This window comes from Pteropus medius, unplaced genomic scaffold (assembly GCF_902729225.1).
Source record: "Pteropus medius unplaced genomic scaffold, Ma_sr-lr_union100, whole genome shotgun sequence".
In the NCBI taxonomy this organism is placed as follows: domain Eukaryota; kingdom Metazoa; phylum Chordata; class Mammalia; order Chiroptera; family Pteropodidae; genus Pteropus; species Pteropus medius.
The window spans coordinates 2,262,921-2,407,099 of NW_024353906.1; the positions used below are offsets into that span (position 1 = coordinate 2,262,921).

The window sequence follows — 144,179 nt, forward strand, 5'->3', positions numbered from 1 at the left end:
TTGCTAGCTCCCTCTTTTTCACAAATATAAGTTCGAGCTTCTTACTCTGATTTCCAAAGATCTTTACCTTGGAGCTAGACTACCTTTCCAGGTATACCTCCTGTTATCCGAGCTCTCCATCTCCCACCCCTCTCTACTACTCCTTCTTCCCCTAGCATGTGATATTATCTCCTATCTCTATGCCTTTTCGTATGTTTTTTTCTCTCTAATGAATTGCCTTTCCGCAAACTTTTTGACTGACAAATTCCTACCCATCCTTCAAAACTCATCAAACATAACCTACCCCTCAAGACGTGGTTGTACCCTCTTCTGGAACCTCACAGTTCTTGCTTATACTTCTATCATAGTATATATTTTCTTTCATCTTGATTGTTTTTTTATGTTCCTTTCACTACTGTGTGGGAATATCAAATATATATCAGGATCTTCGGAGTTTAAGAGTCCTTGAGAAGTTGGGCCCCACAGCTAATGTAGTATCCTTGCTGTAAGCAGAGTGGGAGGACTAAAGGAAGTTTTTAGAACTCAGATCTAGTCCCTTCCTTAGGGCAAGCTTTTCCAGACCACCCACTCTTGCCTCAGGCTAGACCAGGTCTCCTTATATTATTCAGGTTGTTTCCTCCACTGATCACTACCAGCCTCATTCTTCAGACTTTTTCCTTTCTTGGGACAGGACCCATCATGCCCAATGTGCTCTTCATTACATCCCCAGGACTCATCACTGTAGGCACTCGGAAATTTCTCGAATAAATGAATAAATGAGTAAAGTGCCCAGCCTACTGCCTGACCCACAACATCCTCTAGGCAATGTGTTCTCTTCCTGTTGCCTTTCCCTGACATTACGTAATCTCAATATTCCATACTCTGTGCTCTGCCTAAGAAATCCCCACCCTCTACAGGAGACCCTAGAAGAAATCACGTCAGTGCTCTCTTTCAGAATTATTTGGAAATATTTCTACCAGAGATGTTCTTTTGAGCCTGGAGGGAGCTCTGGCTCGTGCTTCATAATGGACTGTGACATTTTTCTGAGTTTTCTTTATGGCTTTTCCAGGAAGGACCCTTTTTAGGACCGTTAAGAAAAGTGTAGACAAGGATATATGCACTGAATAGCTGGGGGTGGGGCGGGGGGGGCGGGAGAGGGCAGGGAAGGACCAGAAGGAAATATAAAAAAAGGTTAAATATGACTTTCTCAGGGTGATGGGATGGTGTGAGATCTTTCTCCACACTTTTCTGTAATTTCTAAACTTTCTATGTTGAATATGCATCATGTTCATAATAAAAGCATTATTTCTTAAGAAAAAGATAGTCCTGGTATGTCTGTAATGATAGATGATTAAATCTCAAATTGCATTTCATCAATGATATATATAGACATAATCCCACATTTTGGGAAAGTGAGCCCTTTATTGGACAGCCGAGTGGGAGACAAAGGAACTGCACAACCCCAGGCCAATCTCCTTCTCAGATCATGGGATACCTGCCGGCTGGGGACAATCAGAAAGCCTGGGCCAAATAAGCCAGAGATGGTCTCCCTGCCCAGAAAAGCTCCATGGGCCTCAGGGTAAAAGTCACTGAGGCTCCAGGAACAGAGAGAGGTCTCAGAGCCTCTACAAATGTTTGAGAACAATTTCCCTGGCCTCCACTCTCAGGAAGATAGTGGCCCTAATACAGCTTGCCATGGTCAAGTGGATCTGGAGGCATATTTTAAGAGAGCTAGTTGATATTGGGAGCTGCCCCAAAAGTAGATAACCAGAGTGACGGAAAGAGGCAGCAAAATTAATTTGTGTGTTTCCCAAAGAAATTCCAGAGAGAAAGTGAGAGACAAAGTGAGAGAGGGGCAGAGAAAGAACAGTAACAGAGTGAGATAGAACAGATTGAAACTGCTAACCTGGCACCACGAACAAGGGTCTTGGAAAAAGCTGTTCATTTCCCAGCTGCTTTTTTTTTTTTTTTTTTTTTGGTTTTTTTCTCTTTTCCATTTGTGTTCATACTTCCCCCTCTTGTGGCTTATCAGAAAATTACAGGTGCTCCTTGCCTTTCAACGGATTTCAAAACTGGTGGACTCAAGGCAGGCAGTTCTGGCCAAGGCAGTTGGGCCAAACCCAGTTGAGCCAAACCCAGAAGGGGATATGGCCAGGCTGTGTAGTAGCCACACATATCATCCGCTCCTTACCCAAGGGTTATGTGAGCAGAAAGAAACTGCTCCTTTCCTAAATCATTAAGGGGGTGGAGGGTGGGGGGAAACCTCCAGGAAAGTGCCAGTTCCTCTCGGGACTTCCCCACAAAGGCCATTTTTTGGAGAGGGTGATGGACTCACAAAGGGACAGACCAGTAAGAGAGAACAAATAATACAAACAAGTCCGAAGGAGAACTATAGTCCTCATTGCTCCTATGTGCTCTCTTCCAAGCCATCTTCCTGCCTTTGCTCACACTGTAACCTACACCAAGTGCCCATTCTTCAAGAACAAGGGTAAAGGTCATCCCTTTTATAATATTTCTTACCAACCCTCACCCCCTGTGAAAGTTTTCTCTTCTCCCTCTCCATAGCCCTTATCAAGAGTGCTAATGTGGCACTAAGCAGGGCTGCTTTCTGTTGCAATTAAGTGTCTTTCCATCCCATAAGAGTGACAAGGACAGGGAAGAGACTAGGTTTCATTTATCTTCAAAGACTCAGCATAACGCCTGTGTAGAGGAGGTGCTTAAACAACATTTGATGGATTTTCTTTGGTCATGCACGTAATGTGTGACTTCACTCATGAGCCCTGTTCCACGATAGAGGGGCCAGGTGAGGCTGGGTCTGAGGGTACAGTAGTCCCCAAGTGCATTTTTTTCCACAAGGACTTCCCAGACAAAAACAGTTACGGATATCTGTGTCCCCATGTCACATGTATAGCTCACCTGCATTTGAAAAGTATTTAAGTGATCTCTGTAACTTATGCTCAAATGATTCAGAAGAAAAGGAAGGAAAGGTGGGAGGGGAGAAAGGGAGGAATAGTCAGAAGAAGAAGGAAGAGGAAAAAGAGATAAAAAATGAAGGAAAGAAGGAGTGGGGAAAGGAGGAGGAAAGAAAATAGCAAATGTCACAGTTGGTGACTCTAGTTACAAGGTATATGGATAGACTTGTACCTTCTCATTTTTCTGTAGTTTTGAAAGTTTTCAAGAGTAAGTTGAGGAAAAGCGCACAAAGAGTCTTTAAAGTGTTTTATAAGTTTACAAATAAAGTAAATGGCAGAGTAAAATAAAAATCAAGACACAAATAAAAATTACTGTCTCTCAAGCTAGGAAACATGAATAGACTTTAGGGGTTACAAACCTCAGGAAATTTTAAGTACAAATTCTATGTTAGTGCATTTTTCTGGAGAGGAAGTTTATATCTTTCCTCAGATTCTTAAGGAGTTTGTAACTCCCCATGCCCCTCAAAAATGTTGAAACAGTAACCTAAAGGTAACAGAGAATTACTATCACAGGAGAGAAAAAATAATACAAGCAAGTTCAAAAAAGAACTAGAGTCCCCAATGCTTCTATGCAGCCACCGGAGAATCAGCAACCATAGAATGACAGGCTGAAGTCCTCAAATTTCAGAAACATGAAATACCTTGGAGAGCATGTAGCCCAGTTCACTACATCCAGATGAGGAAACTAAGTCCAAAGAAAGGTCAGTGAGTTTGACTCCAACAAATGTAACATGTTTCACTGGCTCAGCAGAATTTTTTTCCCCTGAAAAAGCCATCCTGAAAAACACTACCAGACAATGGCCATTTGTCAGCCCTTCTAGACAAGGACATGCATCTTTGTTCCGAACCAGATGACAGCATTCTTACAGGGCTGATTGCAAAGGAAGCTTTGTCAAAGGGGTTATGGGTGTCTCAGTGGAAACAAGGACACTCTCAGTTATAGTGTAGAAGGAGCAGACCACTAACTAAGATTGATGGATTGTACGAGCCCTAGCAGGCCAGACACAATGCGGGGATGGCCAAGTGGGGGATCAAAATTAGTTTGCAAGATTAGAACGTATTAACACAAGTCAGACAACTGTCATGTCACAGCTCTTCACCGTAATGTTGATTGGCAGGCAAGCATTTCTGATTCTGATGGCCACGGAGGGAAGGCATCTGCAATCTGTCTCGCATGACATCCTCCTGCTGGCAAATACCTCTGCTGGAGAAGTCAGCTTTTCTTAGAAAACCATGTCCCCTGAGACTTGTATGGCAGGCCCCCAGGCTAAAGGTTCAAGGTAAGGTGGGAGAATGCAGGGCGGATGTGCTAGCTGTCAAGAATTGAAGCTGAAGAGAAAAGGTAGGCTTCCTGACCTCAATGCAACACATACTTCTGGGTCATTTAGAGGTCTGGAACCAAGATGGGGATGACAGGGATATGCAAAAGGCACCATAATCCCTGCCTTATGGAATGTTCAACTTCACTGGGGAGCCCGTACCTACATATGTGGCCAAATTTAATAATGATGCAAAGCAGGCCAGGGGCAGCAAGGCTATCACTGGCTAAGCCCATCCAGCTGATTCTAATGTATGCCTGCTTATCTCTGTCCCACTCACTCTTCCTTGGACCTAACAGGAGGTCAGCAATTCAGCATATCAATTGTTATTACCATTCAGATCTGAAGAATCTGGAAATAGTTATGACTCACACCCAAGTCTTGTATGGTGCTTTTACTTTACTTATTTTAACATTATTTGAAATTTTAAGTGTAGACTTTCTAAATTAACTTTATTAAATACTGAGTAAATGCAAAAGAATATTTGTAAAATATGTATAATAGTCCACAAAGCTAGGTTATACTACAGTGACAAACTACTCTAAAATGCCAGTGACTTAACACTACAAACGTGGATTTCTTACCTCTGTAAAATCCACCACTGATCCAGATACTATCCAGGGGAACTCCTGACAAGAATGAAACTCAGCAATCCAGGAGACTTTGACCTGTGGCTCTTCCATTTCAACATGAAGTCATGGAAGAGAAAGAGTCAGCTGAAGGTCACACACCGAATTTTTTATGCTTTGGTCCAGAAATACCTCTCCCCGCCCCACACACCCACCCCCCACAAAACAGTTATGCCTACAGTTCATAGGCTTGAACCAGTCTCGTGGCCTTGCCAAACTTCAAGGGAGTTGGCTCTGGGCGGGAATAGATGGAATGTCTCTGCCACAATATGTGAACATAGAGCCAATATCTTTGTACTCATCAGTGAATTTAAGAAAAAGAGCATTATTATTATATGTGCCCTGTGTGTCCTCGGTTGCCAGCCCATTTTCTTCTCCCTTGGAGGTAACTGTCATCTTAAACTTTGTATTTATTACTTTTGTTTCTTTTTTTTTTATAATTTACCACATATTCTTGTATACTTAAACAACATAGTATTCAGTTATGCGTTTTTAAAACTTTTTGTAAATGGATGCATATATTTTGTGACTTATTTCACTCAACATTATTTTGCTAAGATTTATTCCTTTTCTGTACAGTGGGAGTTCATTCATTTCTCACTGTTTTATAGATTTCCACTGAAGGAATATAACAAATTATTTATCTATTGCACTGTTGAATGAACATTTAGGTTATTTCTAGTTTGGGATATTGTAGAGGGTGCTGCTATATACATTCTTGTACATGTCTCCTGGTAGACTGAGGCAAAAAATTGTCTACAGAAGTTACCTAAGATAAAATGTCTGGGATGCCAGTAGGAATGATGAGCATAGAAAATGGTAACTAGGTGGATCTAAACAAATGTTAACTATATAAAACAATATAATAATATCTTATGAGTTAAAAAATAAACAAACAAGAATAAATATACCTAAAATAATAACAATTGTCTGACATGAATTGATTGAAGTTAAAATATTCTAAGGTTCTTGTAATATTTGGGAGGGTCATAAATATATCGTTTACTTTTTTACTTTGACATGTTAAACATGCATGATACATTTCAAAGGTAACCAATTACTAAACAAAGAGAAATAAATAAAGCTGAAAAATACAATAAGGGGAAAAATACTCAATTCAAGAAAAAAGGCAAGAAGAAGAAAAAAGTTAAGACACATAGAAAGCACAAAATAAGGTGGTAGAAATGAATAGTTACAATAAAAGTAAATAGACCAGGTCTTTTTAAAGACCAATATTGTCAGTTTTATTTTTTTAAAAAATCAAACAGGCATCTCTGATTAAGAGGTACCTTCAATAATAGAACAAGAAGCCATATAGGGCTCTCTGGAACTGAGATGCTACTCCACATAGGATATTTACCCTCAGGTTATGAGTTCAAGGCTCCAGGGACAGAATTTGTATTAATGTTATAATGCTTAAAATAAATTGCAATCTTTCCATATTTGTCCCTGGACTGGAACAGTTTTAGCACCATTGGACATACTTTTTCTTTAAATTTTAGCTCAAACTGAGCTTTCAAACCATATGTTTTGAATGTGATTTATAACGTTTTCTCTGGAAGTAGTAAGGAAAAAACATGTCAAAAGAACTAAGATAGATGTTTAAATGGAAGTTGGAGATAAGCAGATCTCTGTTAAATTTGCTATGGGCTATGAGAAAAAGGAAGAATCAGGTCCCAGTTAAAGAAGACCTCAAGGTTGATAAATTATGCAAAAGAATGATGATTTGCAAAATCTTATGCATGCAGATAGTCAACAGTTTGGCACTGGGGAATTTGAGGATAACCTGACCCAAGGATGCAGTGTAGGAAACCCGAGAGGACACCATTTAACTAAGCTACAATGTTAACAGTGCCCCCTGGGAATGTACAATACAGTGGCCCTGACTTGACCAATCTAATTCTATTTGAAATAATTGTGGAGATAGAAAGAAGAGTGTACCTGTGCAGGAAGTACCTGCGATGAAAAAGCTTCCTTAGAGAAAAGTGAACTGTCATATAAGAAACTTGCCATAGAATCAAGTCCAGATTGGCTTAGAATCAATAATGTGGAAACATTGCTGATCAATAATGCGGAAACATTGCTTTTCTTGTCCCGGGAAAACCACAAATCTTAGCCCTATAAGCAAAACTTTGACTCCAATGGAGCTGAACAACAAAGAATTAAACAAAAAAGAAAAATGAGAAAATGTCACGTGGGATGTTGTTCGAAGATGATTTATTTTGTCCATTGCAAACTCTTCTTTTCACAGTAGGGTCTTCCTAACTACTGCTAATAAAAAAAATTTCTTCGAGAAGTTTTTAAAAAATAAACAAAATCCAAAAGACACCAGGAATTCCAATTAGTTTGGATAGAAAAAAAGAAGCACCATATCACAGCTGAGGAATAAGAAAAAGGCCTCCAGAGAATGGAGAAGCTGAAATCAATACATGTAAGTGCCTAAAGATGGTGGGAAGACCTTAGCCATTTATTACAAATTAGAAAAAAGAGATATTAGTGTCTCAAATGAAGGCTTAAAACATGTAGAAAAATCCATGAAATCTCATACTGTGGCTAATTGAATATTCAATAGGCTACTTTAATATGCAATAGGCAACAATTTAATCAAAGTATCCATTCCAAAAGGATAACTGAGTATTCTAAATGTTTGAGCACCTGGAAGGGAAAAGTATTACTCTATTGATATAATAATAACTGCTAATGAAATATCTATACCTTTGAAGACAAAATTGTTGACACACTGAGTAGAGAATCATTGTTTCACAAGCATTGACTGCTTGTTAATTGGGATATTTTATCAGAAGAAATTCAGATTCAAATAAATGCAAAAATGTAAAAATTGCAGATTATCCTGTATTGCTCCATGATGAACAGATGTTACATTTTCTGTACCAATTTGAAGTTAATAATATAGGTATTTAGGGTAATTCTTACTTTCAACTGCCATTTTTTCAAGAAATTAAAGATATAAGCAAAAGTGCTACATTGTACATACTGTCCACATAATCATACACATTTTGGCTTCCATGGCCACTATTCAGAAAGGTTAGGTTGATATTACAAGAGAATTCTTAAAATGCTGTAATGGGAAACGCTGTACTCACCTCCTCCCATGACCACACCAAAATTACAGCTAAACTACAGAACAACTATTATTGAGAATCTCCTGAAGTCTAGGTGAACAGAAGTCCTATAACTAAGGATATACACAAGAAGCCAAGTTGAGACTGATAGGAAGAATGGAGATAAAGAACAGGCTTCTCCCACACACAGGTGTGGCAGTTAAAAATCGGAAAAGACATTTTGGCTGCAGAGGTGCCCCCTGAGGAGTGAGGGGTCCCAGCCCCACACCAGGCTCACCAGCCCAGGGTCCCAGGGCCAGAAAAAGAAGTCCCCATAACTTCTGGCTGTGAAAACCAGTGGAGATTGTGACTGAGTGAAATGGAGGGCTGCTGGAATCCCACACATTTCTCTAAAAGGGCCCGCACACAAACTTACTTGCTGATAGACTCACTCACTCTGAGCTCTAGTGCTGGGTGGCAGCAGCTCAAAAAGCACCAGGGACATACAGGAAGGAACCAAATTATCTGGCTCCAGGGTGAGGACTTGAGGGACAGCTTTCTCCCAGAGAGAAGTGCTGGCAGAAGTCATTGTTCTTTTGTTGAGCCCTCTCTCAACACAGCCTGCATGTGCAGCTGGGCACCATACGAGTCTCCATCAACCTGGCTAACACCATTGGCCCTACACTAGTGATTTCCTGAAACCTCATCTCCGCACCCCCCTCCGCCCCCACTCCCCAACTTGCAGGCTCAACCAAGCCACTTCCAGTAGCTTTTCAACATAAATAGCCTATTGTGGCTCATCCTGTGAATTTTTCTAAAATCTCTCAAAGGTTCACAAACCCCAAATAAGAAACATCTGGCCTCAGTGTGACCCGTACCTCTTGCTAAGCATCCCAAAGCCCAGCACTAGCAGCAGCCAGCCTTAGTTCACAACTTAGCCACTTCCAGGCACCTACAAGCCAAGCACAAGTGACAACCATCTGCAGATCACATTGTAGCTCATACCAAGTTGCTCTGGGCAGAGCATAGGTAGTGGCTGACCTTGGCCTGCAATAGAGCCCCTCCCAAGAGGCCCCAGAGCCAACATGCCCAGTGACCATCTTCAGACCACACCAGAACACCATCCAATCACCTTCACAAATGACACGCATAAAGGGAAGACTTGGAAGGCACTAGAGACCCAAGAAAGCAAATCCTGCTCAGTAGGGTCAGACCCTATACAACAGCTCCTCCACTATAGTCATGGCCAGTGCTCATGACCAATCAGCCAGAGGGTCAATCCCTCTCCTTGACATGCCAACAGCAATCAAGTCTCAACTACAAGAGGAGGGCACATACAACCTACACAAGGGACATATCTGGAGCACCCAGCTCAGGTGACTAGGGGGACTGCACCACTGAACCTCACAGAACACCTTCTACATAAGGCCAATCTGCCAAGACTGGAAGACATAGCAGCTCTACTTAATACATAGAATCAACACAGGGAAGCAGCCAAAATGAGGAGACAAAGAAACATGTTCCAAGTGAAAAGACCAAACAAAGCTCCAGAAAAAGAACTTAACAAAATGGAGACAGGCAATTTACCAAATGCAGAATTCAAAACACGGGTTATAAGGATGCTCAATGATCTCAGTGAGAACTTCAACGAAAAGATAGGAAACATAGCGGGAAAAATGGTGTAGATGATAGAGGCTCTGTTTATCCCTCTAGTGACCAAAATCAAAGTTGTGACGGAAACAAGGAGCAAATAGCAAGGAAAAATCACCTGAGAGCTAGATCAACAAGCCATACGACTAAGAAATCCCTCTGCAACGGCAGAAGGTAGGATGGGGCGAGGATGCGGGGCTGCCCAGTCCCTAGCGGCTGAATGGAATGGAGGCTGTGGCAGCAGCAGCTGCAAATGCCTTTTAAAGGGGCTGTGCCCATGAGTGGACGTTCATAGTGACAGACCCGCTTTCTCTGAGCACCAGTGCTGGTTCAACTGCATGCCGGGGCGCCAGGGACTTACAGGGAGACAATGAGTTGTCAGAGAGGGGGCTGAGGCAAGACTAGCTCTGTACAGAAGTGCTGGCAGTATCCATTGTTTCTCTGTTGAGTCCTCCCCACTCCTAGTGCGTGGATCTATCGCCACCATAGCCGAGACCTCATCTAACTGGATAACAGAGGTCACTCTGCCCAGAGGATTCCCTGAAACTCCGCCTTTCCCAACTCACAGCCCCACCCAAGACACATCCAGGTATATCCTCAGCAAGTCAGATGCTCCTTGCTGAGCAGCGCATAAACTCACACTGGAGGCAGCTGGCTTCGGTTTCTGTTGTGGCCTTTCAAGGCAATTATAAGCACAGCATCTATGGATTGCTTGCTGAATCTTAACGAGTGGCCCTGGAGGGACATAGGCTTGGGCTAAATTTGGCCTGCAGCTCAACCCCTCTCAGGACTGTGCCGCTGGACACCTACTACACAAATCCACACTAATAAGACCGGGAGACTTAGGAGCTTTGCTTAGTACATAGAAACAAATGAAAAGCCTGCCAAAATGGGAAGACAAAGAAGCAGAAACCATATGAGAGATCAGAACAGGGATCCAGAAATAATGGAGTCAAGCAATCTAACAGATGCAGAGTTCAAAACACTGGTTATAAAGATGTTCAATGAACTTATGGGCAGTGTAGATAAATTCAGTGAGAACTTCAATAAAGAGATAAAAAACATAAAATTGGAAATGGAAATTATAAAAGAGAACCATTATCTGAGAGAAGAAATATATTAAATGAAATAAACAAAGTGAATAAAGAAGAGGATCAAATGACCTATCTAGAGGATGGGAAAGCCAAGGACACTTGATCAGAATGGCAAGAAAAAAGAAGCCAAGACTATAATAATAATTTAAGGAGCCTATGGGACACTATTAAAGGTCAAAATATCTGGGTCATTGGGGTACCTGAAGGAAAACAAGATGCTGAACAGCTATTTGAAGAAATAATGAAGGAAAAGTTCCCTAACCTGGTGAAGGAAATAAACATACAGACATAAGAAGCACAAAGTCCTAAACAAGATGGACCCAAAGAGGCCCACACTGAGACATATTATAATTAAAATGCCAAAGATGAAAGACAAAGAGAGAATCTGAAAAGCAGCAAGAGAAAACCAGTTACCTACAAGGAAGCTCCCATAGGCTGTCAGCTAATTTCTCATCAGGAATTTTGCAGGCCAGAGAGATTGGCACAGATATTTGGAGTGATGAAATGCAAGGACCTACAATCAAAATTACTCTACTTAGCAAAGCTAACATTTAGAATTGAAGGACAGATAAAGAGCTTCCCAGAAAAGGAGAAGCTAAAGGAGTGCATCACCACCAAACTAGTATTACAAGAATTGTTAAAGGAACTTCTTTAAGAAGAAGAAGGAAAAAAAAGTATCAAAAATATGAATAATAAAATGAGAATAACTACATAGTTATCAACACTCACTTTAAATGTAGATGGATTAAATGCTCCAATCAAAAAATAGAATGGTTGAATGGATAAGAAAACAAGACCCTTACATATGCTGCCTGCAAGAGATTAACTTCACTTTGAAAGACACACATACTGAAAGTTAAAGGTATTTTGTGAAAATGGAAATGGAAAAAAAATCTGAGGTAGCAATACTTATACCTGACACAATAGACTTTAAAATAAAGCCTATAACAAGAGACAAAGAAGAACCCAGTAATTCCACTTCTGGGTATTTATCTGAAGAAACCCAAAACACTAATTTGAAAGGACATATGCATCCATATGTTCATTGTAGCATTGTTTACAATAGCCAAGATATGAAAGCCACCTAAGTGTTCATTAATAGATGAATGGATAAAGAATATACACAATGGAATATTACTCAGCCATAAAAAAAAGAATGAAATCTTGCCATCTGCAACAACATGGATGAACCTAGAGGGCGTTATGCTAAGTGAGATAAGTCAGACAAGGAAAGACAAATACTATATAATTTCACTTATATGTGGAATCTAAAGAACAAAATAAATGAACAAAACACAAACAAACTCATAGATACAGAGAACATTTTGATGGCTGCCAGATGGGAGGAGGGTTGGGGTGATGGAATTAAGAAGTACAAATGTTTAATTACAAAATAGTTGTGAGGATATAAAGTACAGAATAAGGATTATAGTCAATAATGTTTTAATAACTATATATGGTGTCAGATGGATACTAGATGTATCAAGATGATCACTTCATAAGTTATATAAATGTCTAAGCACTATATTGTACACTTGAAATGAATATGATATTGTATGTCAACTATAATTAAAAAATAAAACATTTTAAAAAGTAAAATAAAAATGCAGTAATGAAGTGACCAAAATGTCACATAGAGCCAAACAATTATGTCAATTGGTAAATGAAATCTCTCTTTTCTAAACTTGAAAAATTATAGAAAGTGGTTGAGAGAGTGGATTAGAAGTTACAATTGAGACTTCTGGAATATATAAAGAAAAATATACCTTTTTTCTGGGACCTTTTCTACTTTATGATGAGCAATGCTCAAACTGCCCTGTGTGTGTACTCTGTTCTTGGTGTCATTCTAGAAAAGTCTTAATTTTAATCTATTTTATTCTCATTTCCAAAAATACAAGTAATCTGCTTCTAATGATAAAATTAACTCAGGTAGATTCTCACCTCTTTTTTCTCCATGTCTAAGAAACATTTTGATCCTTATGTTCTGGTGGAACATCCTCCGACTCCTGAAAATCACATCAGCACTTGAACAAACATCTGTCTGTGGTCTCAGACCTGATAAACTTTGTTCCTAAGTACCTGCGGAAACTTCTAGCCTGAGAGAACCACAAGCCTTTGGAAAATTTTATTTAGACATAAGACATCACGTATTTCAAAGTTTTAGATAACTTTTACTATAATGACTGAAAAAAAAGCTATTGCTGAAATATAAGGACACAGAACGATTAAAAGTTAAAGGAAAAAAGAAAGAAAAAGAAAAAACACATATCTTACAAATACCATACTAAAGAACGAAAAGGATTTTTAATGAAATATAAAATAAACATAAAATTGAGAGGATACACAAAACCATGAATGTATTCTTTAGACTAATAAAATTCACAAACTTCTGGCAAACTTGATCAAAAAATACAAAAACTAAAAGCTCAAAAATACTAGAAATGAAGAATAAGACATACTTTAAGAGAAAATAAGGAGATATTTTGACATTTTTATGCCAATAAATAATTGAAACATGAATTACAAAATCCTCCAATAATATCATTTATTTTTAAATGATTCTAGAAAAAAAATTAAAAGGTAAATCGTCCAATAACCTTTACATAAAGTGAACTGGTACTTTTTAAAAATCTGCCCTCAAAGAACACTGGATCGTCTTACTGGTTAGTTTTACTGATAATTCAAAATATTCTTATGTTAAGAATTATTCCAGAAAGAAACATATCACTTTTACTAAGAGGGTAGCATAACCTTGACTTTAAAACCTAATACAAGAAAGAAATTCTATTGATGACAATGAGACACTACAGAGGTTTTCTGTCAAAAGTATATCCTTTACAGTAAGTCTATTTACTTCCAAGAAACACATCCAAAGACTTTAGAACACATTTATTCCACCCAACATACACATATTGTTGACAGATATTTCAACTTTAGATTTTTTAATACATAAAACATTGTTACTGTTAGTTTATACAATATTCCCTAAGATGTACCTCATATTTGCTACCTTATTTACTTTTTTTTCTTCTCTCAGACCTTCTTCCAAGGATCGCACTTCTGCTTACAACACATTCTTTAGAATTTCCTCTAGTGACAGCTATTTGATGACAAACTCTCATAGTTATTGTTTATCTAAAAGTGTCATTCTCCCTTTATTCTTGAAAAAAGATTTCCAAATAATTGCTTTCTCTCAGTATGTGGTAGGCAGAATAATGCCCCAATGCCTGAAACCTGTGAATAGGTTACATTACATGGTAAAAGAGTGTTTGCAGATATAATTAAGGTTATTGAGCTTTAAAAAGAGAGATTATCCTGAAGTATCCAGGTAATTCCAATTTAACCACATGAGCCTTTAAAAAACATTTACATGCCTGAAGTCAGAGATATACAGCAGAAGAGGAAGAAGAGAGATGTGGCAAAGGGAAAGACAGAAAGACTCCAAGCATGAGAGGGATTTTGAGGCTCTCTTGATGGCTCTGGGATTTGGGGACCCATGCACAAGGGCCAGAGAGAGACCTCAAGCATCTGAGGGTGGCCCCCAGCTGACAGCCAGCAAAGAAACATCAGTCCTACAGCTGCAAGGAAGTGAATTATACCAACAACTACAATGAGCTTGGAAATTGATTTCTTCTCAGGTCCTCCCAGTTAGAGGCCAGCTGGTGGACATCTTGGTTTCAGTCTTGTAAAACTCAGATCAGAGAAATTCATTGAGACGACCTGGACTTCTGACTCACAGAACTGTGATGTGAGATAATACATTAGTGTTATGTTAAGTTGCTAAATTTGTGGTCATTTGCTATGACAGCAATAGAAAATTAATACACAGTATATTAACAATATCATTTGCTATGACTGGCAATAGAAAATTAATACATAGTATATTAACAATATCAATGGCTTTCATTTTTGTTGTTGAAATTTTTTTCTGTGCTTACCTTTTAGATCTTTACTTTGATGTTCTGGTGTTTCCTTTTTATTTTAGAATATTATTAGAGTTTCTGAATGAGGGAATAATGTCTTTTATCAGTGCTGTAAATTTTTGAACCTTGACATCTTTAAAAATGATCCTTGCCCCATTCTCTCTTTCCTCCTCTTCTGGAATTCCAGTTAATATACATCAAACCTATTGACTGTATCTAATTTTTCTTAACCTCTCTTTCATATTGTCCATAAGAGACTCTCAGATGTATACTTTTTTCAGATATATATTAAACTTTATCCATTTACTGTTCAGATTCCTCTAATCTGCTTTTAAAACCACCTATTGAATTCTTATTTCAATATATTTTATTATTTTTAAAAGTTTTATTGTCTCTATTTCAAATCCATGTGATCATTTATAATAGTCTTGTTCCTGTCAAATATTGTGACTCCTCTTTATTTTTCTAAACATTAAATATTCTTATTTATATTCTGTATTTGATGATTAAGCTATCTATATTCAATGCAGGTCTAGTTCTATTTTTTTCTTCTGGCTCTTTCGTAGAATGCTTTATTTCCTTTTGTTACACATGGTTTTCTGTTTTGTTTTTTTTTTTAATAAGTTCATATATTTTGAATTTTATCTGTGGAAATGCTTTGAGATCTTTGAAATTTTTTCTTCCAGAGAGAATTATATTTTTATTTGATTAAAGAATCACTTTAATCAAAATCCTTGGCTTTTTTATTTTTTTTAATCACTCAAATGATGTGAATTCAGGATGCAAATTCATGTGAGAGCCATCCTATGGCACAAATTTCCTTCTGTATTGATACCAAGGATCAAGACAGACAGTTTTTCTTTCAGCCTCCTAAGGAGGTTTGGGTTTATTCCTAGCTCACTCTTATCCTGAGGATGCAATACTTTAGACTCTCCACTTCAGGCCCTGTACTTGGTTTTAATTCAGGAGTACTATCCAAAGCTCTGAAAGCCATTGTTCCTTTTCATCTGGTTTAGCAAATGCCCTCCTAGTAAAAGCCAGCCTCTTGGGTTTCTACTTTCCCTTGGTTCATAGCTTCTTATTCTCTTGTCAGTTCATTAGAGCCTTTAATAAGATGTCGTCTATAATTTATTCACTGTTTTCAGTGAGGGCCAATCAAGGTATCTCATATCTGGCACACTGCTAGAAATGGAAGTTCCAAGAGCTCTTTCTTTCTGCAAGATGAATTCTCCAAGGAGAGGACAAGCTACCACTTGCGTTGTTCCTCTCTTGGGTACCTCTGAGGCACTAGGACCCAGCAAGTTTGGAGCCCCATCCTGCACTCTAGTAATTAGGAAAGGCTTCCTTGTTTGCTTCATGCTACTGGTCATACCTGTCTCCTTCTTCACCCCCACCCCCCCCATCCCCAATGCTGACCCAGATCAATCCAGCCTGATTCCCAGACCTGACACAGAACTGGGTTAGACCGTAGTACCTGGCCACACATGATCTCTAATTGCCCATTTCTTTTCTGGGAGCTCCACTCCATTTTCTGTTACCTTTCTCATCTTGCCCAATATTCCATGGGACAAACACTGCAGAGTTTGTATCTTAATCTGTGCCAAAACCAAGTGTTGACAACAGTAGGTTTCAGAATGCAGCATGTGGTAAGAAAGGAAGAAGCACAAACTTTGGAACCAAAATTATCAAAGTTTACATCCCAGATCTTCCACCTGTAAATGAATTACCACTTAAATTCTCTAAGCCTCCATTTCCTCGTTTGTAAATATAACTTCGTCAGATACCAGAGATGATGTGTATAATAAAGTATCTAATGCAAAATAGTGTTTAATTAGGTACCAAATGATTGGAAGGGTACAAAGGTGATGGGGTTTCTGTGGTTGAGACTGTGTTACTCTGTACTCTGAAAACTGGACTTTGAAAAATTGTAAAAAGAATAAGAAGTCTACTGTTAGATATCAACTCTGATGTAGGAAAGTTGTATGGAGTATAGAAAGAACTGAAAACCGAAAAACTAAAACCAAAACCCAAACTCGGGATATGGCAGAAGGGAACTTAGATCAGAACTAGGTAAAAATGCCATAGGAATAAATGGTGAATACTTGACATTTCTTCCATACTCTTCCCTGCCTCGCCACTGGCAGGGATTACTAGTTAATGATAATGAAAATAATAACAATAATAATAACTAATTTTGTTACTGTTCTAAATTCTTTACTGAATTAACTCATTTAATCCTAACTACTCCATGATGCAGGTATGGCTTTTGTTAGCATTTTACAGATGAAGACATTAAAGCACAAAGAATTTAAGAAACTTATCCAAGATTAAGCAAGTGGCAGAGCAACCTGGCTCCAGAATCCAAGCCCTTCACCACTTTGGTATACTGCCTCTACTATAAGAACACACTATCCTGCTCTTATCAGAGTTCCCACGAATAGAGCCACGCAGGAAGGCACTATCAATTATCAAAGTGACACATAAAATGAAATTTAATTTCCATCCTTAGCCCAATAATTCCTGCATTAAGGTTTTACTTTAGTAAGGTGGAGGCATTAGCCCTCCAATGTCTTTAAACCCTATATTATTTGTAGCTTTCTACATATAGGCATATTTAAGTTAACTAATAGTAAACTATATACCAGGTGCTCCCAAAGCACTTTGCCCTTATCTCAGTCGTGGTACCTACCTTATCTTGTCACCTTTATGAGTTTATGTATCTGGCTCCAATTCTAGATGTGTACTTTTCGAAGGCAGGGGAAGTTCCCTATTCTTTCATTTTTCTGTCCCTGGGTCTATCACAAGTTCTAGTGCATCAATATAACACAATAACAATTTTAAATACATAAATTTTAAAAAGCAATAATAACTAGCCTTTTTTGTACCTTCAAAGTACTAGGCCCTGTATTAGACATATTTCAAAAATTATTTCTAATTCTTACAACCACCCTGTGAGCCTGCTATTATTCTAATTTTATAGATAAGATATAGAGATATTCGATAATAATGTTAGATTATATAATAAGTGGGTGAACCAGGATTTATATTTAAATCTAGATGGCCCCTATACCTGCATTCTATCCTCTAACATCAAAAAGAGATGCTAAATAAACATTTATGAAATGAATAAATTAGGTCACACATTTTATAACGAGCATGTTTCTCAATTCTGCTACTGTCTTTTAAATTACCTAGTGAATAGCACAGTATTTAGATGGATCCAGGTGACGTTTATAGGCACCACCCTGTGTCCTGGGAGGGCAGACCAGGTTAGAAATTTGCTTCTGGCATCTAACAAGATAGAGCTGAGCAGGATAGGACTCAGGGTCGTGGGGGTGTGGGCCAGGCCTCCCCAGTCAGCCTGCCTAGGAAGGCTCCCCTCTACTGCCCCTGCCTGTTGAATTCCTGTCTAACTTGGCTATAAAACGAAAGCTCCACCTTTGTTGCCTTCGCTTATCACCCACTGGTCATTCTGCCATTTTTACTTTCTAATTCCCATGTTGGAGCACAAAGAAGGGATTCGGGTCTGAACACAGGAATTATGCATGTTTTCAATTGCTTAGATGCACAAAGGAAACCTAGTTAGAATCTGGTAATTTTTTGTGCCCCTTGATTATAATTAAATATAAACAATCTTTAGAAGAAAAAGAGTATGAGCTTTAAAGGCAGACAAAACAGGGTTGCTATCTTAGATCTGCTACTTATTAGTCATGAAATTTGGGGCAAAATATTTAACTTCTTTGAGACAAAGTTTGTCATCTGTAAAATGGGCATGATAATATCTGTTAAGAATGAAATCCAAGGAGGCATGTTAAGTGTCTAGCACTTTAATAAATGCTTTTCTCCTTTCATTCTGTCTCTTAAACATGAAGAATCTATGAAATGACTTTTATCCCACAATAGATAAATTTCTTTAAAATCCGTTTCAACTCAAGTCATACAATTCTTTCTTATATTGGTTAAGTGTGGGAGAGATAAAAATTTAGTTATGTCATGACTAATAGTTCCTTTTCGGGAGAAAAAAGTAATTTTATTATTATCTACAGAAGTACCTTTCGAACTTGATAACACAATGAATTCTTTTCATTGTTTTTTCAAGATAATCCCTGTCCTAAAAATAAATTTTTCTGTCAAAGAAACTGCAGGTATTAGGTAGTAATAATTCACTTTCTTGTCTTTATTAAGCAACGACAAAATCTAATGATTAGAGCTTTCCACTGACATTTATCCAGCAGGCCACAAGCAAAGGACCTTGGTGTCCTAGTTTTCTGACCTGCCTCTTGGTTCTTGGATCTCCATTTACATCTTTACTGACTCCCCCAAAGTTCCATAGAACCTGGTTGAATTGCAATTTGATTCTGGAGAGATGTTTGGGCAGTGAATTTACATCTAGAGCCCAGTGGACCAGAATCTGGCAAGATTTCCTTTCCTGCTGCACAAGGACAGAGCAATTGCTGAGTTGGGCCCCGAAAACAATGACTTTGTTTTGTATGGTTACCACATGGCCCCTTCCTCTTTCTTTGGAATTTGACAAGCAAATTGGCATTTGTGTTGCTGAGACTGTCATAGAATAGTGATTGTTAATTATACCCTAGATGGCCTGCCTCATTCTGCCATGGATGTATTATGCTAAATGTGTGCAATGAGCAAAAGATCTTAAATTTGATTTCAAGTTGCATATCTCAGCATGCTGCCAGAACCGCCCCAGGGCAGAAAGCTTCTAAAGTGGCCTTTTGGGAGTTTTTCTGCTTCAGAATTTCTGGTTCTAACTTAGGCCAGGAAGTATTCAAAGGGTCCACCAGATGTCAGTGTGAATTCTTGAGTCTCTCCAGGTAGAGTATTAACACATCAAATTACATCACCCACTGCTGTAGAGAGCTATCTCTAAATAGGGTATTGTATGAGCTTTAGCTTCAGAGATAATAATTTTCATAAGGATCTACTCCTCTAATTGGAAAATTCTGACCTTACATCTCAACTCCAAAGCAGAATGAATGATGCAGTCTCAATTATAAAGACTCTGGAAGAGATGAACAAATGACAAGGTAGCTGCTTCTAAAAATAAACATAGCCCAAACCAGCTATTTCCCTCTGCATAGCCCATTTGGATTGACTTTCAGCATCTACAGTTTGGGACTCAGCAGGTTCTTCCTTTATCACCAAAGATTGGGCAGGACTTCGGGTTTATTACAGCTTTAGCGTAAGCAACCAGAAACAACGTATCATGCTTGTTTTAGGTGTGCTGAAACACTCTAATGATTCATTTTAGGATGCCTTACATATTAAGAAAAGTACAGAGAATAATATACAAGTACCATATATTCAATACCCAGTAACATTTTACTGTACATACTACAGATCTTTTCTTTTATTATTAAAGAAATAAAGTTCTTATATATCCCACCTCGATCCCATTCCCTACTCTCCCTCCCCAGGGATAAGCATGATTTTAAACTTCATGTGTATCCTTCACATCTGTATTAGTCTTCTGGGGTTGCCATAATAAAGTACCACAAATTGATTACTTGAAACAAAAGAAATGTGTTGTCTCACAGTTCCAGAGGCTAGGTGTCAAAGATCAAGGTGTGAACAGGCTCATGCTTCCTCTTAAGACCCTGTGGAAGGATCTGCTCCAGGCCTCCCTCCTAGCTTCTGGGTAGTTGGCTTATGGCAGCATAACTCCATTTTCGCATGGCATTCTCCCTGTGTGCACGTCTCTGTGTCCAGATTTCTCCTATTGATGATAAGGACCCCAGTCATATTGGGTTAGGGGCCCACCCTAGTCCACTGTGATCCCATCTTAACTAATTACATCGCAATGACTCTATCTCCAAGTAAGGTCATGTTCTGGGGAACTGGGGGTTAAGACTTTAACATATGAATTTTGGGGGGAGCAAAATTCAACCCATAGCACTATTCACGTCAATGCTTTTACTACATATGATTTCCCCACAAACCTATGTATTATTTTGTGTATATCAACTTTTATATAAGTGATATTATACTGTATGTATCTTTCATAACATTTTTTATTCAGCAAAATATTTTTGAGATGTATCAATATGGCAAATTTATACTACTTCATTTGTAGTACTTCAGTGTATGAATGTGCCACTATCTTCTCTATACTAAAATTAAAAATATCTACAAAGTTCAAAATGTCATCCGGTCAGTAAATAATAACAGACACATGAGTCTTAGCTTGGCCTACATGAGCTCTCTGGTTCTATCTAGTTCTTGCCAAGATCATGTGGACCTTTAATTGCACTTTGTAATCCTGCAATTTTGTGGTGTCAGGCCTCAGCAGTTTCCCTTGGTAAGGACGTTTCAGGCAGCAGGAGGAGAGCCACTGAACTATTGGGGAATATCACTAAGAAACAAAGATATTTTAATGGATCGATAAGTAGAAAAACTTTGAGTTTGGTTTGAGAGAGTTCTGGGATGACAACTAAATGTCCCCAGCCTGTGGGATGTGCCTGTAGGAGGAAGGCAGAGGCCGGGCATGAGGTGTGTGCCCACTCCCTGACTCTTCAGGACTGGAATTTGGGGCAGGAGATTGACCCCACTGTCTTTTGATCAGGAGTCACAGTGAGCAGCCAACTCTGCAAAGGGGAGTTAAATAGTAACCTGAAAGCTACAGAAAGGCTCCCAGGAATTCTTGCAATTGCACAGCCCACTGCCTCACCCGTTTATCTGGCCTCTCCCTTCTTCTGGGTTTCAGCCATGGCTAACCTGAGATCCAGCGAAGTGAAGGAAGTCTTGATCTTAAAGGCAGGAGAGACAGCACAGCAGCTGAGGTGGGCTCACGTGGCCAACCGCGGGGAGGAGAGGAAGGCCCATTGGCACATGCAAGTACTCCACAAGGCCGTCAAACGCAGATGCCGAGAGATAGACAAGGAAATGGCCGTCCTGGGCAAGTTCTTAGAGAAAGTGAAGACGTCCACGGGTCAGTTGACTCATACCTGCCAACGTGGATGGAGTGATGGGAGCCTTCCTGGAGAGGAATCTCAGAAAGAGAGATGTTGACTGCCTTTGCCCAGGGCCACTTTTTTCCTATTTGATGGTGTGACATTTGACATCCATGAGCACTTTCCACCTTTGTGTACCTCCCTTTCTATTACCCTCTGAAGAATCCCTGTGGGAGAGCTCTATGTCACTTCAAATCCTAGGCCCTTGAGACAATGCTGGAAAATCAGATGAAATTGGTCTTCTGGAGGTAGGAAATGAGGTTGGATGTACATTTTAAGGATCTTTACTTTCTTTACCTGCTACATAGTCCATTAAAAAGTCTTATTCAAAAGTTGGAAATTCTTTCCAAGGAACTCCATAAGGAAAGTGACAACCCGATATGAAGCAGGGAATTACCTCAGAGGGGGCATATGAAGCACTTCTCAAGACAAACCATCTAAATGGAACACCCCAGATGAACTTTTAACTTTAGAAGTACTATAGAAGTAAAAATAAGTTTATAATTAAATTTTAACGTGTTTGAGGTCTAAAGAATAAATTTTTCAAAGATCATTGAAAATTAGCATGCACCTCCTGCCACCTCCTACCTCAAGGCACGCCTGGACTAGCAGAAAGCACCACGTAGCTGGAAGCAGTGAGAGCAGCCAAGCCTGAAAAAGATGAAGCTGAAAAATGCCCCAAAGCTCCTCTCTTTCCTGACCTTCCCTGAGGGCAGAAACCTGAGGAGCCTGGCTCAGAGTAGTGTCCTGGCTGTCATCTGTGGTCACCATGGCCTGCACCAAAGTGAGAAATGACTTTGTTTTAAAGACTGATGGTGAAATAAGTCTGCAGTGTGACTGATTCAGTCTCAGGGTGAAGAGAGACCATGGACTTTAATGTCAATGCCATGTAAGTGATGTAGGTAAACTGACAAGATTCTTGTTTCTAAGTGATGCCAAATTTTGGAAATATGCAAATAGCCTTTATGGATTTTTCTATTGATTTCTATTTAGACTCTATGTTTTCCTTTGAGGATCTCAAGTCTGAGATTCTCTCTCTGTCTCTCTTCACACACACACACACACACACACACAATTTCTGTTATTAGTTGTGTATAGCCCAGCTCCCAAGGCTGTATGATAAACCATGGATAAAATCAGAAGGCAGGATGCTATAAAATTGTGGACATAAATGGAATCTTTACAAAAGAGATCATCAGAAATCTCTTTTAAAAAGAAATTTTAAAGCTATTGTTCCCAAAGGCTGCCATTACTTTTAAAATGGAATTGATAACATATAGCATTTACTTTGATGTGTCTTTGATGCTTTACTCTGAAACCAGATAAGGAGTAGCTATTTTAGAGATTTTCACGGTATTGATCTAAAACTGTACAGGATTTCTATTTTGAGTATTTAAGTTTAATTTCATTGTCTCATTCCTAGTTCTCTTTCTTCCTGAAATAATTTTCATATCTATTATACCAATTTTAACAAATGAATAACCAAAGATTTTGTACCAGTGCTTAAAAATCATTTATTTAAAAATGCAAATGATTTTTTTCAAATAAAAAAAAGTTCAGGATTTGCCAAAGTGCTATGCCGCTATTTTTAAGATCGAGCATGGTGTTTAGGCTTATGCATATATAAGAATACTCATCTAAAACCTACATGAAACCCAAACTGTGGGTACAGCTGGAGAGTCAGGAACTGTTATCTTCCTTTCCTTGGCATTAATAAATTTAAGTTAATCCTTAAAATAATAATAAAAATAAATAAAACCTACGTGAACCAAAGCGGAATGATCGTGGGCTTTGGTGTCAAATCCTGTCCTCTGTTACCAGTTATGAGATATAGGGCAAGAAGGAGAGTCTCTCTGAACCTCAGGGGTATTTTTTATTTGGAAAAAGAGAGTAATAATAATTTAGCACTGTCATTTTAGAAATTTAATGATTTCACGCATATTACAGTGTCCGGCATAGAGCAGGTGCTCCGAAAGATGGCAGCTATGGTGCCAGTAGCTATTTCTTGGATCCAAGTCCAGCCTTTCCATTAATTTACTGAGTACTTTTAGGCAAGACTCTTTACTCCTAAGTGCAAGGTATAGAGATGGGACCAGATGGTCTCTATATCCCTCTCAGGATGAAAGTCTCTTTTTTTAAGATGCTATGGTCTACCTTTGAGACACCATCAAGAAAGACCAGGCAAGCCGAATAGACACGAAGGTGGGATTTAGTTGACTCTGTAGCCACATTTATTGTGCACTTGTTGTTAGGCACTATTCTAAGCCTTTTCCATATATTAACACATTTAATCCTAACAGGTCTATGATTAAGGCACTATCATTAATCCCATTTTACAGATGAAGAAACTGAGGCATAGAGAGGTTATATACCATGCCCAAAGTCACACAGTAAGAGCCAAAATTCAAACCAAGATGAGCTATAGAGCTCGTATTTGTTTGAACCATTATGCTTTATAGCTTTTCTAAGGAGATTGGCCTACTGACAACTAACCCATCACCTTCCAGTCTAAATTCACAGGTAATCCCAGCACTTAGTCATTTTTACTTTTCTTTCCTGAGCCCAGAGCAGTCCCTCATGATATGTTTGCTAGGGGATGATGGTTCTACATAGGTCCAGAGCCATATTTATCTTCCAGTAAGTATCTGGTACTAAGTTCCTGCTTTCTTCCTAATTAGCCTCTGAAGTCAGAGAGAGGTGAGTTTAATCCCCACATTGGTATTAACTTTTTGGTTCTGACACTCTTACTTAACCTCTCCGAGCCTCAGTTTCCCCATCTGTAGTACAGATATAAATGATATTAATAATAGCAACTAACTCACAAATGTGAGAATTACGAGAGGTAGGTAACCCATGGTTAAATGACTGCGTGCAGGAGGCAACCACTAAATAAGATTAGCATTAGCCCTGATCTTGGGGAAAATTTCAGATGCAGCCACTGAGCTAAGGAATGGTTCCTTCACTTCTTCCTCATTCTGAGCCTAGAGTGGGGTTCTCTAGCCTGTGGCCTGGCTAGGGCAGCTCCTAGAAGCCTAGCAGCTGCTCACAGATATGACCTAATATATAGTCCACGTTCCAGGCTTTAAGATCAGGGGGTAGGGTGGGGGCTTTGAGGATCTCATCAGCTGAGACTGAGTCATTGGTTCTGTCTGCCCTACCTTTTATAGCCTAAAGAGGAAGAGCAAGACATTCTCCCACCTTCTACAGGTTTTAACTGTAAATTCCATCTGTGGCTTGATGTCACCCTTTTAGTCTTTTATATGTGCTCTTTCAAAAGTTCCACATTTCTGAATAACATTATTTAAAAAAAAAAAAAATGACCCTACAAGTTTGGGGCATGAGTTTTCCATTCTGTGTTCAACTTCCTTTTCTCCCCTTTCTTCTTTTGCTAAAAAAGGTTTGTTTCTGTGTAATATCATATTTTCACATTATTTTTTCTGTGGGTGTTACAAAAAGATATTATTAAAGGGGCGGTAATTATTCTGATGTTTAATATAACTGAAGAAAAAGTATAATGAAAGATATGATGAAGCTGCAAGTCCCTCTAGGGCAGAATGCTCCCATTTTAAGAAGATCTTCCTTAAGAGGAAGCTTCCCTGTGTCATTTGTGTTCCAATGCCTTTGAATAAGCTCTCAGTCCATCTAGTCTTGGATGTTCCTCCTCCTCTTCTTCCTCTTCTTACCCATCACTCTATCATCCTTCTTTCTCCTTTTTTTTTTTTTTTACTATTCGGACTTTGCTTCTTTATTTTTATATGCTCTGCAGCAAAATTGAAGGGAAAAGTTACAGAAAATTTCCTCATATAATATCTCCCTGTTGCCACACAGGGCCTCCCCTGATATCAACATCCCTCACCACAATGGGCATTGTGTCCACAACTGATAAATTTACACTGACGCTTAATTATAATCACCCAAAGGAGAGTCTATAAGTTTATTATGGTGTTGTACATTTGTATCAGTTTGGACAAATCATATAACAATTTAATCTATGATACCATACAGAGTGATATTTCCTCTCCTAAAATCCTCTGTGGTCTGCCTGCTGCAATGTCTCTCCACCCCAGCTCCTAACAATACGATATTTTTACCACCTCCAGTTTTGCAGCTTTTCCAGGAGTTGGGAAGGATGAACAGGCAGGTGGGCTCCCTGAAATTTCAGTTTCCAAGTCATTACACTGTATGGTATAATCACCCAAAGTCTATAGTTTACATTATGGTGTTGTACATTGTATCAGTTTGGACAGAGTAATATAACCGTTGTATCTATGATACCATACAGAGGCTTCCCTGTCCTGAAAATCCTCTGGTCTGCCTACCTGTTCATCTCTTCCCACCCCCAGCTCTAGCAACTACTGATATTTTTTTTTACCACCTCCAGTTTTGCCTTTTCAGGTATTAGTAATATATTTGGGAATTATATAGTATGTGATCCTTTTCGGATTGGCTTTTCATAGTAATATGCTTTGAGTTATCATGTCTTTTCATGCAATAAACTCACTTACTTTTAGCACTGAGTAATATTCATCTTGTCTGGATTTATTTACTCATTCTCTTACTAAAGGACAGCTTGGTTGCTTCCAAGTTTGAGTAATTATAAATAAAGCTGCTATAAATATCCATGTGAAGGTTTTTGTGTAGACATAATTTTTTAAGTCCTTTGGAGAAATACCAAGGAGCACAAATGCTGGAACATATGGTAAGAATATGTTAAGTTTTGTAAGAAACTACTGAACTGTCTTCCAAGTGGTGGGTACCATTTGCATTCCTGCCAGCAATGAATGAGAGTTCCTGTGGTTCCACATCCTCACAAGTGTTTGGTGTTGCAGTATTTCGGATTTGGGCCATTTTAATAGGTGTGTCGTGATAGCTCATTGTTTTAATTTGTATTTCCCTGATGACATATGACATAGAGCATCTTTTTATATGCTTATTTGCTAGCTGTACATCTTCTTTTGTGCGATGTCTGTTATGGTCTTTGGCCCAATTTTAATAGAGTTGTTTGTTTTCTTATTGTTGAGTTTTAAGGGATCTTTGCATATTTTGGAGAATAGGCTTTTACCACACGTGTCTTTTGCAAATATTTTTCTCCCAGTCTATGGTTTGTCTTTCAATTCTCTTGACATTGTTTTTTGAAGACCAGGAGTTTTTAATTTTAATAAAGACCAAATCATTAATTATTTCTTTTGTGTTCATGCCTTTGGTGTTGTATTTAAAGAGTCATCATTATACCCAAGGTCATCTAGATTTTCTCCTGTTATCTTCCAGGAGTTTTATAGTTTTGCATTTTACATTTATATCTGTGATTCATTTTGAGTGAATTTTTGCTAAGAGTATAAGATCTCTGTCTAGGTTCCTTTTTTTTTTTTTTTTTTTTTTTTGCATGTGGATCTCCAGTTGTTCTAGCACTATTTATTGAAGAGACAATCTTGGTCGCACTGTATTGCCTGTGCTTCTTTCTCAACGATCAGTAGACCAATGGGGGTATATTTCTGGGCTTTCTATTCTGTTCCATTTACCTATTTTTCTGTTCTTTCACCAACACCACATTGTCTTGATTACTGTAGCTTTATAGAAAGTCTTGAAATCAGGTAATGTCAGTCTTCCAACTTTGTTCCTCTCCTTCAATATTGTGTTGACTATTTGAGACCCCTTCGTATAAACTTTAGAATCAGTTTGTTGATATATACAATATAACTTGCTGGAATTTTGATTGTGATTGTATTGAATCTACAGATCAAGCTGGGAAGAACTGACATCTTGACAATACTGAGTCTTCCTATCCATGAACATGAAATAGCTCTTCATTTATTTACTTCTTTGATTTCACTCATCCAACCTTTGTAGTTTTTATCATATAAATCTTGTACATATTTTGTTAGATTTATACCTAAGTATTTCATTTTTGAGGTGCTAATGTAAATGATATTATGTTTTTAATTTCAAATTCCACTTTATTGTTGGTGTATAATAAAGTGATGAATTTTTGTATATTAACCTTCTATCCTAGAACCTTGCTTATTAGTTCCAGGAGTTTTCTTATTGATTCTTTCAGATTTTCTATATAAACGATCATGTCCTCTGAGAACAAGGATAGTTTCATCTCCCTTCCCAATTGGTATAACTTTTGTTTCCATTTCTTGTTTTGCTGCATTAGCTAGAATCTCCAGTATGATATTAAAAAAGGAGTGATGAAAAGAGACATCCTTGCCTCGTATCTGATCTTTTGGGAAAACTTCAAGGTTCTTAGTGGGAAAGCTTCAAGTCCGATGTTGGCTCTAGGTATTCTGTAGATATTCCTTATCAAATAGAGAAAATTTCCCTTTATGTTTAGTTTATTGAAATTTTTTAAAATCACAAATGGGTGTTGCATTTTATCAAATGCTTTTTCTGCATCTATGGATATGATCATGTGATTTTTCTTTTTTAGCCACTTGATGTAATGGAATTCAAGAAAGGTTTCTTGAATTGCATAAAATTATATCATGATATGAGGATATTTAACCTTTCAGAAGGATTCACAGATTTTTGTGATACTTTCAAGCAATGGAATTGGTAAATGAGCTCTCTGGAAAAAAATAACAAAGCTCTGATTTGTAGCATCTACCAATTTTTGTGGTGTAAATACTTACATTGTTGCCAATTTCAAGCTACCAACATAAGGTCACTGAATGTGAAATTGAGAAGAGATCCTCATAATTGTCCCTTGCAAGCTGGCATCAGCCAGCTCCAGCACACCACTACTTTCAAGTATACTTTTGAGGAAGCTGTTCACCAAGAGGTTACACAAAAGCAAAGAAGCCAAGAGAAACAGAGTGTCTGGGGACTTTGGAAATATTTTTGATTCCTCATTAAATCACTCAGAACTTGACGCAATTATGTATCTATGAAAACAATACAACTTTCTATGCAGTTTCAATAGTTGAAAATTTTTTGTGGCATGAAACCTTGGAAACCAAGAAGTTAGTCTAAGACATAATTTAAACAGAAAATCCAAGCATATTTTGCATGATTCCATTTATTAAAGAATAAAACTTTCCTTCTAGTATATTCTGTCAAACTATGAAATTCATTTAAAATTTTTAGAAAGAACAAATTCAACTTTAAAAAAACTGCTGGGCAGTTATAATACTCTGGTTCCTAAGTTTTAAAAAATGAGGCAAGATTATATAGTGAGAGTAGAGAAATCAATACGAAGTGAAATCACTCATGACAATCTGTCATATTAGCCATTACGCCTTTCAACATCTGTAACTGGAAAGTCACAGAAGTCAAAAAATAAAAACAAAAAATACTCCCAAGGAACACAGACTGCCTGATGATGTTGCCAGAGTATTTAACCCTCTGTCCATTTCATGTAAAAAATAAATTAAATATAAATAAGGAGGTGAGGGGGTTGATGTGTAGTCAGGTGTGTTCACAGGTGTGTACTCAGAGGGGGCATCGGAATGGGGCTGAATGCCTTTCCTCGGCCACACCCACTACACAAAACTCTCCTCCATGTTGCTGCAGAGTAAGAAAGAATCCACCAACCGGGGCTGGACCAGCTGCTTGAAGTCAGAGTCCTGAAGGCCTTCAGGGCAGACTCCAGCCAATTTACGCAGAGCAGCCTGGGGAGAAAACAGAGATGACACCGGTCAGACTGATTCCTGCTCAGCTGCATGTATTTCCTTCAACTGCTTGGAGAGATGTATTTCAGGAAGTGGCTCATTTACCAAGCAATTTGAGCTGCTCATCACCTTGACATCTTAGTGATCTGGTCCTTTTGGTCACCATAGCAAACTTAATACTTAGTCATCTGGTTTCATTTGTACCTTGGTCACCATGGCGAATGTCATCTGAAAGTCTTCATGATCTTAATAATTGTCTTGCTATCTTGGTTTTTCAGTCATCCTAGGAAACTGGTTGTTTTCAAGATCTGTCATTTTAAGAATCTGGTCAACTTAGTGACATATTTAAGTTCAAAATTTGTTTATCTTAGAGACTGGAACTGCCAGAAGCAATAGCAGAGTTATATTCCTACTTCCAGGTCCCTAGAGGAAACTTAGAACTGCAAGGGCTATTCATTTATCCATGAATTCAGCAAGGTTCTGTGCAAAGCACTATGGGATGGCAAGGAGGAGAGAGAGGAAGCAAGTCACAAAGTTGAAGGAGATAGACATTCTGCCACCAATATGGGGATGAACAGGAGAGGTGCAGAGAGAATGAAACCACTGCCCAAGTCTCCATACACTGAGTGTTTCACTCTTCTCTGAGTATGCTATTCCATTTGATGCCCATATGCCCTTGCTCAGCTCTTCTTAATGACACAAAGTCCCTCCTCACTCTTTTCTAGCCAGCAGTTGCATTCATCTGGCAGCTCCTGGCCCACTGTCACCTTTTCTGTGAAGCCTTCCTTGATTCCTTGAGGCAGAGGCAGCCCCTCCCTTACCTGTGTGTCCACACCACCTGGGCTGCCCTCAACCTTCTCACACTTGACTGCAACTGTTTTTAGGTATTTATTTCCCACATTAAACTCTGAGCTCCTTAAGGGTAGAGACTCTTTTTTTTCTCTGTATCTACAGCAGGTAGAACAAGGGTTGGCAGGGGGCTCAAGAAATGTCTGCGAAACAAAGTGCTTTATAATTCAGTCTTGCTGCTAGAGCTACCTAAAACTGCAAACGTGAGCTGTGTACCGATCTAGACCTTTTTACGGTTATCTGAGGCGGTGCATATTAAGTGCTCAATGAATATTAATTCCTTCCCCCTTTAGAGTCTATACACATCAGAAAACAAGGTGAGAGCTTAAGGATGTCTTTCCCTGGGAAACAAAGACAGCGGGTAATACCTGGAACGGCAGAGGAAGCAAAGAAGAAGGAATGCCAACACACCCTTACAGCACACTGCAAGGTAAATATCATGATCTCCAATTTGGAAATAAGAAAACCAAGGCTCAGCGAAGGAAAGTGGACTTCCCTAGAATACACAGCGGTTCAGCTCCAGGGCCCTCATACCTTTACACACAGTCAGGATGCTGAAAACGCAGGACACTAGGTTATCCTGAGTACAAGGCAGACATAGAGCTCATTACTTAAACATGAGAAGTAACTTACTGTTGAGAAATCTCCAAGCTGGTGAACAGAGGATGACTTAAGTTTGTTATTAAATTAACAGGCACTGCCATGTCCAAGCTGGATAAAGGAGAAGGGACATGTGCCTCTGAGCACATGGGCAGGGTCTGAAAAACTAGTGGCAGGAAGTAGACTCTAGGAGACTTGTCTCTAACTAGCGTGTCCTAACTCTTCCAGGGTATGACTTCCCCAAGGGCTAAAGAGGCAGACTCTGTGGCACTTTCTGATTCCTCTCGATCCAACTGGGAGAAATAACTCCATTGCCCTTGAGTTGCATAAAAAGAAGCCAGGAATCATTAGCAGATGAGGATGTGAGGACTTTACATCATCAGGGGTAAAAATAAAGCAAGAGGGAGAGACGGGGGAAGAGAGACAAAGAATTAGAAAACAGACCTGTGAAGAGAGAAAATGAGGTAGTAGAAAATAGCAGAGAGACAGAGAAAAAGAGACAACAGCAAAACAAGAAGGAAACATAGAAACAAAGAGAAAGATAAACCGGTGAAAAAAATGAGAACAAGCATGAAAGCGAGATGGAAAGAGAGATGGTAACGAAGAAAAAGAGAGTACCCTGGGGGTCGGGAAGATCACAGGAGAGAGATAGGAGGCGGTGAGGAGGCCAGATGAGGAGGGAAGAGAGGAAGTGAGAGAGGGTTAAGGGAGATAAAAAGAAGGACAGGAAGGGGAAAGGGAAAGAAGGAGAGAGAAACTCTGAAGAGAGGAGGCAACCTCTAGAGAAAAGCAAAACAAAACATGAGAGAGAGAGAATTAGAAACTGACCTTGTTAAGGGTGGAAAATTTTCAAGGGAGCAAACTAGCTAAGTCAGCTACAGGGAAGAAATATCTTTAGATATCAGGAGTTGTTCTACTTGCTTGTGTGTGGTTTAGGAAGTGTATTGTATAAGATATGAAGGTGGCCAATGTCTGCTTCTGTAATCCATTCACTTGTTAATTAAGGGTGTTGTTCCGGGCAAAGATATGCTAACAGCCAACTTCCACTTCTGTAATCTGCTGGCTTGTTCAGGAGACCACCAGGATATGGTCTCAAGCTTTATCAGCTGCCTCCTCTGAAAGCTCGGGGCTGATCTCCTCTAGCCCTACGTGGTAGAGAATCAGTCGCCGGCCGGCTAATAAAGGCTCATAATTAATCTCGATTGGCTCCGTGGGTCTCAGAATTGTTCGCGCCGTAACAACCTGAAAAAGCATAGAGGCAAATAGACACCCTTATCTCCCCAGGGTCCTCAGAAAGTCTGCAGGACATGAACCCAAATCATCGGGAGCACCCGCTCCTCAGTGTACATGGGCTCAAAGTACCTCCATCCTTCTGAAGCCTTTCTCTCGGCCTCTGCTTTCCTTGAAGGGTTAACAGCCAGTCATCCCAGGATCTCATCCCCAGACAGTCTGAAAACACCCCCATAGGAAACAAGCCCAGCAGCTCATCGACAGCCACTTCATTAAGGAAAAATCATTTCTGTTTGCAGGAGGAAATCTGCACTGCCACTTTCCAGACATAGCAGAGGATAATTGAAATGTCCTCCCTCCACCTGAAGAGGCTTGAAACTAAGGTGGCCTTGGAAATGGGCAGGAGAGGTAGCCTTCACGCCATCCACCAAGCTGGGCTCCAAGTGGCACTAGGGGCTGTGGTGGCAGGTGGGGCCAGTGGTGGAAAAAAGTCTCCAAGTCCCTCAGCCAGGCCAGAAATAGTTACTGAACCCAAGGTCCTATGGAAGTACAAAGAACAGGAAAAAGACCCTGACCCTAAGAAGGTCTAGGTTGAAGTGGGGGAGGGACCTATAAATCTCCCCCATGAGCCAAGGTAGCAAGACCTGGGCCATAGGACATGGGAGCAGAAAGCATGGCTGGAGAGGAGATGGCCTGGTCAAAAATCAAGACCTGCCGTGTCAGGCAGGCCCATGCTCGAATTCCAAGAGCCTCCCCTTTTAACACTGGAACACCGGCTAACAACCCGCCTCTTACCGGGGAAGACAAAATCCAAGCCGGCAGGCCCAGGTGCACACTGTTTGCTCCCTGTCTTTGGGCACGGGGAGCTCCTGGGAAGCTTCATGGAGGACAGAGATTTCCATCTGAGCCTCGAAGGTGGTACTTGGCAGAGCTGTAGAAAGGGCATCGGCTTGAGGCAAAGGCCCAGGCTGGACAGGGCCCAGAGGCAGTGGGAAGCCTTCAGAGCCCAGGGGTGGGTCAGAGGACAATGCAAAGGGCTGAGCAGGCGGACAGTAGGCCATAGATCATGGGGAGCCATGGGAGGGTCGTTTATCGAAGTGTCAAGGTTGTAAACTAGCATGAGGAAAATTAGCCCAGCAGTCACATGGAGGGTAGATTAGGGAGGGAGGGGCTCTCTTTAGCCTCCAACAACTCATCTACAAGGAGAAATTTAATCCCTTTTTCACTGGAAAGCCCTTTAAGAGATCAAGGATAGTGGCCAAGCCCTTCTGTGTGCTGTTCTTCAAACTAATAATAAAAATGCAAAAGGAATCATAACAAACCCACATATCCAAATGGAGCTTTATAGTTTTCCAATCTTTCCTCAGGGCCTAGTCAGTGTCAGGCAGTTGCTGGCTGTCCGAGCTTTGAAGATAATGGTAATTGGGACCAATTATTATGTGTGTGCCAGCTATTAATCTCTCTCCATTTGACTTACTAGACCAAACAGAATTAAGATCTGTGAAACTGGATGAAAAAAAAATACATCTTTACATTCAACAACCTCTAACTGAAACTTAGCCTCTTTTTCAGTTGTGAATGTAGCAATAAATCCTGAAGTCTCAGCAATCCCTGTGACTTGTTCACCAGTAGAAATCACACACTTCCATATCCTATGACAGTTGTTGTAGATACCTTCAAATATCATTGACACTCATTGCCAGTCAAGGGTACAATAGCTCTTATTTAATGTATTTATTTAAAAGTACATATAATATATATCACATGTTTAAATATTCTAATAATTATTTTAATATAATTGGTTTCCTTTTTAATTCTATGTATTTTGTTGCATGCATTTAAAACATTATACTGAGAAAGGTTCCATAAGCTTCACCAGATCAACAAAGGCCCCAAAAAGGTTAAGGTTGTTCTGTAGATACCAGAATAAAAGCCTTATGAGAGCAGAGATTTACCTTTTTTTCTCTCTCTCACAGCAATATCCCTGTAGCCTAGAAGAGTATATGGTACCTAGAATCACTTAGTAAATATTTACTGAATATAATTTATAGCACTTAGGGAACTACTCAATGTCACACAACTCATTAATGACGAAACAAGACAGGTGTATCTGACCGTAATGCCCTGTTCTTTCTATCACCATACAGTGCCCATCAGGAGCTTCCAAAAATAAGGTGAGTTCAGTTAAAAAAAAAAAAAGACAGGTGAGGAGGAGGCTTTACTGTGAAATAGCTTAAGGGACCTCTAGATCCATCACTTCTGTCTTGCATATTTTGAGGACCAATCAAGGATCTGGCACTCCCTTCTGGAAGTAAAATGGCCTGTTTATACAATGGCTTCCCTGCTCCCTGATGCTTCCGACTAAAAGCTGTTCTGCTTTGGAATTCATTACAGCCAAGGCAGGAAGGAGTGCAGAGACGAAGCATGCATTTCCCCATCTGGTGCTACTGGATGAATTAATGAGTACCCCAAGCATCAAGAAGTTGAGTGGGGACCTCCCAGGATGCACTTGGTTCAGGGTGAAGATGCTGGTAGCTGGCTGCCTCTCTGTCCTGTCCTATTGTCTCCAGTCCTATTCCATAGAGGAAGAGAGAGCTGCAAAGCAGGAAGAGCACTAGCAGAGAGGCTCTGTCCAAAGAAAAAGGAAGGCTTTTCTCACCACATCCAGCTAGGAAAAGGCAGAAGACTTCTTTACCCTAGCGCCCACATGCTGCAAGCACCGTGACATCACTAACAGCACCTAGCGTTCCTCCAGCCAGCCACTCTGGTCTTGATCACTGTTAAGATTTCCTAGAACCTCAAAGGTTCATAGTTACTAAGCATGGGGGAGGGGTTCCCCAGCCCCCCATCTTTCACATATATAACCTCATGTAATTTTCTTCATAATTTTATGAATTAAGTGAAATAGTATTACTATTATCACCATTTTATAGAGAAAAGTTGAAGCCCGGAGAAGTTTAATGGCTTACCCAAGACAACCACGGCATAGCCAGCTTTTCCTGGCCCCTGGTCTGCAATCCCAAAACCCAGAGAGAAATCTGGGGGAAGGCTGAGAACTCACCAGGCAGGCCACGAGCACGGCGTCACTGCTGTTCCTCTCAGAGGGTGACCGGCAGAGCTCAATGAGGCGGGACATACCTGTGTGAGACATGGGGAACCTCAAGCCCTGGACGGGGCCCAGCCCTAAGTCAGAGAAGCTCTCCTCTCTCACACACAGCTCTCTGCATGGAGGTCTGTGGAAACAAGTAGTTCCCAGGGTCCCTCTCAGCCCAACTGGATGGGGAAGGGGGCCGAATGCAGCTGGAGGAGCTTGTGGTGGAAACCTTCTGTTCCCTCAGGTGCAAAGAGACCCTGGTGAGGGTCAGGATGAGCTGTGGCATCTAACCCAAACCTGGAAGAGCCAGAATACTTGCCAGGACTGAATTCAGTTAATATTACACCAGAAGGTAGTATGGGGCTCTCTGAGAGATACTTTTGTGTAGGTACTTCTGATTTTACCAGAGCTATGTTTAATGTTTATATCTTTATCAGTGTAACTGCCCAGTACCTTTGTTCCCCCCAATTGCCTATCAGTCAGAAAATATATTATAGCTAAAACTACAGAGAACCACAGATTGCATTGGATAATGTTGTCTAGATCTTTACAAAAGAAAATTAAATAAATGACTTTGCTTTTGAATGCAAATTGAGTTTTTCACTCAAAAAAAACAAAACAAAACAACTCACTATAAGATAGTAATAAATGGTAGACAGCATAGACCATTCTGTATGTTTATCCTCCATAAAGACTTTACAAAGCTGCAAGGTTCTGCTGTCCCAGGACCACCTCTTGCTGTCCCTGTGTCTGTACGATAGGTGACACTGCCAGGCCCATTCTCGTGCCTCTACCTGGAGCACCCTTTCTCAGCCTGCACATCAGAATAACACCTCAAACCACAGCTGAAGACTCATCTCCTTGCTAAAACACTCTTTGACCCACTCAGATAAATGTAAGTTACTAAATGTGCTATGGCCATGCTTTGACCATCACTCTATGACATCCAAGTGCAAATGTTTCTCTCCATATCTGCCATCCCATTAGGGCTGAAATCCCTGTGGTCAGGACAATGTTATGGTCAGTGTTATATGCCTAGCACTCAGCACAGAAACTAGCATAGAGTGGGTGATCTGAAAACTTTTGCTGGGTAAATAAGTGACTAACTAAATGAATGAGCAATATAATGAGTGAATTAAAAAATTAGTTAATAATGAATAAAGTAATGAATGAGTTAACGAATGAGTAAGCAAAGGATTAATTAACGAGTGAATGAACAAATGAATAAATGAAGGAGTAAGTGAATAACTGAATGAGTGAATGAATGAGGAAATGAATGAGTGAATGGGGTCATAATTAACAGAAAGTCTGCAGGTGAGTCACCATTCTGGCCAACTTAAACCTCTTCAGGCCCTTCCACTATCTTGCTTCAGCCTCAGGTTATAAACTAGACTAGGGGCTGCGTCCTGAGCCTCTACCCCAGCATTTCCCAGCACTCATGGTGGGGCTCACCCCAGCCAGCTCTTGCTCTGAGTCCTCTGTCGCCATTGCAAAATCAGGGCTGCTCTCATCCCCGAGCCCCCAACTCCAGCCAGCACCACTTACAGCTCAGTCGCACAGCCTCCCGTGCCACATCTGGGTCTCGGCTGAGACGCGCCAGGGTCACTGCAGCCTTCTGCTGGACTCGTTCACAGGCCGCCACCTCAGCAGGGGTCCCAGACCTTGGCTTCTCAGACAGCATGCCCATAATAAGCTGGACCCCTGGGTGGAAAAAGATGAACAGTTGGTAGCCACCGCAGTTGGGAGACTTACCCTTGGGGCCAGCTGGATGGATGGCTGCAGGGCTTAAGCAAAGGCTGTCAGAATGACTTAGGGGGTTGCAGCCACAGTTTGGAAGCTGGATAAGGCCACTTCTTCTACTCCTTCTGCCCTGGGGGTATCTCTGATTCCAGGTACCAAGTCACTATCCTTGGGGACATTTGGAAGACATCCGTTTTAATTTTCTTAATGCTATTTCTGAGCTTTTACTATGTGCCTGGCACTGTACTAAATGCCCTATAAGTGCATGATCCCCTAAAACCTCCCAATAGCCTCATGGACTAGGTACTATTACAATTCACTCTGAGGCCCAGAGAGAAATGAAGGATCTTTTCCAGGGACATGCAGTAAGGAGCTGGAGAGCTGGTATCAGAACCCAGATAATCTGGTTATTCTCCATTAACTCTTCACCTCTGATGCCGGCTGCATCTGAGTCAGATCCAGAAGTGATGAGTCCCCCTGGTGGGAGGTGACCCAAACCTAGGCTGGTTAAGCAATAGATCAAATGTTTTAGAAGGGATTTAAGCACTAGAGGAGGCTGGAGTTGTTGGATTGAGAGATTTAGGCCTGAATGTGGTGAGTTGAGAAGCCTTCCCACTCTGCCCTGAAACCACATCTGCCTTCTGATTGTCCAGCAAACCTACACTGACTTCCACTACCACCTTGTGCCTTTGCCCATCTAATTCTTTCTGCAGGAGATGTCGTTTTCTCTCTCACTCTCCATCTAAGTTGTTCTCATCCTGCAGGTGGTAGTAAGAGTCTATCTTCTGTGGGAGGTATTCCCTAACTGCCCCAGCCCCTACACCCCATTTCCTGTACCAGTGGCACTTGCCAGTTTGGAACTAAAACTAGACATGGCCCACAGATGCATTTTGCTTTGTTTTGTTGCTTCACACAGTGTCTAAAACATTTTATTAAATTTTTGCTAATATGAAAATTGGAAGATTTCCACAAAATCCTATTTCCAGCTTCTAAAAATGTTACTGCATGATCTGACAACACTGAGCCCAACGATTTGCTGAAGCTTATCATAAGTTTACTCTTTTAAGTCAGATTGATCCAGTCCCTGCTGAGCCCACATCATCCATTTCAATTACCTGTCTGGGTCCTGTAGGCATCTAATTTTGCAACCTCTAACTTAGACCAGAGCCAGAAGGGTCATTAGAGTTCTTCTAGCCCAGCCCCTCCCTCTACCCCATTTCACAGATGAGCATCTGAGGTCTGGAGAAAGGGAACGATTTCTCAAGTTCACACAGAGAGTCAGTTCCAGTTCAGTGCCTCCAACAAGTGACTCTCTGAATCTTACTTGACCCAGATGCAATTTCTAACTCTCCTATGTCCTCATGCACAAGGACTGTGAGTTAGTTATGGACCCTAAGACTATTCAGTCTTGGGGAAGGGCCATTTCTCTCTCTGGTGAGCTGTGTAAGTAAGTGCCCCATATGTCCCTCTTACAGGCTCAAAGGACTCTGCAGTCCCTGTCTTTCTTAGCCCTATTAACTCTGCCACCACACGCTCTTATCTTGGGGCAAGGTGCTTCTCTCTCAAACCCTCTCTCTGATCACTGAGTGAAACATGGTCTTCAGGCTCCCTATGCCACAATGTCCCTAAGACAAGGTTATGGCTGTTAATGTCCTATGATATGCACATTATATTCTGTGGGGACATGAACAGGAGGAACCAAAATGACAACTATAGAAAGTACCACAAGCTTAAGAAATTTTACTAACTCATTCTGGTTAAGGTTCCCATAAAGAAGCTGTTTTCCCAGCTTTGCACCTGTAATCTGAAAAAGAATAGTTTCTCATATACTAGCAGGTAAGTGCCACAGGGCAAGGATTTTTGTCCACTTCCTGCATGTGTTATGTCTAAAGTATCCAGAATAGTAATCAGCTCAAATATTTGTTGGATGACTATCAAAGGGATGAATGTGAATATATTCACGTAAAAAGTCTTACAAATGTATAAAAACTAAGTTTTCTTTAAATATATACTTTATAAGTCTTATCTAGAAGAAGATAAGATGCTACAAAATTGAGGCTGCCTAGGAAAATCCAGAATGTGTTTCCTAAGTGCTGGCCAGGCTCAATGACAGAAATGTGGAGTTACAGGTTTGGAGACCAGCCCCCAGCATCAGGTTTCCTTGCCAACACTCCCCAGTTCAGCCTCAGGCACTCAGGGAGAAGCATAATTAGCTAAAAGGCGGATAGTCATGCCAGTGGATTGACAAGAGCTTGGGCTGCTCTGGCCTGCCTCCTGGTGTAAGGATGACCAGCAACCACAGTCTCTGACCTCCCAGTATTGTCCCCTTCACCTAGCACCACCCCCCCCCCGCCACACACACACCCCATCACCACACTCACACATAATTTGAGACAGGACAGAGGGGGAAAAAAAATCACCAGGCTACAGGGCAAGGCACATCAGAGTCTCATGCATCCTGGTAAGAGGACAGCTTTTCAAAGCCCAGCCTGCACACCAGGGCATGCCCTGTCCAGCCCAGGAGGACGAACGTCTTCCTGTGGCCTTTGGCTGTGTCACCCAGGAACACTGCTGATTCTAGAAGTCCTGCCCCACTTTTGTAAATAGTCTTTCCATCATACTCTTCATGTGAGCTCTGTGAGATTGCCCCTGTTTCCTGAAAGAGCAGATACACTTAGCATAGTTCTCGTTCTGTGCTAGACACACTCCTAACATGCTTTCTATTAATCCTCATATCATCCCTAAGAGGCAAGTATTACGTTGTTCCCCTTTTGCATAGACGGATATGCATAGGTCATACAGTCAGTAAATAGCAGAGCCAGGATTCAAGCAGTCTGTTTCCAGTTTTCACAGTCTTAACCATTATACCATCCTCCCTCTGCTGCATTATTTTATTGTAGATGTCAAACTTCTGTCATGTTATATCAACTATCCTTCTAGACTGCGATATCCTCTAGGACAAAGGCAAGAATTTACCTCTGTGCTCCTTTCTTTGTTTAGCATAATGCCAGGAACACAGTAGGTTTCAACAACTATTACCTAAATGAGTCCATCAATAGCATTTTGCAAACCATTAAATCCTCTACAGATGCCAAATATTCAAATCCCTGATCCATTGGCCTGCTGACCACTTTGAGCTTAAGGCTCCAAGTCCTGAAGTAACATGCCACAAATGACAGCCTCAGACTCCCAGCTTCAGAAGGCTCAGGACAGTTTTTTACTATTAGCTCAGTCACATAGAATTAACACAAAATGATGTCTTTCAATTAGTAATAGAGCAATGGGAGATGGGAAATGTATATGCTTGTTAAAATAGTGGGGCAACCTGGGAGAAGAAGGTGTAATAAGAGCAGAGGCAGCTGGCCGGGGCTCCCAACTCACTCATCCTCATTAGCGTCTGTGGTTTCGACTGGTTGCTAATTGCTCCCTTATTTCCCCGTAACAGGAAGCTCTCACTACTTTGTTCCCAGCTGTAAGGTAGGTAGGTGGCTGGTCCTCCAGCAGGGACTGCTTAGATCAGTGCCAGGCCAACGAAACCTGCACCTTGGTGCACAGGAGAGCAAGTGGGAAAGAAATGCTCTCAGGTGAGGGGTAAAAGGATCCAGCTTGCCCCGACATGCTCCCTTACTCCTCGGGAACTTCAGCTTTCTACTAAGGCCAAATCCAATAGGATAGGAATGATTTAAAGTTGGGATACATCTGCTTGTAGATTTTTACTTTTGGGATCATAATGAGAAACTTCCGTCTTCTCTTCCCACCATAATGAAAATAGCAACTGTCACCCTCCTCCACTGGGTCTACCTCACCTCCTTCCCTGCTTTATTTTCTGCGTGGTACTATCACCTTCTGACATTCTCTATCTTTTTTTTTGTTCACTGTCTCCCAGTAGATTTGAAGCCCCATGAAAGCAAGCAAACATTTATGCATTGGCCCGGTTGCACACATAAGCACACATATATATGCTCATTCAATTGTAGAGACCCTCAGGTACAAATTTACATACCTCCACATAGGCCTTCACACAAACACAAAGGCACACGGTCCTGTATAGCTAAATAATCCATACAACGTGCACACTGCTGAAAATACATACCATTCTCCTGAATGATGTCAGAGGCGCACTGCTCTAGGACAGACATGTTTGCCAAGATGGTCACAATCTGGAAAAGAGGATGAGAAGCTAAGAAAATGGGTACACCTGAGCCAAAAGGTGCTCTCTATAGACAACTGGGCCAGGGGCTACAAAGCTTTCCTTTAGCCTGTGACTCCTTACTGTCTACCTGGCCCATCCTTCCATAGTATTTTCTTTCATCCTCATGGGTTCCTGCCACATAGATATGTTTCCCCAGTGACCTGATGTCCATTCGTCAGCACATAGCCCTGGGATGAACTGCAGGGCACTACTGGAGAGAACAGTGTCACCTGAGTGAAGATGGGGGCCACCAATCATCTTTCTGAAGGGTCCCTCTGGCTCCAGGCCCTGAAATGCAGACAGAACTGGCAGCTTCCTGGCTAGCCCTAGCCCTGGATTGGGTTTCTTCCATTCTAGCATTTGCCCTGATACTAAACGCCACCTTACTATGAACTTGAAATTAATGGGTGCTAAGGTCAAGTTAGAGAACATGAGTAAAATAGAAGGGCAGCATTACATCCCAAGCAGCAGATATTATATGGAATCTATGAGAAAGTTCATGCTTAGCTTCATTTTACAAGTCTCTGGCCTGTAGGCCTTGCTTGTTGGTCATCACTGAAGGGCTGTGCCTGTAGTAAAGGAATGCTCACACCAGGTGGACAGCGAGCCTGGGTTAAGACCTCATGAGCTGGGCAGCCAATAGCCCACCCCATTTGTACCCCCTGGCCTAGTCAAGGTTGCAGAGAGAACTCACAGCACAAAACTGGATTAAGGAATGGACTATAAAGAGACCCGCTGCAGACCCCAAACCACTGGAAAATGTTGGAAACTTGGCACTTGTTAACTCAGATACTACCCACGACACTGCTCCTGACAAAACCGGCAAAATGAAAATCCACTCACTTCCATGGAAGCAGACAGTGCTCTCACGTGGTAATTGAAATGAACAAAATAATAATAAAAAGCACTTCTTATTGGCACAGACCTATCTCTCTCTCTCGAGGTTTCTTGTGGCATAGTGTAACTGGAGAACTTGCCTCCACCTCTGAGGTGGCAGTTGACAGTCTCTTGAGGACAATTTAGGCAGCTTAAATTCTGAAACTGGAGAATATCAGATAGTAATGAGATATTTACTAAGAAACAGTATTGGCTAGATTTTAATTGGTTCAATATTGGCTTATTACCCTAGATAACAAATACTTGCAACAAATCTTTTAAACAAAGCAGAAGTTGCCATATTAATAGAATATCTATCTCCCTTCTTCCTCACCAAACACGTGTTGAAAGAAATCTATATCTTAGGCTGCTGTGGTATCCACTAGTATGTGTCATCGCCTTCCAGCTCAGACCTTGGCAGGGGCCTGGCTAGGTAAACTTTACTGGGATAGGTTGCCCAGGGAGGGACAAAAGAATACCCCAAAAGCTTTACCTTAAAGGCAAGTCTGCACCGAGGGAGGAAGAGGGTCCTTTGGCAGAATGAAGAAAGAATTCAACACACATGCCAAAGTTAGAGTCAAAAGGAAAGTTTATTAGCAAAGGGGTAACACTCCACAGATGGAGCGTGGTCTCCCCTCAGAGACAAAGAGGGAGAGGAACCAAGAGAGGCTTGGAAAGATAGTTGAGTAGAGAGGGGCCAGGTGTTCAGGGAATTCAGTTTATATATTATTCTTTAGTTCCTGTGAGTGATTATTTTAAAAAACTTTGTTAACCCATTTCCTTTGATATAGACATACAGTGAGGAAGGAGAAGAGTATGTAGCATGAAAAAGTAAGAATATGTAGAGCGAAAGGTCTGCTGGCAGTTCCCAGCCTTTAATCCATAGATCCCCATGGTTTTATCCACAGGGAATGAATGATTTTATTTGTATAGGGCAGCCACTTAAAGGCTCTGTTGTTCCTGTTTCCCCTTCCACAGGTGGGGCAATGAATGGGTTGTTAGCAATCCCTGTAGAAATCTTCCTTTGTTCTGAAGGTGTCCTCCTGGCCTGGCTGCGGGGCTGATCAGCATTTTGCAGTCTCTGAATGTAGCTTGATTAACATTTTAATTATCTTGCTACTCCCTACATTATTGGGAATAAGTCCTAGGAAGCCTCTCCCAGCCCTTTAAGATTGTTAGTGTTTGTGGGCTGAGTAGAAGGAGTTAGAGGGAAAGTATAAGTTGAACATGCAGTTAAAAAAAAAAAAAGGAAGGTTCCCTAAGGGGCACAGAACTCAATTTTATGAGGAAAAAGATGCAAGGCCAAGTTCATGTCAGATTACAATTCATTTTACTTTCTCTGGTCTGTTAGCAATAGCAGAGAACACGGCCTCTACAATCCAACCATCACCATCCTGGCCTCTCTGAAAACACACCTGTTTGACATACAGATCCAAAAGGGAAGGAAGGGAGGAAGGGAGGGGAGGAGATAAAGAGGAAAGGAGCGAGGAAGGAAGGAAAGACAAAATGAAAAAGGAATAAGAAACCTTCATCCATCTGCAGCATCGGGTTCATTACACGGCAATTATTAGCTGTGCCACAGGCACAGGTAGGTCTTTGTGTCAGACTAATTTAGATCCCGTTAATGAAAATTACTTCCTCTTTACAGAGCCTGTACCCCATGTGGTTTTCTGAGGTGCAGATGAAGTATTCAATTAAGCGCAATTTGAATAAATGCCAATTATGCCCCGTTTCGAGTCTCTTGTATACACTGTAATGTAGAGGTGAAGGGGAATCAAAGTTTCTTCTTGTAGTCAAGCCTGGGGCTGAGATTTTAGGGGCGACTGGTTTACCTCACTGACTACAAGACAGCAAGGCTATCAGGGGACAGAGTACAGGCAGACCGTTTTTCCCTGGCTCAGGCTAATTCAATCCTCTCTGATGATTTTCAATTAAGTCTTATTCCTCCTGAGTAAAAAGGAACTGTTCCCTCTTCAGTTATTTGGTGACTAGAGAGGATATAAGCTTCAAGAGAAGCCCTAGGTGAGGCAGCACAGTGTAGTGGCTAAGTGCACAGATCAGCCTAGTTCAAAATCTTGGCTCTGCCATTTATTTTCCATATGACCATGGCCATGTTACTTAACCTATCTGTGCCTTGGTTAATGAAGGTATATTAGATTTCTATTGGTGATATTAACAAATTGTCACAAACTTAGTGGCTTAAAACAACACAATTTTATCTTGCAGTTCTGAAGGTCAGAAGTCCTGAATGGGTCTCAGGGAGCAAAAATCAAGGAGTGACAGAGCCACATTCCTTCTGGAGACTCTAGGGATGAATCCATATCCTCATATATTCCCGTTTCTACAGGCTGCTTGCATTCCTTAGCTCTGGGCACAGCGTCGCTCTGATTTCTGCTTCCTCAATCACATCTCAGTCTCTGACCCCGACCCTCCCGCCTACCTTCTTGTAAGAATCCTTGTGGTTACACTGGACTCTCATGGACAATCTGGGATAATATTCCTATAGCAAGATCCTTAACTTAATCATATCTGCAAAATCCCTTTGGCCACGTAACATAGCATATTCACAGGTTTGGGAAAACAGGACATGGACATCTTTGTGGGATGCATTATTTGGCCTACCTCAGGAGATCAATATGAGATAATGCATAAATCTGTTATGAGCATTGAATGAGTTAACGTTTTGTCAAGCATCCAGAACATTTTTCAAATAAAATGAGTATAACTTGCCCGAAGGAAACGGAGCCTGAAAAGGACCCAGACCTTGAAAGGCTGTGCCGAGGTGTACTAAGCAAAGCAGTACCCAGCATTTCCGCATGTGCTGCTGATGTGAGATCATCCCCAAAGGGAGCAGGAGGAGCCCTTCTCAGCAGAGAAGCCAGTAAACTGGGCTCATTACCTTCTGTGGCCTTTTAAAATCATTTTCCCTTTGGCATCCCAAAGATTGACTGATCACTTTAGAAAAATTGAGGTGAATAGCAAATTAAACCAGAATAGCAGGGGGCCTCCCATGTCACTGGTTCGAGAATAAGTGGCCCTTGTGTGGTAAGGAGGAGGTTGGCAAGACCTTTTGATGTCAGCACATATGTAGAGGACAAGGTCGACACTGGTCCAGGGAAGGAGCTCCAAGAACGCTTGTCTACAACCGGTCCTGAGACATGAACCAGGGTCTTCTCACATCCCCAGCAATGTCTGCCTGCGATCACATGCTGTCTCTACCTCTGCCCCTTTAATGTGCTGTGTGTGAACTAAGGCTGAAAACCATCCCACATAAAACATAAGTGAGAATTACCCAAATAGAGCCAGGTGCTCTGATCTAATAGAACTTAAAACACAGAAAATCTGACACATATTTAATGACAAGTTATGATTACTTTTATACTATGCAGTGATTAGTATAAAAAGGCCAACAGTTCACATGATTGTAATTAGAATTACTCTTTAATTGCTAGATGGAATATTTAAATTTCTATTATCACTGTGTTAACATTTTGAAAACTGTAGTAACCCTGTCAGCTGCAGCCCTGAGACCAGCCCGCAAATCCTTTGCAGCCTCTCACAGGGAAACCCGTGGCTTGTCTCTGCCTTGCTATCTTCCTCACACACCACTTCCCCCACCAAAGAGCAAAAGGAATCAGGACAACGATGAAAGGACGAAAGGGGCTGAGAGAGGAAGGGTGTGATCTCCTTGAACACACTTTCTTCCCCGAGGCCAGAGGAGCCAGAAGCAGGTCCAGCCGTCTCCTACTCTTTCTCTCTGTGTTGAGCCTCTTGCCCCTCTGTCCGGCATGGTCAGGGGGCCCCAGTAGCTGAGAGAGCTAGGCAGGGGTGGAGACCAGGGGGGCACCCACCCAGGCCCTGAGATGAACCCACTGCTTTCACTCTCTGGTATTGAGGGCTTCTCACTGACGGCCCGGTTTTCCCTCCTCACTACCAAAGAGACAGAATGAAGGGCTGGGGTTTGGTCTTAGAGCCATAAAGGCCACAATAATGCCTTGGATGTTGGTCCCAAGCTATTGGTGAACTAGGCCAAATGATATCCCTGGGGTTTGCAGTGAGGTCGGGATGCGAGCCACACAGGGTAGAGAGCGTATAAATGCCAGACCATGTTCCCTGTGCTTAGTTCTCCCCTGGCTTTGTAGAGAGGGATTTCTAAAGCAGATAGGGACTGGGTGTTATAATCCTGGTTTCTTTTGAGCCTCTCCAGATAGATATATTTACATATGTATTCATATGCAAATAAACATGTCCACTATTTTAAATGGTTTATAGTCTTTATCACATCTCAAACACACACATATACAACTTGCATATATAACAACCACTACCACATATTGGCTCATATCATACAGTACTGACCACCACATTAACTACCTTTCCTGGCCCTACCTTCCTGCCCCAAAGCTGACATTTCTTATCTCAGATCCATCCCAATTCCTGGTTCTATCAGAGATCCCTGCCCTGTTTATGTTTGACTATCTACTTTGGTTCTAACTACTTTATAAGCATTATGCTATCTCATCATCATAGTGACACGGGAGGGAGAAAATATTATTATCTCCACTACACAGATGAGGAAATTGTGGCTTAAGAAGTTAAGTGATTTGTCTAAGGTTACACAGCTAGGAAATGGCAGATCCAGGATTTGAACTCACGTCTGTCTGAACCCAAAGCCCATACTGTTTCAACTATGTCATATATGTCACATATGTATATGACAGGACTTTATAAACTACAGAGTGCTTCTGCGATGTGAGTCAAAATTATATCCCTAGTAATTGATATTTCTGATAAAAAGACTCCTGATACTGCTATTCATAGTGAGGTCTCAGAAATGCTACAAAATCTGGATATTCTAAAATGCCAAGCAGATGATGTGTTTTCATGAGAAGTATATACCAACATCTCTTGCCTCTGCGAAAGCAATTAATTTCTAAAGGCCATAAAAAGTCATGCTCAGTGAAAGTCTCTGTTATGGATGGGTTAGGCAAGATAACCGGGTCCCTTTCACCCTATGTTGTCACTGCTTGACAGGCATGGCAGAGGTGAGGCAAATCAGCACAAGGCAGCCCCTTTCCCACTGTCTCATGTCACACCTGCAGCTGGGCAGCATGACCCCTAGAACATACCTCCTGGACATGAAAATGCAGGCCACACAGATGGCTTGTTAGCAGGGAGTTCTGGATGCCTGATCATATCGGCTCCCCTAGATTAGCAGAGAAGGAAGAAAGCCCAAGCCCAATGTTGCCCTCACCCCTCTTCATACCCCAAGGTGAGTACAGGCCAGGCCAGGCCCCATCAAGGCTTCTGTTGGACAAATTAAGTGGACTCGGCTTGCTGAGATGATGGAGAGGTTCTCATTGAGATGTCCAAACAGAGATAGACCAAGTTTAGATCCAAGACCAAGAGGCTCCGCACAGCATTGGCGTCATTGGCAGATGCATTACCGGAAGCTTCACAGGCATTTAATCTCCTAAGTGTTTCAGGGGGTGGCGAATACTTCAGAGTCTAATTCATCTTCTTTGTCTTCATTACAGAGAGCTTTCTGATCACCTTAATCCTCCCTCTGACACAGGAAAAAGCCATTTGTTTCTTTAATGGGTACACTCTCACTAGCTAAGTGGTTGCTCTGAGTCGGGGCAGAAGGTGAAGCCATGCTGAGGACAGTGCGAGACGTGCCTGGCTCAGACCTGAAAGGTGGAAGGGGGAGAGGGAAGAAGAGGGATGGAGAATATGGGTTTTAGGGGACAGGGTGGTTGGTGAGTGAGGCAGGAAATCTCCTGGCTTCAGATTCAGAAAGAGTTGCTATCTGCGTAGAACTTGACCACATTCTCTCCTTACCTTGAGCCCCGCACCCCCCTTCCTAGGAATCAATGAAATTTCAAGAAGGGCCAGTCACTCCTCACGATGAAAAAAATGGTCTCTGTTATAGAAAGCATAGAGGATGTCTAACCTGGAAGAGACCATGCCCATTTTACAGATAAGAAAATCCCACTCCAGTGGTTCCCCACTCAGGGCTGCGTGCCACACATTCAAAGACCAGTAGTAATAATAACATTGACAGGGGCTTCTATTTATTTCATAGTTTCTTTGTGCCAGGAACTATACCAAGAGGTTATATTCATTCATTTATTTGATTCTTATTTCAACTCTATGAATCATATATTATTCATCCTTCTCTCACAGATGAATCTCTAAGTGCATTGTCCAAAGTTACATGATTATTAATAGAAGAGGAGCTTTGAACCCAGGTCATCTGACCCCAAAATTCTTCTTCTTATTTTTCCACTATTGGATCTTATATGAAATGACCAGAATTGGCCACAAGAGAGGCGCTTGAAGGCGAAGGGACCTAAAATCTTGTCAAGTAGGTGGAAGATCCAGCAACTGGAGGTGTCTAGCTGAAGAAGAGAAGAGCGGGCGCCAGGCACATCATACAAGGTGGGCCTTCCAGACTCATTCCCCATAGCCAAGGGCCGTGACTGCAACGGACACTGGACATGTTCCCCTCAGATGCCAAGTGGGCCAATGGCAAGCTCAGTGGGTCATCACCCTTTGTTTATCTGTACTGTCATACCTTGTTTCTATGGGGCAATGAGGGGCAGAGGGAGGCGGTGGATGGGCTTGTCCAACTCTAAGGAGAAAGAGATTAGGCTACAAAGGAAGTCAGGAACCACATCATGCATGGCTTGAAAGGCCAAGTTGAAGACTTTGTCTAATTCACTATAATGCTCTTCCTTAGAGCATCAAGTTTAAAAACTAATAATATTCATCATGTATTAAGGACTTAGTAGGAACTAAGCATCGTGTCAGGTCCTTTAAATGTAATATTTCACTCATTGTCACAATAACCCTTCAAGTTAGATATTCATGTCCCAATTAATAGATGAGAACACCAACACTCAAGAGGCTGTGACTTGCTTAAAGTCACCCAATGAATTAAACAGCAGTATCAACACTCAGTCTCTCTGACTCCTCAGCTATAGTACTGTCACTTTACTTTCAAAGATGCCAGTAGAGTCAAAGACCAAAGTCTAAGTCAGGGCAGGATTTAAATGTCGGCCAGCTACTTATCAATCTTATCATTTTGAGGACATCCTCTTGAGCCTCAGTACTCTTATCTATAAAATGGAGTAAATATTACCGGCCTCACAATATTTTTAGAATCTTCATATACGAATGCTAGAAAATTCTTTCTGAATGGGAGCAGTTATAGCCAGTGATCCCAAGGATAAGAAAGAATGGAATAAAGTGCCATCCTGTTTCTTCCAACAAAACTTTACATGGAGCTCAAAGATACAAAAACCTTGAGACAGATAGAGGAGTTGAGGCCCAGGATCAAGGCTCTGCTTCAAGCCCCTGTTTTTATGAAGCAGAGAAAAGAAAAACTCACTTCAGTGTACAATGTCAAACAGGTCACAACAAGAATGGGACACAGACTTTCAGAGGAGGTGTAAGGACCTTCTTATTATGTCTCTGCCTCCTAGGATGGAAATAGAGAAAGGCTTACATTGGTTAAGATGGGAAAGAGTGAACTCATGAAGGCACGCTAAGGGCAATGAGGCACATTGAAAACACTTTTTTTTACCTTGCTACAGAATGCCACTATCAGGATTGACTATGTGCTGCCAGGCTATGCTGTCTTGCCTAGGACCTATACCCTGGCCTCCTGACCTCTGTCTTCATGGTTATAGGCCCTGTGCCAGGTCCCTCCTGAGCTTCTCACCTGGTCCCGGGTATAAGGTGTGTCCACTCTCTGCTTGTCACTGCAGGCTTCCAGGAGGACACGGATGGCATTCAGTTGAAGGAGCATCTCACAGGCCATAGTGTCAAAGAAGGTGATGTTGGCGAGGGCTGCAGAGGCCAGCAGGAAGACTTCCCCAGACGAGGCCTCTTGGCATAGTTCTGAATGGTAAAGAGGAGGGGAATAGCTTTACTGAAAAGTGCTTTCACATTAGTTTTCTCATTTGGTTCCCACAATAGCTCTAGGGGAAAATCTGGGCCGGTACTATAAGACCCATTTTACAGACGAAGAAAGTAGTTACTAAATTCTAATAAATGTAAGGGAGAAAAACAAACAAATGCTAAGAAAGAGAATAACCAGAGCCCAATGGGTACATAAGGAAGGTTTCCCTAAGAACGTGATAGCTGAGACCTTAAGAGGAAAATGGGGCAATTGTGAGAATTTTTGGAGAAGAGCATTTTCCAGCGCAAAGAAACAGCATGTACAAAGGCTCTGTGGCAGGAAAGAGCTCCTAGTCTGTTTGTGTCTCTAGTAATGTATACTAGACTGTTGCTAAATTTGCCTTGAGAAAGAGGCTGAAGGTAAAACATAAAGACTCTACCTCTTCAGCTGCTATCAGTGATGCCCTTGCAGATGTAAGTTTCACTTTTTTATTAGGAGGGCAATGTCTGCCTCTGGGCATCCCTGCTTCCCAAAGCCCAGGTGTGATCACTAAACAACTTAGAATCTTGATCTAATCACCCATGGCTGGGGCAACAGATCTGGCATGCGATTAACAACACTATGATTCCTCTTTTCCAATGACTAGCTATCCTCTGATTTGTGGGGGACCACTGGGACCAGACAAACCCTTCCAGGGCTCATCCCTACATCTACAGTTTAGGGTGAGACTCACCCTAAACTGGCCCACTTTGCTACAAGATTTCTCCTAGGTGTGAACACCCACCTTCATTCTTAAGCAGTCACCACTGCTGCTGACACAGCAATTAACACGACCATCAAAGTGCCTTTTAATTTTGGTGCACATTTTTTGGTACGCATTTACAGTCTGAGTCACCTGGGATGTGTTAGGAAGATTAAATTGAGGACTCCAGTGACTCATTTGCAAATGTTTCCAGGGAATGGCAAGAAATCGGAGGGCTATTTCCCACCAAAGAACAGAGCCCTGGCATCCTGCCCAGAAGATATATCCCATCTGCTGACTCTCAGAGCAGACTCCACAATGCTTCTTCATCAGAGTAAAATAAATCGAGAGACTCCTCTTCTCCAGGGAGAAATCCAACCCAGGCAAAGAAGTAGGAATGGACATATGGCAATTGTGAAAGGTTCTTTGGACTATATATGTTTTGATTTTTTTCTTATTTGCTATTATTTATAAATTGGGAGATTTTCTATAAAACTTAGGATTTTGCCTTATCTTTAAAAATCAGCCTTTCCCACATGACAACTGTCAACTGGAGTTTATCAATTGTAGTGCCCCTTAGTTACTACACATGTTTTTCAATTCGATATAGGACTCAAATCTCCTTATTTTTTCCTTCCATCTGGCCTCTTCGACTTATGTACATTTCCTGCCTGACTCAGTGGATGACTGAGTGTAATATTCTTAGCAGAAGTGAATCCTAAGACTATTCTGTGGCCTTGAGAAAGTCCCTCAAACTCTCTGGGCCTAGGTTTCTTCTTCTACAGTGTGGGCATTGAACTTTATGATCTCTTGAGTTCCCTCCAGCCAAGAATTTCAACGATTGGCTTCTGCATCCTTTTCAATTTTAAATAAATGTGGGTGTTGGCAAATACATTTCTCCCAGCCTGGCCTGTGGGTACCACAGACACAATGACTAGAATCAGCCATAAAATCAACTTAATTGATGCCTCTTATGTCAAAGTAATTGCAGATCTTCAAATTCTAGAGCTAGAAGAATCCATGAGAGAAACAGGTCTCGAATCCTTGTTTTATATATTAGGAATATTGTAAAGTGAGCTTTACAACGTGACATGGCAAGTGAGTGGCAGAACCTCACACAGTGTCTGCACAGGGCTGCTGGTCAATAGCTGTTTGGGAATGAATGAATGAAAATGCAAAACTCCAAACCCGAGCATCCTGACTCCACATCCAGTGTTCTGTGCTGCCGCCTAAACTTACACCATTCTAGATATTCCCAGCCCTAGTGCTCACCTTACATTTTCTGAAAAAAATTAATTTTCATTTAGTTTCAATGAGATATGGATCTAGAGACAGTGACAGAGATGGGGATAGAAGCAGAAACCCAGACCATCACCAGCACCAATAAAAGAAAGGACATAGTTTGCAAAACAAGTTTCCGGAGAATTGTTATCCAGATGAGTTCTTCTAGTTTCCATAGTTTTGCAAAGGAAAGCTTTGTGGGGGACCACTGGGACCAGACAAACCCTTCTCCTGCCAGGAGTATTCTCCTGCCAGGAGTACATATGTCTAAATAGAAGAAACCAGAAGAGTCAACACTTTCAAGGCCCAGTGACTTGAGGCCTATGATGGATTGCAGAGAGCAGGTTGGGGTGAACCGGTGCTCTCTGAGAAGCTGTTTTCCCCAGTCACTGCTGCCACATTCACTGGGTACTATAGACTGAGGTTTTAGGAACAAAGCCCATCACAGTCTCTCTGGCCTAGTATTTGTACCTCAAAATTTGAGGCCTCACTCCTCCTCGGGGTTTGTCCTGGTCTCTGATTTGAAAAGCCACTTAATCTCTATCTGACCTCAATCCAAGTTTCTTCAGGGAGGGCTATATGCATTTTAATAGAAGACTTGACAACAGAGTTCGTTAAAGCCTGACTCTGATACTTCAGTGTTGGAATTTAGCTGGTGTGATCATCTGTGCAGGAGATATGTGTGGTGCAGTGAGGTCTTCCTGCCCCTTCCTGAAGACAACTGCGAGAAGGCCCCCTCACTCCGCGGTCCCTATCCACCCAGGTGACTCACTGACAAGAGCTGTCACAATCTCCTCCATGCTCTCCAGGAAGCTGCTGAGGTGCTGAGTGAAGGACAGGTGAGGGGAGGTGACCTGGGCAACCACAGCCGCAGCCTCAGCCCGTGTGGCTTCTGAATGGCTGTCGTCAGTCAGGATGTCGGCCAAGCACAGAACACCATCCACCTGCAGATGGACAGAGGAAAGTAGTGAAAGTCATAAAAGTCATGAGACAAAGACAGAGAATCGAGGCCCTCTACATGGCCCAGCCCTGGATCCCCAATGACTCCAGGGGCCTATCCTTTGGCTCTAGCAGAGATTAGTGACCACCCATGGGCTTCTTAGGGAGTGGGCATCAAGCCAAGGATCTAGGGGCTAGACCCTGGTCATCCACCACAACAAGTAGCAGAATTATTAGTCACTTAGAACTCTCATGTCCTCAAGTTCCCATCCTGGTTCCCTCTTCCGTGCATTGTGGGACTTGGCATTCATTACTAGGCCTCTCTGAAATTCTGTTCCTTCCTCCACCAGCAGGATGTTGGAGGTATAAAGAGATGAAGCAGATGATGTGGGACCGAGAAGAGATGTTTGACAAATATTAGCTCCCTTCTCCCTTCCTCAGGTTGTCAGCAGGCTGAATTCCACATCTTTCCTTCCCCATCTTCTCCCACCATCCTCCCCCATGAAAAGAGAGCTGCTTCCCTGGAGGCCTCTCTCTGCCCAGTCAGAGAGGAACGAACCTGGCACAGCGGGGCAAGAATGCCAGATAAAGATTTCAGGTTCCCAGTTTTGCCCTAGTCAGACCAGCTCTTGGCATAATAATAACTTCTGCTTATTGAGTGCTCAATATGTGCCAGCTACCGCTCTAAGTGCAGTGCCTATGTTCATATACCATTTGATCCTTATAATAACCCTCTGAGGTCATCGTTATCATTATCACCATTTCACAGATGAGGAAACTGAGACACAGAAAGATTCATTAATTTGCCCCAGATCATAAACTTTAAAATAGCTGGTTTGGGATTTGAACCCAAACGGTCTACCTTCAAAGCCTATGATTTTGAATAGAGCATTACACTGTCTTCTGAGAAGTTCCACCTGAGCTCACCCCTCTTTCTCCATCGAGGGTTAGTAGATGAGACTTTTTGGAGAAGGGGGAGCAGTAATTTGTCAAGATTATCTCAGCAGAGCTACTACAGCCTCTCAAACACCCCAGGACACCAGCCTGCCTGAGGACCCTGCCACAAACCACCAAGGAGTCCTTCCCCTGTTACGAGTATGTCAGGGGTGGGAGGGCAGGAGGTAGGGATGATGCATGGGACCACCAGGGAGAGGTGCAGTGAGGAGATGCTCCCCACACCTGCCACAGGCCTGAGGCTCCTGTCCCTACGCCCTCACTTCCTGCCACTCAGCTCCAACGGGTCTCCAGAGGTCTGTGTTTTGTTTGACTAATTACCACTACTGAGTTCTGAGCCTCCCTGAAATGGCTCTTGGGAGCTGTAAGGTCCATTAGCTGTGAAAGCCTTTGGCAATCTCAGACTCAAAAGAGACAAATGTGGAAACAGGAGCCCAGGGAACTGTCCTCGATAAAACTCACCTGGATGTGCTTAATAAAAGAGAACAAACAGCAGCCAGGCAGTCCCTGGCAGAACTGGAGTCATGCCCGGTGTTTGACTAACAGGCCCTCAGAGAGGGCCCTCACTTGGACCCAGAGAAGGAAGCGGGGCTGCTCTGAGACTAGAAATAGGAAACAGCCCTATTATTGCCAACAAGAGAAACCTCTTAGGCTTGTCTGGCCTTCATCCCTTTTCTCCTTCCAGCACCACCCAAGGCTGTAACTAAGAAGCTACAGGGTCTCTAATGGGAAAATATGTCAATCATCCAGTCTCCCTAATCTCGCTTTGGATGCAGATGGAGTTACATCCCCCAGCTAGTTGGGAACAACGGTCACACCTAAACCAGACCCAAACCTAGTCCCCAGTACAGGCTTGGAGATGGGCCATTGTGAACACATTAGAGAGGCCAAGAAGTTGAGGCCAAGGGCCTGGTGCCACCCAAGGCCTGGATGCTGCTCCCCAGCTCAGAATGGTGCTCGGCAAACACACTGAGCACGATTTCCCTGAACACATACTATGTGCCGGGGCTCATGCTGGAGCAGAGGGGGCAGAGGACTCGCCCACAAATAACCATTATATAACCTGACTTTCAACGAGAATGCTCCAGGGGGAGGCTTCCTGGAAGCTGCCCTGACTTAACACCCACACCCCAGCTGGGGAGATGGCCCCCCTTGAAGCTCATGCCCAAGCACATCTGCTATCCTCATACCATCATAGCATTTATCATACTCATGGGCTCTGTTTCTTAAGGAGGGTGGGAGGGGGCATCTGTGGACCAGCTGCACTCAGACCTATTCAATTAGACTCTGGGGAGGCCTGGAATCCGCCTTTGAACAAAGTCCACAGTGAACTTCAGGTACCAGCACTTTGAAGAAGCCCCACTGTAGTGGGCTCCTCTGCTCCTTTTCCTGTCTGTCTCCCAAGTTCCCCAGAGAGCTTTGCAAGCCTGGGGACCACAGCTTGTTCACTTGTGGTTGCTCCAGGCCTGGCACATAAGCGGTTTTTGGTAAATGGGGAATAAATGCAAGAGCATAAAACTTGACCAAAGACTCAAGGACACACCTTAATAATAAAGGAAGAGGAATGGCACTGAAGATGGAGGCACATTGCGAGCAAAGGCCACTATAGGAAAAGGCAGCTGCGGACAAACGACCAGCTCAGGAACATGGATTCCACAGATTTCCGACCCAAGAAAGTGACCCTGACCCCAGCCGGATGTGGATTCTGATCTCTCCTCTGCCCTTAGGCTTCCCAGAGAAGAGGTTCTGTGGTGTCTGTGCAACTGGCTACTGTCTCACTTTGTTTTATATTCTTCAGATCGTTTTCAGCAATCCTTTAATTATGAAATACACTATCCCTTCAAAAGAGAATATATATAGCAAATTTAAAAAGTATTAAAAATAATAAAAAATGAACACCTATACATGTATATGTATATGCTTCATATCTAGAAATTCTATTAGGAATTAAAAATACCAGAAAGCCCCCTGTACTCCATTCCTGACCTCTGCTTTTCCTTGCTGGAGGGGCCATTCTCCCGAACTGTGTGCTTATTATGCCCTTGTTTTCTTTAGAAATTTATTGCATGTGTATATTGTTTAATTTCACAAGGTTTTGAACTTGACATAAATGGGATTATACTGCATCTACATATTTACTTTTTTCCCCAGTCAGCATTTGTTTGGGAAACCCCTTCCTGTTGTTGCATGTGGCTGAGGTCCATTTATTTTCACTGCTGTGTGGTGGTATTTCATTCCATAAATCAATTGTACTTGAATCAAGAATTCATTTATGCATTCTCCTGTCGATAGACATTCGGGTCGGTTCTCATTTTTGCTATAATGTACAAGGCTGCTATAAATATTCTTCTCAGTGTCTCCTGGGGCACACATGCCAATTTCTCTGGGGGGGTCTCAATGTAGGAGTGGAATTACCAGCTCAGAGAGTCTGCACATCTTTAATTTTACTGGTGTTGCCAAATTGCTCTTCAGAACAGCTATGGCTGTTTATATTCCCACCAGCAATATATTAAGTCACCTAACTCCATATTCTTGCCAACATTTGGTACTGTCAGATTTTAAATGTCTGTGATTTTGGCGAGTGTGTAAAATTTTTGTTGAAATCTACATGCCTCCACTTACTACAATGAAGCTAAAAATCTTTTCATATGTTTTTGTTTTGCTTTGCTTTGCTTTTGGTTTTGGTTTTTGGCATGTGGATTTCCTCTTCTATGAAGTACCTGTTCGTGGTGAATTTTACAGGCCTCTGGATCTGTAGCTACTGACCTGCCACTTAGCATGCTGCCGGCAAGATGCCACCAGCCCAAGCTGATCACTTTATCCATCATCATCTCAGCAACTCCAACCCAGCCAGCTCATCACACCACGGGCTCCGGACTCCCCAGCACCTGAACCAATTCTTGTAGTGTCAGCACATGCGCAGACTCTGGAGTCACATCTACCTAGGTCTGAATCCTGCCTTTGTATCTTGCTAGCTGATCAATTTTTGTACCTACTCTGAGCCTGTATTTATAAAATGGGGATAAAAATACGAAGCTCAGGAGATCCTGGAAGTTAACCGAGATAATGCGTATACAATGCTCGCCATGTGGTGGCGCAGTCATTCCATCCCATCCCCAACTGGTGGTTGCAGCCGCCTCCTCTATACCTGAGGTCCTGTGTCCTAATTCACCTTCCTGTAGGCTCCTCTGGCAGTGAGACCCCACTGAGAACTGCATTCCTTTGGGTTGGGGCCCACAAGTTTACCTGCTTGTTTCAACATCCTTAGATCATGCAACCCAGAACTAGAACTTTTAAAAGAGGAGTGACTCTCGTTTCAATTCCTGACCAAGACAAAGACAAATAATTACAATCCCTCATAAGGGAACACAAAGAAAAGTAGTCCTTTGTACTTGAACAAACATGAACAAAGCACTTACCTTGTGATAGGCGCTGAACTAGGCACTGATACATATGAATCAGGAAGAAATAAGAGAAACAGACAGACACATAGAGAAACAAGAAATAATGTGTGTGTGTGTGAGAGAGAGAGAGACAGAGAGAGAACAGAGAGAGAGAGACAGAGAGAGAGAGAGAGACAGAGAGAGACAGAGAGAGAAAGACAGAGAGAGAGAGACATCACATGCTTAAAATGATCTAGGGGCTTCTCTGGTGCAGAGCCCAGTCTCACAGTCCCCCTCTTTCTTGTTTCCTCTGTGACACCTTCCCCTGCTGACAACTCTCTCCATCTTGGCCTTCTTTCCTTCATGGGACTCCATGATACCCCAGTTTTGGGGCTTATCTCCTCCCTCGCTAACTACTAATCATCATTTTCTCTTTTAGCCTCTCCTCCTTTACATGCATCTAAGGTGGCTTATGCTTGGTTTTACTGTCATCCCACTTTGCATCATCTCAGTCAATAGCACCCAAACCCAAGTGGACTTAAGGACTCACCATAAAGACCCCCTCACCTAGCCCTTCAGCCCTGACCTTACTTTCTGAGAGTCACATCTACATTCCGAACCTGCTACTGGATCTCTTTGTGTTTAATTCTAAAACTAATTTGCCTGGATAGACCACGGACACCTCAAACCCAGTTCACTTAAACCTGAAGTGGCCATCTTCCCTGTCTTCTCCCTTCATGCCCTTCTCAGACCCAAGTGGGAAGCCACCTCCTCTGGGAACATGCACCTGCCTCCCCAGACAGAAGGTCTCTGATCTCCCAGCTGCCACACCACTCTGGTCTGACCACAACTAGAGCACTTATGTTAGATTATCCTTACCAGTTCGCATGCCCATCCCTGCACTAGATTTGAGTTGCTCAGGGCAGCTCCTATCCTGAATCCTTTCCTGTCCCTGACACCCAGCTGAGGGCTGACACATAGCAGTTAACTTGTGAAGTGTGGCCTGAATGATGAGGAATCAGAGGCCCAGGGAGGGGAAGAGATTGCCTAGGCCACACAGCAAATTCATGTTAATGCCAGGGCCATGACTCCCACCTCGGTCTCCCCGCTCCTGACTTGTGCCCCTTCTGTGGGTCTTTGGGAAAGACAATGAAGAGAAGGTGAGGAGTGGGCCAGGTCAATGGGGGCTGCTCAGCTCAGCTCCTATAGCGGGCCCAAGAGTAACCCAGCCTGAGGCCAGCTTCCTCAAACACAGCTACCATTTCTGGAACGTCTCCATCCCCAAACTACCCACTTCCCATTTCCAGTCATAAACTTAATGATGCCAAGAGAACAATCTAATCAAAGCACTTTCACATCCCTGAAGAAATTGCTGCTGGAAGCACTTATAGGTAATTAGCTTTTACATGGAGTGGGATGGGCCTGGGCCTGAGGCCAAGCTTCCTTCATGGGAGGGCATGCAACTGGTGATGAGGATGGTCTGGCCAGGTCATCACCTGGGCAGCAAGACTGATGCACCTAGAGTCTGGACACAGAGGGTGTCCAGAGCTGGTGAACAGTGAGATCCTCTCTGAGAAGTGGGAGAAGAAGAATGAAACCCACACAGTTGAGGAACCCAAAATATACAGTAAAATCACATCAGGTTTATGAGCAATATTCTCTTATTATCAGAAAAGCATCAGTGGCAGCTTTCATGTGAATATCTAAGGACATGGGCTAGTATACAAAGGCCCATCATATATCACTGGTGCCGGTCTGCTATTTTCCAGTTCATTTTGCATGTTAGTTTTTTAGGGAAAGGCAGAGGAATTGGTTGCTGGATTATAACAGTTAAACAGAATCATGTAAATGCAGTTATGACAGCCGCAGGAAAGGGAGCCTGACCTAAAGAACCCCAAATTTCCTCCTTCACCTTTCTGTCCATGTAGATGCCTAAATTCTGCAGAAGAAAAAAACGATAAGTGAGAACCACAAAGCTGTTGGAATCCTGCTCATGGGTCCAGGCAGAATAGATGTTTGCTCAGGGGACAGCCAGAGGGAAAATTTAATCTTAGCCAGAGAGGGAAGCAAGGGTCATGCCCAAGGAAGCAAAGACAAGTGTCAGCCACTTGGGCAAAGCTTTAGGTGGAATAAATGAACCCGTGGGCCAGAAGCAGGATCTGAATATGGAATGCAAACCAGATCAGGGCAAGGTTCAGGACAAAGTCTGTGAGCAATATAAGAGATTAAAGGATGGCTTTATAAAAGAAGGTATTTGCTTTAAGGAGTGGTGGTAGAGCTGACAGCTCAATAAAAGCTACAGAAAGTAAAACAAGACTTCAGGAGCATGATATTACCCTCCTCCCAAACGAATATATCCCAGACCCCACTCAACTTCTTCTGTTACTTTAAACAAGAATCTTTGATTAAAACTTAAGTGCCAAAATGGATAAATACAAATATAAATACAATAGGTACTGGAACAATGGATGAAAGAGATTATATAACCAGTTTGGCATGTAAGTCAATGAGGTAGAGAGAGCTGAACTGAGGTGGAGAGAAGTCAAGGATTGAATCATTTAAGATCATAAACAAAATAATTTCCCTGTCAAGCAGATGATTTTCCTTAAAGCAGATTGTCAAACAGATGCTATGAAGACATTCGGGGGTGGGAGGAGTGGAGTTTATCAGAAGACATCAAAAGGTGGCTAAGAACAAGTTCATTTCCCTTTGGGTTAGAACTATTAGGCATGGGCTGATATAAAATTATCAAGTTTCCAGCAAAGTACTGCTGGGCGCAGTTGGGATCTGAATTGTACCAAAAGTGCTTCTTTAAAATTGTATTTTCTATGTTTAGCAACAATTAGAAAATAAAAAATAACACATCAGCATAAAAACATACCTAGAAATAGGTCAGTGGTTTTTGGCCTAGTTCTCAGATGATTGGAATCATTTGGGAAAGTTTTAAGATGCTAATGCTCAGGCTTCACCACCAGAAATTCTGATTTAATTGGTCTGAAGTGGAGTCTTTATTTTCGAAGATTTTGGCACCGATATTTTTAAAGATTCCTCAAGTAATTCTAATGGACAGTCACTCTTCTAGAGGTACCTGTGGCACAGTGGAAGTTATACAATCTTAAGAGTGAGAAAAGCCTGGTTTCACAACTCAGCTGTGCTACTTACTGACGTGGTGACATGAGCAAGTTACTTACATTCCCTGAGCCTCAGTTTTCTAATCTTTAAAATAATAGCGACATCACACTTATAGTGTAATAGCGAATGAAATATTAAAAGCATTCCCCCTGAATTCAGTAACAAGACAGAGATATCCATTTTCACCACTCCTGTTTAACATTTTACTGTGGCCCTAGCCAATGCAACAACCCAAGAAAAAGAAATAAAGAGGTATGATGATTGGAAAAGAAGCAAAGTTGTCATAATTTATAGATCTCATAATCATGTACATCTGTACACCATCCAAATCCGATAAAATCTACATATCATTAAAATTAATAAGTGATTTTAGCAAGGTCATTAGATACAATATTTAAAATTGTATTTTCTATGATTAGCAACAATTAGAAAATAAAAAATAACACTTACGCCAGCATAAAAACATACCTAGAAATAAGTCTAAAATAGATGTGTAAGATGTCGATACCGAAAACTCAAAACACTGCTGAAAGAAATTAAAGACAGTCTATATAAGTAGAGAAATACACCGAATTTACTGATTGGAACACCATATGGTGTTTAAGATGTCAATCATCCCAAAATTTATTTATAAATTTAAAGAAATCCCAATTGAAATTTCAGCAGATGTTTTTGTTGAAGTTAACAAGCTTATTCTAAAATGCACATAGAAATATATTAAAAAAAAATTAGAATTATCAAGATAATTTTACAAAAACAAAGTTGTAGGATTTATGCTAGTAAATATCAAAAAAAAAAAATTATGAAAGACCACAGGAACTCTGTGCCCTATTGGCATAAGGATGGACAAAAAAAAATAATGGAATAGAAAATGCCCAGAAACAAATATATCACTTTACTTAGAACAAAGACATCACTTTAATTCAGTGGTGAAAAGATGGTCTTTTTTAATGCCTACGGCACCTGGTATTTGTAGGTGGTCTCCCATCCAAGTATTAACCAGGCCCGACTCTGCTTAGCTTCCCAGATCAGATGGGGTCGGGCAAATTCGGGATGGCACGGTCATGGACTAAGACAGTCTTTTTAATAAATGGTGCTGGCTCAATTGGATATCATATGGAAAACACTCAACACTGAACATCATCTAAAATTTTTTAATTTAAATAGATCTTAGAACTAAATGTGAAAGGTAAAACAATGAAGCTCCTATAAGAAAATACAGGAGACTGTTTTCATTATTTTAGGAAAACAAATATTTCTTAAATAGACACAAGAAGCACTAACTACAAAAGAAAACATCAATAAATTGAACTTTATCAAAGTTAAGAATTTCTATTCATCAGAAGACACCATTAAGATAAGGAAAAAGCAAACCGCTGGCTGAAAATATATATTCTCAAAACATATATCTGACAAAAGGCTCATATGTAGGATATGTTTTTTAAAGTTTATAATTCAATAAGAAAAAGACATACAACTAATTTTTTTTTAATGGCAAAGTCGCAAACAGACATTTCACAAAAGATAACCAAATGGTCAATAAGAATATGGAAAAATGGTCAAAATTATTACTCATCAGAAAAATGAAAATTAGAAATCACTATACCCCTAAGCAGGTCACCATCAGGGCACTGCAGGTCCAGTCATCTCACAGCTATGTACTACCCATTTGGATTTTTGAAAAAGCCCAAAGGAGAATGAAGATGTGTGTTTATTATCTGTGTGTGTCTTTCCATACTCTTTACCTATCTGATTCCTAAATTTCTTTTTCTTTCTCATCACCCTTCCCTCTCCCTGTCAGGGTTTATCATTCCACCTCGTCACGTGATGAGGCTGGGGTCTATAAGGGTGCAAAGTCAACACAAAGTGAGCAAGTGGTATAACTGGGCATAGCACCCAGGCCTGCTTACCAAAAGGGCGATGTGCTGGAGGCAGCTCGCTCATACGGCACCTTCAGTGCCAGGCTGAGGGGTTTAGATATTTTTTCCAGTGAGAAGTAGGAGGCTTAGGAAGGGTTCTATTTCAAGAAGGCATGGGTCAGGCTTACTGAGGAAGCCCAGAAGTTGGAGACCTACTAGATGACAAGATGTATCCACATACTCCTCCTGGAAAAGCCTGATTTAGTAGGAAGTATACTTTGTTGCCTTAAATTTGCAACCCCTCCCCCAACACACACATATAGGACATATACAGGACACACTGGCCCTGACCCCTGATTCCTGGCCAGAGCTCGCTAGCCTGCCAGCCCCAGGAGAAAACAGCCTCAAGCAGCGTGGCAGGGCTGCCTCTGCTGCTTCTGTCCACCAGAGGCCGCTGTTGCACAGAGCATGGGGACCTGGAGCCTACCTCTGGGGCTGCAACGTAGGACTCAAGCAGCCCCGACCTCCGCACGCGTTTCCCAGCGCAGGCTGCACCTTGCACATGGGGTGCAGCCCGAAAGCCAGCAGGGCCTTCCTTCAGTTTAGACAATACTGGCCCGTAATCTCAGCATGAATCCTCGCGGGAAGAAGCCAGGGAGGCAGGACAGTGTACCTAATTTTGTTCTCCCCTCTTCACATCCCAGCCTTATTCAAGCCCACTCCGCACCTCCATGTCCCCTCCCCCCACCCCCTGCCCCAAGGCAGATGGATGAGGTTGAAAGACTTGGCAATGGGGAAGTGCATGAGCCACACTCACTTTAGAAAATCCCCTTGCTGGGCTGGGAAAGGTGACAATGGCGGTCCCTGCTCCAGTCGCCCTGTCCTTCAGTCGCAGCACAGACAGCTCACCTGGCACCTTAGGGTTCTCTGCACAGTCCTAGCCTAATCTCAGGGCAGCTGAAGGCCTGTGCATGGAGGCATGAGTGGTGGGCTAAACCGATAAGCTTAAGCCGAAAGGGATGGGGAGGCACCTAGGATCTCTATTCAGATGCATTCTCTCTCTTCCCCCTCTCCAGGAGCTACTCCTAGGTAAAGGAGGGGCTGCAAGTCAAATTAACCAAAGATTTCTTGCCTGGCATCATAGCCCTTCTCTCCCCACCCAGCCTTACTTACAAATTAGAACCGACTCAGTCAAGATGAAGTAAGCTGCTTTGCCCTGGGGTCTGCATACCATGCCTCTTTCAGTTGGAGGTGGGGGGCGGGAGGCGGATTGTAGCAAACTAACCCTGTGGCTAGAAGCAAAAGCATGCGGTTTCAGCCCAGGCTTGTCTCTCCCAGCGTCTCTATGCCTTCTAGCCTCAACTTCCTCTTCTGTGAAATGGGTGTGACCATCTCTCCCTGCCTTCCTCACAAAAGGATTGTGAGAATCAAATAAGCTAAAGAATAAGAAACACCAGTTAACTGGTTTTCTTTGCAAATATTACATATTTCTGACCATCTGCAACCCTACAGGGAGCAGGCAATGGAGAGAAAGTTCTGTAAAATAGCAGCTGGAGCGTCGGCGCCTCCCCATCACCCCCCTGTACCCTACTTGCTCCTGCCCAGGGTCTCTGTGACTTCAATAGCCAAATCCAGGCCTCCCTGTCTCCAGCTTGGCCCTTCAGATGTCAGGGCATTTCAATCCCAAGAAGCTGCCCCAGGAAACAAGGGCGGAGGGTGAAGGAGACAGACAGCAATTTTTTCATTTCTGGCCATTGACGATTTTCTCCTCAGCCTTGAAATTGAACCCTCCTCCCCTGCCTCCCTGCTCCTCTTTAATTTCTCCATCGATTTTCATTAAACTCTTACCTTGGCTTCAGCAAAGGGTGAAATCCTTATTTGAAAAAATTAAACAAGAAGGAGGAGGATGGGAATAAAAGGAAGCTCTGTTGAAAGCAAGATTGTCTCTGGTCTCAAGGCTGGAAGAGGCAATTAGTAGAACTTTCTTGGAGGTTTCCTTAAGCTGTCTGAGCACAGGGCTTACAGTTCATACCCCCACGCCCCTTATGGCCCTAGACTTGTAAGTTCCTGATCCTTAGATCTCCAGCCTCCCACCTAGACCAGAGCCCCCAGGCCAACTCCAGTGCCTCTCCAATCCCATCCTACGCCCTGGCCCTATCCAACTCCAGCCCCTGCACAAACAGTGCCTTGGCCATCCCATTAGCCACTTCTCCATTTTATAAAGCAAAAACTGAGGTTCAGAAGAGTGACTTGCTCCCTTGCCCCCTTTCAGCTTCTCCTAAACCCTGCAGTCTTTCCTCTTGGAATGCCAGTCTACCTTCCCAGCTCTACTATTCCAGGAAGGCTGCCCCGACCAGTCCAGGCAGGCTGGGTCACCTGGCCACCCAGATGGAGATCGGTCCATACACTCTCATTGGGCCGTGTGGCTCTGGGTACCTCACTCCCTCCTTGGCCCTCATTTTCTTCCTCCCATCCTTTCTAAAGTGGGCCTAGAGAACACTGCCTCCTTTTCTGGGCTCCCCCAATTCACTGAACATGGAACTCCTAAAAGACTTAGAACCCTACTGGCCCACTGGCCAAGACAGCTGTCTCTGCTGAGGCCACTTTCACCTGGCCTGCCTGGGAGCTCCTCCCTGACCTTCTGGGACCAGCTCCACTGCCTCTGTGGTGCTGCCTGAACCAGCACTCCAGGCAGAAGTGGTACCGCAGGCCTGTGGCCTCTGACAGCCATGGGACAGGTGTTCCCACTGTGTATATTGCTAGGCCTCTCCCTGCTCAGCCATCCTGGGAGGCAGGGAGCACAGCTCCTTGTCTCTCCTCCCCAGAGCCCAGCCAGGGGACTGGGGAATGAAAGGTGATTGCCTGCCAAGGACACAGGGAAGGTAGGATGGACTTCCTGAAACTCGCTGTTCCAGGAGGAACATGATGGTGGGGAGGCAGTGGCCCAGTGTGAACCAGACCTCTAAAAAGAAAGAATAGAGCCTTGAAGCATCCTCCGATACCTCTTGAGAGTCCGTTACTGTGATTGACATCTTGCCCCTCTTTGGGGAGTATCTGTCTCTGCTCCCCACCAAGGCCAACGACCGAAGCCTGGCTCCAGGGAGCCATTCCCCTACAATCCTCACCTCAGAAGGCCCAGTGTTGCACAATGTAAAATCCACGGGCTTTAGAACCAGCCAGACTTGGGTCTGAATACAAGCCCTACATTCATAAGCTGAGGGAACACGGTCTCTAAGCCTCAGTTTCCTCATCTGTAAAATGGAAAGGTCCTGAGGAGTTGTGCTCCAGCCATACCCAACTTGTCCATACTGAGCACTGGGCAGCATCTTTGACCATGCTAGCTCCTCCTGCTGGCATGCCAAAACGCTGCCTCCTCTACCAGATGGTAATCTTCCCAAGGTCAATGATTTTTTAAAAAGATTTTTATTAAAATACAGCTCACATACAATATTGTATTAGTTTCAGTTGTACACCATATTATTCAACATTTACATACATAAAGAAGTGACCACCAAGAAGTCCAACAACCATTTGACACCACAATAGTCAGAGGCCACTGATTTTCAAAAACCCAGCAATTGGCCCTGTGCCTGCTGCAATCATATTAGCTACCATTTATTGAGTGCTTACTGCGTGCCAGACACTATGTTACTGCATATCTGGTCTTCTATGACAGTCTTGGGAGGTGGATTTTATCATGTCATTTAATTGAAGAAACTGTACCTCTGGTAAGTGAAATAACTTACTCAGTGTAGCACGTCCAAGTTCATAGGTGAGGTTCCAACCCAGGAGAGCCTGACTCTCTAAGGCCATGCTTTCCCCACCAGGCCAGGCTGCTTCACAACAAAAGAGCGATGAAAGAATGAATTAGTAGTGTGATTAGACGGTCATGGACTGGGTAAGTGAGCAAGTAAGCGAGTGAGTTAAAAGTGACTGACCAGATGACAGAAGGAATAAAGAAACAGATGCCTAAATGACTTGACATGAGAGAATGAAACCACAACTAAATCTATGACCACACAAATGCCTCAAACCTGACAGAGCTGAGGCAGCACGTAGCAGGCCTGGGGATGGATGGGGGTGTCTGGTGACCTGACTAGACCCACACCTCCAATGCTGAAATCAATACATGATTTAATGAACCTCTTTAAGGTTGGGGGGAAGTAGGGGGAGTCACATGACAGAGATGAATTTCACCAAATCCAGCACAATTTCTCATTGCCAATTAATTAAGTGAGCTTCAGCAAGGAGGCCAGGCCAGTAAATCAGGAGAAGCTGGGATTCTGACATTATCTAATTAGGGCACGAATGTGCCTGGTGAGTGGGCAACTAGCAAGAGCCCCTGGGCACTGCACTTCCCCACCCTGCTTTCGCCACGCATGTCCTGCTGCAGTTACTACCAACCAGCTTGTCCGTGGACTTCACCTTCCACCCTAAACACTGACAATGGCAGACCTCACCAGAGCAGCTGAAGACAGTGCTCAGCAGCCCAGGTCACAGAAGCGGGCAGGCGTGGTCAGGACTGGGGGAGGGACAGAGACAGAGAGCATGGGACACCGAGACCCTTCCTGGGTGTCTCTAGAACCCCTTACACCTTTGGAAGTGGTGTGATGAGGAGGAAGAGGGTGGCCTCCTGATACAACTTTCAGTCCTGGATCTGCATGATGGTTCACAGCCCAGGCTGGCTCTGTCTCAGCAGAGCGGAAATTAAACTACTGCCAGGCCATTTATTAGCTGTGCGCTTTTGAGCAAGTTGCTTCAGATCTCTGAGTCTCCCTTCCTTCTATAAACAGTGAGCATAATAACAGCATCAGTGAATTAACAATTAAATGACACAGTGACAGAAGGTACTTAACAAAGTACTCGCCCAAAGCAAGTATTTGATATGTTAGTTATTGTGTTTATCATTATTGTCATGGTATCCTCATTCCCTGATAGAACAGGGGTCAATAAACATTTCCTGTGGAGGGTCAGATAGCAAATATTTTTGGCTTTGCAGGCCGTATGATCTCCTGCAGTTACTCAATTTTGTTGTAGTATGAAAGCAGACATAAGACAACGCCTGAACAGATGAGCATGGCTGTGTCCAATAAAACTTTGTGGATCAAAATTTGAATTTCACATAATTTTCATGTGACACAAATGTTATTATTCTTCTTTTGATTTTTTTCCAATCATTTGAAAATGGAAAGAAAAAAAAAAACCATTCTTAGCCCATGATATATACCAAAACAGGCAGCAGGCTGACTTTGGCCCACAGGCTATCACTTGCCACCCCCTGCACTAGAATGTAAGCTCTGTTAAGGAAAGGAGTTTAGCCTGCTTTGTTCACTGCTGTATTCCCAGCACCTAAAACAGTGCCTGGCAAATAGCAGATAATCAATAAATATTTGCTGAATGAATGAATTACATGCTGTGTGATTCTGTGCAATAAGTCATTTCACATATCACCTAGAGATGTGTGATTCATCTCTAGGCCTTGGTTTCTTTATATGTACGCTGGAGATGCTTGCACACTCAAGGCAAGCATCAGATGAAATGAGAATGCAGGTGGAGCCACTTCGGCAAGCTCTGTGGCTGCTGCACAATGTAGTTACTCTTTCTGACCACACGGGGGCTCTTCTCAGGCAACTCTCGCTCCCACTCTGTGATGCTCCTGAAACATCTCTGACAGGCATGAGAGTCGCCAGCTTATAGAAAGAAATCTGACCTGGAGAGGGCAATGCCCAGAGCTTCCTTCTCCTGTGCCAGGTGGGGGTGGGGAGCAGCACACTGGCCAGTAGCAGCAAGGTACTCTAGGGTTTAATTACGGGGACTTTTTCAGTGCTCTGAAAGCATTCAACCATCAAGGCAGTGGGGTAGACTGGGCATTAGACTCAAGCAGACTGGGTCCAAATTCTGGTGCCAAATCTTACCTCGTGATTTTAGGCAAGACACTTAAACTGCTGAGACTAAGCTTCCTTGTCTTTAAGATGAAGATGTGAACAGTGCTCGCCTTACAAGATCTGGTGAGTTAATGAAAGAATGTGTGTGTGAGAGGGTGCTTAGGAAGCCCTCAGGCATGGAGTGTTCTCTTTGTCCTCCGGCTTAGCGGGGCAGGGTCTGACTCCCAGGACAGGTGGCCCATCTGGCCTGATAAAGACGTATTCTGCTTAAAGCAACATCAGGAAGGTAAACCGAAAAAACTGCCTCCAGCCTTCCTGTACAGGTTTTCAGCTCTAAACTAAAAAAAAAAAACCCTGCTGTTTTTCTTCCCTAGACTGAAATCATCCTGCCGCTCTGCAAATTCTCTAGAGCCAAGAAATCCACTGCTTTTGGAGGACGGGTGATTCTAGCATCTTCTTTTTTCTTCTTTTATTCTTGCTGCCAACCAGCATGAAAGAAGAGGAGAAACAAACTATGTCTGGCCAGTTTTCCACTGTCCAAAGAAAAACATTTTAAAGAAGAAGAGAGGAATATTCAGCAAATGATGCTGGACTTGCTTGACTCATCTACTTCATGGAGACTGTCTGTCTGTCTATCACATCACTGACCCCTCCTCTAGTTTGCCATCTAGGCAAGCACACACATACAAAGGGCTGGCATTTGCTCCTCCACCACCTTGCTGTGTGACGTCAGACAAATTACTTCCTCATTCTGAGCCACGGCCTTCTCATCTATAAAATGAGCAGATTCCTCCATCCCTAGCTAAGAGCATCTTCTGAGCCCATGATCTTGTGACCCTGTTTGGTAACCTGAGTCGATTTGGAAAGGGGTAGGGTGGAAAGTAAGACAACCGTCTGTCTGGCAGTCCAGACCAAAATGAAGAAGCTGGGGTAAAGTACTCAGGTTTTCTGGGCAGCCAGGACCTGGCTATGGCACACTACGCAGAAGAAGAGAAGCAATTTGCTTGCCCAGCCCCATGTAGACCTGTCACAGGAACAGACTTAAGGTTTCTACCCCCAACCTTGCAAGCACCATAATTGTCACTAGGACACACCAGGCCTTTCCACTTCTCTTCCACAAAAAAAAAAAAAAAAAATTCAGCATCTTTCCTTGAAACTTGCCCCAAATGTCAGCCCTAGCTTCCCCAATCCTCCTGCCTAACGTCTCTGGGGAGCCATCTGCAGGCTCAGACCCACTCAGGTCCTGGTGGAGGAGAAGCCTCAGCCCCATAACCTGGAATGGGTGGCAGGGTCAGGTGGTAGTGGCTGGAATTAGTCACCTTGCTCTAGATTGGTCTGGAGCTGAAGCGCCTGTCCTACCAAAGACCACCTTCCCTCTAACCCAGCGCATTCCCGTGCCGTGTTGACCCGGCATATGCTCGTACTCAGCCTTCACTTTCCTTCATCCCAGCTCTCCAGTCTCTAGTCTCGGTGGAGCCCCACCTGCCTGCCAGGGTACCCAGTGCTCATTCTACTCTTGACCATTCTGTCCTCGGAGGAGCTGGATCCTCCACCTTCTGCCGGAGTCCTGCCATGAGTGAAAAACCAACTGCCCTGAACTTTGACACCACTCCCCACCCTACTTCCTGCCTCCTGCTCTGTTCCACCCACTGGGCTCTGTTGGTCATTCCACCAGGAAGTGCTAAGTGCCCCTTTGGGCCATGCCTTTCCTGGCCGAGTTCCTCAGTCCCTGTCCTCTTAACATCTTCATCAACTCCCAGAGTCAAGATCCCAACCGCCTTATCTGAATGATGCTCAGGAAAAGGAGGGACTTGAGGGACATGCTCTATGAAGAAACCCAGATGGCCACCAGGAGGCCTTTTCCTCCACCTACCCTCCCTGTTCCCGGACCGCAGACTGCCTATCCAGCCAGTTACACTCACCTTCTCCAGCTGGTGGACCCCCTCTTCTACACAGCAGATGGAGGCCAGCGTGCGGAGCGCCTGGGGGTACAAACACCGAAAACTGTCCTGTCGGCAGACCTTGAAGAGAGCAACGACTCCACCCTCCTGCCAAGGAAAAGAAAATATCACATGACCTACCTCATGGTGTGATCTTTCCTTATGGCTGACTCAAAATTAATTGACATCCCTCAGCAGGTATGCTGTTGTGTCTGTAAGGTGCCGAATACGAAACTATATTAAAATATGAAACTATAACATAAAGATTATTTTGAGCTGAAGGCAATTGAGAAGAAGCAGATACAAACTCTCTTCCATCCTCCTATTTGCCTAAAAGCAGAACATAATTTACAAAGTTGTCCTCCCTCTCCTGTCTATTAGGAAGGATAAAAGGTAATCCCCAAAGTCAACATTAGAGCCTTATCACCTTGGAGATGGCATCAGAGGAATCTACATAACAAACTTCACTCCATGCCTTTATTTACAATTAGTTTCCCATATAATTGCCTTCCTACAGTTTGCTACCTCAGAGACACAGGTCCTTTTCTTTTGTCTTATTACTTCACTAAAAATGTACTGTTCCTTTGCTAAGATTCTGCATAAGCCCAAGTTCTAACCAACTCTGAGTTATTCATCTCTGAGTGCTCCCATGTATAAATGCAGTTCGCATGCTAATAAACTTCTGTTTGCTTGTCTCTTGTTAATCTGTCTTTTATCAGTCCAATTTACAGGGCACCCGCCAGAGAACCTGGTAGGAAATAGAAAAAAAATTGAAGTCCACAGACACACACACACACACACACACACACACACACACCCATCCTCACATGGATGCCGCAGTGAAATGCTAGCTCCAGAAATAATGTCACCCTTGATACCCCAAACTGGAGTGGGAGTCCCCAGATGCTCTGGGACTGGAGCCCCAAGGGCCAGGGTAAGATGTTTGCTAGGGCCAGGCTCAATTCTGTTCCACATGGCTACCAGACACCCAGCAACTCCCTCTCAGCAGCCTGCCCTGGAGCAAGCCTGGGACATCTGAGATAGGGTCTGAAACAAGTATGAAGCGAGAGGCGGGAACGCAAGCCTATATGTCCAGCAACCACCCATTACTTACTTCTCAGATCCTCCCAATCACCATGGTGGTCACACAAAAAAGAAGTTTTATATATATCAATACTATAATTTATTCTCATTTTGTGATTGAAAAAAACTGAAGTCCAGATGGGTGAAATAATTCACCCCCAATTCCCGTCATCTTTGTTTTCACTCCTTCATTCGAGATGATAAACAAAAAAATAGACAAAACAAAACAAAAACCCTTTAGGATGGGCCCAGCTCTTGAGAATGAGCATGTTCTTCTCCTTTTGTGATAGCTACTCATGGAAACACCTTTACCTTATAGAGGCTTCCCAGGAGAAGTCTGCAAGTGAGGCACTCATCCTAACAGTCATATTTATTCTATAAAAATCACTGGAGCCCCCTTAACTCTCAGAGCAAAGTGAGAGAGCAAACAGAGCACAAAGGTGACTCAACCTGGCACCCAGAAAACCAGTGGCCACACCACCATGGGCGTCCAGAGCAGAAGTCAGATACCCCACATTGGGCTCTGCTGGTCATTGATGATCTCCCTTTAGATGTAGATGTTTATATATGTGTGTTTTTATATGTATGTATGTATATATACATGTGTATTTATATTTAATCATATATAGTAAAATATAGATGTTTATATATTTGTGTTTTTATGTTTTATATGTATATATACATGTGTATTTATATTTAATCATATATAGTAAAATATAGATGTTTATATATGTGTGTTTTTATGTTTTATATGTATATATACATGTGTATTTATATTTAATCATATATAGTAAAATGTTATTTATATATGTACAATGATAGAGATAGATGAATAGTAGATAGATGTCATAGATAAAAGAGATAAATAGGTATTATAAATAAATGATTGATGATAGGTAGATTGATGATAGACAGATAGATAGATGATAGATAGATGACAGACAGACATAGATTATAGATAGATAGATAGATAGATAGATAGATAGATGATAGATAGATAGATAGATAGATAGATAGATAGATAGATAGGTAGATGGATAGATATAATTTACGTCTGGAACCAACGGCAAAGAATTGGTGCCAAAGAACTCAGGCCAAGCGCCAGGATCAATGTGGCAGCCTTCCTTTGGCTCAGGAAGCACTGAGCCCAGCATAACTATATTTAAGCCTCTGCACCCATAAGCATTGGATTTTCATTACATCCTTTCCCAAGCCTATGAAAAATGGCCTTCTTAGCAGTGTTAGTTACTGGGAGAGGAAGGGGGTGGGGAATTCTGAACCCAAACTGAGGGGATTCTGGTTCAAATCCGGCTCTGCAGCTGGTTAATTTTGGCCAAAAATGGGGTCATGACAGCCACATGACCGAGCTTTTTGGGGAGTAACTGAGTTCATGTATATGAAAGGGCCTCACACCCATTTCTGGACAGCCAAGTGAGGGTCAGGCTATGGAAGGCTTCCTGGTCAGAAGAGTGTCTCATACCCTTATGAAAGGTGTCTCGAGGGCTGACATATGTGGGAGGGAGAGGAGGAATGAGGCAGTGAGGAAATGAGATGGATTAGTGGCACGGACCACCCTGAAACCCTCAGTGAGGACCCGAGAGTGGCACTCATCTTAGCGTAAAGCCGGGAATCGCCTGAGCTAGCAGAATCCTACTGTTGGCTGGAGCTTGTTTAATTTTATAGAAAGCTCCAGGCTCAGAGCCCAGCTGTATATGATGTACATTATTCAGACAGACTTGGGATAAACTGTCATAAAACTGGAGTATGCCACGGTGGAGTGTATAAACCAGTGCTGGGAAGAATCATAGAGAAGCTGGGGTGCAGGGTAATTTCAACAAAGTACAAGGGAATTTTCTTTGCTTTGCACTCAGAAAGAGATGGGGTTTGCTACCACCACCATAGGGAAGACTGGGTTTGTCCTTGGCCTGCACAGGAACCCAAGAGGCTGAACTGACAGGCCACAGACCGGCTGTCAAATCGTCTCATGGATGCAACTCAGATGGACGGAAGACCCAAAGACAGACCACACTGAGCCCCACTGGGTGGGAAAGGCCACTGGGGGAACTTCCCCACATCTGTCACAATGTTGGGCACCTTTCCTGAGCATTGTCAGTGAGGATGTTGTGCAGGGTATACCAGAGACTCCCAGCCCCTGTGTCACTGCCAAAAATAGATACCCCAAAACAGTGATTCCACTGGAGGAACTAGTCTCACCACCTTCCAGGCTAGAAAGATGGAAACCATCACTGAATCTTCTCTCTACTTCAATCTTCTGTCCACTCTCTCCCAAAGACCAAAGATATAAGAAGGTTGAGATTAAGATTTTGGAGTCAGCAGATTCAATTAAAATCCCAGTGCTGCATTGAATGTGTATGACTTTGTTTCTGAGCCTCTGTTTCTTCATCTTAAAAATGGGAATTATAATAATAACCATCCTAAGATTATCAGAAGCAATAATGACATAATGAATGACATAACATAATGCTTGACATATAGAAAGGACTCAGTAAATAAAGAAGGATGTAGAAGGTGGGAAGTGGGCAAAGGGAGGAAAAGTTTGAAAAGGAAAAGAAAGGCAGGAGGAAGGGGAGGAGGACATGCTGCTACGAGGCAGTTCATAACAGTAACTAAGAGCGTAGCCTGTGCTGCCCAACGGACAGGTTCAAATCCCAGCTCAGCCACTTACTAGCCATGTGACCTCCCTGTCTCAGCTCCCTCACCTCTGCAATGCAGATAGATACAGCTACCACAGAGGATGAGGTTTAGATAGATTATTATATAGAAAGCCCTTAGAACATTGTCTAGCACATAGCAAGTGCTATATAAATGTTTATTTTTTTTTATTTCTACTACTACTATAGCTACCACCACCACTGTCATCATCAAAGCTGACTACTTCTAGAGCTTTAGAAATCTCAGGTTCTCCTTTTTCTTCCCCACTCCTGCTGATGCCTCCCAATGCCAGCCTTCCTCTGCCTCAGGCCTGAAGTGGGCAAGCCGATCACTGCGTGGTGTACCAAGAGCAGAGAAGAGGAAATCTTGTTTAAGAGGGAGCCAGAATTATTGAAGCAGGAGCTTTGCCTGCAAAGGGAAGTACTCTAAGTTTCCGAGCCAACTGAGCTAGTAAAATGGAAACAGCATTGACTCCAGGACTGAACAAACATGTTTTCAAGTTTCAGCTGCTCAAGGTATTCAACCACTGTGCGTCCTGGTGTCCTTTTCTGTAAAACTGGGTTACTGATACCCGTCTCGGAGAGGTACATGTAGACAAGATATGATAACTGTATGGGTCGTGCCCAGCACAGGGCCTGGCACTTTAAAAGTAACCAATAAATAGTCATTTTTCATATAGTTATTGTTAATATTCAATGAGACATGCATATTCCCTTGGGCAGGTTCTGATGGTATGTGGCCCATGTCCACACTCAAATCTTTAAACAACTACTGGTTATAGTCCTTGAGAGCTCAGGGCTGGTTTTGGGGTGGACAATAGTTAAAAGAGCTGAGGAGGGGTCCTGGCCCAGGCCTTTCAGCCCTGCTCCCTTACTACTGGAAATGCTTGGGATCAATATTTAACTAGTGGTTAAGTCCTGCTCCCTAGAAAAGACTAACATCATCTTTGGCTTAGACCCTTCTCTGCTTTTCTGAAAGCCAAGTACAAATGCAAGCAGGAAATAGGGGCTGCCTCTAGCACATGGAGACAGAGCTTGGAGTGCCTGGGTCCTGGAACAGAAAAAGAGCTTCAGCAAAGTTTTCTTCCCAGGAAACTTTTAAGGCCCAAGCTTTCCAAAACATAAAAAGACTTCAGGCCCCAGGCTGACTTTCAGCAGAGTTCCTTGTCCCTTTCATGCCTCAGATCCACACCTGGGGCCCAAACCCAGCCAATATTTGCAACTTATTTTGAAAGAAGAAAATAGTCCTTGTTCCAAAAGAGAGTCAGTTAATTTCTGTTTGAAGTTAATCATTGACCTGACATTGAGCCAGTTCCAGCACCAAGTTGGAGCAGTTCTCTGTCCTCACAGCACAAAGACAGACCCCTACAGAGTCAACACTCTTGATCAGGCTGAATGACTGGATCACAGGATCCTTGGAGAGGGCAGACCTGATGTTACCTTCTCCATCCCCTTTGCCTCAACAATACCACAAGCATTCTAAGTTAAATCGAACCTAAATCACTCTCTGAGAGATAGTGGTCCCAACCCGAGAAGCACATTAGAATCACACGAAATGATAAAATATCCACCCCGGGTCACATTCCAGACCAATTAAATTTGAATCAGAACATTCTTAAAACTCCCTACTGAGTCTAATGTGCTTATAAGGTTGAGAACTTCTGAGTCACACTTTGGCCCAAGAACCTGAAGGCCCAAGGATTGAATCAGAAGTCACCACCATGGGCTTTAGAACCAAAAACTCAATTAAAAAGTTTTAGGCTCTAATTCTGACTCCATTCTTTATCAGTTGTCGGACCCTAAGCAAGTCTCTCGAATAATTTTTTCAGATGAGAACAACATGGTACCTACTTCATAGGATGGTTTTGTGATTGAAAAGAAGCAATATATGTAAGGCATTAAGCACAGTGGACAGCAACATTCAAATGTCAGCTATTGCTGTGATATATACTTTCTTTCTCCCCTGGTTAAATATTCTTCTCTTCTAGGTTTCCTTCAGGGCTTAGATCAGTGATGCTAATAGTCTGGCCACGCCTCCAAATCACCCGTAGAGCTTGTTCAAATGTCAATTCCCAGGTCTTACTGCAGGACCTCAGTAAACCTTGGGTGGTAACTAATGTATCTGTGTTTTCCAAAAACTCACAGAGCAATTGTGATACAGAGTCAGGACTAGGAACCACCAAGCTGGAGCATCTTCCTGTGACTGGTATCTTAAGTCTATTGAAGGACAGAATTTCCTCCCAATTAGTTAACTGGCTCTATCCCCACTGGTGATGTCATTTCTCAAATAAAAAAGTAAAAACAAAACAGACCCTAGTGAAGTCCTCGGGCTACCAATTGCCTATATTTTCCCTAAATGTTTGGACTTCAAGTGCAGGGACAAATTGACCATGAAGCTAACACATTATAACTCCCATTGTAATTAATGAAAACCACTGTCTTTTTCCATTGTCTTCCTCTCATGTAGTATTGGAGTGGCTGCAGGCATTTTGGGGATGCAGCCAAGAACTAGAGTTGAGGAATAGATTCAGTGTGGGTTTGGTGGGATATGTGGAGATTGGAAGGAATGTTGATATTTGTAATAGACATCTTCCATGAAGAAAGATGACAGAAGGTCTGAGGGCACTGAGACGTCAAGTAGGGAATGAGTGAGAGGGCCGACCACTATTAAAGATGGAGACACCGAGGCCCAGAGAGGAGACGTCACTCTTCCGAGGTCATATAACAAGCAAATCAAGAGTCAGGACAATTTCCTGAGCCAGTTGTTCTCATTCTCCCCAGGCCTCTCATTTTGGCTTCCAGCCATGAAACTTACCTTGGCTATGATACGGCACAAGGGAGCCCCCTCCTGGGTCAGGCTGAACAAGTTCCCAGTGGTGGATTCTGTGGTGTAGATATTGTCAGAGGCATCAATTTTTCTCACCAGTGCCTAAGAAAAGAGAGCAGTTTGATGGTTACTCCCTCTCACCTACCCTCTGCTCATCTTCTTTAATGAATTATCAATGGGTCCATGCTCTAAGAGGCCCCTAGAATCTATAATCCTGCCCCATCCACCACCTCACTATGGGATGATGATGTTCTAACTTTGGGAAAGACATGAGTCAGCATGGGGTCTGAACTACATTTCAGAGATAGGGGATTGTTTCAAACCGCTGAGGTATGGACAACAAATGTGCCCTGCTCTAGTGGGTCAGAAAATCAGCTCTCGGCATTGATAATGGTCTCAGCAATACCCTTTTATTGTGCTACTGGCTCCTAAGGAGGACAGAAACCAGCTGTTAAATAAACGAACCATCACGTTGAAAAACAATGAGTTGCTACAGCTATGATCAAAGAATCTGCTTATTTTGGGTTGTTATTAGCCAATGGGGAACTCCAGCTGGGTGATGGGTTTAGGTGTTGAGTTAAGAGAAACACTACTCTACAGAGGCTTACTGCTTGAGTGGGGGGACATTTGCATTGGGTGTCTGGCCAAGCCAAAACAGCAACATTGGGAGTCCTGTCAAAGAGTGGGTAAACTCAGTAAGGAAAGCCACTCTGGTCAAGGCTGAGGACCCAAAGGATAGCTAAATCTAAAGTGAGAGGGTAGGGAATGACTGAACATAGGACCCAGGGAGGCCCAGGAAGAAAAGCAAATGGAAAATTTATCAATAAGAACATTATTCCTAGAATAGTTTAGCTTATTTCTGAGAAAAAGCTTTTCACATATCTTGAAACCACTTGATAATCAGTCATTTACTTTGAAGTATATGATTCACTGATTATAAGTGATTTCTATCCGCTAATTTATGCTAGTTTCTTGAGTTTCTCCTGAGAGGTGGGGAGATGGAGGTTGGGGAGAGTTGCCTTTGGGGGCTCATGCAAGAAAGTAAGACCTCCAGAGATGGGTGCTCTGAGCAGCCACTTTTGCAATTTTGGTTGCCGTGTTTATTTTCAAATACTAAATGGATTTGTTTCTAATTAACTCTGGTGTTACGGAAAAGACACTTGAAATGAGCTCTGAGTTCTAGTCCAAGGTTGCCTTTTTTTTAAACATACTTTGTTGATGAGGAAGTGTGTATATGGTTAAAAGCATGGATTCAGGAGCCAAACCACCTGGGTGAAAATCCCAGCTCTGCCACTTCCATCTATGTGCCCTAGAGCACGTAATTTATCCCTTCTACGCCTCAGTTTCCTCATCTGCAAAACGGTGGACATAACAGTGTCTATTTCTTATGTGGTTGTACCCAGCTACTAAGGTTGTCAATATATATAAAAAACTTCTAAAGGTACCTGGAACTGAGGAGCAAAATAAAATTGTTAGCAGTTTTTATTTTGTGATCTTGGGCAACTGAAATAAACACCCTAGTCCTCAGTTTCTCCATCTGTAAAATGATTAAAATTAAGGGAGTTTGAGGCTCAAGGTAAATGACTCTTCCTTTTTCTTCTTATTCAAACTCATAGGATTCTCACACTAAGATAAAGTGTGTATTTAATCAAACTACATTAAATATAAAAATTATACCTAAGATTTGATAGATGCCTCTTGTAAGTTATTCAACAAAAGGTAAAATTAATAATCAAAATTAGTCACTACAAATCTCTATAATGAATGTATTTCTTAGAATCTTTCCCCACCGTTACTGGAAGCAGTTACATAAGTGATTCTAATGCTCACATGAAAATGCAGATTTCGTATATTGGGGTCCTGTATCTAAATGATAAGTACCTAATGTTCCTGATTAGTGTTTGCACTTGAAGCAAATTAACATTACATTAAACAATTAAAACCCAATGTCTTTTGCAATCACCTGCTAATATTAGACAATTTATGTCTAAGAATAATTTCTTTTAATGTCTATACACATATATACTGTAATTACACCCCAGATTTGTCTCAGTGAATCAGCTCTCTGACAATGACAAGTGATAAGCATCCTTTTCGTGGGCATAAATTTGGGAAGATATAAGATCAAAGCCTCCTCTAAAATCGTCAAGGCCATAAATATCATAAGACGTCAGAGCTAAAAGGGTCCTCAAAAGTTTTGTCCAAACTTTATTACACAATTGAAGAAACTGAGACAAAGAAATCAAACCAAGGTCACACATGTGGTACCTGGTGGAGTTGGACCTTAACCCTGTGATCCGACTTCCTATTTTCAAGGGTCAGTGAATTCATCTGGACTAGTGGAGATGAAAGTATGAAGCCAAGGAAGCTAAACAGCTTCGTTAGCTTTCAGCCCATTGCAATCCATTGGCATCTACAGTGCTCTGCCCTCTGGTGGCCAGGGCTCTTGCTGCAAGGAGCAGAGGTGACTGACAGAGCCTCAGCTGGTTCCGCTCTGGATTTGTCACTATGTTCTTGCCAAGGCTGCACTTCCCCTAAGCTGCTCCCCACCGGGACTAAGCACAGCAGGCATACTGGCACGGACCCATGACTGTGGGACAGGGCACTCCCCTGACAGATGACTTTGACTTGAAAATTCTGAGTCTTTTTCTACTCAATTCTTCCTTTTTTTTTTTTCTCCTCAGTTGCAACATAGTTTTCCACTCCTACTCCTGTTTCCTCCCCTTTTTCCTTCACAGGCATCTCTTGTGGAACTCCATTTTGGTGTTAGCTTCAAACTAACACAGTCTCTAAAACCAAGTTCTTTCAGGAAATCAATGAGGAATTAGAGAAGTATCAAAAATTTACTTCACCCTATATCATGAGAAGAGCTTGAAAAAAATGGCAACAAAATAAAGAAAAATAGACTGATTTGCTGAATGACAGATATATTTTCTTAAAAGATAGACCATGCAGATATGAAACACAAAAATGAGATATTGAAAATCAGGATAAAGAGATAAGAAAGAGTTAAGGAGATGCATGAAATTTAACTGCTCTAAATAAGGAATTCGAAAAGGAGGATAGATTTTTAACTGTTTCTCAACCAAAAAGAATGACTGGAACCCAATGAAATTTATTAAGAAAGGTAAACTCTCAAACAGCAGCCTGGAATGAGTTCCTCAGAAGGAGCCAGGAAAATATGGTAAAGCTTCTTCCCAAAGCTTCAGGTAGAGAATCCATAGTTAGACATAGCTAGGTTAGCCCAGTTATGCAAAAGGATTCTGTAAAGGTGGGAAGATTTGACAGGGTGTGGTAGATTAATGATGGTCACAAACTCTTTGCTCTTCTTCTCATAAAGAGATGTGTTCTGATTTTCCTCCTTTTGAATCTGGGCTGCTCTCAGTGACCAATAGAAGCCGGCACTTGACGGAATTGATGTTCTAAGACTTCTAAGTCGGGGAAGAAAACTTGAAGCTGCCACTGAGGCCTCCTTGAAAAATTCTTTTTGGAGTCCTGTGCTACCACGTAAGAAATTTGATAACGCTGAGAATGTCGTGCTGTAGAAGCCATGTGTAGGATCCCTGATCAGTGCTCTCAGGTGCTCCCAAGGTACCATACACATGATGAAGCTTTCTAAGACTCTCTGAACCATCTGCCAGCTGAAAACCACCAAGTGACCTCTGTTGATGCCACTTGGAGCAGAAGAATCACTCAGCAAGCCTTTTCCAAATTCTTGATACTTAAAATTATGAGATATAATAAAAATAATTGTTGTTGGGGCTGTTTCTTGTGCATTAATAGAATTCTGGAACACAGGAAAAGACTATAGAGATCAGCCTGAAATATACAAAGGATTACTAGATAAATTTCCAAGTGAAATGTTTTAAAAATGTGGATGTAGCATTCCCTGTATCCTGAGAGAACATACTGGAGAAATTAATGAATTAAGACTCTGAGGAAAAGCACAGAAATATTGGACATACTCAAAAGAATATGATGAGAAGATGTCTCCTGAATGGGAGTATCCAATTTAAGGAGGCAAAAGTGGATAAGATCTCTAAGAACCAGAGTTTGGGGGCAGACCCAGACCTTGATCAATTTCATTTCTCTCAATAAAGTAAATCCCAAAATCTAGAAGAGTTTTTTGGAAAAAGCAAAAGAACTTGCCAGAAAAGAAAGAGAAGCCAAAGTGGGAAAGCTGATCAATTCCAGCAACTGGGCTTTTTCTATGAGTTAGAGATGAAAAGAACCCACATAAGATGCAGGGTAAACTGTTAGAAATTCAGCTGAGTCTCCCTGAAAGGAGCAGAGGAAAGAGAATGCTGGAGGCGGAGTTCATTACTGCAAAAGAAGATGTAGCAGGAAGAAATGCTAATCGAGGTTAAGATATTCAAAAGATATGGAAAGACAATGTTCTGATAAGTATGCGAAAGAGGGACTAGACCTTACTAGGCCCATAAGGGGCCAGACTTCAGAACTGTCACAAGGAAACCCTCCCTACAAGACTGAGGTCTCAACCCTAAGCAATTCTCTAGCAAGGGAAAGGAACAGTAGCCATCATGACAAGGGACTACAGTGCCTTTGTGTCCTGTCAGTGGTTTTGTCAATCTCCAAAAGAATATTAAAAAATATATGACCTCTTACATATTTTTAATTTGAATGGTTAAATTTTTTATCGTAAATTTAAAAAGCAAAGTTGGAAAGAATGTAATTTCCAGCAGATTGTAAATATTGACAAAAAATATAACCATTGCATCACTCTTTCAGATGTATTCAATAAAATCTAAATACCAAAACAACTTGATACCATAATCCATTTAAAAATACAAGACTAACCTCTTTCTTTACAATTAAACATTTTTCATCTTTTCTTTTCATCCTTAAACTTATATTCCCATTCCAATTCTCCCTCAGAATTTTATCTTAATGTAACACATTTAAGTTTTAAAGTGTTTTATTGTTCACCTTTATCATACTTATCATTGAAATTTGAAATTTATCTCTTCTGACTACAAGGCTCTCAGTATTTAAGAATAATCTCTTCTTTGTTGAGTTATCATTACAATTATTATCATTACCATTGGTCAAAACAACATAGATTATAAGTTTAATAAATAATTATAAATCATAAAATTAAAATGTTATTATAAATAGATCTCTTCATGAGATGAATGAGGCTTTTTATTCTTTTAAGGCTTTCTAATCCATCCACTTATTCATTATTAAATATTGAGTTACTGCTGTATTTTTAGGTGTAAATCCTGACAAATCTTGTTCCCATAAATCTATATAGAGAAATGGGAGTTATATAGCCAACTTGGATAGCCAAGTGGTTCAACCCTTCGAGCATATTCTGAGTTATATAATCACATAGTGATCTATCATCAAACACTATTTTTAATGATCTGCCAGCTGATAACTCCTCTAAATTGGTCCTCCTCTACGTTGGTAAAAGCTAAGAATTGGAAACCATTTGACTTGCAAAAGCATTTATTACCCAATCATTAAAGTCATTCATTCACTATCTCAATTTCTGGGAAGACTTCCAAAAGTACTTTAGCAAAGCTTATCAAACGATCATTAATTATACCCACTACTCTTTCACTTAGAGCACCTTGGGTTATACAAATTATTCAGAAAGGATTAGGAAAATCAAAATATTATTAATTTCATTGCCAATACAATTTTTAAATCAAATATTTTTGTGTGTTTCAAATATGTTTTACCAAAACCTTGAAGCTATAGCTTTTGCTTATCTAATTTGTGGAAAATACCCACTCTATAAACTAATTGGCAAAGATGATTCTTTTAGTCAAGCCAATCAGCCAAGTTGACTTAACTTTATATCAATGAAGACCTGACTTCATTTTTAATTAAAAAATGTCTTGATATGTGTTTTGAGAAATGCTAAAAACACTGACAAATAATTCATGGAAATCATTCTCTAAGAGAAAGTGCTAAAAACTGTCAATATTAAAATAATGTAGACCTAAAATAAAATTTGATTTATTTTATATGTTATAAAGCCAAGATAAAACAATTTACTAAATTTTTGATAATGCAAAGTAATGTGTAACTAACATTGTAAATTAATATAAATCTAGAAATATGATAAAAATGCATTGTATTTCTTCAGTAAACAGGTGTGTATCTATTGAACTCTGGTGTTCCTTTTAGGGAATAGTTAAATAAGATCGAGAAGAAAAAAATCAGAAATTATTCAGTTATATTTAGTAGCTCTCATGCTCAAACTTCACTATGTATTTAAAGAAGGAAAAATGTATTTACTGCTTAAATCTGATTAGCCCAGCTGCTAGCAATTAATTTTATCTTTTGTTAACAGGAAGTAGAAATTACTATAAATATTTCACTAAATGCTTTCACAAAATAGCCTTTAACTGCCTTCTTAAATAATGTGCACCAAATCTCAAAAACATCACGTAAAATTTGTATCCAATATATCTTTAAAAATTTGGTCGTTCTCAAAAATATTCCAGTTACGTTTAAAAGATTCAGTATCATTAACCTTTAGTCTTTGGCTCTTCAAAGACACTTTTCTTTACAGCTGATAACATAGAGTTGAATATGAAATGTAGCTGAAAGAAACTGCTGCATTTAATTGTGTGCCCAAAAAAGCTATTTTTAGGGTTTGATGTGTCCTACCTGTGTTCTCTTTGCTTTAAGGAAAAGCCCTCAAGAGCTTTTCTTTAAGGATAAGTCCCTCAAGAGCCATGTACGATTTTGAGAATAAATGGAGAAGGGAGGGGTAAGATAAATTGGAAACTTTCATAAGCACCCTTCCGATACACACACACGCGCGCGCGCGCGCGCACAGACACACGCACGCACGCACGCACGCACGCGCCACACCCCATACACAGACTATCATATTTCTGAATGCAGAAAATCCCCACACTGGCAAAATATACAATTTCTAATGCCTTTCTCAACAGAAACATGTGTAAAACAGTTCATGGAAGCCTAAAGGTTTTATGATTCATGAATGAAAGGTTCCCCTTTGTGTGATCTCCCCACTCTCATTCCAAGGTTTTTGTACAGCCAGGCAATGCACTGTAAGATTCGGGATGAATGATATATGTCTTTCTTCTGGAAAGTAATAGAAGGGCTATTAAAAACTCTGTGTAGTGTTGGGAGGATCATTTTAGGAAAAAAAAATAAAAATTGGAGATCTGGAAATTAATTTTCTTAAAACCATATATGTTTCTCCTGGGAAATCACTGGGAATCTGGAGAACGCAGCGTGTTTGAAGCAGTTGGAAGACTCCTAGCCTCAGTCACTTCAGGGAGCCCAAATCAATGCAGCCTGGGGTGACAGAAACACAGCATTTAGAGGGGAGCAAGAAAGTAAGAAATTTTGAAAATGCTGTATGGGACAGGATGCAAATCAACCAAGTCCTTGTGAAGGAGTTGCAAATGCTTAACTTGGCAAGTAAATGAAATCTTATCAAATGCCTATCAATGGCTTTACTCTATGAGAAAGGAGGCATTTTTCTGCCTTATGTGGTAAATATGGGACTACAATTAACCTATGGTGGCTGCTTCCCCCCAGAGAATGTATGTTCACAAATCCCTGTGAACCACAGACAACGGAAATAAACTGACTAACATCCCGCCACAGCTGCATCCATGATGGTTTTGCCACCATCCCTTTTACCTGTAAGGCCTTTGGTTGCAAGGACAAAGTTCTAGGACAAGATGTTGCCTGGAGTCTCTGAATTATTCCTAAGGATAAAGGAATTCTGTTTTTTATTGCTGTTATTTTTACTTTGTTTTCTTTTACTTTATTTTCTCCCAGGGAACTTTAAAATAAGACAGAAGACTATATTAAAATTTTGGATATCTTTATAGTTCTCAACTGGCAGGTATGTTTGGATTATCTTTGTGTTGCCATTTAATCACATTGCAGCCTCTAATTACCTATATTGGACAACATAGCTGAGCAAAATCCAAGAGTGAGAAATAAATCAGGAAAGCAAATTTTGAGCTTTAGTTACAAATCCTCCTTAGAGTTAATTTAATGAACGTAATATAATGAAACATTTCCGAGCCTGCTGGGAGCAATGTCTAAGTTGCCCACTGTGATTCCAGAAGGATCCACAAAGAAGTATGAGTTGTTATGTGAGGGAAATGGCTTAATGAAGGTGGGAAGGGACTGCCCCACAGGCAGTTAACCTCCTTCTCCAAGGGACCCAGCCATACTCCTGGCTGACCATAGCCTAATGGAAAAAAGGCCAATAGATAACAGGACAAGAACTGTGTACTACTAAAGGGTAATATTCACTACCCATTCCTGTTCTCCTAGGAAAGGTTGTCAGCAGCATCACCTCTGCTGGCTTTACTTCCTACCCTCCATGTCATCTTGCTGGGAAGGTAGAAATGAGTTAGTGAGTTTGGAAGAAGAAACTGAGTATGTTCAGCTTGGTGCCTGCCCCTCTTCTCTTAGAAAGTGTCCCTCTGGTTTGGTTTTATCACACCAGGTGCTTGTCCCTCAGGTGAGACCTGAAGTTGTCTAGCTCTGCCTGGGACAAGAAGGGGAAATTTAACTGTGAGATATAGTTTTAACAACCTCTTTCAGCCACCTAGCCAAAAATACATTCCCCAATCAGTTTTATTAAAAATAAAGGTGCTATTTTAAACTGAAATAAAAAGTGATTGATAGAATGAAAGGATGAATGAATATATCATCTAACCACATGAAGCTGAACCAAGGATTCAAAGGTACAGGTGAGAGTCAATTGATTAATGGAGAGTCCCCTAGAAGTCCCCTTCAAGTAAATCAGTTGTTGTAAGTCTTCTCCCTCACCACCCATATGGCTAATCCTTTATTCCCACATAAACTAATCATCGATGCGTATTAATTTCCCATTGGTGGCTCCTAACATTTAAGCCTTAAATGTTTCCATGCCCACCAACTAGTTAAACTATCTTAATAAACAATTAATTAGGTGATTAGGAGTTCTTTTAGCAAAGCTTGTTGTTGGCTCCTAGTGAATAAAGCAGGTGACACAATCAGAAGAGTGCCACCAGCTACTTACGTGTTGTCTCATTTAATCCTAACAACCCACTGTAGAAGTGAGGAAACCGAGGGTCAGAGAAATTAAGTAACTTGCCCAGGTTTGCATACCCAGTAAGTAGCACGGTCAGGATTTGAACCCTGATATGCCCCCAAACTCCATGCTCAGTTCACTACCCCACAATGCCCACATTCCTAGAGTTGCACACTATCACGATTGCAAGAACTTGCAAGTCACTCAGTCCAACCTCCATCTACTGCTGATGTCTTCCCTATCTCAGTGATGGGCAGTTCCTCAAACATCCCCTTCCACTGCAGGGCAGCCCTATTGCTTCGCAAACTCCTTTTCACGTGGAACATCCTTTAGATTCACTCAAGGGGCCTGAGGTCCTTCTTCTCTTTGGGGCCCCCAAGCACAGAACTTTAGAGGTAGCAGAGTGTCCATCTTTAGGGTAAACGTCCCCTGCTTCTCCACCTGTTCTCTATATACCTGAATCTTCAGCCCTTTCCCATCCTCCTAGGAACCTCCTCTGAGCACATTTATTGCCAATGACATATTTGGAGTCTGGAATAACATTCTAGAATGGAGCAGATCAGTGCAGAGGAGTGCTAGATTATCACTGCCTTTGTCGTAAGCACTGTTCCACCATGTACCATTTTGGAGGAGCGTGGAGATAGGGAGTGAGAAAGTGGGAAGAACACTGGTCCTCTGCTCAATAGCCTGGATGGCTCCCTAGTGGAAAAAAAAAGATGTTTCCCAAATTGCATTTTCTGAAACACCAGCATCCCAGAATAAGTAAATAGGTGCTTTTTAAGAATAAAGAAGATCTATGACTATGTAAGTTTGGAATATTCTGCTTAATATTTGTTCATTAATAAATTAAAAATAAAATTAATAAAGTAAATATTTATTGAGTGCCTACTGTATGCCAAGTTCTGTTCTAGTCACTAGATATATATCCATGAACAAAACACAGTAAAATCCCTGTCTATGGAAGCTACAGTTCAAATAAGAAACACTGTGAATGTGTGAGGACCTTTTAGAAGACTTTAGAGACACAGCCCAAAAAAACCAAGTAGGCTCTTGGCAGCCCAGGGACCTTTTCCCAGGATTCTGTGACCTAGAGCATCAACAAGACACCCTACCCTTTCGCCCCCTGGTAAAAGAGCTGATGGCTACTTCCAAACCCAGCTGGCTTCTGCTTACAATGCAACTCTTCTATTTCAGCCCTTTTAATTGAACTTAGTACTTCCAGGCAAGAGAGTACGTAAATGGTATAAAAAGCATCAGTAGGCATCTGCACCCCTGCTCAAAAATTCCTCCAGGCTCCTCTCTTCCCCACTGCTAACTTCAATATCCTCACTCATCTCTCCCTCAACTTCTTCATCCAGTTTTGGCCCTCATGTTCCACTGAGTCCCTCTGGGACTTGATGGTTCAGTTTGGGACACTGGTCCCAGCTTGCTCCTACATGTGACCGTCAGCATTTGCTCATCAGCTCTAGATGCTGGCCTCAGCACCCCAGCCTTGGCCCTTTCTTTTCCTTGTCCCACACTCTCAAAACAGGGAGAGTGGACCCTTCTGTATTGGGAGGGTGAGAATGCATGAGGCCAGCTGCACCATCCAGCAGGTGAGCCAGGTCAGAAAGACCTGTGCCTATGCAAAGTGAGCCAGCCACACAGGAAAGAGAGAAAGCAAAGTCTGGCCTCAGTAGAGAGGCTGAATTTGGAGAAAAGCCAGTATGGAAAGGGATTTGTTATTTGTAGAAGGCTTTTATTTGGTGGTGGGAAAAGAATGGCAAATATGTAACACAATTTTTCTGTAACTATAAATAACATGTAAATACCTTTTATAATAGAAACCTTATGGAATCTGCTTTTCTGGGAGGCTTTTAAAATAGGAAAAGGCAAGAGAGAGAAATAACATATATTTAACCCATACTTTGTACAAAGCACTTTCCATATGTTGTTTGCTTAGTCCTCTCACTTTCTTTCTGGGGAAGGTTTGTACTTTACAGATGAAGGAAATGAGGCTAAGAGGTTGAGGAACTTGACCAAGGTCCCATGGCGAGCCACAGTTTGAAAGTAGAACTTCCAGAACCCCCACTCTGGAATCAAGCAGGAGCCTGTCTAGAGGCAGGAGCTGGACTATAAGTCTTTCTAGATTCTTCTCTATTACCAGGATTTCCAGAATCAGCTTGTTCCCTGCAAGTGCCTTAAGTCTTTCAGAATGATAAACATCCAGCGTGTGCTCTGTGAACAGTACTCAACAGAGGGCATTTAAGGTGGTGGGGACAATACTGAAAGTGCAATTGGGAGATGCCAGGCTCTGCCGCTACCTTGCTGTGTGATTTTAGGTAAGTCTCTGCTCTCTCTCGGCTCTAGTTTTTATATCTAGAAAATACAGAGCTAAACTAACTGCTTGGGAAGTCTCCGCCCCCCCTCTGACATTCATGTCTCTCAAGTGCAGGAGTTCACTTGGGTGGTCAGAGGAGGGTGTCCCTCAAGAAAGACCACTTCAGAGCTTCCCCCAGCCTGGCCCAGTTCTTCTGCCCACCCCCACTCTTCACAGCCCAGCCTGCACTGACCTGCACCTCCCGCGTCAGGGCTAGCTCCAGCAGCTGGCCAAAGTGCTGGCCCAGCGTGCTCAGGGTCTCACTCACGCAAGCTTTCATCGACTTCAGGACATGCTCGTTCTCAACCTGGAGGCACCTGGGAAAAAGAAACCATGAGGTAGGCTGCTGGAAGGGTCAGGTGGTCAACCTAGAGCATTGTAGGGACCAGACCCGGGCCCGCTGCAGGCCCGGTAGTGGTGCAAGTGGCCCAGAGAGAAAATATCAACTCCTGGAGAGTCAGAGATGGAATAGTTCATAGCTGGCTCATCCGATGGCCTCCTAGCATTCAGATACACGCTGGCCTGAGATGGAAGCTAACAGTACATGTCGCCAGGAAGAAAGGCCATCAGAAAGCAGCCGAATCTTACCTCTGGGCTTCACCTTGGGAGAACCTGCCATCATCACGGCCAGGGTCTAGGAGTGGGGGAGGGGAGCTAGGTGCTGCAGAGGAAGGGTGCTGGAGTGCCAGGTATGCCGGTGCTCACTCTAAAGGTGTACGGCAATTCCCTTTAAGGGGTGGCTGCCTACAGTGTTCAAAAAGGAGAAGGATTTTCTCCCCAGACAGGAAAAACAGCTGGGGATCAGGCTCAAATTTACCCCTATGGCCTGAGGACTTTCTACACTGAAAGGCCAAAGGCCAGAGACCCTAAGGGATGCCAAGTTCCAGAGTTTCCTTCCCAGGCATGGGGGCTGGAAAGGGTGAGCGAGAGTGTCAACATATAACTAGGTGTGTGTACATGCGAGATTGAGTGTGTTAAGTGTCTGAGTGTAAACGATGTATGTATATGTGTATGAGATTCAGAGAAGAGGGTGTGAGTGTATTTCTGTGATTGCATGAGTGTGTGTTTATGTATCTGTGCATGAGCAAGTGAGTGTCTGTGGAATCCTTGTCTATGTGTATGTGGGTATGAGGGTATGAGTGTCTGCTTTCACCTTGCCTTGACTTTGGGGATCAGAGGGGCCTCCCAAAGCTGTGGGAAACCTTGTCCTTATTACCAGCACTCAAGAATCCTTTCTTCCTATGCCTAGGCCTCTCGTCAGCCTTTTACATTCTCCCTAGGGCCTGGAAATGGGGCAGAAAATCCCAAGGAAGTCTTTCAAGGTTGCTGATAAAAGTCAGCAAAAGGAAACTCCCAGACCACCTCCAGCACCGCCCCCACTCCCGCTCTTCCTTGAGAGCAGACACCAGCCCCTCCCCCTGCCTAAGCTGCCAGACCCTGTCCCAATTTACCCATTGTCCAGATTTACCTCTCCGTGACTGCTGAGAGCTCTGAGCATTTCTCCATTAGCAGCTTCTCAATCTGTAGAAAAATAGGTCAATTTTATTCAATTCAGTAAGCAGTGGTTGAGGACCAACTGCTGACTGGACCTTCTGGGGCATAAAGATGAAGAATCAAATGATCTGATTTGGGAAACAGGCACATAAACTATAACACAGCGTAATATGGGTGGCAAAAGAAATCATCAACAGCTGCTTTGGGAGCTCGAAAAAAAGAAAACTGAGCAATTAGTTATGCCAGGGAATCTGGGAAGCTCAGAGAGGAAGGGGCATTTGAACTGGGCTTCAAAGCATGAATCGAAGTTTACTGTCTGCAAAGTAGAGCGAGGAAAACGGTAAAGCACTAAGGTGGAAAGTAAATGCCAAAGGAAAGAGAAATAATAAGAGAGATTTTCAATGGTTCACTTGGGCTTGGAGAAGAAGATTCAAAGTCATGGGCTTTATAATCAGAAAGGCTTCAGTTGAATGATGCTTACACCATTTACTATATAACTTTGGGCAAGCTATTAAGCTCTCTGAGTTTCTGTTCCCTTGTCTATAAAGTGAGGACAATAATAGTAGCTAATATGTTAATTCAACTGTTTTTAATGTTTTACATGTAATAACTTACTTAGTCCTAACAACAGATCTATAAAATAAATACTATTATTATACTCATTAGGAGCACAGAGAAGTTAAACAACTTGCCAAGGTCACACAGCAGAGCTGACATTTGAATCTAGGCAGTCTGGCATGAAAGTAGGTATACGTAACCATTGCAGAGCCTCTCATAGTTCTGTCTGCTTCAGGGGTTATGCAGGGTAAATGAGATGTGCATAAAAAAGCTAGCACAAATCTTAGCACAGAGAACATACTCTGCAAAGGGCCTTTCTGTCTTCCTTGTTTTATTGGAAGAAGAAAAAAGTCCCTGGGGCAGGAAGAGCTCAGATGCCACACGACTCAGACCCATTCTTCTAGAAGTCAACCCCATTGCAAGTGCCCACCAACACCTATCCCAGGGCAACTAACCTGGTCCATCTCCTGGGAGGAGCTCCTGCTGACAGCACTGTACTCGCTGACCATGGAGCGGGCGTGGCAGGTCAGACGCACGCTCATGCTGTGGACGCGTGCCCAGCGGTCCTGGGCCAGCTTCTGCCCAATCCTGCGTAGCTCGGTGCTGATGACCCAGCCTCGCTTGAGCAGAAGCTGCAGGGGGTCTCCAGGGCCAGGGCCGCCCGCCAGGATGAGGTCACCTTGTGCATCCTCCTCCAGGCTGATGGGCTTCGCCTGCAGGACACACATGCACTCGCACTCGGTCATAAGCTTCAGGTCTTCCATCCAGCGCTGGACCGAGTCCACCTGCATCAGGTGCAGCCTGAAGCCAGAGAACAGTGCCATGATGGCTACCAATACTCCACAACTGCCAAAGGTTTCAGTTCCAAGCCACCTGATGTTTACTGAACAGCTACTATATGCTCATCACTGTTTCTTGCTTTCACTTACCTTAATCCTCTTACTTCTTATTGTGTTTATTTTACAGGTAATAAGACTAAGGTGCAGAAGTTTTGGGAGCAGATGACAAGACAAATAACAGGCTACAATAAGTCTACAAAATAGCACATGATCTTTACAATAAAAAGGAACTAGATACAGCACAAATGTGAAATATTAGTTCTGTTAAGTAAGCTAATACTTAACAGCTACTTGGTTATATAGTGTGCATTTGTTTAAAATAAGGGTTTCTAAAAGTTTATAGCAAAGAAAAATGTGTGCGCTAATAAAGTGGGGAAAGCGGTATGCAAAAATGTAAACACACAATTATTACTATTATGTCAAAAAGCTGTGGCTAGAACAGTATTTAAAAGAAAGATTAAAATGTTAGTGTTTCTTTTATAGGTGGTGAAACGAAAGACTTTATTATTTTTTCAACTTTTTTTCTAATTTCCAAATTTCTATAGGGAGCATATATGTTGCTTTTGTAATGGAACAAAATTATTTAGTACAATAGTGTAAGACTATAGATTTGATCCCGAGATCTTTATCGAGTTAAAGACTCGAGGGGCATGAGGGAGCAAACCATGTGCATATCTGGGGCAAACTGTTTCAGGAAGAGAGAATAGCAAGAACAAAGGCTCTGGGGCACCAGCATCTCTGAGATGAGTGAGGAAGAGCAAAGATGCCAGAGTCAAGCAGGCAGAGAGAAGGATGGGAGACATGCAGCGAGAGCAGTGGAGGGCAGCAGGTGGGGGCAGAACCTGGAAGGCTGTGCAGGACAAGGTCAGGACTTGGCTTTTATTCTGAGTCAAGACAGCACACAAAGGGCACTGATGAGGCCGGCTAGGTGGAGCAAATGTATCAGGTAGAACTGAAGTTATAAAGGCTTGCTCCAATTGTAATGGTTAAGATCATGTCTTCACATTTACTGTTATTTATTGAGAGAGAGCAGGGCTTTCTGAACAATACAACCGCTTGACTATTAGGCTTTTAAATGTAATTTTTAACCTCAAAGCTTATAATATTTAACCAGGAAAAGTGTACACATGGTTTCTTATAGCAAATTGCCTTTTAAATTATTAAAAACAAAAACTCACCAATGACCTTTTTCCCTCTCCCTTTATGAAAATAGCTATTATATTTTGTAAAAAAAAATTATATATATACATATATGTGTGTGTGTGTGTATATATATATATATATATATATACACATATATATGCATGCATGTGTGTGTGCGTGTATGTATATATGGGTGGGGGCAGGGAGAGAGACAGAGAAAGACAGAGAGACGAAGAAGCAGACAAAGTCACCTGAAACCACAGCACCCTGCTGCCCATTACATCTTTAAGAATTCAAATTTAACCTTATATAAGTGGGATTGTATCACATACTCTTTGATTGTACACAATTTCCACTCTTCTATGTCTTATTATCACTCTCTCGATCCTCCATTCTGTGGCATGGATCCCTAGGAGTAGAATTATAATTTAATAGCTGTTGCCTTAATGGCTCCCCAAAGCAGCAGTGCTTCCCATTTCCCCCATGATATAGCATACGCACGTGCACAAACACACGCACACACACATATGCATAGTTACTTTCTGGTGTGAGTCCCCAGTGCTCCTCTGCACCACTGCCTCCTGCACAAGTCAAAATTCCTGAGGCTTGGATAGGTGGGCTTCCAAGATCTGGCCCAAGTCTCCCTTCCCACACTTGTCCCTTTTCCAGCTCCCGGCCTCAGCTCTTAGCATCCTGCCATAAACATGTGCTACACTCCAGGCACACTTAACCTTTCTATTTCCCAAACGTATAACTCTATTTTACAGTCCCTTGTGGCCTTGCACAGACAGTTCTTTCAGACAGGAATCCCTTTTCTTTCTTCTCTACCTGGATAGCTCCTACGCACCTTGCAAGACCTGCCTCTAATGTTACTTCCTCTGAAAAGCCTCAGCCGGAGATCATCAGCTGCTCCCCAAGGTCCCTGTACCTCTTTGTGCATCCTCCATTAGAGCACTAATAACTTTCTAGTGTAATCGGTATGTTCGTTTGAACTCTCCAAGTCCTGTGAAGGGACAGTCCCTCATATCTGGTTTATTGCCAGTGCCTAACATATACTCAGTAAATGTACACCAATGAATGAGTGACGGGTATTTAGTGCTATACCTCTGCAGAAGACTCCATATGTTTCTATCACTCAGGCTACCCAGAGAGTGCCCCAAGACGAACACGATTGGAAAGCAGAAGTAGAAGATAGAAAACTATATGATCAGCATGTTCCAGAGATAGAGAACTGGGAGGCAAACTGATCTAGGGTCTTTTAAAAGTCAACAAATGAACCAGTCACTCACTCACTGAGTCTTTCATTCCATAAACACTTTGTAGCGGACATCTGTGGCTTTTGGCATCCCAGCATCCTTCCTCCTTCTTCTGTTGATAGCAAAGACAAGTTACATTTAACTGCCTCCTGGGCTTCAGCTTTTCTCTTCTGTTTGGGAAAGGTTTCTCCTCCCAAACATAGGAATAGTCCCTCAGCGGTCATGTCTGTGCTGTGAAAATGTCCCCAGCAATAATTGGCAGTTGATCTTCGGGTGGGCTCCTGAACCAAGCTGCACTAATCCAATTCCCTCTCCCTAAATTGTGAAACTTAGAGCCAGAGTTGCAGAGACTGAAGTTGTTGAATATGGGACATGTTCATGATGGCAACTTCAGTTAGGGACTGGAGAATAAGTCCGAGGGTTAATTTCTATTGCTGGTAATGAAAAGAACCATTTCTAAAACCCAAGTATACAGATAACTGAGCAGAGTTGAGTCAGCGCCATCCCTTAGAGAAAAGGTTTTCTGCGAATTCAAAGAAGGAAGCTGTCCTTACCAGCTGGAGATCAGAGCTGGGTAGGGTTTGCACATGTAAGGACAATGGGAGCATATTCCAGAGCAGGGCAGACAGTGGGACAATGAGTTCAGTTGGGCTGGAATTATACATTCTGGAAAAGAGGGAGTGGTGAGAGGGAAGGCAGGAAAGGTGGCCCAGGACCCTGATCTTGAGAAGCTTTGAATACCAGAGTCGAGGTTGAGCACTTATGCCGAAAGTTCTGAGACACTATTGCAGGGCGACAGGGCAAGGAGACAAAGGTCGCAGGGGTGAAAGACCACTAGAGCGCAGCGCCTGGCGCAAAGCAAACCGTGGTGCTGGGGGCGGTTCTCAGCACGTCTCCCTGGGGAAGAGCTCTAGGACCCTCAGGGAGACGGTCACAGCCCGCTACTTCTGAACAGGATGGGAAGTGTCATGGAAGTGCCAGGAAGGGAGCAAAAGGGAGCCAGAGCCACCAGAGTCCTGCTTAGATCCCAAACTCACATTTTCGTCACTCCCTCCACCCCCAGTTCTTGCTCTTTAAGATCTTTAAAAATTAGAAAAAAAAGTGGGATTTCAGACACTGTGTTAATTAAAATCCTAACTGATTTATTACTCTGCTGGTAAGAGAAATGGGATGACAAAACTATTGATTTCTCCAGAATTTGTGCCTGCTTATACATGTCTGTTTGTAGATATGAACTCATCTGGGTATCTGTTTCTATTATCTGTATGTCTCGTGTGAGTTTATGTATCTCTACCTGTGCAAATACTCTGATGAGTGTGTGTGTTTATGGGTCTTGCATCAGATATACTCGAAGATTAAAAACCAATGAGATGGTGCTTGAGCATGGGCTGTACTTAGTGACTCAATTCCAAAGAAAAGAGTATAGAAAGTAGAGAAAAAAGTAACTTTGCAGTAAAGAAACTGCAAACGTCACCTTAACCAAGTGATCAAAGTGAACCTCACCACTTGATAAGCCGTGTTGACAGCACGTACCCCTGATATGATATGATGAGAAGGACGTTTCGCCTTGTGGCGTTCTTCCCCAGAATACATGACCTCATTCTCATCATGTGAAAGACATCAGTGACCCAAACCGAGGGACATTTTACAAAATACCTGACCAGTACTCCTCAAAACTGTCAGGGTCATCAAAAACAAGGAAGACAGAGAAGATGAAGGAGACATGATAATAAGTGTAATAGGATCTCCAGGATGGAATCCTGAAAGACAAAAGGACGTTCGTGGAAGCTCTAGTGGAATGTGACTAAATTCTGGCATTTTGTTAACAGTAAAGGCCCAGTGCTGGTTCCTTAGTTGTGACAAATGTACTTGCTTGTGTAAGACGTGACGATGGGGGAACTTGCTAGGGGGTGTGTGGGAATACCCTGTACTATCTTTGCAACTTTCTACAAATCTAAAATTATTTTAAAATTTAAAAATTCCTTTAAAAAAATACAGGGTTTGGGGAGGAAGGAAGAGTCTAGATGACAGGCCTGAGGATTCTTTATCCCATCTCGCTGAGAAAACATTTCACCTCCCTTGCTTCTTCCCCTACGAGAAGCACAGGCTGAGTCTGGCTGTCTCTCTGGCTTTGTGTCATGTGCCCTGCAGAAGGTAGACCTAGGAAATCCAAGCCCCACTGGATGGGTAGGTGGAATCAGGCTAAGAGGCCAAGAGTTGAAGCTTCTTCAAAGAACCTGGAAGTGGAAGAAAAGGGGTTCCCAGTTGGGCTAGGGGATAGAAGTTGTTCTCTCGGAGAAAAGAAACACAGCAAGCCTAGCTAGCTTCGTCTTCCAGTAGGCCCCATCATCTGCCCTTGAGCCCACCAGTGGCTGAATCCTAAGCGAGCCTCTTGCTTGGCTGCCTCAGAGAGGCCTCCCTCTGGCAGAGTCAGGCCCTCAGACTGATCTTGCTTCCTCCTTAGTTGCCTGAACAGGGCTTGATGCAGAGCTTCCTTGAGACGGAATAGCCAGCCTATTGTGTAAGGGCCTGGGGCATAAGATGCGCATCTGCAGGCCAAGGCCTCACATCAGCATGAGCGGGTAGAAAGAGCTAGCTCTGCTTCCCGTAATCTGTGTGACCAAGGGCAGGCTGCTGCTACTATTTATTTTTTCCTGTTTCTGAAATTTTCATTGAAAAAATGTATGTACATAAAAGTGAACAAGTCATGAAATCGAGTTGCAGTTCAATGAGTTTTCATAAAATCAACACATCCATGTATCCAGGAGCCAGATAAAGAAGCAGAATAGTACTGGCACCCCAGAAGTCTCCCTGTGCCCCCTGATGGTGCTCCCCAACCAGGACAACCAGCATCCTGACTTTTGACAATATACATTAGTCTTTTGAGTAAGTTTCTTAGCCTCTCTCGGGCTCGACTGTCCATCTATAAAATAGAGATAACAATAAAACCTTCCATACCAGGTTAATGGAAGAATTAAATTATTATTTTCTTGTAATGAAAATATTTATTGACTATAAATCACCAATTTAAAATAAAACCCAGCTGTAAGCATTTTGTTGTTGTTGTTTGTTTGTTTGTTTTTATGGTGACATTGGTTAATGAAATCCAATAAGTTTCAGCGGTACACTTTAACAGTAAGGCATATATATTTACACTGTGTTCACCTCCCATCGTTAGATTTCTTTCTGTCACCACATATTTGACCCCCTTTTAAATTAAATGGTGAATGTAAAGGGCCTAGGTAGGACATTGCATGGCAAAAAGGAAACGCTCAAAAATGTTCTCTCTGCTGCCCTTCCCCACATGTGACAGTTAAGCACCTATAATAATAACCATAATAGTGGCTCGCATTTATTAAGCACACTCCATGTGTTGAGCACTGTGCTTAGAGCTTCACAAGAATTACTTGATTTACTCCTCAGAACAATTGTCTAAGTTACATCTTAGTGTTATTCCCATTTTACAGGTGAGGAACCTGAGACGCAGAGAAGTAAAATCACCGGGTAGAAAGTAGTAGCACTGAGACTGGAACCCTGGTTTCTCTGACTTGAGTCTACTCTTAACTTTCATGCTTTACTGCTTCTCACTCTGCCCACCCTTCAAAAAAAAAAAAAAAAAATAGAGGAACAGAGAGCAAGATGAAGCTGCCTCACAAAGGGAAGCAGGAAGGACCATTTTCCCAAGCAAGAACTTCAGGGCTGCTTATGAGCAACAAAAGATGAAGGGAAGCTATAAACTCCTGACTCTGCCTAAAGCTCTGCTGTGGAGGGCAGGGCAGGACCCCTACCCTTGGAGAAGTAATTACTGCTTTCAGGCCACACCCACTCCCAACTGTCCAGCAACAGGAGCCTCTTCCAGAGTGACAGCCTCAGAAATAAGGATGGACAAGGGGTGCCTGTGGGGAAAGAAGAATATGGTTTTCTTTAAGAATGAGCTTAAAATAACTTCTATTTCTAGAGCTCCTTTAAACAGATACCTCCTCCTTCCCCCCAGGCAACAGCCAAACACACTGAGAAGAATAAATCAAGCAGATAAGTGAAGTCATGGATCTCTGCCTCCTCTTAACCCCACTCAGTGGCTAGTCCTCAGCTTCTGTCACTCAGGCACATCCCACTTAGGTCCAAGGCCAACTCTGACCAAGACAAGGGAGGACATCAGGGGCTTCTGGCCTACCAGGAGGTGGAGGGCAAGATGGGTTGACTATTCAAGGCATGGATATACCTCCCACCCAGCCTAACTTCTCCCAAGCTGCCCAAGTTACAACTAAACTATTAAGATATTAATTGTGTTTAGAGAGAGAGAGAGAGAGAGAGAGAGAGAGAGAAGGATAAAAAGCAGTTTTGAAGTCTCAGGAAAATGGAAAGTAGATAAAAGCCATCAATAACAATAACTAATATTTACTGAACTCTTACAGTGCCCCAAGGATTGTGCACTTATCATGCATTATTTTATTGTCACAATAGCATGATTAAATGCACACCGTTATTGTCTTCATTTTACAGGTGAAAATACAAAGGTGCAGAAGCTTTACATGACTTAAGAGAACCTGAACTTCCTGAAAGCAGCCTGATTCCGAAGACCGTATACCTACTGACCACACTATACAGTTTCTCTACCTGTCTCTCTTCCACCAGACTTTGAGATAGCCTCAAAGGCAGGCACAATCTGATTTATTTCAGCATCACCAGCACTCAGCACAGAGTCTGACACATAGTAGGTATCAATAAATATTTAATTGAATCACGCGAAACAGAGACTGCCCGGGAAACATGGATTATAAGCCTTGCCACACCAGCTAAAAATATTTTCTGAATTTGCAGGGTGTTACTCAAGATAAGCATGAGTACCCTGGCCTGGTACCTAGGAACTCCCTGAACTCACCCTCTCCTCCATTTTGGGACTACATTTCAGGAAATACAAATTCTGTCTTTGGCTGTGATGTCAGGCAAAGTATAGGTAAGTTCCCTGCACTGTGGTAAAAGTTTGAGAGTTGGGTAAAACACATGATAATAAAATTTTTTTGTTGCTTTAAAAAGAATTACTTGACACTGTTACCACTAGAACCAGAGAGACCTTTTGAACAAGTCATTTTGCCAGCATTCCTATATTCTACTAAAGCAATGTTCTGGTTAGGTAGAGCTTAGACCCTTAGCAACCACTATCCCAGTTCTCAGAACTTACAGGTAAATAGTTTTCTGGTGAGGTGTGGGTATATAGACTCAAACCTTGGGAAAATGGTTGAAGGGAGATCTGAGCTCCTCGGGGAAGTGTGTGTCCACACATGGTGCCAGTGACAAACATAAAATATTCTCAACCAGTTCAATAAGGTTTAAAACATTAAGCAGTGTCTCTTAGGCAGTCCCCGGTCAACCTGATTTAATAAAACGCATTTGATGCTGATCATGTGTCAGGCCTTGTACTGGTGGTCCCCGCCTGTCCTTAGGAAGCTCACATGGTCGAAGAGGAGAGACAGACATAAACAAATGTAACCTAACTTCACTCTCATTCCAACATGATGCACCATGAGTCCCAAGTATTTCTAGGAGTCCCCAGAGTTCATCTCCTGTATATTCCTCACGAAAAGACTAGTTGTCAACCACAAGGTGGCATTGGATGAGTGGATGATTCTGTCATCCTTTCTTCCTTTAGCACCCTTACACTGGCTGCTACTCTAGTTCACAGGTCCTGCCGGTTCCACCTGGCGTGGCTGCCTTTCCTTCTGGGCAACATCATGCTGTCTGGACTCCACTAGACGCCTCAGGCTGTTACAGTCATCACTTCCCTTACGAATATATATATTTGCTTAGAATAATCCCTGACAGGCAATGTTATATGTGTTAGTTATTATTAGGGAGCAGTTTTAATGAAAGAAGTTGTATTATCAGAACCTAGTTACTTAAATTAAGAGAAATAAAAGTCTATAAAGATGGCAGCGGTGGCAGCATAGTTTTTCAATCTCTCCGAATCCCCACATAAAAATTGACAGAGCAATTAGATAACAAAACCGAAACCCATGGATAATATTTACAACAAAACTAGATGATAAAATATCCCCCCACAAATCTCAAAATACAAGCAGGTGGGGATGAGCCACCCACAGCTACAAGACCTGCTCGGGATCATCTGCATGAGAGGAAGAAGAAGGAAGCAATAAGGTGGCCTCGGATGAATATGAGAAAGTAGAACCCCAAAGTAGCCACTGGGTATTTATTGGAAAGCACAGTAGGACACGCTGAGAATAACAGCCGAATCTAGGAATCATCTCTCCAATATCAGGCAAGTGCAAGGCATCTGCTATGAACTCTCAAAGCTGATCCAACAGGAATCTACAACGAAGTGCCACACTGGGAAGAAACTTCTGGAAGTAGAAGCAGAATTAGGCAGGACAGGGACAACAGAGACAAAGGATGTTGAGATCAATGTGAGGGGCAGAAGCCGAGCCAGGAACTCTCAGAATGCAAAGCACCAGATTTTTGAACCCAGAAACACAGAAAAACAAAAGATCATGGAGCTCTATGAACCTAGAACAGCTTTCCTGAACCCTGCCTCTCTCTACAGGTTCATGGTGGTTGCAAAGATGTTGGAGAATAATCATTCAAGATCATTAAAAAGATAAAATCAACAGGTCTTGGATGTTAATCCATATGGATGATGAATGACTGGGAGTAGTCAAGGAGGTTACTCAGATTTTTTACTTGAGCAGCTGAATGAATAGGAGAAACGAGTCTAGAAGACAGGAAGATGGGTTCAGTCCGAGATGTGTTGAGTCTAACGGGCCCACTGTCTCTCCCTTTGAAGATGGCCAATCTCTCTCATAGACTGAGCCTCCAAAAAACTGCATTCCAAACACTTCCCTGCACGCCCAGCATCCATGCAGAGTGGGCAGCCTACACACTCTCACAAGTGTAACTCTGAATGTTCATTCATTCTTTCAATAAATATTTCCTTAGTACCTACTATGTGCAAAGAACTGTTTCAACTGCTTGGCATACATTAGTGAACATAAAAACAAATATCCCTGCCCCCGTGGAAGATAAATTATAGCAAGTTAAAGCAGGCAATAATAAATATAATAAATGTAAAAGTATGTATATGATAAAAGCTGAAAATTTCTATTAAAAAGTAGAGTCAGAATAGACGGGGACAAGACTTTTCATGTAAGAGGCAGGGAGGTGACTGCCATTTAAATAAGTGGTCAAGGAAGGCTCTTCGAGAACATCAGAGTTGAGCAAACACTTCAAGGAGGTGAAGGAATCGACCGTGATAAATTATGGGTACTGAGCATTCCATGAAGAGAGAACAGATGGTGCGAGGTGGGTGTATGCCTGGTTTGTTGGAGAAACAGTATAGAGATGAGTGGGCTGGAGTGGAGGGAGCAAGGGAAAGATTAGTGAGAAGTACCCTCAGAGAAGGGACTCGGGCTACATGATGTAAGGGACTTGGAAACCATTGCAAGCACTCTGAGCTTCACACTATAAACAGAAGAATTCCTTCTGGAGTTATCTGAGGAATCTTGTCCAGAAGTCATCTGGGTCCACATCCCCCCTACGCCTCTCTACAATCCTACCTGGAAGGCTCTCTCACTCAGGGCTTTGTAAAAACAACATGTAGATTAATTTAGAATGCCTTATCCTCTGCTATGCAGTGAATTGTAAACTGTTTACTAAACAGTTAACTTAACATAATTATTTATGTAACAAGCTGTAAATAACTTGCAGTGAGGTTAGGTTATTAGCTTCCAACCCCTCCTCACTAATGCACCACCAGTAAAGCTCCAGCCAGTTGTGACTAAAGGAAATATTGCTTCTCTGATCTTGTTCAAATCTTCCAATGCTTTCATTGCCCTACTATTGGTCCACTTCTGAATCCCACACTGAGCTGCATCGGCACAAGCCTTTCTGTGCATCGGGGTTTTTGTGTAAAGGGCAAAGAGTTCTCCATCTCTCCATCTGTAACTGCTCCAAGTTCATATTTTAAGTATAGAGCCTTCACAGTGTATGGTGTTGGACAGCTCACAGAAATCCTGTCCCTAAATTGCAGCTGACCCACGTGCGCAATGCCAGAACCAGAAAGGAGGCTTTCTTCCCTTCAATGGACTCTGAAAAATGTCTCCTGCATCCGCCTATCATGCTGGGGTTGGCCTCTTTCCCTCTTTGGTCTTGTGTTCTCTGCTATATCTCCTGCACTGACCCTCTGCTCCAAGCTGTAGTACTAGAAAGAGTTTTCAGATTGTTACCCAGAAGTCCCTGTTTTCATTATGCATGTCATTACCTCCAACCTACGCAGATATATGTGTGCCATAACATTTTCTGTGAATTAAACTGTTTAGTATAACATGATAAGAAAGTTGATCCTACATTTCAGATATATATATGCCTCCGAAGCCCTTGCTGCCTCCCCATTCTGTCCAGCACCCTGATAGAGTATACTGTTGTTTATTTCAGAAAGCCAAGGAACATGAATTTGGCTCCAGGTAACCGTTTCCAGTCCAATGAGCCAATGTGTACATTTGACAACTGCCTCCTCTCAATGACTCAGAGCTCATCATCTCTACTCTGTCAAAAGCTGGCATTTTAGATGCCCTTAGAGAGAGCGGAGGCAATGCTCACATTTCCTGGCCTTTATTAACTCAGGAATGACTCATTTTTAATCTCTAAAAAGGATATACATATGTATATGCATTGCCAATATACGTATGAGAACCAGTGTGATGATATTAACAGTAAGGACACCTCACGAGAAAGCACCATCTATTACCCTGTTACGGCCTCCCACTTCTACCCCTTAATAGCTGCGCATCCTTGCACATGACACTTCTCCTCTCTGAGCCTCATTCCCTGACCTGCGCCCCCTCTCATTTCCAAACACTTCCCCAGCCACACTGAGTTCTTTTGTCCCTCTGCTGTGACTTCCAGCCTCCCAGACTTTGCACATGCTAATCCATCTCTCCCCATCTCCTCTTCACCTGCTAACACTTATGCATCCTTAAAATTTCAACCCTAATGTCTCTCGTAAAGGAAGTGTCTCTGATTCTTAGGTGAGCTCATATCCCATGTTCCCCACATGTCAGTAGCATCCTGTCTTTCCCCCATCATGACATGAGTCTCAAATGTTTAACTACTTGATTAATATGTTTTATCCACTAGACTATAAGCAAAGTAAGGCGTGTGTCTGCCATATCCTCCCTGCATGCCATCCTAGCACTGAACCTCATACACTGAAGATGCCCAGTATATATTTATGAAACTGAATTATGTATCAAATGGGAGTAACAATAATCTGTACTGTTGCACCGTCTGTCTCAATGGGTTGCTGCGAGGGTCAAGGGAGATAAAAATCCATAATTATTATTGCTAACATTACTGAGGGTGGGCCCTGTGCCAACTATCATGTGGTTGGCTTCACATTTATTATGTCATTTAGTTCTCACAATGACCCTCTGAGGAGAGTCCTCATATTATCTTATTTTTGCAGACAAGGAAACTGAAGCTTGGAGAAGTTAAGTGAACTATCTGAGATCACCCAGCTTGTAAGTCGCTAAGTTTGACTCTGAACTCAGCCCATCACACTCTAGACCCCATGTTCTTAATGCTACTTCAAACTGCTTTATAAAAGGCTGTGCTCTGTCCAAATGGCATGTTAGTACCGTCAGATAAAATCGTAAGTGCATTCTCACATGCACGAACTCAGCTTTGGCTTGCCCTAAACTTTCATGGAGAAACATGGGACCTGATGTGTAGACTAAAAAGCATTTAGCTTTGTATTCTCCATTCTGTTCTCTTCATCACTTTAAGGAGAGTTTTCTTCATTGGCCAAAGTGGTACGTTTAGGAGAACTCACAGGTCTAACGTGTCTGTTGCCATCCTGGTACCTCTGTGTGGTTCTGGAAAATGCAGGTGAGAGTACAGAAGTCACCACTAGAGGGCCGCCAAGAGCCAGTTTACCTGCAAGGTTGCAAAGACTCCCCATCAGCCTTCAGCCCCAACCACTTGGACCACTTTCTTCCACCATGCTCTCAGTCTACCTGCCAGACCTCAGGCTCTCACCACAGATTACCTATCCCCACTTGTCAGCAGACTCCGGGAACAAAAGATCCTTCATGCTGCACTAGCTGGGCTACCCTCCAAAGGGCCCCCCTAGAGGCAGAGGCCTGGAGAGGTTGCCTGTCCCACCAAGCCCCACAGCCAGTGTCTGCTGGGGTGGGCCTGGAACCCCGATGTCCCCATGTTCTCTGTGCACTTACTTATCAACCTGTTCTAGTGGCCGAGGACAAACTGACCAGTTGAAAATCCCAGAGCTCAGCCAAAACCCTGATCGAGAAAACAAAAAAAGCACCAGGATTTCAGTCTGGTGATAATTATAACAGTTGCTAATGTGTTGAGTTCCAGCAATGAGCCAGGAAGTATTCTAAGCTCCCAATCTATAATATTTCTTTTGGTCCTCCCAACAACCCCGTGAGAGAGACTATTATTACCCCCATTTACTTCTGTCAGGAGAGGTCACATGGCAGGTAAGTTGTGGAGTTATTACACCCAGCGTCTCAAGTCCAGAATCCTTGCTCTTATCAACTGAGCAGCACACTGCCATCAAAAATCTGTGAGCAGGGGAGTCTAGGATCACGGGAGGTGGGGTGTCTGACTTTGCCTGGGAATGTATACACACAGGAAATGACATTTGCCCTGGTTCTTAGAGAAAAGGAATTGGCCAGGATGACAAGGGCAAAAGGACTTCCACACAAATGTGAAAAGGCCTTGAGGCATAAAAATAGTAATACCACGAGACGTTTCATTGGACTCAAGCACTGAGGGCCTATGAGGAAGTGGCCAGGAAGGGGCCTAAAGAGAGAGACAGGAACCAGTAGATCAAAGACTTTGACTGAATTAGAAATTTGAATTTAATCCCGAAGGCAGTATGGAGCCAATGAAAACATTTTAGAGCGGGGCAGTGACATAACTATGCAGAGAGTTAGCGAAAATGAACCAGAGCAGTGTTAGATACTAGAGAGGAAGGTGACCTGTTGCGAGATGACGGTTAGAACAAAGAGAGGACAGGAACTTGAAGGCAGTAACGTGGGATAGGATGCAGTGGATGGCCTGGGAGGGGAATGAGAGGATATGAGGGTAAAGAAGAGGTAAAGATCAAATTGACTCCTGGGTTTCAAAAAAGGCCCCAAGCTTTTCCAGAGAGGGCCCCAGACCTGGTGAACCTTGCATGGCTCCACCACAGGCCAGTCCACTCCTAGCCATGGTCACCGTGCCGCCACATAATGAGCTGCTCTTCTCAGCTTTGGAGTCTAGAGACTGTGGCTCATTAAGGTTTGGCCTGTGTTAGCACTGAGCATCCCATAATTGCATAGCTTGTCTGACTCTCTGTCATTAGCTCTCTGGTTCTCTGGGCTGTGCCTCTGCTATTGGATTTGCTGATTGACCCCAATATACAAAGTCTGGTTAAGCAGGGCAGCTCTTGCTGTGTGGTGGGGGCTGTCTGCTGTCCCTGCACCCCACCACTCCAACAGTTCAACTGTCCTCAGCCATGAACTTCGAGTTACCATCTGCCTATGCATGAAATCTTTCCTTTGCAAGTACAGACAACTAATCTGATTACTCACACAGAGGAAGGGAATTGAAAATTGAGGTCGAAACAGATGGACTGGCAATGAATCACATTTCCTTTGTGGTGGAAAACCACGACAGTCAGAAGCTGGTAGGGTCTCCAGCCAAGGAGCTGGAGGGACCAGGGGCCAGGACGGAGCTGGATTTCCTCTCTCTCCACAGTGAACTAGAATCTGAGCCTGAAGCTGTAAATATTGCCCCCACCCCTGGGAGCAGGGAGGATGTCTCAGACAGTGAGTGGGGCTCACAGGAACCCTGCCCAGTTCTCAGAAGAGCCCCTGAGAGAAGCAGATACCCACTTCCCGAGTAACCCTACTCCTTGTTCTCTGATGACAACTTTCTTGGACATCTGGAAGGAGGTGACTGAGCCACAAATCTGGGCTTTCTGGACTCTGGCAGATTCTAAACACAAAGCCAGATGTAACCACAATCATCTCCACATACCAGGCTACTGTTCGAATGATTTTTTTAAAGCTAGAATTATCCAGGGTGGAGTTGGTGTAGAAGAAGGGAGGAGCATAGTCTCAGACGAATGAATTGCAGTATGAAACAATCGGCTTCCTAAAATATTTCTAAAGTCAGGAGGAATTAACTACTCACGCAGCAAGCAGGGAGGATTATCAACAATAGAAAACTTCTGTGCACCAAGCGCTCTCTCCATCAGCCTTTATGGTGGTTTGATGATTGGCAATTACCATCCCATTTTATAGATGTGGACACTGAGGCTTAGAGGCATTACATAACTTGTCCAAGACCTCACTGCTAATACTGATAATAAAGCTAAAATTATTGATTGCTTATTACATTCTAGGCACTGTATTAAGGGCTTGTTTCGATCTTAATTGCTCACTTAACCTTCAAAACAATTCCATGAGGTCACATAATTGAGAGCTAATAGGTTAAGTGACTTGGCCAGGTCACTCAGTAGATAAATGGAAGTAAGACTCTAAACAGTCTGAGACTAGAGCCTTGCTTGTGACTATTATACTAGGCTCTTCGATGTCTTCAGCAATTTAGCTGATATTCAAACCTTCAAATTTCATGGCTGAGGACAGCTGAACCTTCAAATCCACAGCCAGAGCTCTTTCTACTATGCTAGACTACCCTTATACGACATATTGACGCCCTTTTACAGTTTGTGACTATGGTATGTCTAGTCATATTTCAAACTGTTGCCTCATTTTTTTTTTTTTCTGGAAGACAGCTGGTTATATGTTGTTTAAAGTCAAGATAGAACTGATGGCCCACTGGCCCCATCATCACAAGTGTCTGACAAGTTTGCACCAGAAGTACTGCAGAGCAGGGAAACTGGGAAGACCACACAAAGAGGGGAGGAAGTGAGCCTCTCAGGATTCCAGCTGCAAAGAGGCCTCCCTGCTCTCTCACTGGCTTTGCCCTACTTCTGCTTCGGCCCCTAGATTGCTCCCTTTTTTCATCAAAGCCCATCACTAAGAAAAGGTAACTGTGCCTGACACTTCAAATGCCAAAGGGAAACAACTTTTCCAGCTCAGCAGACCCATTCCCTGGCCCTCAGCTGCTAGTACCAGTTCCTCATCCCCAACTAATCCTGCCGGCCTGGCATCCAGTGTTCCCCAAAACGTCGGGAGTCAATAGTTTATGGAAATCTATGCCTATGCTCTTGTTGGCTCATTTTAATCTCTTTTTACTTAGAATAGACTTTATTCTTTCCACGTTTAGAATTTGGATTTCTCTGCCTTACTCTATTCCACCTGCTGTGTGAAGTTGAGAGTTCTCTGTAAAAGAACACTTTGCTATGCTAAGAACACTTGGAAATGGCCCTTAAACTTTGTGTCAATGTGTCAAGTACTTTGCCTCAATGTGTCAGGTACTGGGCTAAGTTCTGGGATCACAGAAGGGAGATGGCAAGAATATAATCCCCAAGAGGGCAGAATGTTCTACTGCAGAGTGACATATTCCCTCCACCTAGCCTAGCTCCTGGCACATCATAGGAAATCAATAAACGTTTACTGAATAAGTAAATGAATGGTTATAAGTAAGCAATGATGGCTCACTGTCCTTCACATGGCATTTAGACGTAAGCAGAAAGAACTGTGGGAGCACAGAGAAGGGAGGCTTAGCCCACGTTAGGCTATCTGAGAAAGCTTCCCAGGCCAACACTGGAAGGATGCCTTCAAGTTCTCCAGCAGAAAATGGAGAGGGTTTCAGACAGAAGAAACAGCATGTACAAAGGAGTGAAGGCATAGAACCACATGTTGAGAAAAAGGCAAGTTGCTAAGTATAATCAGAGACGTGGAGAAGAAGTCAAAAGCAAGGACTTCAAATCCTGAAGCATGTTAGAGTGCTGAGATTTATGGGTTTATCAGTATTATATTCCATCAAAACAGGGCATCCTATTCCTCCCCTGCTCCACAGAACACTTCTGGATATACCAAGGGGCTTCTATAAAACCTGAACAGGGCACAGCCTCACATGCTGGAAGGGGCTCTCATGCTAGCATGTCATCCAATTTCCATCCCAGCTACAAGGCAAACACTAGACCTCTGTGCATTTCATAGAAAAGAATCAGAAGACCTTGTTTTAGTCAATGGGATGTCTTTTCCAGCCCTGAGACACTAAAATGAGATGTTTTTGTCCAGAAAAGGGAATAGACGATCCAAAACTCACTCACAGATTCCTAGAATATTAGAGCTGGATGGATCCCTGGAGAAACTTTTACCCACATCCTTATCCTCATATGAAGAAACTAAAGCTCAGAGAGGGGAAAAAATTGTCCAACAACACACAGCAGGTTAGTCAGGGCTGGGGCAAAAGGAAAATGGAAGGAAGGTAGGCAAGCAGGCTGGCAGGCTGGCCTTAGGCTCCTAGTCCATGCTTGCCACTGCACTCTGATCTCCTGCAAAGAGATTTAATGATGAAATTGCAGACTTTTCGTCCAGTGAATTTAAAACCAAGGACTAAAAATATTTCTGAATTACTATTCTTTAGAAGAAAAAAAGTCTCTTCTCCAGCTCTCTGACTCCATTAACCAATTAAATCTTTGGCTTTCACTCAGAAAGAGTATTTAAATTAATGAAGATAAAACTCTAGCTTACCCTTTCCCTCCAAGCAGCAGTTTTCTACCAAAAAGAATGAGAATAGCTTGCTGGAAATAGTGTTCTGGAGAAAAGAACTACACACAAGCTATTTAATTTCTCACAGTCACCTGAGACTCCTCGGCCATTTGTCATTCATTCATCAAACATTTGTCGAACATTTATTCATTCAACAACCACCTATTGAGATCCTACTGTGTGCATTCTAATACAGGAACACAAATATTAATCAGAAATTAATCTGGCCCTCAGGAAATTTCTCAATGAGTAGAAAAGATGATATTTACTTAAATAATTATTGTACTACTCAGGGCCTGGCCCAAAGTAAGTTCTCAGTCCAAAGTAAATCTCATTCAAATGAATTAGTGAATGAATGAAATCGATGTCTATTACAGATCATTGCTAATGAGAATTCCATTGGGGCTAGGACACAGAGTTTCTAGTACTTACTGGAGGCCAAGTGGAAGGAGGAGCTTAAGAAACCCAGCAGAGAAGGCAGGACTCCACAATGAGCGGGAGAGGGCCTGAAGAGCATTTTGAAAGCTCCATTCCTTTCTCTGGGCCTCAGTTTCCCCATCTGATTATGAAAGGAAGACACAGATGAGCTCTGAGGGAATGTCTAGCAACAACATTCCATGCTTCTATGATCCCAGTTCCTAGCACTGCATGGGAATTTAAATCCAACCTCTCTTCTTAAAAATAACTGTTGAATCATTGTCCCTCTGTCTTCACCAGGTCACGCCTGTGTTTCTGTGGATTTCTCTTGGGAGATGGGAGAAGGGAGGGAATTTGATTGTAACTTTGATTGCCCTTCCTTTTGGTTTAAACAACAGAAAAATACCCAATTATCCCATTGACAATTACAGTCTGCACATTTCCCCACAAGCACAGAAATCAGCCCAACAGCAAAAAAAAACCAAAAAACAAACACACACACACACAAAAAAAACCAGCCACAGACCCAGGGTGCACACATGTAAGCCATTATCTACGTGGAGACAGGCTGGCCTGCAACGGTCCCCACTGGCTCAGGAAAGCTAAATGGCTCCTTGCTGGCAGGCCGGGGGAGACCCAGGAGGCCGCTTACCCCTAGCTGCAGCTGCACCCAGCCCTGGCTCATCTCAGGCTCCAAGCTGAACAGAAACCGTATGAGAATGTGTTGCACTCACAGCGAAGGGTCTCAAATGAAATCTGAGTTGTATACTTGATACAGATCCAGGCTGGATCAGGTCAAGAGATAAACTGGTGAGTTTCATGAAGGAAGGGATCATGCCCAATTCAGTCCCCAAGTCTCCTTAAGCAACACACAAGGTACATGATCTGCACTCAAAGATATTTGCTGAAGGCTAATGAATAAATGACTACCTGAATAAATGAGTGAATGGTTTATTTGTATAATGCCCCCAAGAGTATTGTGGAAAACAACAGACTGGATAAAGTATTGGCCAGCACGCAATCTCAAGCACCAGCTGGGAACATGTATCTAGCTCTGCTGCTTTTCAGCTCTGTATTTGGCAAGTCACTTAACCTCCTCCAGCCTCAATTTCCTCATGAGATGAACACTGTAGGTACCGCTCAGGTTCCCCTTTAAGGAAGGACTTGTTGCTTTCAGCTGCTAGAAGTATCATTAGCTAACAGCCTCCAGCTATCAGGCCCTCAGATATTGTCTCACGGCCACCCCAGCTCAGGTCATGTCCTGCCTGGAGCTGCCCACTCCAACGACAAATCAAGATGAGATGTGAAGGCCCTGGCCACTTTGGCCAATGAACAACTCTGATTGCAAAGCTTCTCATGAGATCAGCTGAGGGTGTCATCCAGCCTACATTGCAGCTCACCTGGCCTTGAGTCCTGCTTCCTTCCTCTCCCTCCCACAAAGGCATTCCCTAACAACCATCCTGAACCCCATCTCAAAGGCTGCTTCCCAGAGAACCCAATCAATTACCCCTCATTTGCCGGCAACAGCCCCCACCATCCTGAGGACTAAATGAGTTGCTGTGTATAAAAGCACCCAGCTATAGCAAGTGCTGGAAAGAGTGAACCAACTTTGTTATGCAGGTTAGTAAAGTCCAGTCCTTTAGTCAGTATCCCCACCCTCATAGCGGGAATCCAGAGAGAAAATATCAAGGCATCCCAGCATCATCTGTGGTTAAGAGAAGTAGTAAAAGGAAGGAAGGCAGGAAGGCAGGGAAGGCAGGAAGGGAAGGCAGGAAGGCAGGAAGGGCAGGGAAGGCAGGAAGGCAGGAAGGAAGGGAAGGAAGGAAGGGAAGGAAGGAAGGAAGGAAGGAAGGAAGGAAACATCTGGACACAGTCCTGTGTGTCCCTCAGACTGGGCTCCAACCCACTCTGCAAGGACCTATCCATAGAGATAGTTAAATGTAAGTACTGGGCCATAAGGATCCCTGCAGGATATGAGAGCTATGTGTGACAGTAGAAAGCTACCAACATGCTGACCACGATGGCTGACCACCATGGCTAGGTTACAACAGCACCACCACCATGCCCAGAGTCAATGGGAGGATCAACACCTCCGATGCAAAGATGGGAACCCTGAGGCCCAAGAAGAAAACAAAAATCAGCTAAGTACATAGCAGCCACAGTCTTCTGCTCTCCAGAGAGCTAATCTCCTGCCCTCTTCATTCAAACCAATAAATCCTTGAACTTCCAGGGAGGTATTTGGACCTGAGCTTGCAAATGTTTCCACAACTGAAGGATGGAGGGAGGGTTGGTTACTATCAGTGGAATGGCCTGGTGAAGTGTGGATTGCGCCCTGCCAAGTACTTTGGGCCCTAGACAGACCTCCCTTCCTGAACCATAGCACTTACACAACCTTTTAAAGCAGTGATCTCTGCTGCCCTGTTTTAGAATTTAAAAGTGGTGCTCAGACAGGTTAAGGAGCAGCCAAGGGCACATGGCTGGTAGGAAGCGGAGCTGAGATTTGAGCCCAAGTCCAATTCCAAGGCCTGTAAGCTTCCAACCACTTAGGCTCACATTAAAGTTTCCAACAGTATGGTTTTATATTTTGACTTGTTTATTTTATTAGTCTTAAATATGAAAGCTTTCCAGGAAATTCAGATACAGTTGGAAGAGAACCTATCACAGCCTCTCCTAATGCCCAGGACAGTTCAACATGGGACCCCAACCCCTGGCCTAGGACACTGTTGCTCCCTGCCTTCTACTCTCATCTAGGAGCCAGCACCTAGAAAACCCCTTCTGATGCTCTTTACTCATAAGGGTCTCGAACACCAAAGGCCTAATACATGTGATTCACCCAGCTGGCTGGATGATCTCACACAACTTGACAGCATTTATTTATTTTGTACATTCAGGTGAACAATGGCACTACAGAGTGAAATTGAGTTTCAGTAAAATACAACAGAAAGAAGTCAATTATCCAGCATTAATTATTTATCTGGGGACAATTAACCACGGTTTTACTCCCCATGAAAGAGGCCTCTGCAACTTGGAACGAGAGGAAAGAAGAGGTGGCTGCTATTGTCTGCTCATAATGCAGCATCAGATTGGATAAATTAACCCCTCTGACATCCTGTAAATACACATGAGCCTGCTCTGTGAATATGGCCCATGCTCATAGAACACACATGATTGAGAGGTTGGTAGGCACAGGAACTGCATTCCCCCAGTGTCCTCCGAAGGCCTGGCAATGCCATACTGTGGATATATTAAAGAAAATACCACCTTCTCTTTTCAGCTCACCCTGCCCTATAAGAACTATAAGAATGAAGATATTCTAAACAAACATTTTCTCAGGTTGCAGTGTTTATGGTCAGCAGAACTCTTGGAGTCATGTTAACCAGGGGTTTTCCTCTCAAGGTATTAGCTCAAGGTATATATCAATTAGTAACACTAATCTGCCTCCAAAAAAATACAGTAACTCCCCCTTATTTGCAGGGATACATTCCGAGACCCCAGCGTATGCCTGAAACCATGGATAGCACCAAATTCAATATATATTATGTTTTTTCCTATATACACCTGTGATAAAGTTTAATTTCTAAATTAGGCACAGTAAGAGATTAACAATAATAACTAACAATAAAATATAATAATTATAACAATATACTATAATAAAAGTTATGTGAATATGGTCTCTCTCTCTCCCCTCCCTCAAAATATCTTACTGTTCTGTACTCACTCTTCTTTTTGTGATGATGTGAGTTGATACAATGCATGTGTGATAAGATGAAGTGAGGTGACTCATGTAAGCATCGTGACTTCCTGACGATACATAACAAACAGTTTACAGCTGCTCTTTGCATACTGGAATTGACAGCATCACCACTAGTGCGCTTTGGGGACATTATTGAATAAAATAAAAGTTACTTGAACACCAGCACTGTGAGAGTCAATCTGATAACTGAAGTGGATACTAAGTGACTAATAGGCAGGTAGTGTCTACAGCACGAATATGCTGGACCAACGGATGACTCATGTCCCAGGCGAGACAGAGCAGGATGGCACAAGATTTCATCATGATACTCAGAACAGCATACAATTTAAAATGTATGAATTGTTTATTTCTAAAATTTTCCATTTAATATTTTCAGACCTCGGATGACTACAGGTAACTGAAATCCAATTTCTAAATCACTTTTGGGTAATTTAATTTCCTTTTATCCTTATAACTTCTGAGGAGGTTGGAAATGGGAGAGATCAGTGTCTCTCAGGGGCTGAAAAGGTGCCAGCATCTGCTCTACCTTGGCCCCGTATTCTCTGCTCTGAAAAACCTCTTCTTCTTCTGGAGAAGTTAACAGTAATGGAGCATTTCCTATGTGCAGGCAGGTGCTGTATACATATTATCTTAAATTATTGTAACAACCCAAAGATGTAAGTATAAATATCCCCATTTCATAGTTGAAGAAACTAAAGCCCAAGGTTACAGCTAATAAGTAACAGAACCAAGAATAAAGTTGAGGCAGTCCCAACTCTAACCACTGTCTTAAACTGCCCCGTGATGACAGATTCCCCATGCCCAGGCTCTGATCTGACCGGCCCAGGACCCATGAGGCTCTGCGGAGGAGTCCCAAAGCACTATAGCCAGAGCTGCTACTGCCCATCTGGCTACATAGGTATGGACCTGGCTGGGACATGAGCTGGGAAGACTAAGATTCCATTTCATCTAGATCAGTTCTACTTTCCCCTGGTTTAAAATATTAGGCTGCTGGGAGTCTCTGTCTGTGATTTATTTTTTCAGTGAAGTCACTTGCCAAGAGGGATCAGGGAGGGATTCCTGGAAGAGTTCCCTAAGACCACCTACCTGAAGAGCCATAGTGGACCTCTGACATGCAGCAGGCACTTGATAAACAATAGCTCCCCCTACGTAGCTCTCACTGCATGGCAGATACTCTGCACATATTAACTCATTTAATCCACACATCTACCCTATGAAGTAGGTATTATTATCACCCCTGTTTTATACATGAGGGAACCAAGGAGCTGATGGGGTTGAAGGAATTACACAGGTCACACGGTTAGAGGTAGAGTCTGGCTTCAAAGTCAGGCAGTCATGTGTTCAAAACTGATGATGCTCATCTCCCAAAAAGCCATCGGCCATTCTAAGTCAAGTTCCCATCTCTGAGGACTCTCATACATCCTGACAGCTTTGATTCTCATGACCTCTGACTTAGGCACATTACGTGGAAAGGTATTTGGGCCCCAACAGGATCCCTTATTCTTAGCATCAGGCTACACAGGAAATTCTGATCTACGTTTCTAATTCTGATCTACATTTCTGTGCTCTCAGTCCTCATTAACATGCACGTACTGTTTTCATGCCCTTAAAGCATTTTCTATAATGATGACTTTGGTGGAGCAGACTGATGTCCCCATAGAAGTTAACCCAGCTCTAGTAGACTTTTAGCAAATATTTAGGGGTTTTTTCTTCTAATTTTGAAAGCAACGTACATTTTTTTTAAAAAGTACTCAAAGACCAAACACACAATATAGAAATAAATGATATAGTCATTTGTAATGCCCTATATTCCGGTGGGAGGTTAAGGACAAAGTAAAGATAAGATGTCAGTGACACATGCAATACATAAGAGACAAAACAAAAAAGACTTAAGTTTTGCAAGAGTTACTTGGATTCTTGTTTCTCATCAAAATGTCTCGGGGGAGGAGAAAAAAAGGCTGGGCAGAAGCCCTGAGCATTCGGATTGCAAAGTTCCTCTAATTAGTTTGTTCACTAATGTAGAACAAACTTGCGTTAGTGTGACCTGCCTTCCCAGTTTGCCCAGGATGGAAGAGTTTCCAAAAACATAGAGCTTTCAGTGCCCAAATCAGGACAATCCTGGGCAAATCAGGACATTTGATCACCAGAGATTTGTTGCCCTCATACTTTTACCTTTGGTTCTGGTTCTGGTTCTGGCTTCCAGGACCATCCACGCCCTGTGTGAAGGCACCTCTGGAGTCCCCAAGTCTCTCTTTTTTCTAACCTCATCATCTGGGCTTCACCTCTGCTCAGTGTAACCCTCCCTTAGGCCCCTGGCCCCCTACTGCCCAACTGAGGGCAATGAGTATTTCCCAAGGATCATCTCTGTGTTTAATTCTCTCCCTGGTGTTCTTGGGGAAAGTGAAGACACCTAAGGGTAGACTGACCCTTCCAAGAATCTCAGAAAGGACCTTCATTAATCCCGAGGACTCCTGGCCCAGCGACCCCAGAGTCCAGGCCTAGACAGGATCAGGGCCCTCCTCTGGGCTTCCTATCTTAGCAGCACACTCCATTCGATTATTTGCTTCATCGTCTGCCTGGATCTTAGATTGTAGCTCCTTGGGAGATAGGACCTGCCTGACTCCTCCATGTCCCAGGGCCCAGTTCCATCCATATTTGCTGAAGGAACCTGGTGTTCCCAATATCTTGTCCTAAGCTTCCTCCCCAGGACAGTGCATGGAGAGAATGGGCACCTACAGTCTCAGGATCCCAGGGCTGGGCCTCAGCCAAAGTCCAGATGGGGAAGGTCTGGCCCTGAGAGACAGCTATGTGACTTACCGCTGACCCGGCAGGGGGATGGAGTCCAGGTGGCAGCCTCCTGGCAGAGCCATCATGTTGATTCCAATCTGCAGCAAAGCTTGCCCACAGTGGTCGGGGCCCTGGAAAGAGACGCAGGACAGGGTCAGTGAGGGCCCCAAGAGAGGACGTGTAATCACTTTCTCTTTTGGACCCTGGTCACAAGGGGTCAAGGCAGGTGTGGAGGAAGGGCCTCTGCTTTTTGAACCAGTTTACACTCCATCGTCCTCACACAAGTAATGCAGAACTCATATTTGATCTTGGTTCTAAGCGCTTAGCCCACTATGAATCCTACAATCTTTTATCTCTCAATGTCGAATATGTCCCTGACTCATTTTGCTTTGTACCAAATATTGGTACACACAGACCAGCAAATAATGCATGGGAAAAACTTATACTTAAAAAGCATCTATGGTTTCAGATACTTAAAAAGTATCTAAATGCACATTTAACTGGGCTTCCTGTATTATTTGCTAAATCTGGCAACCCTACATGCTAATTTTGTAACTATATACCATCACAGTACTGGGTTATTCACTTTGATTATGCCTGGAAAATGTGATTCTGTAATGGGCATGATGGTTGCTTGCCCAAATCTATTCCACTTCACATGACATAATTTCACCCAAACTGCCAGTAATTAGTTCAGGAATAGGCATATGACTCAATTCAGACCAATGAGCCATGACAGGATTGCTTCTAGTAAAAATTTTCTTTCTCCTAACTGTGAGCCACAAGGTGAAACAGTATCTCTCCCATTAGAGCTGAACAAGGAAGCATATTATTTCATTACTACTAGAGACCACCTTACAATCAAGGGAGGACCTAGCTAGAGAAGAAAGCTGGCACACAGAGAAAAAAAATCTGGGTCCTTGATCACTGAACCACTGAATCAACCAACCCTAGAGCAAGGCCCACTTCTAGGCTTCCTATTATGTAAAATAATAATGTTCTTGCTGTTTAAGTGAGGATTTTGGCTCTGTACAGACAACAGCAGCCTAACTGATAAAGGTGAACCAAGGGTTCCGATCCCAGCACCAAGGAGACATTTGGCTTGCCTGTGCTTCATAGGTTGGATCAAGACAATAGCAACCTTTTCCTCCACAAAACCAGCTGCCCACCTGTTTGTCTCCTTCTACCTTGCTTTGTTCATTCTCCATTCCTGCTTCTCTGCCAACTTTTTCTTTAAGTCGATAAAGAAGCCCTCCTTTAGGAAAGTAAAGATTCTGTCACTGATGCCTGGGTAGAGTGATAAACGAGAGGGTTGGCTGTCACCACGCATGCCTTGAGCTTGAGGACAGCAGATTTCAAGACATTCAGAGAAAACACATGTACGAACTTGTGGAAAGATACAGCGAAGGAGGGCAAGATAAGCTCAGTAAAATTAAACTCTCACTCCATGATTATAAGTGGCCCTTATAAGAACAGAAGAGGACTTTAATAGTGATGCGGCTGGACATAAAGTACTCCTTATGAGGCTGAGAATGAAAAATAAATGTGTCAATCTGAAAAGTTTGGAGAGGCAGGAGCCCAGAATAAACTAGGGCTTTAGATAATTCCAGACACTCACTGCCACTTTCCTTGTCTGTGGACCCCATCAGGCTTTGAGTCCCTTGAGAGCAGGAACCACTTGTGTTCCTGGCACTGAGCAAAGAGCTGGACACTTAGCAAAGCACTCTGTGTGCCTGTTGAAAAAATGAGTGGAATGAATTTTTAATACCTTTATGTTGAATTCTAATTCTTCATCTGCAACTGAGACTAATAATATCTATTTTACAGAACTTTGTAACAATGACATGAGATAAGGAATATGGAAGTGTCAGGCCAGGATCAGAGCTAAATAAATAGAAGCTGTTATTATTATTATTATTATGTCCTATGAGTCTGTTGTGTGCTCAGCCCCATGATCAGTTAAGGAAGATGCAGAAAATGAGATAAAGCAAAAGAAGCACCTAGCGAAATGACAGTGGTGTGTCAGTAGCATCAGCATTGTTATTTCTATCATTATCGACAAAGTATATTTTGGGAACCCAGTGAATCAGCAGCCTGAAATGTATGGCGCAAAAGAAAAGCTTAGAAATAATAAAATGAGGTATCTGTTTCCTTTTTAATATGTTTGACTAAAGAACCAAAAAGGGCAACTAACTTCTCTGAGTGGATGCGATGATGTATTCAGAGCGCAGTGAACAACAGATCTTATTTTACCTCCATCTTTATCATGAAGAAGAAAAGACGCAGAGAAATACTGCTGAAGAGAAAATTAAAGCTTAAGGCCGGTAAGGAGACAGAGATAATAAGGAAGTTCAAGGTCCTTTAAAGTGTGAGCCAGTTAAGATTCTGTGATGAGGTGAAGCATGCCCTAGGTTATCGGAGGAACCTCTGGATCCAATCGAGTCGTATTTATTTGAAGGACCCAGAGAAGGGGAGAGCTGTCACGAACAGAAGCCTGGATGCAAGCAGATGATCTGAATTACTAACAGGTAGATTCCAGAAACACAGCTTGGTGACAATGAAATTCTAGAACAGATTCTCAGTCACTGATCAGCTTAAGCAGTGAGCACAAGAAGACGGCTAGAGCACAGCAGGAACAAGTCACACCCAAATAATCTGTTTCCTTTTTGTTAGGGACCACGGGGCTCTTAGCTGAGGTGAATGCAATAAACCTAAACATATCTTGATTATGTTAAAGCACCCTAAGGAGAGGTCCTTGTTTATCCATAGCTTGCCAGTAGTTATGCTGGTGGAGGTTGCCAGCTAACAAAACTTTGTTTCATGTGATCACATGTGTTGCCAGAGGCTGGGAAGGCCTCTTGGTGACGTCTGGGCTATATATGAATCATTGCCCTATTCTCAAACTGTATTATTTTTGCTGCCTCTTTTCGACAATGGGACAAGACTCTTTGATGTCTGAAATCTTATCTTGCTCCATGTGAAACTGGGCACAGGACCCTACACAATGACCTGTACAGCAGAAGCCGGGATTGTGATTCAGATTAGCTCTTGGAGGAGCCACAGCTCATATTCACTGGAAATGAGAAACAGAAAAGATAATATCTGTAAGGTAAAATATCAAGAGTTTAACACAGCTGATGTTTATAAAGTACCTCTAAAAATAATAATAATAATGATAACTAATATTTATTGAGTGTATACAATGCGTCTGGCCCTGTTCTAAATGCTTCATATAGTATAATTCATTTAATACTATCATCATCCCCTTGCTACAAATGAGACCTCTGAAATTCAATGGAAGTATATCCATTGCCCAAGAATGCACAGCTAGTAGGTGATGAAGGACTTGTATCCAGGTTTTACGATTGGAGGGGAGGTGCTAGAACGAATGAAGATGATGAAAGCAACAAACAATTGACACGTGTCCAGCACTTGCTAACAGGCAGCCTGACTCCATTCCATGGTGGTGACACCCGGCCCCTACCCTTCACAGACACAGAGCTCTTTTTGCCCTCAGCAGCACCTCCCACTGCTCCCAACTCCCAGGCTGTGAGCCCTCCAGCTTCATCTAGGGCCAGCACTCAGTGATACAGCCAGAGGACAGAAGAACAGTCCTTAGAAAAATGAAGCAAATCACAAAAACTGCACCCAAATGGTAGAATAAAGAGGGGCACAGACAGCAAGGGCATCTCTTCTGCTCCTCATTTGTCAGTTCCATTGGCGAGAGTCATATGGACAGAATTATGGACTCTAAAGGGTTCAGGAGAAGGGACACCACAGTCCCAGCTAAAGCTTACAGTGTCATTAGCTTTATAGAGAGGTCCGTTTCGAGCATGCAACCCTCAGGGAAGTCCCCATGGCCTGTCGCCCTTGCAGCCGTGCCCTCTCTCTGCCCTAAGCTGGACTCCTCCTGTTGAGCAGAGACTCAGAGTAGAACTCCTCCAAAGCAACACAGCATATCAGGAAGCCAAGAATGGATTCAAGGTATCCCCTTTGCTCCATGCTATCTGTCCTCACTAGTATTGCAAAATAAACTTAAATTTTGGAGTCCAACAGATCTGGATTCAGATCTCGACTCTGTGCCTCATTAGTACATGGTCTTGGGAAAATCATTAACCCTGTGAAGGCGTTTTACTCAATTAAATCAGCTCAATAAACACTTGCTGACTGACTGGATAGGTTCTTGTTGAAGGAACTTCAACTGCCTCGCTGGTAGTGGGAGACACTCAATTTCGTGAGTGATCTCATCTTAATCCTCATGAAGCCTCCCAGGAGCTTCATGAGGATTAAGATGAGATCACTCACGAAAGTCCCTGATAGATAATAGAACATAATATCATATTATATCATATTGTATCATATCACATACTTGGCACATGGCAGCCTCAAATAGGGAGTGTCCTTCCTCATGGAAGAAGTTGAGACGTATATCTCAGGACAGAGATGCTACCTTGCTCATGAAAGAGGTGAGAAAGATACATGCAGGAGGGAGCAGGAAAGAGGCAACTCCACCATCTCCCAGCCACCCCAGGGGCCTTCTTAATTCATTGGAAGTCCCACTCCAGAACCTGCAGCTTTGGTTCTGCAGGGCTCTTGGCTACAGAGCCCATCGGGAGGGCTAGTTCACAAGAAAAACTTGAAGCCTTAACTGTCTCTGATTTAATTCAATGCCTGCTGGGACGACTGCTCATTTGGACAGCTCATTTCTCTCCTGCACCCCATTAGAGGCAGCCCTTGCTCACCTCCATTTGGCTAACAAGCTAGCCTGGTCTCTGGAGGAAATAGAGGCTATTTACAGTAAATTATTCAATTAGAACCAGGAGCAAGGGCAGTTTTTGCCGTTGTCTAATGGGCCAATCTGAGTACAGCTGAAGGCACAGCTGGGATTGTTTAATCGGCAGAACCCATTAGGGCTGTCAACAGGGGCAGGACAGTAAATATTGTGGAAAGCAGTTAAGCTCCGGGCGGAAGTGCTAGGTAGGATGCAGTCGTGTGGGTGTGGGTGGAATGAGACCTGGGGATTTGGTCCCTCATTACGTGATACTTTAAGTCCCTCATTATAGGGTCTCCTCCTCACTCTCTATTTCTCCTCCCATAGAATTTACCACAATTGTGATTGAACAATTAACTGTAAAATTAGTAGTTTAATGTCTTTCTCCCCTGAGGGTCGCAGGGGCAGAGACTAGAGGTCTGTCCTGCTCACTGCTGTATCCCCCTAGCTCCCTTCCTGGTACAGTGCCTGGTACGTAACGATCGGCTCAATAAACACTTGCTGACTGACTGGATAGGTTCTTGTTGAAGGAACTTCAACTGCCTCACTGGTAGTGGGAGACAGAGACACCTATTTTATCACGTGTTATGAGTACTCAGTGAGACGACTGTGTGAGGGCCTTGTGCAACTAACTATACATGCTTCCTAGCAAGGGCTCTGCATCCTAACATTCACTGTAGTCCCCACTGACTGGCCATACCCAGCTGGGCAGCCTCCCTCTCCACCCCGAGTTCTGTGTTCATTAGGTTCACCAAACAGGCAGATGGGTCAACAAACAGTCCTGATGCTGCATGAAAATTGCAATAACGGGTAACCAAGGGGATGCTACGGGAGGTCCAGACAGCTTTCGAGCAGTACAAGGTAAGAACGGAAAGTAGGGAAAAGGGGTCAGGGAAAGTTTCTCAGGACGTGATCCCAAAGCTGACACTTGAAAGAATGTGGAAATAGAGGAAGGAGAAGGGGCTGGAAGGAAGAGAATGCAGGCAGAGGGAAGAGCATGTGAAAGGCACAGGATCATGAGCATGGAAGTGTTTCTAGAAGGCTGGAGCATGCTGGGCTGGTGGTGGAGTTTAGAGGAAACTATCCCAGTGACACGAGAATGCAGAAAAAGGAGTGGTCAGTTTAAGCTGGGGGAGTAGGGCAGACTTCTTAGAGGAGGTAACGTCTGAACTGGCCTTAAATGCAAGGTGGGATTTTGCCAGCTAAAGATGGGACGAGGATGTTCAGTGCCAGGAGAATAGTGTGAACCATGGCCAGGAGACCAGAAAATGTAGCAAATATTCAGGGACCCAGATATCTCCCAGGGAGTTAAAGAGAAGGTATCTCTGTGGCCCTGCACATGAATTTGGTTCTTTGGACTCTACTCTGTGCTGTGGGTGGTAGGGAGCCATTGAAGGTGTTTGAGCAGGGGAGGAAAGTGATCGGAGTAGAATTTCAGCTCCCACCATGACCAGTAGAGTGGATGGACTTCAGGGATGAGACCAGTGGCAGGGATTCATTTAAGAGAAAGATGCAAACTCCCACGGGACCACAAAAGCCTGGGGCTGGAGAGGTGGAGACTTGGGGGTGGGAGGGAGGGCTGCAATGAGCTTTGGGGAGTAATAACAATGAGCCTCCCTCCTTGCCCCCACTCTGGGCCTCTGTTTGACCCGTAGGAGGGTGGCAATAGTCATCAGAGATATTTCAGTATTGCTAGCTATGGTGACCAGCATCCTATAGCAATCAGATACTTTAAGAACCCTCATTCCCAGGGGAGGCGCAAGAAAACAAGCAAGCGATCACCCAGCCCTGCTGAATGGACCCAGCCTCATGAAATATAGAGAGCTCTGGCTCCCTGGAGGAAGCCCCAATGGCCCCTCACAGCTGCCAAGCGACAGAGCCCAGCAAGTAGGCAGAGCAGACTTGAGAATCCACAGAGCTGGCCCTTGTCCTGCAAACTCTGAAAACCCTGTCTGGATGGCCCATTAGGACTGTGCATAAGGGACAGGGGCCCACCTAGACCTCAGCCCTGCTCAAGTTCAAGAAGAATTTTAAAGGATTAATAAAGGATAAAATGGAAGTAATTGTTCCTTCCTCATGGCACTCTGTGAGGATCAGTGAGATCACATATGTAAAGTACCTGGCACACGAGGATGCTCAATATAAAGATTGGTTCTGTTTCTCTTTTGGTGAGGATAGTGCCTAGCAATAGGGAGGCAGCCAGATGAAGGCCACTCTGCAACCTCTCGACCTATGTCCAGCTAGTCAACTGCTTTTTACTTGTTGACTTTTAAATTATTCCCTTTTACTTTCTAACTTTACCCAGTGTAAATGTTAGCCAATTGCTCGAATGTTCCTCAGCTTTGATTTGCAAAAGTGAGAGCCCTCTCTCACTGGGCCCGGGTCCCAGGGTGTTAAAATTAACAATAAGTATACTTTAAGCTAATGACTTACTGGTTGTGGCTGCCATGAATAGACATAATTCTCAGATAAGGGCCATTAGAGAAAATTGAATAGCTCCAATGTGGTGAAAATTTGGATACATCCTGTTTCATAAATCACTATCAGAGGTCATGCTGGGCAAGCTATTTCCCTCTCTGAGTCATGATGAGGACCCAGGTTGAAGGGGGTCTATATACCCTTGGGAAAGCAAACACCAGACAGAGAACTATACAATGTTTGTAGTTTCATAAATATAATTTTCTCTTATTTCTAAAGCCGTGAGCAGATGATAGTGCTACATCAACAACCACAATAATCCAACCTTATTCTCTGATATTATTTCCTTCTCAAATCCTCCAAAATGGAGTTTGCTCAATAACATTTGGAAAGTAGCATGATAAGCTCATGGAAATCCAAAATTCAGGATTGGGATTCTAATCCCAGTTCTGCCTCTTACTGGGCCTCTCTGACCTTTATCCTCTTCATCTGAAAACAGGAAAAGAACCTATTCTCAGGTTGTTAGAATCAATAAGATCATGTGTCTTGCCTGATATTACATGAGCAAATAATACCATAAGCTAGTTTGACCCAGGGTACTAGTTAATGGTGTTACACAGGAAGTCTTATGATATCCATCTTTGTGCCAAATGAAAGATCCAAATCTCAGGTCCAAAGAGCTGCTTCCCACTAAAGGGGATTAAAAAGCAGAAAAATTAAATACATTGAGAAGAAAACCCTTCCATAGGAGAGATTTGATAAAAATCTAGTACGTAAAGGCCACACTTTGAATAGGCACAAATAACAACACTAAGACATTTTCTGTGATTAGTAATATTGGCCCTGAAGAAATAATTAGCATCCCACTCATATCCCGTATGACCTAAGAATTAAGGGGCATTCAAAGGAGAATCCAGACCAAACCAGAACCTGGGCTCAGGCACACTGATGAGAGGTTCTCATCAGCTCACAAATGAAAAGGAACCAAAGACAGAGAACAAGAACCCATTCTAGGGTTACTGTATGTAAATAGAATAACCCAAAGTGTGAGCACACGATCAATCTCAACAGATCTTACTGTCACTGTCATAACATTCTCAGATAAAAAAATCTTTTACACTGGGGCATGGTGTCAGGTACATGGACCACATGGTTAATGTATAACCATCTGAGTTAATTAATTGGAATACAGAATGGGTCAGACCTGAAAAACAGGCCTTTCACAGAAAGCTGTCTTATCAAGACTCATTTATGTCTAGTATGTCATATGTCACAGTAGCATCCAAACAGTACATTGCATGGTGTCTAACACAGTATATGAGCTCAATAAATGTGGATCAATCCCCAACAGAGTATTCTATGATTCTCCAAAAATCTTGTCCTTTCATCCTTCTGTGCATTGGTCATGGCGCCCCAGCACATCCTGACTGAAATCTCCTCGATTCTCTTTTTCTATCTCCAGGTAATACCAGTGTTTTAGGACTCATCTCTAATCTTACCTCATCTGGGAGGCTTTCTCTAGCCAATCTAACCTAGAGTAACTTCTAAAAGTTACCTAGGAATAAATAAAACTGTGAGGTCTTGAACAATTTAAAATTCTATTGTGATGGAAGGTATGCTTTTTTCCTTGGCCCCTCCCTCTTTCTCTTTCTGCCTACTGAGTGATGCCAGAGCAGCTGGAAAACGACAATATGGCAAGGCCAAAAGATAGAAGAAGATGAGTATTAAATCCTAGTTTGAAATAGAGCCATCCAACCCACAACAGTCTGTGGAGTAAGCAAGAAATCAGCATAATGTGCTAAGCCACTAATATTTGGGGGGTTGTTTGTTAGAACTAATCTTAATTAACCTGACTAATTGTAAGGATTGAAGTAAATGCTATATTTAAGGCACCCATAGGGATGCTAGACACTGAAGTCTCTTAATAAATATAAGTTCCTTTTCTCTTCTTTCTCAGTCCTGAAGGAGAAGGTGGGATATTGTTTCTGTCTACTGACAGCCCTCTGGACACTGACTCTAATTCTTGCACAGTACAGCTGAGGTCCAGAAGTTGATAAGGTGACGGTGGCATGAAATAGATACCTACAAACATTTAAAGTCCTATCAGTTCTGAGACTAAGATTCTGTTTCTCAGCCAATGCTTCCTCAGCTCATATGCACCTTTTATAATAACAGCTAAAATTTACTATAGTCAGGTTGTTCTAAGATGCATTTTTTTTTGTATTTGAACAACCAAAATTAGGATGTATGTTTCAGTCAACAGCATCTTGGCATTGATTTGTAGTTTAACTGAAGCATATTTTCTTTCCTATGAAGTAAAAGGACATCTTACAATCTACGGAATCCTAAATTTAGTGAAAGGTATTATTGAGCACTGTGTGCCAAGCGTTCTTCTAAGTTCTTCATATAAATAATTTCTCAAAAAACCCAAAACAATTAATACTACTATTATCCCCATTTTAAAAAGTGTTGAAATGAAGACCTAGAGAGATTCAGTAATTGGCTGAGGTACATAGCTAGTAAGTTGAGAGATGATAAAGACTATACCCTCTCTTTCAGGAACTCCATACCATGCCACTATTTTTTTAGCTCCTGATTTTTACTTGACAATTGATTCTTCTTATAGAGAAAGCTCACACAGAAATTCTATGTTCAGGAATATTTCATAAGAATAATTTTAAAGGATTGCTAAAGATGTTCTTAATGTTTTTTTAAATGCATCACTGAGTTGGTACAAATGAGCTGTGAAGAGCCCAAAAGGAAGGCAAAAACAGGAGCCAGGGATAATAAGGAAGAGTTGAAAAGAGTTTTGCCCTGAGAACATCTGCTGAATGTTGCATTCCCTAAGCTTCTGTTTCATGTGTGCATGGGGCAGGGCAGACTAGAGACAAAGCCTAGGGACTAGGGAAAGAATCAAATAGGGGTCTAGAAGACCAGAAGCTCAGTGTAAGGGTAAATGAGAAAGAATTAGAAAAGTTGTCTGTCCCAACTCTGGTGCTGAGTAAAGGGAACTCAAATTTCTCTTAAGAATGAATGATCACAATGTGACCTTCATATAGGTTTGTGGCCTCACATTATCTGTGAAGGGGAATAAAAACTCAATTAAAGACTTTAGTTTCAAGAAATAAAAGAGAATCTTGGAAACATTTTCAAGGAACAAAGACTATGAAATACAGCCAAGAAGATTTGAGAAAGCATCAAATTAAACTCTATAAATTAAAAATATAATAATTAAAATGAAAAACTCCTTGGACAGATTAATCACAGCTAAAGAAAGGATTGGCATATTAAAAGATAGAACAAAAGAAATTATCCAAAATGCAGCTCAAAGAGACAAAGGGAGAGAAAAAAGAGAGAATTAAAGCTAAGGAATAGAAAATAGTCTAACAAATATTTAATCAGATTTCCAAAGGGAGATAAGAGATAGAATACAGAAAAAAAAAAAAGTGATATTCAAAGAAATAGTGGCTGAAAATTTTCCCGGAATTTTTGAAAGGCAAAACAACTTTCAAATCCAGAATCTTAATGAATTCTGAGCAGGAAAAATACAAAAGATACACCTGAGACAACTCATAAGACTAAAGAACACCAAAGAGAGAAATTAGATCAACAGGTGATGGCTTAATAGCAATGATAAAAGTCAGCAGACAATGAGAACTTATCTAATTACAGAAAATGATTGTTCTAAAGTTCTATACCCAGAGAAACTCTCTTTGAAGAATAAGAATGAAATGAAAGCATATTCACAAGTAAAAATCTCACACTAAAGGAAATTCTAAAGGATTTATTTTAGTCAGAAAGAATGTAATGCCAGATAGAAGGTTTGAGATATAAGAAAAAATGATGAGCAAACTTATATGTAACTATGTGAGTAAATTCAAACAAACTTTGACTATAAGAAACAATTATAATACCTCATTTATGGGATAAGGAAAAAATAAATCTAATATATTGTAAGTAGATTCAGAAAGGGATGACTAAAGTAAGTTCAAGTATTTTAAGTTTCTTTTATTTTGGGAGGAAGAAATAAAGATGAAATTAACTTTAGCCTTTTTAGATTATTATTAATGCTGTAATATCTAGGGTAACCAACTAAAATAATATTCATAGAAAAAGAAATACACATTACCCTTCATCTATTAGAGGGAGAAAATAAATGAATAATAAAGAAAGAAAAAGAAAGAAAGAAAGAAAGAAAGAAAGAAAGAAAGAAAGAAAGAAAGAAAGAAAGAAAGAAAGAAAGAAAGAAAGAAAAGCTGAAAAGGAGAGTATCAATGTAGAATAGTAATTACAGTAAGGGGAGATGAACTAAACTAGACACTTATAAGCAAAGATTATAAAGCATGAATGAGAGAGAGAGAGACAAAGAGAGGGAGGGAGAGCATGTGAGATAGAAATACCCCTAAAACAAAAAAACAAACAAAAAAACCAAAACAGCTTAAAATTAAAGGTCATGAGAAATATACCATATAAATATTTACCAAAAGAATTCTGATGCTAATGTATTATATATTATAAAACAAACTTTGGACAAGTACAGAATCATAGATGAATATTCTAACATAATTCTGCCATTTATTAATAGGTCAAGCAGAAAATTATAAAAATATAAAAGATCTGAGTGGCATAATTGTTAAATTTAATGTTTATGAACTGAACAAGGCACAATTTATCAGGAATACACATTCTTTTCTTTTCAAGGACTCATGAATTCTTTTTAAAATGACTAGATCTTAATGTCTAGATCTTAATGCAAGCCTCAGCAAATTTCAAATAATTGGTTTCCTATACATCTATACATGGCAATTTATACCCCAATATAAATATCCTCATACATTTCGATATTTTAAACATAAAAATAATTGGTCAAAGAAGAAATTGTAACAGAAATTAGAAACAAACCTGAATAATTATGAAAATACATATACAATAATCATATAGCATACAGATAACTAAAATTAAGAGCAAAAATTAGTGTTAAATTAGAAAATGAGAAAATCTGAAAATTAAAAGAATGTCTAACTTCCAACAACATAAGAAATTTTAAAAAGAAGAGAAGAATTCCAAAGAAAGATAACAGAAGAAAAACATCAATGTAGCAGCAAACATCAAGCAAAGAATAAATTTACAAAACAAAATGTAAACACAAATGATCAATAGAGTTAAAGTTAGTGTTTTGAAAACACAAATAAAACAGCTAAACCTCTCATAAGATCAGAAAAAAAGATCAAAAAGTAAAAAGGAAACACAAATAATATTAGCAATAAAAGAATTTATTACTACAGATGCAGCAGAAATAAAAGATTATGCAATATCATCGAAATCAAAAATAAACTAGATAAATTCTTAGAAAAATGCAATTTATCAAAATTGGCTCAAGAAAAAATAGATCTATAACCAGTGAATAAATTAATCAATGCTTTAAAATCTTTCCTTAAGAAAAACACCAGGCAAAGAGAAGTTTACAGATGAGTTTTTATCATTCGAAGGAAAGATAAACTTCACTCAAACTCTGTCAGAGAATAAGAAAAGAGAAAACACATTTCATTTTATGAGGCTGACGTAATTTTAACACTGAAACTAAACAAGAACATGAGAAAGGAAATTTATAGGCCAATCTCATGTATGACCATAGATGAAAATATGCTGAACAAAATATTAGTAAACAGAATCCAGCTATATACGAAAGGCATAATACATCATGGCCGAGTTACGTTTGGCCTAAAAATACATGGCTGTCTTAGCATTAGAAAATAAATTAACGAAACTCACTACATTAATAGGCTAAAGAAGAAAAAACTTATGATCATCTCAATAGAGGAAAAAAATAACTTTATAAAATTCAACAGCCTTTCATAATAAAACATTTTAGCAAACTTTGAGCAAGACAAGTTCCTTAAACTGCTTAAAGAGCAATTAAAAAAAAAAAGCCAGAAATGACATACATAATGATGACATGTTGAAAGCATTTCCTGTGAGATCAGAAATAAAATAAAAATGTCAGCTCCCACCAACTTCTATTCATTATTATGTTACAGATCTTAGCTAGTGTAGAAAGAAATAAAGTGTATAAGAGTGGAAATAAACAAAACTGTCATTATTTGCAGTTGATATGATTTTTCATAGGGCTGCCACATCTGCCTGTGCACAACAGCACTCAGCCAAGGAAGTGAGGAGTCTGAAATCGTCCTCTGCTGTGCCCATCCAGCCACACACCCTACACAGGGCTGAGTCCACCAGACACAAACCTGTAGTCCACTTGGCAAGTGAAGTCTTCCTGGGTATGTGTTTTCCCAGACATGGTTTCTTTCTCTAATTCTTATAAAAATGTAGCATGGACTAGCAAATCACACTCATTGTCAATGTCAAAAAAAAAAACACCAAAAGTATTAACAAATAAATTATTTTAATTTCTAAAGGGGCTTAAAGAAATGAATATACAAAAGTTAAGTACTATATAGTCCTAGATACCAGCACAAACATAAAGTGAAATTTAGAAAGAGGACATTAAAAGAGCAACAAAAATATATAAGGTATATAAAAATGAATCTTAAAATGTGCAAGTCTCTAAAAGTTTAAGTATTATTAAAAGATATTTTAAAAGGCCAAAATAAATGAAGAGGTATGTCATGTATTTAGTCAAGAAAATACCAATTCACCATAAACTGATCTATAGATTCAGTGTGATTCCAATCAAATCCCCATGATATTTTTTTCCTAGGACTTGATGAGTTGAATCTGAAATGTATAATCAAGATTATTCCTGAAAAAGAAAAAGAAATTAGGGGGACTTTTCTGCTAGATAGTTAGACTTATTTTCAAATAGTAAATATAGTGGGATAAACTGGAATAAACTGAGAGAACTGAAGAGCAAGCCCCAAGTAAACCAAAGAAAATGGGGACACTTGATTAATGACAGAGAAGGGGAAAATAGAGGGACACAGTCACACATACACACCCCAGACCAGAAGCAGAAAGTGAATGAGGTGACGGAGTGGTGATGTCCACTGTTGCCCCTGCCTGATATATGAGGGGAGAGTTCCTTCTTTTTTTATTTTATTTTTAAAATTTTTTGTTTATGGCGACATTTGCCAACGTAATCCTGCCCCTGAGGTTGCCTCTAGCCCCAAAGCAAAGATGTAACTGATCTCAGCTAGAGGGTTAAACAGCTTAGAGGAATGCTCTAAGAGCTCCCTTCTGCAGACAAAAGTCCAGCCCATCTCCGGGACAAGGAGATGAAAAAGTTTTTGAAAATGAAAAAGTTTCTGAAAATTGAAAAGGGAAGGTTAATTAAGATCTGGAATATAATCTTTTTAATGTGCTGTTTTGAATTCAGTTTGAATGATCCAGTGAGATTTGTCTGTGGGATGCAAGGATGGTTCATATGCAGGGCGGAGATAATATATCTTCAATTATCTGGCACAGTTGTTGTAAAGACTGAAATATAATAATGGAAATGACATTGCTTTGTATTTCTATATGAAGTCATAAAATTAAGAGGATTTTATTATGCACTATTATCTATAAAAATAAGTCTCCTAAATTACCCCCCAAAAATAAATCTATAAAGGGAGAATTTGGGGCAAATTGAAAAATGAGCCCGGAACCAAGATAGAAATCTGAAAGTTAAGGTCCAAACCAAAAACTCCTGTTAGCATAACATAAGCAGGAAACCTGGAATGTTACAGGGGCACAGGCTCTCAGGAATTGTCTTTTTCAACCCTGTGTGTTATGACAAAGGAGACTGAGACCCAGAGAGGACAAATGACTTGCTCAAGTCACAGAGCATATTTGTGGCTGAACCCAGACTAGAACCCACGTTCTTCCTTTCCTCTCTCTCAGGTTCTATCCAGAACCTAGCCTAGTCCATAATGCTACCTTAACAAACACCACTGCCTCTCCCAGGACATTCACTGAGGAATGATGAACTTGGGGGCACTTATTCTCCTGTGTCTACAAGTTCAGTTTACTTATGAGTATAACTTATTCTCCTCCATGTGGAAATCCCTTTGCCAACTCCAAAGCACAAGACAAACTGGACATGTTGACAAAGAGCTTAAGAACAAATTCCCCATCTAGCACTGATGCAGACCCAACTTGGGCTGGCAGAGACTATAGCCCAAAATCCCTCTGGCTTTTTAGGAAACTGTTTTCAGCTCATCCCTCCCAACTAAGATCTTGAATGTGGGGACAGAGGCATGTAAAAGGATTATTCCATCTGAAATCCTGCTGTTAAGTTGCAAACCACTGCATTCTGTGGGAAGAGAACAGGACCTATTCTTAAAGAAGCAAGATTCAGCTCCTCAGGACAGCAGGGGAGCAAATAAGTGGGTCTAGTAAAGACCTAGGGACCCAGCTTCAGCCAGACCAAGAACAAGACTTAAATCCCAAATATGCATCTCAGTGCCCATCTGGAGGCTGTGAAGCACACTGTGGGCTGCTCTTCTCTCTCGAGCTGGGCAAGGACTTTCTCTCTCACAGTGGCCTCAGGTACAAGACTCACCAGCCTCTCACCCACACCTGTGTCCTCTCCCTCTTAACGGGCCTCTTTGTGGCAGCAGTCCCCTTTATTCACTCATATGTGTGGCCCCTAGTGAGCCTTTCCCAAGGGATGTGAGTGTAATTGAGGTAGAAATAGTCACCAGGCCATATAAGTGCAGGAGAGATCCGGAGCTAGGCTCTACCCCTATCCACAGGCAGCTCTTTCTGATTCCACATCTGGTCCCCTCTGAAATCAGTCTAACATTAGCCTTAGTCTAGGTCAAGAGGGCATCTGTTCTGCATCAGGCTCCAGCTAGATGATAGAGAAGTAGATAAATAAAACAATTTTCTTCTTAGAATTTCCTCTTCCATTGAAAAAGATATGTAAATGCAAAATTAAATAAAACACAGTAATTCCTCCAATATGAGTGCAAATGAGATGCTTGACCTTCCTCTGCCACAAGCACTCCATACAGCCTTGGACAAATTATGTCCTTTTTCTGGGCTTCCAATTTCCCCTCTATAAGAAGAGAAGGCTGGATTAGATGAGCTCGTACTCTGAATCTAATGTTTTTACAATCCAATGATCCCCCTCCCCAGGAGCCTCTAAAAGCATCATTCATGTCCAGAGGTCAGCTCCAGCTCTTTTCTGCTCTGCCCAGAACCCAGGCTGCCCTGCATTCTTTGCTCAAGGATGGCTTCAAGTTACAGCAGACATCTGAGGTTTGTCCCAGAGACAGCCATTCATATCACCTACTGCTTGTGTTAGCCATTAGAGCTCTCACATTATTGCATCTCTGCCCACTGTACATCTGGGGCCACCCCAACAGTCACCCCAACTTCAGGGCCCCTGTTGGCCATAGACCAAGAAGGGTTATTACACAGGCAACTGTCTTCTTGCTGGCCTCCCAGGCCCCAGCCCATCTCTTCTCATGCTAATGTTAATTTCAGCCTCTTATAACACATCTCTCATTATAACATCTTGAAAACTTATTATTTCACAAGTGGTTTTCAACTCAGGTCTGAATTCCTGAGCTTAGTGCTCATGACTCTTCAGACCCTGTTTCCAGCCCGCCTCACGTCTTCTGTCATTACCATTTTTTACTGTCCAACATGTCCCTTACGTTCAAGCTTCAGAGCAAGTTCCCTGCTATTCTTCAGGACTGGCTTGCTGTCCTCACCCATCAAAATTCAGCTTAGATGTGGCCTCCTCCTGGAAGCTTACTCTGACCCCCAGACCACAGGGAACCTAGAATCCTAAAGTGCTGAACCATTCACCTTGGGCTTGCCAGGATCTGCTCGGCTTTGTAACTGACTGGTGACCTCTCACGAGTGCATTCTGTCTCCCCTGCTAGGGCCAAAGTCCCAGAAGAATATGCCTATATCGACCAGCATCTGTCATAATGCACTACATGTAGCAAGTAAAGACTTGTTCAAAAGCAGTGACAATAACCGGACAGAGTACTGAAGGACAGAAGAATGGATGAATAGCCATGAAGGGTGTCATACAGAGGCAGAGTTGCATAGACATAAGTAGAATAAAAAGTGAAATGGATGGGTAAATGAATAAATGAATCCATCTTTTACCTGAATAACTATAATAGGCTTCTAACTTATATTTCTCCCCTCCCCGTCAACAGTCTATTATCTTCATAGCAGCCAGAGCATTTTTTCAATGAAAATATGCTTTGTTACATCAAGTAATAACTATATACAAAGATGCAAAAAGTTTTAGTCGTCATCTTCCAGATGTTTGGATCAACTTACGGGAAATGCAGAACTGAAATCTACATACAATCTTAGAAAAAATTTCAGGGGTCCTTTTCAGATTAGGTTTGGTGAGTTGCTCTTTCTCACGTATTTATAATTTCTGCATTTTTTAAATTGACTTCAAAGTACTAATAGTCATACAAATGCTTAAGAAACAAAAGCTACCTTAAGCAAAACCTTCCAATGTCCACCCACATTACTCAAACAAAAGCCAAAGTTCTCCAAATAACCTATAAGAACCTTTCTGATCTTTCCCCCATTATTGCATTAACCTCAACTCCTTGGACTCCAATTTCACTCGTATTGACCTTCATACTCTTCCTCAAAACTACCTCAAGGCTTTTGTCTGTATTCGTCTATTTGACCTCTCTGTCCTCAAATATCCACAGAGCTTACCCTTTCCCTTCCTCCTGATCTCTGTTTAAATATCTGCATACCAGAGAGACTCTCTTGACCATAAATATACAAAAAGCCAATTCTAACTTTTAGAAATCCCTTATCATTCTTTATATTTCTGCAGAGCACTCAGCACCATACTGCAATATCAGCCTGTTTACTGTCTCCCCACACCAGAAAGCTAATTCTACACAGGACCATGTCTTTCTCACTGCTGTTTTCCCCAGTGCCTAAAACAATGCATGGAAGAGAGTAGGTGCTAAGTAGATAGTTGTTGAATGAATGAGGGAGGGAGGGAATGAGTGAATGAATTTGTAACTTAGATCCTTAGCACCTTCGGGCACTTTTCCAAGATGCTCTTATCTGATATAGCTGCCATTGCCCTATGTCTGTTCGGTTCCAGCCCTGTCCCATGTTGCAACAGATGGACAGCACACATTCTGGGAGGCTCTTTGTAAATGACAAACCTTCTGGAGGGGTGGGGCCAGGACTTGTCTACTGCCTGGTTCCTAAAGGCTACATTTTAAAACTCCACTCTTCCCACCCTCCCCCAGCCATCTCTGCAAATTCCACAGGGTTAAAAGTGCAATCCTAGTAGAAAATGAAGGAAACAAAAGCATCCTCGTTTCCATGGTAGGACTCCTAGGAAGCTGTGTTTCTCTTTCCCCTTCAGGCCTGAGCCCCAAGTACCTCTGCAGAATCCTGCTGCCGCCTTCTATTGATCTGATCAAGGAGCCTAATTCCTAAGCTCTCATCAACACTGAAAGAGGGGACAGGATGCTAGAAAAGCAGAAGACGAGATAAGAGGAGTAATTAGTGTAGCAGATTCTGGTCTCCCTCTCCTCCTGTTAACACTCTGCAATCACACATGGCCCAGCACTCAACAAACACAGTCTCATCTCCCTATCCCAATGGTCTCCTCACCTGGGCTTCTGGGCTGTGAGGACCATACGAAAGAAGGATGAAGGAAAGGGGTGTGAGGATGACTTATCAGCTTTGAGTCCTGCTATAAATCCACCATAAATTCCTGTTTGGGGATTGATAGGCGGGAGCTAGATGGTTGTGTTGGGTAAGTGACTGAGTGGAGGCAAAATAGATAACTGAATGAGTGAGGAATCAAGAGTGAGTGAGTTAGAGTGACTGAATGGGCTTTCTGTCCTAGTGCATATGGCATCTTTGCAAGAATGGCTCACTGGGCTTAGTAAGGTCTTCTCTTTAAATTCTCATTTAGGTCTATGTCTAATGATAAAGGTTGGATGGGGAGGTGGCTGGCAATTCCTGATCAGTATGAATCATGCAAGTAACTCTCGAGCTCCACGGAAACTTCATAAGGGTTTGTAAAGCGTCTTCATACAAGCAGCCAAGGAGCCAAGTCAGGACCACCTGAAGGCCCCTCAGATCTCTGGTATCCTCTACGAACCAGAGGGGTAGGGTAGATGAAGAAGTCATAGCTCAAGGATACCATGTAAATTAGCTTCCTTCTCCAGAGAGCTCGTTAGAATCATCTAGGACATCACCATCACCAGTACCCACAAAGCTTTTGAATGACAGTCTAATCTGTTTGCTCAGAAGACAATAAAATCTTTGGGGGGCAGACATATGGCTGACAGGCACCTCAAATGCAACATATCCTAAAATTAATTATTATCTTCCTCCCCAAATTTACTAATCCCTTAGAATTTCTAAGAATAGTACCACCATCTATTTGATTGCTCCGTTGATAAAATTTCATTCATTCATTCATCCAACAGATATTTGTGGCATGTGTCAGTAACATGCTACCTGCTAAGATAAAGTAATGAGCAAAACCAGATATGGTCCCAGCCCTCGTGGAGCTCATCATTAAACAGGAAAAACAAGCACTGATTATCACATAATAATTATAAATGAATATAAAATTAAAACTATGATAAAGCCTTAAAGGAGGTATGTAGTGTTTTAAAGCCATATAAAATAGGATTAATAGGATGATCTAATTGTGGCAGTCATGGAAATGACAATTAATCTGTAAACTGAGAGATAAGTGGGAATTCAGTAGGCAAAGATGTGAAGGACGCACGTTGTAGGCAGAGGAATGGCAGATGCAAAGCCTATGGCAGGAGAGAGCCCGACAAGCCCAGGGGTTTGAGACGAAGCCAGTGTGAAAGAAGAGAGAGCGAGGGGAGAGCTGGGCAGGAGGATGTAAGGGATGGCAGCAGGGGTCAAACAAACAAGACCTTGTGGGACTAATTAAAGAGTTGGTCTTTATCTTAAAATCAACAGGAAGCAACTGAAATATTTTTAAGGAGAGAAATGACATGATGAGGTTGTGGTTTGAAATGCATTCTGGCTGCTGTGTGGACAACAAATTGGAGGGAACTAAGATGGTTATAGGTAGACCAGTTAGGAGGCTCTTGTGGTATCCCAGAAAGATGCAAATGGTGCCTTGAACTAGAATGATGCTGGTGGCGATAGAGAATAGATTTGAGACAGATTTACAAGAGAACATCAACCAGACTTGGTGATGGATTGATTGGATATGAGCTTTGAGGGAGAGAGGTGTTGAAGATGCCTGCCAGCTATCTCTGACTTGTACAGCTGCATAAATGAAGAATCCATTCAATGAGAGAGCAGGGGAAAAATGGCATAGATGATAGAGGCTCTGTTCATCCCTCTGGTGACCAAATCAAAGTTGTAACAGAAACAAAAAGTGAACAGCAAGGAAAATCACCTGAGATCTAGATGAACAAGCCATACAACTAGGAAGAAATCTGAGAAATCACCCTGCAACAGCAGAAGGTAAGATGGGGCAAAGACGCCAGGCTGCCAGGTCTCGAGTGGCTGAGACAGAGGCTGTAGCAGTGGCAGTGGCAGACTCCTCTTAAAGGGGCCATGTCTGCAAGCGGACTTTCGTGGTAACAGATCTGCTTGCTCTGAGCACCAGTGCCAGTTCAGCTGCACAAGGGGCACCAGGGACTTACGGGGGGACCCTGAGTTGTTGGAATGAGGGCCAGAGTAAAGACTCATTCTATACAGAAGTGCCAGCGGTATCCATTGTTCCTCTCTTGAGCCCTCTCCTCCCCCAGTGTGTGGACACAGCACTACCATAGCCAAGAGGTCACCAAACTGGATAACAGAGGTCCCTCCACCCAAAGAATTCCCTGAAACCCCACCTCCCCCAACTCATGGCCCCACCGAAGCCACATCCCGGTGTGTCCTCGGAGAGTCAGATACTCCTTGCTGAGCAGCGCCTAGACTCACACTGGTGACAACTGGCCTTGGTTTCTGATGTGGCATTTGAGGCAACTATAAGCACAGCATCTGTGGATTGCTTGCTGAATTTTAACAGGTGGCCCTGAAGGGCACAGGCTGGGGCTAAATTTGGCCTGCAGCTGAACCTCTCTCAGGACTGCCACTGGACACCTACCACACAAAGCCACACTAATAAGACTGGGAGACTTAAGAGCTTTGCTTAGTACATAGAAACAGACACAGAAAGACAGCCAAAATGAGAAGACAAAGAAGCAGAAACCATATGAGAGAATAGAACAGAGATCCGGAAATAATGGAGTCAAGCAATCTAACAGATGCAGAGTTCAAAACACTGGTTATAAAGATGCTCAATGAACGTTGGGAAATATACATGAATTCAGTGAGAATTTCAACGAAGATATAAAAAACATAAAAATAGCAATGGAAATTATAAAAGGGAACCAGTTGGAAATGAAGAACACATTATCTGAGAGGAGAAATATATTAAAATGAATTTAAAAAGTGAATAAAGAAGAGGATCCAATGACCTATCTAGAGAATGGGAAAGCCAAGGACACTTAATCAGAATGGCAAGAAAAAAGAAGCCAAGATTATAAAAATAATTTGAGGAGCCTATGGGACACTATTAAAGGTAAAAATATCTGTGCCATAGGGGTACCTGAAGGAAAATAAGATGTTGAAGAGCTATTTGAAGAAATAATGATGGAAAACTTCCCTAACCTGGTGAAGGAAATAGGCATAAAACCCCAGGAAGCTCAGAGTCCCAAAAACCAGGAAATTAAAGAGGCCCACACCAAGGCACATCATAGTTAAAATGCCAAAGGTTAAATACAAAGAGAGAATCTTAAAAGCAGCAAGAGAAAAGTAGTTATCTGTAAGGGAGCATCCATAAGACTGGCAGCTGATTTCTCAAAAGAAACTATGCGGGACAGAAGGGCTTGGCACAAAATATTTGACGTGATGAAAACCCAGGATCTACAACCAAGAATACTTTATCCAGCAAAGGTATCATTTAGAGTTGTAGGACAAATAAAGAGATTCCCAGACAAAAATAAGCTAATGAAATTATCATCACCAAGCCAGTATTTCAAGAAATGTTGGAGGAACTTCTTTAGGAAGTAAAAACATTTATCAAAAACAGGAATAAAGAATGGTAACAACTACATTCCTATCAACAAGTACCTCAAATGGAAAAGAATTAAGAGCTTCAACCAAAAGATAGGGTAGCTGAATGGATAAGAAAACAAGATCCCTGCATATGCCGCCTACAAGAGACCCACTTCAGATTAAAAGACACACACAGACTAAAAGGAAGAGGATGAAAACAGATATTGCTTTAACGGACCCATTGCATTGAATGAAATGGGTCGAATAGAGAAAGACAAATATCACATAATTTCATGTTCATGTGGAATCTAAAGAACAAAATCAACAACAACAAAAGTGGAAATAAACTCATAGATACAGAGAATATTTAGAGGGATACTAGATGGGAGGCGGTTGGGGGGACAAAAACGGGCAAAAGGATTAAGGTACAAATGGATTGTTGCAGAATAGACATGGAAATGTAGAGTGTAGCAGGGGGAAGATGGTTAATAATGTTGTAATAAATATGTAAGGAAGAAAAGGGGTACTAGATTTAGTGGGGTGATCACTTTGCAAGTCATGTGGATCTCTGATCGCTATGCTATACAACTGAAACTGGTATATTATCGTATGCCAACTATAATTGAAAAAAAACTCATGAATTGTACAACGTAAATACAAGCAACTAATTGTCTATTATATTTCAATAAAGACAAAAAGAAGCCATTTAATGAGAAACAAAATACCTGAAAGAACCACATATTAATAGGACAGTGTCGAGAAAGAATGCGGAAATTCCGATTTGGACATGCTGTGTTTGAGAGGCCTTTGAAACACCAATCTAGGAGTCCCTTCGACTCCATCATCTCCTTGACTTTCTGCATTCAGTCATCCTATTCTACCTCTTTTCCATTCTGTCTTAATTCAAGCCCTTTCAATTATCTCCTAGAAAATTAAAACAATCTCCAGGTTCTATCTCCTCCCAATCCATCCATGCCACACTGCAGATCTTTCTAAATATCACCTCTTCAAAAGTCCCTCCCTGACCACCCAATCTAAAGTACTCTCACCCTATTACTCTTCATCTCAGTTACTTGGTGTTTCTACTCTCTAAAAACATATAATAATTTGTTATATTTACATTATAGAAATAAATATGGACATACACATATATGTCCAGCTCTGTTTCCTAAGATGGTATAGAAGCAATGACGGACCAAAAGCAAGGAGCAGATGTAGGCCCAGATCTCAGTTTCTAAATATTATTTTCCACCAAAATAATCTAGGGCTCCTTGGAGAAATGGTTAATTCCATGGCCGGAGCAAGGAAATAGTGAAATGATCCTGGAATGTCCTGCTACAGCATATAGTATGCAAGTGCTCAGAGAACATGGGGACAAGTCAAAAGAAACAGGAGCCAGTTAGCAGAACCTCCCACTATCAACTCTGGGACAATTTGAACATCTAAACAAAATATGCAAATTGATTATAACCCACTGAATGAATTAAGAATCTTTGAGTTTATAATGAAAGTAATAAGGGAAGAAGGGAAAAAGAAGGGAGGGAGGAAGGGTAAGAAAAAAGGAAAGATCTTTCTTACGGTAGAATGCCAACTAACTGATGAAGAAATGATGGATTCGAAAGTATCAATGATGATAAAATTAGTGAGTGAAAGTTTGATCAGGAACAAGATATTTACATAAAGCATCTCTGCACAAATTATTAATTACAATGTGAAAAATAGTAATTTTACAGTGGAGAAACTGGTGAACATCACCTCAAGCGGGTGATGAAAGCTTCTATCACCAGCATTGGGGCAATTCCCACATCCTATCCTTGCCAATATAACCTCACTTCAATGATATTCCTGCCCAAAATGCATAGCTTGAAACTAATCATGCAAAACTATCAGATGAACCCAAATTGAGGGATACTCAACCTAATAACTCACCCATATTATTCAAAAACATAAAGGTCATGAAAGCTAAAGCAGAGGAATTGCTCTGAATGAAAGGAAACTGAAGAGATATGACAACTAAATGCAGTGTGGACTGGGTCCTGAACGGGGTGAGGATAGTTGGGAGAGCTATAAAGACATTATTGGGACAGAACTGTACTGTGGCAAGAATATCTGCTTGTAAGGAAATACATTCTGAAGTATTTAGGAGTGAAGAGGTATCGCTTCTCCAAATTACACTTAAATTGATCAGAAATATGAATATTTTATATGTTTTTATATATTCATAATAAAACAAATATAACAATAAATAAACAATAAAATATAAATTATATAGCCAATTAAATATACATAAATAAAAATAATGTGTTTTTATATTATTGGAGAAAAAGGCAATGAAAGCAATAAAATAAATGGAGTGTCCTATAAATGATTAAAGGATATGGATAGAAAGGGATTTCTTTTACCAGTCTTGCAAATTTTTGTTAATTTGATATACCAAAATCAAGAGTGACATAAAAATTGTTAGTTGAATGCATGAGTGATCCCATACCTAACCATGACCCTCTCCTGCTTAAAATACCTCAGTAGCTGCTCATAACTCTCATGATAAAAATCCAAACACTTCAGCAAAGCCTTTAAGGCCCAGCGATCCATCAATAGCCTTTTGTAATATTTCCCATCTCATCCTTTTTCATCACTACTGACCACCCACATTACACACTCCAGTCACACTAGCTGCTTAAAGTCCCCCAAGTATACCACATTAGGCGACGCTTTTGTGCCTAAGTGTGCGCTGCTCTCTCAGTCTAGAATGCCCTTTCCTTATCCTCCTGGAAACTTCCTGTTATCTTTCAAGATCCAGACAAAGAATTTTCACCTCTGAGAAGGCCTCTCTGATTGCCCCAATTGGGGATAACACTTCCTCTTCTGATATACCAATATATCCAGTACCTGTCGTGATCCTATCTCACAGACCCACCTGTCACTTTTATGTTGTCCAAACAACTTTCTGTATCTTCCAAGAGAGCCCCTGCCTTGAGTCTTTTTCATTATCTTCAAAAAATACAGAAGAATGAGGAAAATTAGTTCTTCCTTTATTTTACACACAAGGAAAGCGAGGACCAGAGAGGGTAAGATAACATTGTACTCAGAGCCTGAGCTAGAACTGGAATCCAGATCTCTTGACAATCAGCCCAGTGATCTTTCCCAGAATATGGATGGAAAAACAAGGAAGGATATGCCATTTGTGGTTTGCCTATTCTATGCCAGAAACTACGCTTCAAATAAACATGCTAGTTCTAGCATCACCACTGCATTATAAGGAACCCCATTCTGGAGACAGGGAAACAGGCTCCAAGTCAGACCCAGACAGATCTACAAAGCCCATGTTCTTTTATCTGCACATTGCCATACGTAGGCTACCTCTGACCCTCCATCAGAGGACCTGAGAGGGCCTGAGTCAATTATCCTGTTCCTCAACAGTATTGGTCTTTTAAACCGGCACCACACGCAGGCCCAGAATGCAGCCCACACCCTTTGACCACAGGCTTCATTTCATATGGCTTCCAAACCCAGTATATTTGGGTTGTAAGACAAAACCTCCATTTCTTTAGCAGAAACTGAACACTACACACAATTACCAAGCCAAATTGCTGACACTTACAGACGCTGCATCATGCCAAATGGGGTCTGGTCTGCCCAGAGATGTCCTCAGAAGATCCAGGACTCCCCCAGGGCTTGGCACTGAGGGGACCCTGGAGCTGGGGGAGGGGAGATCAGGCTGGTTTGATCACAGAGTCTGGATGAAGGCTCCATTCCCAGGATAGAGATTGTTCCAGAGGAGAAGTGAAGCCGCAGAAGCCCAGTGCTACTGAGGGGGAAGCAGGGGATCCCTGCCCAGGCCAGGAGGCCTTCCTCACCCCTCCTTCCCACAGAGCAGCAAGCTCCCCTCAGGCTGGAAATGCCAACATTACTGATGATGTTCAGGTCCTCGGGCCAGAGACGACAGGTTCTTAGCCCTTCCCCAGTGGACCCACAGGGGTGGATTCTCCTGCTTCCAAGCCTTTGAACTGGGGGAGTGATCAGTAGACATTCACTACAGACTCTGGCATCAGACCCGGGATGGAATCATCACTGGCTCTGACCTCAAGCAAGTCAATCTCACATGCTTCAGTTTCCCTATCTTTAAAAGTAGTACCTGTCTCACAGGACTGTTCTGGAGGTTTCAGGAAACAAAAGGTGCAAAAAACCTAACAAAAAGGTTAGCACTTTAATACATGGTAAATAAATGTGAATAAGCCTTCTCTCACAGAAGTTCTGATCATCTCACCCAATATGCTCTTGCTGGAATTTAAACCTGTTTTTACTTGGTTGAGCCTAAGTCCAGGGAACAATCAGAATCCTCAGCAGAGATGAAATCAAGTCTTAGTCTTACCTTTTTGAGATGACATTTACTTGGAAAGGAGCAAACCCCTACCTGCACCAACTCACAGCTCATCACCCAATGCCAGGCATTTCCTAGGACCTCAGGCCAATGAGTCCTCCTTTTCACTTTATAATCAAATACTTCTGGAAGGATTAGTCTTAAACATGGGCAACAGCCACCAGCGTGGGTGGCCTACTGCATACCAAGAAGCAGAATCCCAACACAATGCCTAAAAACCCACCATCAGAGTCCTTCTAAGCACTCCTTAGTGCTAACCTTTGCCCCACTCTGCTTCCCTTTCCAAACATTAATAGCCTTGGGCAAGGTAAGATCTTCTTGGAATGAATCAGAAGTTTCACCGACTTCGCAATATGGCCAGAGCCCTGCCCTATATTCAGATGCTCCTGGTGACCCACATCTCTTGCAGGTAAGAGGTGACAAATGACTCACTTGGCAGACTTGAGACCCCCTTATTGGGAAGGAGAAAGGAGTGTACACTATCCTATGGCTTTGCAGATCCGGGGTAGAGGGCAGAAAAGCCCCCTCCTGTGTGTCTCTACATTCCAAATCCCACTATCTTTGTCCTAAGCTTTAGCTCCAGAAGGACCATCTCTGATCAGAGACTATGTAGTCCAGACTGGGGGAAGCAGAGTTGATGTCCAAGAGACACAGACCTCCTAGCAGAGCCCTGGACCTAGGCAGGGTTACCATGAGGAGGAGGTGGCCAAGGGGTCAGGGCCAGGCTTAGGGCAAGGATCAAACTCCTTCAGGCGCCCAGACACTTGTACTTTTGAGACAGAGAAGAGCTGGCAGCTGAAGCACTCAGAGCAGGGGGCGTTTATCAATGGCCCAATTCATTCTCAACAATCCCCATTGTCTGAACCAACACAGAGATAGGCATTATCCCCCAGAGTCACTAGGAAGAAAAGCCCCAGGAAATGGTCATGAATCAGAGTCTCAAGATACAGATGCCAAAATTGAGACATATGGTTTGAAAACTAGATAAAATATTTGAAATTGGAGATGTCCCAAAAAATCCATGCAATATGGTTCCCATCCTGAGAGACCAATAGAATGCAGTTCTTGGTTGTTCATTCACTTATTCTGATATTTCTACAAAAGATGTGGGAGTTTACAGTTAAAGATGTGCTACTATGAAGTTCTTAAAGCAGAAATTAAAAGCCAAAGCCAGAGTTCCAATTAACACAGTTACTAGAATGAAGCAATATGATGGACAGAGGGTTCTGAGCAGCCAGAGTAAGAAGAGGAACTCTGGCTACTCAGTTACAAGGGGAAAGATTATGTCAAGAGCTCGGGAGTCAAACAGACCTGTAGAAATTCCTTGAACATTCTAAGCCACAATTTCCTTATCAGAAAAAAAGAAAAAAAAAAAGCGAGGGAGGAAGGAGACTATTAACCTAACAAAGTTCTATAGTAAAGATGCAATAAACGGTGGTTGTTGTTATTATTATCATTATTCTGTTGTCTTATTTCTCTTCTTACACTGGCACTATGTTAACTTGGTGGGGTTGCCCTTGATGCTCTGCTTCCTTATTGTTGCTCTGAAATTCTGATTGGCAGGTATAGGTATTTGATTAATTTAAAAATGGGGAAACAGCCAGAAACTGAGTCATCAAGACTCTTCTAGTTTTCCAGAGCCTTTATTAAATGCTAAGGTGGCTGGGGGTCCCCACAAAAGAGAAGGCTATGGAAGGCACACAGACTTCCTTCCCCTGCCACCTTCACTCTGCAAGAAGGCTGCCAAGATGACCACAGCCTGTCCTTATTCTACCATTTCCAAGGGGCGGGCCGGGAACCAGGCCAGGGGAAGGTAGATCCCAGCATTCTCTCAGGAAACTGCAGAAGCCCATCTGCTCCCCTGCATTACAGAAATTGGTAGAGTGAGAGCTCAGGCACTCCTCCGACCAAACCATAAACGCTAAGGAAGAAAAAGTCAATGTCATCTTTCTAACTTCCCAACTGAAGGAGTACATTTAGTCTGGGCACCTACTGAAGCCTGTCCAGAGGAGAATGATCAGGATGGGAGAGATTTAGAAGCAATAATAATAATAATAACGACAACAACCAACTTATATTTTAGGACCCCTACTCTTCCAAGCACTGTTTAGTGTGTCCCCAGGAGTCCCTGGGGAAGAAGGTCAGGGAGAACAAGATTCTGTCAAGAAAAGAGATAACCACTGAGAGAGGGGAGAAGAGCAAAGCAAAGGCTGGCTCTTCAGCCTCACCTACAGATGGGAGAATCAAGATAGGATTCATCACAACCTAAGAAGAGAAGGAATCAGCCTAGTACAACTCCCTTTTCCTCCCAGTCACAAGACTGCAGAGGCCCCAGCCCACGGAAGGCCACTGCTTTTCTGCTGCAAGGGGGAATTCAGAGTATAAACTAGAGCCTGGAGCAAATTACAGGTGTGAGCTCTGCCTCAGCCTTGTAGGACAGACCTTTTCACTTGACGGAGGGCAAAAGCTGCTTCTAAGGCCCAGATCCTGAGGCCCCAGGCTCCATGGGCAGCCTCGGTTCCAGATCAAATGTGACACCCCAAAGCACTGTATCGCCATCTGCCCTGACCCCCAGCCAAAGCCCCTGACTTCAGACATTCCTTACTGAAGCCAGATTTTTTAGACTCATTGTCCAAGGTGCCATATGTGGGCTAAAGAGGACCTAAAATGGGGGTTTGGAGGCTGAAAGTGGGTCAAGCCAGGAGCGCATGTTTACGTATACGCGTATTTTACACATGCAGGTGACTGTTGCATGCATACCATCGTCCACAGATATAAATGTTGAAAGTACATGGGTGTTTGCATGGTTGTGCTGAGATGCATTCAAGACTGGCACCTGTAGGTAAGAATGT

The 144,179-nt window shown here is 42.2% G+C and overlaps 1 protein-coding gene across 2 annotated transcripts; it reads right to left on the reverse strand.

Annotated features, from left to right (window-relative positions):
- Window positions 1-28,742: 28,742 nt before the first annotated feature.
- INSC (INSC spindle orientation adaptor protein) lies at window positions 28,743-115,010 on the reverse strand. Of its 2 annotated transcripts, XM_039851495.1 has the most exons (12): window positions 114,782-115,010; window positions 90,306-90,651; window positions 89,267-89,319; window positions 87,992-88,115; window positions 76,379-76,492; window positions 69,791-69,916; window positions 52,489-52,660; window positions 49,514-49,692; window positions 40,813-40,879; window positions 36,525-36,680; window positions 34,947-35,023; window positions 28,743-29,206 (listed from the first exon to the last, which is right to left on the reverse strand). In XM_039851495.1, the coding sequence occupies exons 1-12, from the start codon at window positions 114,835-114,837 to the stop codon at window positions 29,078-29,080; spliced, it is 1,599 nt and encodes a 532-aa protein (XP_039707429.1). In that variant the 5' UTR covers window positions 114,838-115,010; the 3' UTR covers window positions 28,743-29,077. The 2 variants fall into 2 exon arrangements, with proteins under 2 accessions (XP_039707429.1, XP_039707428.1); XM_039851494.1 differs by lacking the exon at window positions 69,791-69,916 and having other exon boundaries at window positions 114,782-114,894.
- Window positions 115,011-144,179: the final 29,169 nt, after the last annotated feature.

What these genes read in the sequence shown, in the direction of transcription:
- INSC (XM_039851495.1), bottom strand. Translation starts at nt 114,837, where the DNA reads ATGATGGCTCTGCCAGGAGGCTGCCACCTGGACTCCATCCCCCTGCCG. An exon ending in CCCTGACGCGGGAGGTGCAG is followed by an intron (nt 76,493 to 87,991) that starts GTCAGTGCAGGC and finishes CTCTTTTCTTAG; the next exon opens with GCACTGGTGAGAAAAATTGA. An exon ending in TGACATCATTCAGGAGAATG is followed by an intron (nt 36,681 to 40,812) that starts GTATGTATTTTC and finishes TTTTCCACCCAG; the next exon opens with GGGTCCAGCTTATTATGGGC.